The 144179-nt window shown below is 41.4% G+C and overlaps 4 protein-coding genes across 5 annotated transcripts; all 4 read left to right on the top strand.

Annotated features, from left to right (window-relative positions):
- Positions 1-47906: 47906 nt before the first annotated feature.
- Positions 47907-90678, top strand: LOC146688314 (neuropilin and tolloid-like protein 1). Its single transcript, XM_085438571.1, has 10 exons — positions 47907-47934; positions 48199-48264; positions 48971-49105; positions 49208-49456; positions 78194-78235; positions 80103-80230; positions 81834-82062; positions 82483-82596; positions 82681-82825; positions 89600-90678. Exons 1-10 carry the CDS (start codon positions 47907-47909, stop codon positions 90123-90125), a joined length of 1662 nt encoding a protein of 553 aa, XP_085294697.1. The 3' UTR covers positions 90126-90678.
- Positions 90679-91205: 527 nt separating this feature from the next.
- atpsckmt (fATP synthase c subunit lysine N-methyltransferase) lies at positions 91206-93177 on the top strand. Its single transcript, XM_085438220.1, has 4 exons — positions 91206-91742; positions 92429-92566; positions 92660-92710; positions 92801-93177. The coding sequence occupies exons 1-4, from the start codon at positions 91467-91469 to the stop codon at positions 92960-92962; spliced, it is 627 nt and encodes a 208-aa protein (XP_085294346.1). The 5' UTR covers positions 91206-91466; the 3' UTR covers positions 92963-93177.
- Positions 93178-93255: 78 nt separating this feature from the next.
- On the top strand, positions 93256-117816 carry LOC146688312 (E3 ubiquitin-protein ligase MARCHF6-like). 2 transcript variants are annotated; one of them, XM_085438217.1, is made up of 26 exons: positions 93256-93547; positions 94597-94696; positions 95312-95385; positions 95502-95645; positions 96201-96273; positions 97300-97480; positions 98027-98288; positions 99224-99285; positions 103460-103492; positions 103820-103871; positions 103968-104026; positions 104119-104199; positions 104706-104774; positions 104918-104992; positions 105221-105355; positions 105444-105563; positions 107245-107345; positions 107972-108109; positions 108323-108515; positions 108601-108670; positions 109109-109290; positions 109399-109533; positions 109817-109906; positions 110074-110206; positions 113224-113359; positions 114203-117816. In XM_085438217.1, the coding sequence occupies exons 1-26, from the start codon at positions 93529-93531 to the stop codon at positions 114279-114281; spliced, it is 2796 nt and encodes a 931-aa protein (XP_085294343.1). In that variant the 5' UTR covers positions 93256-93528; the 3' UTR covers positions 114282-117816. The 2 variants fall into 2 exon arrangements, with proteins under 2 accessions (XP_085294343.1, XP_085294344.1); XM_085438218.1 differs by lacking the exon at positions 103460-103492.
- Positions 117817-122006: 4190 nt separating this feature from the next.
- Positions 122007-135559, top strand: ankrd33bb (ankyrin repeat domain 33Bb). Its single transcript, XM_085438757.1, has 5 exons — positions 122007-122501; positions 128446-128575; positions 133476-133616; positions 133734-133897; positions 134012-135559. The coding sequence occupies exons 1-5, from the start codon at positions 122007-122009 to the stop codon at positions 134666-134668; spliced, it is 1587 nt and encodes a 528-aa protein (XP_085294883.1). The 3' UTR covers positions 134669-135559.
- Positions 135560-144179: the final 8620 nt, after the last annotated feature.

Below are 144179 nucleotides of genomic sequence, written 5' to 3'. Positions count from 1 at the left end.
AACCTATACTTTGTTTCGGTCGAGTTCCCCATTCAAATGCATGTAACAGTGAGAAACGCACTGTCTTGGCGAAAGAAAGCGTTTTTGTACAACTTCATATAAATAGCTGTAACTTTTGATAGAAGACTCAGACAAACATGTTTATGGCTTTATATTATAGAACTCAAGGTCTCCGTGCTGGGAAAACAGGTTTTGCAGCTGTTTGAGCTAAGATTTCCAAGTTATTCACATAATGAAAACCTATACTTTGTTTCGGTCGAGTTCCCCATTCAAATGCATGTAACAGTGAGAAACGTACTGTCTTGGCGAAAGAAAGCGTTTTTGTACAACTTCATATGAATAGCTGTAACTTTTGATAGAAGACTCGGATACACATGTTTATGGCTTTATCTTATAGAACTCAAGGTCTCCGTGCTGGGAAAACAGGTTTTGCAGCTGTTTGAGCTAAGATTTCCAAGTTATTCACATAATGAAAACCTATACTTTGTTTCGGTCGAGTTCCCCATTCAAATGCATGTAACAGTGAGAAACGCACTGTCTTGGCGAAAGAAAGCTATTTTGTACAACTTCATATGAATAGCTGTAACTTTTGATAGAAGACTCGGATACACATGTTTATGGCTTTATCTTATAGAACTCAAGGTTCCCGTGCTGGGAAAACAGGTTTTGCAGCTGTTTGAGCTAAGATTTCCAAGTTATTCACATAATGAAAACCTATACTTTGTTTCGGTCGAGTTCCCCATTCAAATGCATGTAACAGTGAGAAACGCACTGTCTTGGCGAAAGAAAGCGTTTTTGTACAACTTCATATAAATAGCTGTAACTTTTGATAGAAGACTCAGACAAACATGTTTATGGCTTTATATTATAGAACTCAAGGTCTCCGTGCTGGGAAAACAGGTTTTGCAGCTGTTTGAGCTAAGATTTCCAAGTTATTCACATAATGAAAACCTATACTTTGTTTCGGTCGAGTTCCCCATTCAAATGCATGTAACAGTGAGAAACGCACTGTCTTGGCGAAAGAAAGCGTTTTTGTACAACTTCATATGAATAGCTGTAACTTTTGATAGAAGACTCGGATACACATGTTTATGGCTTTATCTTATAGAACTCAAGGTTCCCGTGCTGGGAAAACAGGTTTTGCAGCTGTTTGAGCTAAGATTTCCAAGTTATTCACATAATGAAAACCTATACTTTGTTTCGGTCGAGTTCCCCATTCAAATGCATGTAACAGTGAGAAACGCACTGTCTTGGCGAAAGAAAGCTATTTTGTACAACTTCATATGAATAGCTGTAACTTTTGATAGAAGACTCGGATAAACATGTTTATGGCTTTATCTTATAGAACTCAAGGTTCCCGTGCTGGGCAAACAGGTTTTGCAGCTGTTTGAGCTAAGATTTCCAAGTTATTCACATAATGAAAACCTATACTTTGTTTCGGTCGAGTTCCCCATTCAAATGCATGTAACAGTGAGAAACGCACTGTCTTGGCGAAAGAAAGCGTTTTTGTACAACTTCATATAAATAGCTCTAACTTTTGATAGAAGACTCAGACAAACATGTTTATGGCTTTATATTATAGAACTCAAGGTCTCCGTGCTGGGAAAACAGGTTTTGCAGCTGTTTGAGCTAAGATTTCCAAGTTATTCACATAATGAAAACTTATACTTTGTTTCAGTCGACTTCCCCATTCAAATGCATGTAACAGTGAGAAACGCACTGTCTTGGCGAAAGAAAGCTATTTTGTACAACTTCATATTAATAGCTGTAACTTTTGATAGAAGACTCGGATACACATGTTTATGGCTTTATCTTATAGAACTCAAGGTTCCCGTGCTGGGAAAACAGGTTTTGCAGCTGTTTGAGCTAAGATTTCCAAGTTATTCACATAATGAAAACCTATACTTTGTTTCGGTCGAGTTCCCCATTCAAATGCATGTAACAGTGAGAAACGCACTGTCTTGGCGAAAGAAAGCGTTTTTGTACAACTTCATATAAATAGCTGTAACTTTTGATAGAAGACTCAGACAAACATGTTTATGGCTTTATATTATAGAACTCAAGGTCTCCGTGCTGGGAAAACAGGTTTTGCAGCTGTTTGAGCTAAGATTTCCAAGTTATTCACATAATGAAAACCTATACTTTGTTTCGGTCGAGTTCCCCATTCAAATGCATGTAACAGTGAGAAACGTACTGTCTTGGCGAAAGAAAGCGTTTTTGTACAACTTCATATGAATAGCTGTAACTTTTGATAGAAGACTCGGATACACATGTTTATGGCTTTATCTTATAGAACTCAAGGTCTCCGTGCTGGGAAAACAGGTTTTGCAGCTGTTTGAGCTAAGATTTCCAAGTTATTCACATAATGAAAACCTATACTTTGTTTCGGTCGAGTTCCCCATTCAAATGCATGTAACAGTGAGAAACGCACTGTCTTGGCGAAAGAAAGCTATTTTGTACAACTTCATATGAATAGCTGTAACTTTTGATAGAAGACTCGGATACACATGTTTATGGCTTTATCTTATAGAACTCAAGGTTCCCGTGCTGGGAAAACAGGTTTTGCAGCTGTTTGAGCTAAGATTTCCAAGTTATTCACATAATGAAAACCTATACTTTGTTTCGGTCGAGTTCCCCATTCAAATGCATGTAACAGTGAGAAACGCACTGTCTTGGCGAAAGAAAGCGTTTTTGTACAACTTCATATAAATAGCTGTAACTTTTGATAGAAGACTCAGACAAACATGTTTATGGCTTTATATTATAGAACTCAAGGTCTCCGTGCTGGGAAAACAGGTTTTGCAGCTGTTTGAGCTAAGATTTCCAAGTTATTCACATAATGAAAACCTATACTTTGTTTCGGTCGAGTTCCCCATTCAAATGCATGTAACAGTGAGAAACGCACTGTCTTGGCGAAAGAAAGCGTTTTTGTACAACTTCATATGAATAGCTGTAACTTTTGATAGAAGACTCGGATACACATGTTTATGGCTTTATCTTATAGAACTCAAGGTTCCCGTGCTGGGAAAACAGGTTTTGCAGCTGTTTGAGCTAAGATTTCCAAGTTATTCACATAATGAAAACCTATACTTTGTTTCGGTCGAGTTCCCCATTCAAATGCATGTAACAGTGAGAAACGCACTGTCTTGGCGAAAGAAAGCGTTTTTGTACAACTTCATATAAATAGCTGTAACTTTTGATAGAAGACTCAGACAAACATGTTTATGGCTTTATATTATAGAACTCAAGGTCTCCGTGCTGGGAAAACAGGTTTTGCAGCTGTTTGAGCTAAGATTTCCAAGTTATTCACATAATGAAAACTTATACTTTGTTTCAGTCGACTTCCCCATTCAAATGCATGTAACAGTGAGAAACGCACTGTCTTGGCGAAAGAAAGCTATTTTGTACAACTTCATATTAATAGCTGTAACTTTTGATAGAAGACTCGGATACACATGTTTATGGCTTTATCTTATAGAACTCAAGGTTCCCGTGCTGGGAAAACAGGTTTTGCAGCTGTTTGAGCTAAGATTTCCAAGTTATTCACATAATGAAAACCTATACTTTGTTTCGGTCGAGTTCCCCATTCAAATGCATGTAACAGTGAGAAACGCACTGTCTTGGCGAAAGAAAGCGTTTTTGTACAACTTCATATAAATAGCTGTAACTTTTGATAGAAGACTCAGACAAACATGTTTATGGCTTTATATTATAGAACTCAAGGTCTCCGTGCTGGGAAAACAGGTTTTGCAGCTGTTTGAGCTAAGATTTCCAAGTTATTCACATAATGAAAACCTATACTTTGTTTCGGTCGACTTCCCCATTCAAATGCATGTAACAGTGAGAAACGCACTGTCTTGGCGAAAGAAAGCGTTTTTGTACAACTTCATATTAATAGCTGTAACTTTTGATAGAAGACTCGGATACACATGTTTATGGCTTTATCTTATAGAACTCAAGGTTCCCGTGCTGGGAAAACAGGTTTTGCAGCTGTTTGAGCTAAGATTTCCAAGTTATTCACATAATGAAAACCTATACTTTGTTTCGGTCGAGTTCCCCATTCAAATGCATGTAACAGTGAGAAACGCACTGTCTTGGCGAAAGAAAGCGTTTTTGTACAACTTCATATGAATAGCTGTAACTTTTGATAGAAGACTCGGATACACATGTTTATGGCTTTATCTTATAGAACTCAAGGTTCCCGTGCTGGGAAAACAGGTTTTGCAGCTGTTTGAGCTAAGATTTCCAAGTTATTCACATAATGAAAACCTATACTTTGTTTCGGTCGAGTTCCCCATTCAAATGCATGTAACAGTGAGAAACGCACTGTCTTGGCGAAAGAAAGCTATTTTGTACAACTTCATATGAATAGCTGTAACTTTTGATAGAAGACTCGGATAAACATGTTTATGGCTTTATCTTATAGAACTCAAGGTTCCCGTGCTGGGAAAACAGGTTTTGCAGCTGTTTGAGCTAAGATTTCCAAGTTATTCACATAATGAAAACCTATACTTTGTTTCGGTCGACTTCCCCATTCAAATGCATGTAACAGTGAGAAACGCACTGTCTTGGCGAAAGAAAGCGTTTTTGTACAACTTCATATAAATAGCTGTAACTTTTGATAGAAGACTCAGACAAACATGTTTATTGCTTTATATTATAGAACTCAAGGTCTCCGTGCTGGGAAAACAGGTTTTGCAGCTGTTTGAGCTAAGATTTCCAAGTTATTCACATAATGAAAACTTATACTTTGTTTCGGTCGACTTCCCCATTCAAATGCATGTAACAGTGAGAAACGCACTGTCTTGGCGAAAGAAAGCGTTTTTGTACAACTTCATATAAATAGCTGTAACTTTTGATAGAAGACTCAGACAAACATGTTTATGGCTTTATATTATAGAACTCAAGGTCTCCGTGCTGGGAAAACAGGTTTTGCAGCTGTTTGAGCTAAGATTTCTAAGTTATTCACATAATGAAAACCTATACTTTGTTTCGGTCGAGTTCCCCATTCAAATGCATGTAACAGTGAGAAACGCACTGTCTTGGCGAAAGAAAGCGTTTTTGTACAACTTCATATAAATAGCTGTAACTTTTGATAGAAGACTCAGACAAACATGTTTATGGCTTTATATTATAGAACTCAAGGTCTCCGTGCTGGGAAAACAGGTTTTGCAGCTGTTTGAGCTAAGATTTCCAAGTTATTCACATAATGAAAACCTATACTTTGTTTCGGTCGAGTTCCCCATTCAAATGCATGTAACAGTGAGAAACGCACTGTCTTGGCGAAAGAAAGCGTTTTTGTACAACTTCATATGAATAGCTGTAACTTTTGATAGAAGACTCGGATACACATGTTTATGGCTTTATCTTATAGAACTCAAGGTTCCCGTGCTGGGAAAACAGGTTTTGCAGCTGTTTGAGCTAAGATTTCCAAGTTATTCACATAATGAAAACCTATACTTTGTTTCGGTCGAGTTCCCCATTCAAATGCATGTAACAGTGAGAAACGCACTGTCTTGGCGAAAGAAAGCGTTTTTGTACAACTTCATATGAATAGCTGTAACTTTTGATAGAAGACTCGGATACACATGTTTATGGCTTTATCTTATAGAACTCAAGGTTCCCGTGCTGGGAAAACAGGTTTTGCAGCTGTTTGAGCTAAGATTTCCAAGTTATTCACATAATGAAAACCTATACTTTGTTTCGGTCGAGTTCCCCATTCAAATGCATGTAACAGTGAGAAACGCACTGTCTTGGCGAAAGAAAGCTATTTTGTACAACTTCATATGAATAGCTGTAACTTTTGATAGAAGACTCGGATAAACATGTTTATGGCTTTATCTTATAGAACTCAAGGTCTCCGTGCTGGGAAAACAGGTTTTGCAGCTGTTTGAGCTAAGATTTCCAAGTTATTCACATAATGAAAACTTATACTTTGTTTCGGTCGACTTCCCCATTAAAATGCATGTAACAGTGAGAAACGCACTGTCTTGGCGAAAGAAAGCGTTTTTGTACAACTTCATATAAATAGCTGTAACTTTTGATAGAAGACTCAGACAAACATGTTTATGGCTTTATATTATAGAACTCAAGGTCTCCGTGCTGGGAAAACAGGTTTTGCAGCTGTTTGAGCTAAGATTTCTAAGTTATTCACATAATGAAAACCTATACTTTGTTTCGGTCGAGTTCCCCATTCAAATGCATGTAACAGTGAGAAACGCACTGTCTTGGCGAAAGAAAGCGTTTTTGTACAACTTCATATAAATAGCTGTAACTTTTGATAGAAGACTCGGATACACATTTTTATGGCTTTATCTTATAGAACTCAAGGTTCCCGTGCTGGGCAAACAGGTTTTGCAGCTGTTTGAGCTAAGATTTCCAAGTTATTCACATAATGAAAACCTATACTTTGTTTCGGTCGAGTTCCCCATTCAAATGCATGTAACAGTGAGAAACGCACTGTCTTGGCGAAAGAAAGCGTTTTTGTACAACTTCATATAAATAGCTGTAACTTTTGATAGAAGACTCAGACAAACATGTTTATGGCTTTATATTATAGAACTCAAGGTCTCCGTGCTGGGAAAACAGGTTTTGCAGCTGTTTGAGCTAAGATTTCTAAGTTATTCACATAATGAAAACCTATACTTTGTTTCGGTCGAGTTCCCCATTCAAATGCATGTAACAGTGAGAAACGCACTGTCTTGGCGAAAGAAAGCGTTTTTGTACAACTTCATATAAATAGCTGTAACTTTTGATAGAAGACTCAGACAAACATGTTTATGGCTTTATATTATAGAACTCAAGGTCTCCGTGCTGGGAAAACAGGTTTTGCAGCTGTTTGAGCTAAGATTTCCAAGTTATTCACATAATGAAAACCTATACTTTGTTTCGGTCGAGTTCCCCATTCAAATGCATGTAACAGTGAGAAACGCACTGTCTTGGCGAAAGAAAGCGTTTTTGTACAACTTCATATGAATAGCTGTAACTTTTGATAGAAGACTCGGATACACATGTTTATGGCTTTATCTTATAGAACTCAAGGTTCCCGTGCTGGGAAAACAGGTTTTGCAGCTGTTTGAGCTAAGATTTCCAAGTTATTCACATAATGAAAACCTATACTTTGTTTCGGTCGAGTTCCCCATTCAAATGCATGTAACAGTGAGAAACGCACTGTCTTGGCGAAAGAAAGCTATTTTGTACAACTTCATATGAATAGCTGTAACTTTTGATAGAAGACTCGGATAAACATGTTTATGGCTTTATCTTATAGAACTCAAGGTTCCCGTGCTGGGAAAACAGGTTTTGCAGCTGTTTGAGCTAAGATTTCCAAGTTATTCACATAATGAAAACCTATACTTTGTTTCGGTCGACTTCCCCATTCAAATGCATGTAACAGTGAGAAACGCACTGTCTTGGCGAAAGAAAGCGTTTTTGTACAACTTCATATAAATAGCTGTAACTTTTGATAGAAGACTCAGACAAACATGTTTATGGCTTTATATTATAGAACTCAAGGTCTCCGTGCTGGGAAAACAGGTTTTGCAGCTGTTTGAGCTAAGATTTCCAAGTTATTCACATAATGAAAACTTATACTTTGTTTCGGTCGACTTCCCCATTCAAATGCATGTAACAGTGAGAAACGCACTGTCTTGGCGAAAGAAAGCTATTTTGTACAACTTCATATTAATAGCTGTAACTTTTGATAGAAGACTCGGATACACATGTTTATGGCTTTATCTTATAGAACTCAAGGTTCCCGTGCTGGGAAAACAGGTTTTGCAGCTGTTTGAGCTAAGATTTCCAAGTTATTCACATAATGAAAACCTATACTTTGTTTCGGTCGAGTTCCCCATTCAAATGCATGTAACAGTGAGAAACGCACTGTCTTGGCGAAAGAAAGCGTTTTTGTACAACTTCATATAAATAGCTGTAACTTTTGATAGAAGACTCAGACAAACATGTTTATGGCTTTATATTATAGAACTCAAGGTCTCCGTGCTGGGAAAACAGGTTTTGCAGCTGTTTGAGCTAAGATTTCTAAGTTATTCACATAATGAAAACCTATACTTTGTTTCGGTCGAGTTCCCCATTCAAATGCATGTAACAGTGAGAAACGCACTGTCTTGGCGAAAGAAAGCGTTTTTGTACAACTTCATATAAATAGCTGTAACTTTTGATAGAAGACTCAGACAAACATGTTTATGGCTTTATATTATAGAACTCAAGGTCTCCGTGCTGGGAAAACAGGTTTTGCAGCTGTTTGAGCTAAGATTTCCAAGTTATTCACATAATGAAAACCTATACTTTGTTTCGGTCGAGTTCCCCATTCAAATGCATGTAACAGTGAGAAACGCACTGTCTTGGCGAAAGAAAGCGTTTTTGTACAACTTCATATGAATAGCTGTAACTTTTGATAGAAGACTCGGATACACATGTTTATGGCTTTATCTTATAGAACTCAAGGTTCCCGTGCTGGGAAAACAGGTTTTGCAGCTGTTTGAGCTAAGATTTCCAAGTTATTCACATAATGAAAACCTATACTTTGTTTCGGTCGAGTTCCCCATTCAAATGCATGTAACAGTGAGAAACGCACTGTCTTGGCGAAAGAAAGCTATTTTGTACAACTTCATATGAATAGCTGTAACTTTTGATAGAAGACTCGGATAAACATGTTTATGGCTTTATCTTATAGAACTCAAGGTTCCCGTGCTGGGAAAACAGGTTTTGCAGCTGTTTGAGCTAAGATTTCCAAGTTATTCACATAATGAAAACCTATACTTTGTTTCGGTCGACTTCCCCATTCAAATGCATGTAACAGTGAGAAACGCACTGTCTTGGCGAAAGAAAGCGTTTTTGTACAACTTCATATAAATAGCTGTAACTTTTGATAGAAGACTCAGACAAACATGTTTATGGCTTTATATTATAGAACTCAAGGTCTCCGTGCTGGGAAAACAGGTTTTGCAGCTGTTTGAGCTAAGATTTCCAAGTTATTCACATAATGAAAACTTATACTTTGTTTCGGTCGACTTCCCCATTCAAATGCATGTAACAGTGAGAAACGCACTGTCTTGGTGAAAGAAAGCTATTTTGTACAACTTCATATTAATAGCTGTAACTTTTGATAGAAGACTCGGATACACATGTTTATGGCTTTATCTTATAGAACTCAAGGTTCCCGTGCTGGGAAAACAGGTTTTGCAGCTGTTTGAGCTAAGATTTCCAAGTTATTCACATAATGAAAACCTATACTTTGTTTCGGTCGAGTTCCCCATTCAAATGCATGTAACAGTGAGAAACGCACTGTCTTGGCGAAAGAAAGCGTTTTTGTACAACTTCATATAAATAGCTGTAACTTTTGATAGAAGACTCAGACAAACATGTTTATGGCTTTATATTATAGAACTCAAGGTCTCCGTGCTGGGAAAACAGGTTTTGCAGCTGTTTGAGCTAAGATTTCCAAGTTATTCCCATAATGAAAACCTATACTTTGTTTCGGTCGAGTTCCCCATTCAAATGCATGTAACAGTGAGAAACGCACTGTCTTGGCGAAAGAAAGCGTTTTTGTACAACTTCATATAAATAGCTGTAACTTTTGATAGAAGACTCAGACAAACATGTTTATGGCTTTATATTATAGAACTCAAGGTCTCCGTGCTGGGAAAACAGGTTTTGCAGCTGTTTGAGCTAAGATTTCCAAGTTATTCACATAATGAAAACCTATACTTTGTTTCGGTCGAGTTCCCCATTCAAATGCATGTAACAGTGAGAAACGCACTGTCTTGGCGAAAGAAAGCGTTTTTGTACAACTTCATATAAATAGCTGTAACTTTTGATAGAAGACTCGGATACACATGTTTATGGCTTTATCTTATAGAACTCAAGGTTCCCGTGCTGGGAAAACAGGTTTTGCAGCTGTTTGAGCTAAGATTTCTAAGTTATTCACATAATGAAAACCTATACTTTGTTTCGGTCGAGTTCCCCATTCAAATGCATGTAACAGTGAGAAACGCACTGTCTTGGCGAAAGAAAGCGTTTTTGTACAACTTCATATAAATAGCTGTAACTTTTGATAGAAGACTCAGACAAACATGTTTATGGCTTTATATTATAGAACTCAAGGTCTCCGTGCTGGGAAAACAGGTTTTGCAGCTGTTTGAGCTAAGATTTCCAAGTTATTCACATAATGAAAACCTATACTTTGTTTCGGTCGAGTTCCCCATTCAAATGCATGTAACAGTGAGAAACGCACTGTCTTGGCGAAAGAAAGCGTTTTTGTACAACTTCATATGAATAGCTGTAACTTTTGATAGAAGACTCGGATACACATGTTTATGGCTTTATCTTATAGAACTCAAGGTTCCCGTGCTGGGAAAACAGGTTTTGCAGCTGTTTGAGCTAAGATTTCCAAGTTATTCACATAATGAAAACCTATACTTTGTTTCGGTCGAGTTCCCCATTCAAATGCATGTAACAGTGAGAAACGCACTGTCTTGGCGAAAGAAAGCTATTTTGTACAACTTCATATGAATAGCTGTAACTTTTGATAGAAGACTCGGATAAACATGTTTATGGCTTTATCTTATAGAACTCAAGGTTCCCGTGCTGGGAAAACAGGTTTTGCAGCTGTTTGAGCTAAGATTTCCAAGTTATTCACATAATGAAAACCTATACTTTGTTTCGGTCGACTTCCCCATTCAAATGCATGTAACAGTGAGAAACGCACTGTCTTGGCGAAAGAAAGCGTTTTTGTACAACTTCATATAAATAGCTGTAACTTTTGATAGAAGACTCAGACAAACATGTTTATGGCTTTATATTATAGAACTCAAGGTCTCCGTGCTGGGAAAACAGGTTTTGCAGCTGTTTGAGCTAAGATTTCCAAGTTATTCACATAATGAAAACTTATACTTTGTTTCGGTCGACTTCCCCATTCAAATGCATGTAACAGTGAGAAACGCACTGTCTTGGCGAAAGAAAGCTATTTTGTACAACTTCATATTAATAGCTGTAACTTTTGATAGAAGACTCGGATACACATGTTTATGGCTTTATCTTATAGAACTCAAGGTTCCCGTGCTGGGAAAACAGGTTTTGCAGCTGTTTGAGCTAAGATTTCCAAGTTATTCACATAATGAAAACCTATACTTTGTTTCGGTCGAGTTCCCCATTCAAATGCATGTAACAGTGAGAAACGCACTGTCTTGGCGAAAGAAAGCGTTTTTGTACAACTTCATATAAATAGCTGTAACTTTTGATAGAAGACTCAGACAAACATGTTTATGGCTTTATATTATAGAACTCAAGGTCTCCGTGCTGGGAAAACAGGTTTTGCAGCTGTTTGAGCTAAGATTTCTAAGTTATTCACATAATGAAAACCTATACTTTGTTTCGGTCGAGTTCCCCATTCAAATGCATGTAACAGTGAGAAACGCACTGTCTTGGCGAAAGAAAGCGTTTTTGTACAACTTCATATAAATAGCTGTAACTTTTGATAGAAGACTCAGACAAACATGTTTATGGCTTTATATTATAGAACTCAAGGTCTCCGTGCTGGGAAAACAGGTTTTGCAGCTGTTTGAGCTAAGATTTCCAAGTTATTCACATAATGAAAACCTATACTTTGTTTCGGTCGAGTTCCCCATTCAAATGCATGTAACAGTGAGAAACGCACTGTCTTGGCGAAAGAAAGCGTTTTTGTACAACTTCATATGAATAGCTGTAACTTTTGATAGAAGACTCGGATACACATGTTTATGGCTTTATCTTATAGAACTCAAGGTTCCCGTGCTGGGAAAACAGGTTTTGCAGCTGTTTGAGCTAAGATTTCCAAGTTATTCACATAATGAAAACCTATACTTTGTTTCGGTCGAGTTCCCCATTCAAATGCATGTAACAGTGAGAAACGCACTGTCTTGGCGAAAGAAAGCTATTTTGTACAACTTCATATGAATAGCTGTAACTTTTGATAGAAGACTCGGATAAACATGTTTATGGCTTTATCTTATAGAACTCAAGGTTCCCGTGCTGGGAAAACAGGTTTTGCAGCTGTTTGAGCTAAGATTTCCAAGTTATTCACATAATGAAAACCTATACTTTGTTTCGGTCGACTTCCCCATTCAAATGCATGTAACAGTGAGAAACGCACTGTCTTGGCGAAAGAAAGCGTTTTTGTACAACTTCATATAAATAGCTGTAACTTTTGATAGAAGACTCAGACAAACATGTTTATGGCTTTATATTATAGAACTCAAGGTCTCCGTGCTGGGAAAACAGGTTTTGCAGCTGTTTGAGCTAAGATTTCCAAGTTATTCACATAATGAAAACTTATACTTTGTTTCGGTCGACTTCCCCATTCAAATGCATGTAACAGTGAGAAACGCACTGTCTTGGTGAAAGAAAGCTATTTTGTACAACTTCATATTAATAGCTGTAACTTTTGATAGAAGACTCGGATACACATGTTTATGGCTTTATCTTATAGAACTCAAGGTTCCCGTGCTGGGAAAACAGGTTTTGCAGCTGTTTGAGCTAAGATTTCCAAGTTATTCACATAATGAAAACCTATACTTTGTTTCGGTCGAGTTCCCCATTCAAATGCATGTAACAGTGAGAAACGCACTGTCTTGGCGAAAGAAAGCGTTTTTGTACAACTTCATATAAATAGCTGTAACTTTTGATAGAAGACTCAGACAAACATGTTTATGGCTTTATATTATAGAACTCAAGGTCTCCGTGCTGGGAAAACAGGTTTTGCAGCTGTTTGAGCTAAGATTTCCAAGTTATTCCCATAATGAAAACCTATACTTTGTTTCGGTCGAGTTCCCCATTCAAATGCATGTAACAGTGAGAAACGCACTGTCTTGGCGAAAGAAAGCGTTTTTGTACAACTTCATATAAATAGCTGTAACTTTTGATAGAAGACTCAGACAAACATGTTTATGGCTTTATATTATAGAACTCAAGGTCTCCGTGCTGGGAAAACAGGTTTTGCAGCTGTTTGAGCTAAGATTTCCAAGTTATTCACATAATGAAAACCTATACTTTGTTTCGGTCGAGTTCCCCATTCAAATGCATGTAACAGTGAGAAACGCACTGTCTTGGCGAAAGAAAGCGTTTTTGTACAACTTCATATAAATAGCTGTAACTTTTGATAGAAGACTCGGATACACATTTTTATGGCTTTATCTTATAGAACTCAAGGTTCCCGTGCTGGGCAAACAGGTTTTGCAGCTGTTTGAGCTAAGATTTCCAAGTTATTCACATAATGAAAACCTATACTTTGTTTCGGTCGACTTCCCCATTCAAATGCATGTAACAGTGAGAAACGCACTGTCTTGGCGAAAGAAAGCGTTTTTGTACAACTTCATATAAATAGCTTTAACTTTTGATAGAAGACTCAGACAAACATGTTTATGGCTTTATATTATAGAACTCAAGGTCTCCGTGCTGGGAAAACAGGTTTTGCAGCTGTTTGAGCTAAGATTTCCAAGTTATTCACATAATGAAAACTTATACTTTGTTTCGGTCGACTTCCCCATTCAAATGCATGTAACAGTGAGAAACGCACTGTCTTGGTGAAAGAAAGCTATTTTGTACAACTTCATATTAATAGCTGTAACTTTTGATAGAAGACTCGGATACACATGTTTATGGCTTTATCTTATAGAACTCAAGGTTCCCGTGCTGGGAAAACAGGTTTTGCAGCTGTTTGAGCTAAGATTTCCAAGTTATTCACATAATGAAAACCTATACTTTGTTTCGGTCGAGTTCCCCATTCAAATGCATGTAACAGTGAGAAACGCACTGTCTTGGCGAAAGAAAGCGTTTTTGTACAACTTCATATAAATAGCTGTAACTTTTGATAGAAGACTCAGACAAACATGTTTATGGCTTTATATTATAGAACTCAAGGTCTCCGTGCTGGGAAAACAGGTTTTGCAGCTGTTTGAGCTAAGATTTCCAAGTTATTCACATAATGAAAACCTATACTTTGTTTCGGTCGACTTCCCCATTCAAATGCATGTAACAGTGAGAAACGCACTGTCTTGGCGAAAGAAAGCGTTTTTGTACAACTTCATATAAATAGCTGTAACTTTTGATAGAAGACTCAGACAAACATGTTTATGGCTTTATATTATAGAACTCAAGGTCTCCGTGCTGGGAAAACAGGTTTTGCAGCTGTTTGAGCTAAGATTTCCAAGTTATTCACATAATGAAAACCTATACTTTGTTTCGGTCGACTTCCCCATTCAAATGCATGTAACAGTGAGAAACGCACTGTCTTGGCGAAAGAAAGCGTTTTTGTACAACTTCATATAAATAGCTGTAACTTTTGATAGAAGACTCGGATACACATTTTTATGGCTTTATCTTATAGAACTCAAGGTTCCCGTGCTGGGCAAACAGGTTTTGCAGCTGTTTGAGCTAAGATTTCCAAGTTATTCACATAATGAAAACCTATACTTTGTTTCGGTCGACTTCCCCATTCAAATGCATGTAACAGTGAGAAACGCACTGTCTTGGCGAAAGAAAGCTATTTTGTACAACTTCATATGAATAGCTGTAACTTTTGATAGAAGACTCGGATACACATGTTTATGGCTTTATCTTATAGAACTCAAGGTTCCCGTGCTGGGAAAACAGGTTTTGCAGCTGTTTGAGCTAAGATTTCCAAGTTATTCACATAATGAAAACTTATACTTTGTTTCGGTCGAGTTCCCCATTCAAATGCATGTAACAGTGAGAAACGCACTGTCTTGGCGAAAGAAAGCGTTTTTGTACAACTTCATATAAATAGCTGTAACTTTTGATAGAAGACTCAGACAAACATGTTTATGGCTTTATATTATAGAACTCAAGGTCTCCGTGCTGGGAAAACAGGTTTTGCAGCTGTTTGAGCTAAGATTTCTAAGTTATTCACATAATGAAAACCTATACTTTGTTTCGGTCGACTTCCCCATTCAAATGCATGTAACAGTGAGAAATGCACTGTCTTGGCGAAAGAAAGCTATTTTGTACAACTTCATATGAATAGCTGTAACTTTTGATAGAAGACTCGGATACACATGTTTATGGCTTTATCTTATAGAACTCAAGGTTCCCGTGCTGGGAAAACAGGTTTTGCAGCTGTTTGAGCTAAGATTTCCAAGTTATTCACATAATGAAAACCTATACTTTGTTTCGGTCGAGTTCCCCATTCAAATGCATGTAACAGTGAGAAACGCACTGTCTTGGCGAAAGAAAGCGTTTTTGTACAACTTCATATAAATAGCTGTAACTTTTGATAGAAGACTCAGACAAACATGTTTATGGCTTTATATTATAGAACTCAAGGTCTCCGTGCTGGGAAAACAGGTTTTGCAGCTGTTTGAGCTAAGATTTCCAAGTTATTCACATAATGAAAACCTATACTTTGTTTCGGTCGACTTCCCCATTCAAATGCATGTAACAGTGAGAAACGCACTGTCTTGGCGAAAGAAAGCGTTTTTGTACAACTTCATATAAATAGCTGTAACTTTTGATAGAAGACTCAGACAAACATGTTTATGGCTTTATATTATAGAACTCAAGGTCTCCGTGCTGGGAAAACAGGTTTTGCAGCTGTTTGAGCTAAGATTTCCAAGTTATTCACATAATGAAAACTTATACTTTGTTTCGGTCGAGTTCCCCATTCAAATGCATGTAACAGTGAGAAACGCACTGTCTTGGCGAAAGAAAGCTATTTTGTACAACTTCATATGAATAGCTGTAACTTTTGATAGAAGACTCGGATACACATGTTTATGGCTTTATCTTATAGAACTCAAGGTTCCCGTGCTGGGAAAACAGGTTTTGCAGCTGTTTGAGCTAAGATTTCCAAGTTATTCACATAATGAAAACTTATACTTTGTTTCGGTCGAGTTCCCCATTCAAATGCATGTAACAGTGAGAAACGCACTGTCTTGGCGAAAGAAAGCGTTTTTGTACAACTTCATATAAATAGCTGTAACTTTTGATAGAAGACTCAGACAAACATGTTTATGGCTTTATATTATAGAACTCAAGGTCTCCGTGCTGGGAAAACAGGTTTTGCAGCTGTTTGAGCTAAGATTTCCAAGTTATTCACATAATGAAAACCTATACTTTGTTTCGGTCGACTTCCCCATTCAAATGCATGTAACAGTGAGAAACGCACTGTCTTGGCGAAAGAAAGCGTTTTTGTACAACTTCATATAAATAGCTGTAACTTTTGATAGAGGACTCGGATACACATTTTTATGGCTTTATCTTATAGAACTCAAGGTTCCCGTGCTGGGCAAACAGGTTTTGCAGCTGTTTGAGCTAAGATTTCCAAGTTATTCACATAATGAAAACCTATACTTTGTTTCGGTCGACTTCCCCATTCAAATGCATGTAACAGTGAGAAACGCACTGTCTTGGCGAAAGAAAGCTATTTTGTACAACTTCATATGAATAGCTGTAACTTTTGATAGAAGACTCGGATACACATGTTTATGGCTTTATCTTATAGAACTCAAGGTTCCCGTGCTGGGAAAACAGGTTTTGCAGCTGTTTGAGCTAAGATTTCCAAGTTATTCACATAATGAAAACTTATACTTTGTTTCGGTCGAGTTCCCCATTCAAATGCATGTAACAGTGAGAAACGCACTGTCTTGGCGAAAGAAAGCGTTTTTGTACAACTTCATATAAATAGCTGTAACTTTTGATAGAAGACTCAGACAAACATGTTTATGGCTTTATATTATAGAACTCAAGGTCTCCGTGCTGGGAAAACAGGTTTTGCAGCTGTTTGAGCTAAGATTTCTAAGTTATTCACATAATGAAAACCTATACTTTGTTTCGGTCGACTTCCCCATTCAAATGCATGTAACAGTGAGAAATGCACTGTCTTGGCGAAAGAAAGCTATTTTGTACAACTTCATATGAATAGCTGTAACTTTTGATAGAAGACTCGGATACACATGTTTATGGCTTTATCTTATAGAACTCAAGGTTCCCGTGCTGGGAAAACAGGTTTTGCAGCTGTTTGAGCTAAGATTTCCAAGTTATTCACATAATGAAAACCTATACTTTGTTTCGGTCGAGTTCCCCATTCAAATGCATGTAACAGTGAGAAACGCACTGTCTTGGCGAAAGAAAGCGTTTTTGTACAACTTCATATAAATAGCTGTAACTTTTGATAGAAGACTCAGACAAACATGTTTATGGCTTTATATTATAGAACTCAAGGTCTCCGTGCTGGGAAAACAGGTTTTGCAGCTGTTTGAGCTAAGATTTCCAAGTTATTCACATAATGAAAACCTATACTTTGTTTCGGTCGACTTCCCCATTCAAATGCATGTAACAGTGAGAAACGCACTGTCTTGGCGAAAGAAAGCGTTTTTGTACAACTTCATATAAATAGCTGTAACTTTTGATAGAAGACTCAGACAAACATGTTTATGGCTTTATATTATAGAACTCAAGGTCTCCGTGCTGGGAAAACAGGTTTTGCAGCTGTTTGAGCTAAGATTTCCAAGTTATTCACATAATGAAAACTTATACTTTGTTTCGGTCGAGTTCCCCATTCAAATGCATGTAACAGTGAGAAACGCACTGTCTTGGCGAAAGAAAGCTATTTTGTACAACTTCATATGAATAGCTGTAACTTTTGATAGAAGACTCGGATACACATGTTTATGGCTTTATCTTATAGAACTCAAGGTTCCCGTGCTGGGAAAACAGGTTTTGCAGCTGTTTGAGCTAAGATTTCCAAGTTATTCACATAATGAAAACTTATACTTTGTTTCGGTCGAGTTCCCCATTCAAATGCATGTAACAGTGAGAAACGCACTGTCTTGGCGAAAGAAAGCGTTTTTGTACAACTTCATATAAATAGCTGTAACTTTTGATAGAAGACTCAGACAAACATGTTTATGGCTTTATATTATAGAACTCAAGGTCTCCGTGCTGGGAAAACAGGTTTTGCAGCTGTTTGAGCTAAGATTTCTAAGTTATTCACATAATGAAAACCTATACTTTGTTTCGGTCGACTTCCCCATTCAAATGCATGTAACAGTGAGAAACGCACTGTCTTGGCGAAAGAAAGCGTTTTTGTACAACTTCATATAAATAGCTGTAACTTTTGATAGAAGACTCAGACAAACATGTTTATGGCTTTATATTATAGAACTCAAGGTCTCCGTGCTGGGAAAACAGGTTTTGCAGCTGTTTGAGCTAAGATTTCTAAGTTATTCACATAATGAAAACCTATACTTTGTTTCGGTCGACTTCCCCATTCAAATGCATGTAACAGTGAGAAATGCACTGTCTTGGCGAAAGAAAGCTATTTTGTACAACTTCATATGAATAGCTGTAACTTTTGATAGAAGACTCGGATACACATGTTTATGGCTTTATCTTATAGAACTCAAGGTTCCCGTGCTGGGAAAACAGGTTTTGCAGCTGTTTGAGCTAAGATTTCCAAGTTATTCACATAATGAAAACCTATACTTTGTTTCGGTCGAGTTCCCCATTCAAATGCATGTAACAGTGAGAAACGCACTGTCTTGGCGGAAGAAAGCGTTTTTGTACAACTTCATATGAATAGCTGTAACTTTCGATAGAAGACTCGGATACACATGTTTATGGCTTTATCTTATAGAACTCAAGGTTCCCGTGCTGGGAAAACGGGTTTTGCAGCTGTTTGAGCTAAGATTTCCAAGTTATTCACATAATGAAAACTTATACTTTGTTTCGGTCGAGTTCCCCATTCAAATGCATGTAACAGTGAGAAACGCACTGTCTTGGCGAAAGAAAGCTATTTTGTACAACTTCATATGAATAGCTGTAACTTTTGATAGAAGACTCGGATACACAGATTTATGGATTTATTTTATAGAACTCAAGGTTCCCGTTCTGGGAAAACAGGTTTTGCAGCTGTTTGAGCTAAGATTTCCAAGTTATTCACATAATGAAAACCTATACTTTGTTTCGGTCGACTTCTCCATTCAAATGCATGTAACAGTGAGAAACGCACTGTCTTGGCGGAAGAAAGCGTTTTTGTACAACTTCATATAAATAGCTGTAACTTTTGAAAGAAGACTCAGACAAACATGTTTATGGCTTTATCTTATAGAACTCAAGGTTCCCGTGCTGGGAAAACAGGTTTTGCAGCTGTTTGAGCTAAGATTTCCAAGTTATTCACATAATGAAAACTTATACTTTGTTTCGGTCGACTTCCCCATTCAAATGCATGTAACAGTGAGAAACGCACTGTCTTGGCGAAAGAAAGCTATTTTGTACAACTTCATATGAATAGCTGTAACTTTTGATAGAAGACTCAGACAAACATGTTTATGGCTTTATATTATAGAACTCAAGGTCTCCGTGCTGGGAAAACAGGTTTTGCAGCTGTTTGAGCTAAGATTTCTAAGTTATTCACATAATGAAAACCTATACTTTGTTTCGGTCCACTTCCCCATTCAAATGCATGTAACAGTGAGAAACGCACTGTCTTGGCGAAAGAAAGCGTTTTTGTACAACTTCATATAAATAGCTGTAACTTTTGATAGAAGACTCAGACAAACATGTTTATGGCTTTATATTATAGAACTCAAGGTCTCCGTGCTGGGAAAACAGGTTTTGCAGCTGTTTGAGCTAAGATTTCCAAGTTATTCACATAATGAAAACCTATACTTTGTTTCGGTCGAGTTCCCCATTCAAATGCATGTAACAGTGAGAAACGCACTGTCTTGGCGAAAGAAAGCGTTTTTGTACAACTTCATATAAATAGCTGTAACTTTTGAAAGAAGACTCAGACAAACATGTTTATGGCTTTATCTTATAGAACTCAAGGTTCCCGTGCTGGGAAAACGGGTTTTGCAGCTGTTTGAGCTAAGATTTCCAAGTTATTCACATAATGAAAACTTATACTTTGTTTCGTGCGAGTTCCCCATTCAAATGCATGTAACAGTGAGAAACGCACTGTCTTGGCGAAAGAAAGCTATTTTGTACAACTTCATATGAATAGCTGTAACTTTTGATAGAAGACTCGGATACACATGTTTATGGCTTTATCTTATAGAACTCAAGGTTCCCGTGCTGGGAAAACAGGTTTTGCAGCTGTTTGAGCTAAGATTTCCAAGTTATTCACATAATGAAAACTTATACTTTGTTTCGGTCGAGTTCCCCATTCAAATGCATGTAACAGTGAGAAACGCACTGTCTTGGCGAAAGAAAGCGTTTTTGTACAACTTCATATAAATATCTGTAACTTTTGATAGAAGACTCGGATACCCAGATTTATGGCTTTATTTTATAGAACTCAAGGTTCACGTTCTGGGAAAACAGGTTTTGCAGCTGTTTGAGCTAAGATTTCCAAGTTATTCACATAATGAAAGCCTATACTTTGTTTCGGTCGACTTCTCCATTCAAATGCATGTAACAGTGAGAAACGCACTGTCTTGGCGGAAGAAAGCGTTTTTGTACAACTTCATATAAATAGCTGTAACTTTTGAAAGAAGACTCAGACAAACATGTTTATGGCTTTATCTTATAGAACTCAAGGTTCCCGTGCTGGGAAAACAGGTTTTGCAGCTGTTTGAGCTAAGATTTCCAAGTTATTCACATAATGAAAACTTATACTTTGTTTCGGTCGAGTTCCCCATTCAAATGCATGTAACAGTGAGAAACGCACTGTCTTGGCGAAAGAAAGCTATTTTGTACAACTTCATATGAATAGCTGTAACTTTTGATAGAAGACTCGGATACACATGTTTATGGCTTTATCTTATAGAACTCAAGGTTCCCGTGCTGGGAAAACAGGTTTTGCAGCTGTTTGAGCTAAGATTTCCAAGTTATTCACATAATGAAAACTTATACTTTGTTTCGGTCGAGTTCCCCATTCAAATGCATGTAACAGTGAGAAACGCACTGTCTTGGCGAAAGAAAGCGTTTTTGTACAACTTCATATAAATAGCTGTAACTTTTGATAGAAGACTCAGACAAACATGTTTATGGCTTTATATTATAGAACTCAAGGTCTCCGTGCTGGGAAAACAGGTTTTGCAGCTGTTTGAGCTAAGATTTCTAAGTTATTCACATAATGAAAACCTATACTTTGTTTCGGTCGACTTCCCCATTCAAATGCATGTAACAGTGAGAAACGCACTGTCTTGGCGAAAGAAAGCGTTTTTGTACAACTTCATATAAATAGCTGTAACTTTTGATAGAAGACTCAGATAAACATGTTTATGGCTTTATATTATAGAACTCAAGGTCTCCGTGCTGGGAAAACAGGTTTTGCAGCTGTTTGAGCTAAGATTTCCAAGTTATTCACATAATGAAAACCTATACTTTGTTTCGGTCGAGTTCCCCATTCAAATGCATGTAACAGTGAGAAACGCACTGTCTTGGCGGAAGAAAGCGTTTTTGTACAACTTCATATAAATAGCTGTAACTTTTGAAAGAAGACTCAGACAAACATGTTTATGGCTTTATCTTATAGAACTCAAGGTTCCCGTGCTGTGAAAACGGGTTTTGCAGCTGTTTGAGCTAAGATTTCCAAGTTATTCACATAATGAAAACCTATACTTTGTTTCGTGCGAGTTCCCCATTCAAATGCATGTAACAGTGAGAAACGCACTGTCTTGGCGAAAGAAAGCGTTTTTGTACAACTTCATATGAATAGCTGTAACTTTTGATAGAAGACTCGGATACACATGTTTATGGCTTTATCTTATAGAACTCGAGGTTCCCGTGCTGGGAAAACAGGTTTTGCAGCTGTTTGAGCTAAGATTTCCAAGTTATTCACATAATGAAAACCTATACTTTGTTTCGGTCGAGTTCCCCATTCAAATGCATGTAACAGTGAGAAACGCACTGTCTTGGCGAAAGAAAGCGTTTTTTTACAACTTCATATAAATAGCTGTAACTTTTGATAGAAGACTCAGACAAACATGTTTATGGCTTTATATTATAGAACTCAAGGTCTCCGTGCTGGGAAAACAGGTTTTGCAGCTGTTTGAGCTAAGATTTCCAAGTTATTCACATAATGAAAACTTATACTTTGTTTCGTGCGAGTTCCCCATTCAAATGCATGTAACAGTGAGAAACGCACTGTCTTGGCGAAAGAAAGCGTTTTTGTACAACTTCATATAAATATCTGTAACTTTTGATAGAAGACTCGGATACACAGATTTATGGCTTTATTTTATAGAACTCAAGTTTCACGTTCTGGGAAAACAGGTTTTGCAGCTGTTTGAGCTAAGATTTCCAAGTTATTCACATAATGAAAACCTATACTTTATTTCGGTCGACTTCTCCATTCAAATGCATGTAACAGTGAGAAACGCACTGTCTTGGCGAAAGAAAGCGTTTTTGTACAACTTCATATAAATAGCTGTAACTTTTGAAAGAAGACTCAGACAAACATGTTTATGGCTTTATCTTATAGAACTCAAGGTTCCCGTGCTGGGAAAACAGGTTTTGCAGCTGTTTGAGCTAAGATTTCCAAGTTATTCACATAATGAAAACTTATACTTTGTTTCGGTCGAGTTCCCCATTCAAATGCATGTAACAGTGAGAAACGCACTGTCTTGGCGAAAGAAAGCTATTTTGTACAACTTCATATGAATAGCTGTAACTTTTGATAGAAGACTCGGATACACATGTTTATGGCTTTATCTTATAGAACTCAAGGTTCCTGTGCTGGGAAAACAGGTTTTGCAGCTGTTTGAGCTAAGATTTCCAAGTTATTCACTGAATGAAAACTTATACTTTGTTTCGTGCGAGTTCCCCATTCAAATGCATGTAACAGTGAGAAACGCACTGTCTTGGCGAAAGAAAGCGTTTTTTTACAACTTCATATAAATAGCTGTAACTTTTGATAGAAGACTCAGACAAACATGTTTATGGCTTTATATTATAGAACTCAAGGTCTCCGTGCTGGGAAAACAGGTTTTGCAGCTGTTTGAGCTAAGATTTCCAAGTTATTCACATAATGAAAACCTATACTTTGTTTCGGTCGAGTTCCCCATTCAAATGCATGTAACAGTGAGAAACGCACTGTCTTGGCGAAAGAAAGCGTTTTTGTACAACTTCATATAAATAGCTGTAACTTTTGATAGAAGACTCGGATACACAGATTTATGGCTTTATTTTATAGAACTCAAGTTTCACGTTCTGGGAAAACAGGTTTTGCAGCTGTTTGAGCTAAGATTTCCAAGTTATTCACATAATGAAAACCTATACTTTATTTCGGTCGACTTCTCCATTCAAATGCATGTAACAGTGAGAAACGCACTGTCTTGGTGAAAGAAAGCGTTTTTGTACAACTTCATATAAATAGCTGTAACTTTTGAAAGAAGACTCAGACAAACATGTTTATGGCTTTATCTTATAGAACTCAAGGTTCCCGTGCTGGGAAAACAGGTTTTGCAGCTGTTTGAGCTAAGATTTCCAAGTTATTCACTGAATGAAAACTTATACTTTGTTTCGTGCGAGTTCCCCATTCAAATGCATGTAACAGTGAGAAACGCACTGTCTTGGCGAAAGAAAGCGTTTTTGTACAACTTCATATGAATAGCTGTAACTTTTGATAGAAGACTCGGATAAACATGTTTATGGCTTTATCTTATAGAACTCAAGGTTCCCGTGCTGGGAAAACAGGTTTTGCAGCTGTTTGAGCTAAGATTTCCAAGTTATTCACATAATGAAAACCTATACTTTGTTTCGGTCGAGTTCCCCATTCAAATGCATGTAACAGTGAGAAACGCACTGTCTTGGCGAAAGAAAGCGTTTTTGTACAACTTCATATGAATAGCTGTAACTTTTGATAGAAGACTCGGATACACATGTTTATGGCTTTATCTTATAGAACTCAAGGTTCCCGTGCTGGGAAAACAGGTTTTGCAGCTGTTTGAGCTAAGATTTCCAAGTTATTCACATAATGAAAACCTATACTTTGTTTCGGTCGAGTTCCCCATTCAAATGCATGTAACAGTGAGAAACGCACTGTCTTGGCGAAAGAAAGCGTTTTTGTACAACTTCATATAAATAGCTGTAACTTTTGATAGAAGACTCGGATACACAGATTTATGGCTTTATTTTATAGAACTCAAGGTCTCCGTGCTGGGAAAACAGGTTTTGCAGCTGTTTGAGCTAAGATTTCCAAGTTATTCACATAATGAAAACCTATACTTTGTTTCGGTCGAGTTCCCCATTCAAATGCATGTAACAGTGAGAAACGCACTGTCTTGGCGAAAGAAAGCTATTTTGTACAACTTCATATGAATAGCTGTAACTTTTGATAGAAGACTCGGATACACATGTTTATGGCTTTATTTTATAGAACTCACGTTCCCCGTGCTGGGAAAACAGGTTTTGCAGCTGTTTGAGCTAAGATTTCCAAGTTATTCACATAATGAAAACCTATACTTTGTTTCGGTCGAGTTCCCCATCCAAATGCATGTAACAGTGAGAAACGCACTGTCTTGGCGAAAGAAAGCTATTTTGTACAACTTCATATGAATAGCTGTAACTTTTGATAGAAGACTCAGACAAACATATTTATGGCTTTATATTATAGAACTCAAGGTCTCCGTGCTGGGAAAACAGGTTTTGCAGCTGTTTGAGCTAAGATTTCCAAGTTATTCACATAATGAAAACCTATACTTTGTTTCGGTCGAGTTCCCCATTCAAATGCATGTAACAGTGAGAAACGCACTGTCTTGGCGAAAGAAAGCGTTTTTGTACAACTTCATATAAATAGCTGTAACTTTTGATTGAAAACTCAGACAAACATGTTTATGGCTTTATATTATAGAACTCAAGGTCTCCGTGCTGGGAAAACAGGTTTTGCAGCTGTTTGAGCTAAGATTTCCAAGTTATTCACATAATGAAAACCTATACTTTGTTTCGGTCGAGTTCCCCATTCAAATGCATGTAACAGTGAGAAACGCACTGTCTTGGCGAAAGAAAGCGTTTTTGTACAACTTCATATAAATAGCTGTAACTTTTGAAAGAAGACTCAGACAAACATGTTTATGGCTTTATCTTATAGAACTCAAGGTTCCCGTGCTGTGAAAACGGGTTTTGCAGCTGTTTGAGCTAAGATTTCCAAGTTATTCACATAATGAAAACCTATACTTTGTTTCGTGCGAGTTCCCCATTCAAATGCATGTAACAGTGAGAAACGCACTGTCTTGGCGAAAGAAAGCGTTTTTGTACAACTTCATATGAATAGCTGTAACTTTTGATAGAAGACTCGGATACACATGTTTATGGCTTTATCTTATAGAACTCGAGGTTCCCGTGCTGGGAAAACAGGTTTTGCAGCTGTTTGAGCTAAGATTTCCAAGTTATTCACATAATGAAAACCTATACTTTGTTTCGGTCGAGTTCCCCATTCAAATGCATGTAACAGTGAGAAACGCACTGTCTTGGCGAAAGAAAGCGTTTTTTTACAACTTCATATAAATAGCTGTAACTTTTGATAGAAGACTCAGACAAACATGTTTATGGCTTTATATTATAGAACTCAAGGTCTCCGTGCTGGGAAAACAGGTTTTGCAGCTGTTTGAGCTAAGATTTCCAAGTTATTCACATAATGAAAACTTATACTTTGTTTCGTGCGAGTTCCCCATTCAAATGCATGTAACAGTGAGAAACGCACTGTCTTGGCGAAAGAAAGCGTTTTTGTACAACTTCATATAAATATCTGTAACTTTTGATAGAAGACTCGGATACACAGATTTATGGCTTTATTTTATAGAACTCAAGTTTCACGTTCTGGGAAAACAGGTTTTGCAGCTGTTTGAGCTAAGATTTCCAAGTTATTCACATAATGAAAACCTATACTTTATTTCGGTCGACTTCTCCATTCAAATGCATGTAACAGTGAGAAACGCACTGTCTTGGCGAAAGAAAGCGTTTTTGTACAACTTCATATAAATAGCTGTAACTTTTGAAAGAAGACTCAGACAAACATGTTTATGGCTTTATCTTATAGAACTCAAGGTTCCCGTGCTGGGAAAACAGGTTTTGCAGCTGTTTGAGCTAAGATTTCCAAGTTATTCACATAATGAAAACTTATACTTTGTTTCGGTCGAGTTCCCCATTCAAATGCATGTAACAGTGAGAAACGCACTGTCTTGGCGAAAGAAAGCTATTTTGTACAACTTCATATGAATAGCTGTAACTTTTGATAGAAGACTCGGATACACATGTTTATGGCTTTATCTTATAGAACTCAAGGTTCCTGTGCTGGGAAAACAGGTTTTGCAGCTGTTTGAGCTAAGATTTCCAAGTTATTCACTGAATGAAAACTTATACTTTGTTTCGTGCGAGTTCCCCATTCAAATGCATGTAACAGTGAGAAACGCACTGTCTTGGCGAAAGAAAGCGTTTTTTTACAACTTCATATAAATAGCTGTAACTTTTGATAGAAGACTCAGACAAACATGTTTATGGCTTTATATTATAGAACTCAAGGTCTCCGTGCTGGGAAAACAGGTTTTGCAGCTGTTTGAGCTAAGATTTCCAAGTTATTCACATAATGAAAACCTATACTTTGTTTCGGTCGAGTTCCCCATTCAAATGCATGTAACAGTGAGAAACGCACTGTCTTGGCGAAAGAAAGCGTTTTTGTACAACTTCATATAAATAGCTGTAACTTTTGATAGAAGACTCGGATACACAGATTTATGGCTTTATTTTATAGAACTCAAGTTTCACGTTCTGGGAAAACAGGTTTTGCAGCTGTTTGAGCTAAGATTTCCAAGTTATTCACATAATGAAAACCTATACTTTATTTCGGTCGACTTCTCCATTCAAATGCATGTAACAGTGAGAAACGCACTGTCTTGGTGAAAGAAAGCGTTTTTGTACAACTTCATATAAATAGCTGTAACTTTTGAAAGAAGACTCAGACAAACATGTTTATGGCTTTATCTTATAGAACTCAAGGTTCCCGTGCTGGGAAAACAGGTTTTGCAGCTGTTTGAGCTAAGATTTCCAAGTTATTCACTGAATGAAAACTTATACTTTGTTTCGTGCGAGTTCCCCATTCAAATGCATGTAACAGTGAGAAACGCACTGTCTTGGCGAAAGAAAGCGTTTTTGTACAACTTCATATGAATAGCTGTAACTTTTGATAGAAGACTCGGATAAACATGTTTATGGCTTTATCTTATAGAACTCAAGGTTCCCGTGCTGGGAAAACAGGTTTTGCAGCTGTTTGAGCTAAGATTTCCAAGTTATTCACATAATGAAAACCTATACTTTGTTTCGGTCGAGTTCCCCATTCAAATGCATGTAACAGTGAGAAACGCACTGTCTTGGCGAAAGAAAGCGTTTTTGTACAACTTCATATAAATAGCTGTAACTTTTGATAGAAGACTCGGATACACAGATTTATGGCTTTATTTTATAGAACTCAAGTTTCACGTTCTGGGAAAACAGGTTTTGCAGCTGTTTGAGCTAAGATTTCCAAGTTATTCACATAATGAAAACCTATACTTTATTTCGGTCGACTTCTCCATTCAAATGCATGTAACAGTGAGAAACGCACTGTCTTGGTGAAAGAAAGCGTTTTTGTACAACTTCATATAAATAGCTGTAACTTTTGAAAGAAGACTCAGACAAACATGTTTATGGCTTTATCTTATAGAACTCAAGGTTCCCGTGCTGGGAAAACAGGTTTTGCAGCTGTTTGAGCTAAGATTTCCAAGTTATTCACTGAATGAAAACTTATACTTTGTTTCGTGCGAGTTCCCCATTCAAATGCATGTAACAGTGAGAAACGCACTGTCTTGGCGAAAGAAAGCGTTTTTGTACAACTTCATATGAATAGCTGTAACTTTTGATAGAAGACTCGGATAAACATGTTTATGGCTTTATCTTATAGAACTCAAGGTTCCCGTGCTGGGAAAACAGGTTTTGCAGCTGTTTGAGCTAAGATTTCCAAGTTATTCACATAATGAAAACCTATACTTTGTTTCGGTCGAGTTCCCCATTCAAATGCATGTAACAGTGAGAAACGCACTGTCTTGGCGAAAGAAAGCGTTTTTGTACAACTTCATATGAATAGCTGTAACTTTTGATAGAAGACTCGGATACACATGTTTATGGCTTTATCTTATAGAACTCAAGGTTCCCGTGCTGGGAAAACAGGTTTTGCAGCTGTTTGAGCTAAGATTTCCAAGTTATTCACATAATGAAAACCTATACTTTGTTTCGGTCGAGTTCCCCATTCAAATGCATGTAACAGTGAGAAACGCACTGTCTTGGCGAAAGAAAGCGTTTTTGTACAACTTCATATAAATAGCTGTAACTTTTGATAGAAGACTCGGATACACAGATTTATGGCTTTATTTTATAGAACTCAAGGTCTCCGTGCTGGGAAAACAGGTTTTGCAGCTGTTTGAGCTAAGATTTCCAAGTTATTCACATAATGAAAACCTATACTTTGTTTCGGTCGAGTTCCCCATTCAAATGCATGTAACAGTGAGAAACGCACTGTCTTGGCGAAAGAAAGCTATTTTGTACAACTTCATATGAATAGCTGTAACTTTTGATAGAAGACTCGGATACACATGTTTATGGCTTTATTTTATAGAACTCACGTTCCCCGTGCTGGGAAAACAGGTTTTGCAGCTGTTTGAGCTAAGATTTCCAAGTTATTCACATAATGAAAACCTATACTTTGTTTCGGTCGAGTTCCCCATCCAAATGCATGTAACAGTGAGAAACGCACTGTCTTGGCGAAAGAAAGCTATTTTGTACAACTTCATATGAATAGCTGTAACTTTTGATAGAAGACTCAGACAAACATATTTATGGCTTTATATTATAGAACTCAAGGTCTCCGTGCTGGGAAAACAGGTTTTGCAGCTGTTTGAGCTAAGATTTCCAAGTTATTCACATAATGAAAACCTATACTTTGTTTCGGTCGAGTTCCCCATTCAAATGCATGTAACAGTGAGAAACGCACTGTCTTGGCGAAAGAAAGCGTTTTTGTACAACTTCATATAAATAGCTGTAACTTTTGATTGAAAACTCAGACAAACATGTTTATGGCTTTATATTATAGAACTCAAGGTCTCCGTGCTGGGAAAACAGGTTTTGCAGCTGTTTGAGCTAAGATTTCCAAGTTATTCACATAATGAAAACCTATACTTTGTTTCGGTCGAGTTCCCCATTCAAATGCATGTAACAGTGAGAAACGCACTGTCTTGGCGAAAGAAAGCGTTTTTGTACAACTTCATATAAATAGCTGTAACTTTTGAAAGAAGACTCAGACAAACATGTTTATGGCTTTATCTTATAGAACTCAAGGTTCCCGTGCTGGGAAAACAGGTTTTGCAGCTGTTTGAGCTAAGATTTCCAAGTTATTCACATAATGAAAACTTATACTTTGTTTCGGTCGAGTTCCCCATTCAAATGCATGTAACAGTGAGAAACGCACTGTCTTGGCGAAAGAAAGCTATTTTGTACAACTTCATATGAATAGCTGTAACTTTTGATAGAAGACTCGGATACACATGTTTATGGCTTTATCTTATAGAACTCAAGGTTCCCGTGCTGGGAAAACAGGTTTTGCAGCTGTTTGAGCTAAGATTTCCAAGTTATTCACATAATGAAAACCTATACTTTGTTTCGTGCGAGTTCCCCATTCAAATGCATGTAACAGTGAGAAACGCACTGTCTTGGCGAAACAAAGCGTTTTTGTACAACTTCATATAAATAGCTGTAACCTTTGATAGAAGACTCAGACAAACATGTTTATGGCTTTATATTATAGAACTCAAGGTCTCCGTGCTGGGAAAACAGGTTTTGCAGCTGTTTGAGCTAAGATTTCCAAGTTATTCACATAATGAAAACCTATACTTTGTTTCGGTCGAGTTCCTCATTCAAATGCATGTAACAGTGAGAAACGCACTGTCTTGGCGAAAGAAAGCGTTTTTGTACAACTTCATATGAATAGCTGTAACTTTTGATAGAAGACTCGGATACACATGTTTATGGCCTTATCTTATAGAACTCAAGGTCTCCGTGCTGGGAAAACAGCAGAGGCCCTGGTGGGGTGAAGATGGCCTCACAGGAAGCACTGTCCCTGGTGTAATGTGGATGGTAGAAGTCGGCGTCACAGGCCGTGATGTAATGTAGATGGCCTCAGCCAAAAGCACAGGCCCTGGTGTAATGTGGATGGCCTTATCCAGCACCACTGGCCCTGGTGTAATGTGGAAGGCATCAGCCAGTATCAAAGGCCCTGGTGAAATGTGGATGTTTTCGGACAGCACCACCGGCCCTGGTGAAATGTAGATGGTAGTGGCCAGCACCACAGGCCCTGGAGAAATGTGAATGTCATCAACCAACACCACTGGCCCTGGTGTAATGTGGATGGCATCAGCCATGACCACAGGCCCTGGTAAAATGTAGTTGGCCTCAGCCATGACCACAGGCCCCGGTGAAATGTAAATGTCCTCAGCCAGTAGCACAGGCCCTGTTGTAATGTGGATTGCCTCATCTAACAACACTGTCCCTGGTGAAATATGGATGGTATTGGTCAGCAACACACACCCTGGTGTAATGTGAATGGCCTTTGCCAACAACACTTGCCCTGGTGAAATGTGGATGGTATTGGCCAGCAGCACAGGCCCTGGTGTAATGTGAATGTCCTCAGCCAACACCACTGGCCCTGGTGTAATGTGAATGGCATCAGCCAGTATCACAGGCCCTGGTGTGGTCAATATGGCCTCACAGGGAGCACTGGCCCTGGTGTAATGTGGATGGCCTCAGCCAACAACACTTTTCCTGGTGAAATGTGAATGGCCTCAGCCAACAACACTTTTCCTGGTGAAATGTGGATGGCATCGGCCAGCACCACAGGCCCTGGCGTAATGTGCATGTCCCAAGCCAACACCACTGGCCCTGGTGTAATGTGGATGGCATCAGCCAGTATCGCAGGCCCTGGAGAAATGTGGATGTTTTCGGACAGCACCACAGGCCATGGTGAAATGTGGATGGTACTGGCCAGCACCACAGGCCCTGGTGAAATGTGAATGTCCTCAGCCAACACCACAGGCCCTGTTGTAATGTGGATGGCCTCATCTAACAACACTGTCCCTGGTGAAATATGGATGGTATTGGTCAGCACCACACACCCTGGTGTACTGTGAATGGCCATAGCCAACGACACTTGCCCTACTGAAATGTGGATGGTATTGGCAAGCAGCACAGGCCCTGGTGTAATGTGAATGTCCTCAGCCAACACCACTGGCCCTGGTGTAATGTGGATGGCATCAGCCAGTATCACAGGCCCTGGTGAAATGAGGATGTATCACCCAGCAGCACAGGCCCTGGTGTGGTCAATATGGCCTCACAGTGAGCATTGTCCCTGGTGTAATGTGGATGGCCTCAGCCAACAACACTTTTTCTGGTGAAATGTGGATGGTATTGGCCAGCACCACAGGCCCTGGTGTAATGTGGATGGCCTCAGCCATGACCACAGGCCCTGGTGAAATGTAAATGTCCTCAGCCAGTAGCACAGGCCCTGTTGTAATGTGGATGGCCTCATCCAACAACACTGTCCCTGGTGAAATATGGATGGTATTTGTCAGCACCACACACCTTGGTGTAATGTGAATGGCCTTAGCCAACACCACTGGCCCTGGTGAAATGTGCATGATATCTGTCAGCACCCCAGGCCCAGGTGTAATGTGGATGGCATCAACGAGCAGCAGAGGCCCTGGTGGGGTGAAGATGGCCTCACAGGAAGCACTGTCCCTGTTGTAATGTGAATGGTAGAAGCCGGCATCAAAGACCGTGATGTAATGTGAATGGCCTCAGCCAACAACACTGTCCCTGGTGAAATGTGGATGGTATTGGCCAGCAGCACCGGCCCTGGAGTAGTGTGAATGTCCTCAGCCAACACCACTGGCCCTGGTGTAATGTGGATGGCATCAGCCAGTATCACAGGCCCTGGTGAAATGAGGATGTATCACCCAGCAGCACAGGCCCTGGTGTGGTCAATATGGCCTCACAGTGAGCATTGTCCCTGGTGTAATGTGGATGGCCTCAGCCAACAACACTTTTTCTGGTGAAATGTGGATGGTATTGGCCAGCACCACTGGCCCTGGTGTAATGTGGATGGCATCAACCTTGACCACAGGCCCTGGTGAAATGAGGATGTATCACACAGCAGCACAGGCCCTGGTGTGGTCAATATAGCCTCACGGGGAGCATTGTCCCTGGTGTAATGTGGATGGCCTCAGCCAACAACACTTTTTCTGGTGAAATGTGGATGGTATTGGCCAGCACCAAAGCCCCTGATGAAATGTGAATGTCCTCAGCCAACACCACTGAAACTGGTGTAATGTGGATGGCCTCAGCCATGACCACAGGCCCTGGTGAAATGTAGTTGGCCTCAGCCATGACCACAGGCCCTGGTGAAATGTAAATGTCCTAGGCCAGTAGCACAGGCCCTGTTGTAATGTGGATGGCCTCATCTAACAACACTGTCCCTGGTGAAATGTGGATTATATTGGCCAGCACCACAGGCCCTGGTGCCCTGAATATCCTCAGCCAGTAGTAAAGGCCCTTGTGTTTTGTGGAACGCATCAGCCAGCAACACAATCGCTGGTGAAATGTGGATGGCCTCATCCAGCACCACAGGCCCTGGTTTGGTGATGATTGCCACACAGGAAGAACTGTACCTGGTGTAATGTGGATGGCCTCATCCAACAGTACAGACCCTGGTGTGGTGAAGATGGCCTCACAGGAAGCACAGGCCATGGTGTAATGTGGATGGCCTCAGGCGGCAACATGCGCTCTGGTGAAATGTAGTCTTCCTCAGCCAGTAGCACAGGCCCTGTTGTGGTGAAGATGGCCTCACAGGAAGCACTGTCCCTGATGTAAAGTGTATGGCCTCAGCCAACAACAGTGGCCCTGGTGAAATGTGGATGGTATTGGCAAGCACAACAGGCCATGTTGTAATGTGAATGTCCTCAGCCAGTAGCACCGTCCCTTGTATACTGTGGATCGCATCAGCCAGCAACACAAACCCTGGAGAAATGTGGATGGTATCAACGAGTAGCACAGGCCCTGGTGTAATGTGGATGTATCACCCAGCAGCACAGGCCCTGGTGTAATGTGACTGTCCTCAGCCAACACCACTGGCCCTGGTGTAATGTGGATGGCATCAGCCAGTATCACAGGCCCTGGTGAAATGAGGATGTATCACCCAGCAGCACAGGCCCTGGTGTGGTCAATATGGCCTCACAGGGAGCACTGTCCCTGGTGTAATGTGGATGGCCTCAGCCAACAACACTTTTTCTGGTGAAATGTGGATGGTATTGGCCAGCACCACAGGCCCTGATGAAATGTGAATGTCCTCAGCCAACACCACTGAAACTGGTGTAATGTGGATGGCATCAGCCATGACCACAGGCCCTGGTGAAATGTAGTTGGCCTCAGCCATGACCACAGGCCCTGGTGAAATGTAAATGTCCTCAGCCAGTAGCACAGGCCCTGTTGTAATGTGGATGGCCTCATCTAACAACACTGTCCCTGGTGAAATGTGGATGGTATTGGCCAGCAGCACAGGCCCTGGTGTAGTGTGAATGTCCTCAGCCAACACCACTGGCCCTGGTGTAATGTGGATGGCATCAGCCAGTATCACAGGCCCTGGTGAAATAAGGATGTATCACACAGCATCACAGGCCCTGGCGTGGTCAATATGGCCTCACAGGGAGCACTGTCCCTGGTGTAATGTGGATGGCCTCAGCCAGTAGCACAGGCCCTGTTGTAATGTGGATGGCCTCATCTAACAACACTGTCCCTGGTGAAATATGGATGGTATTGGTCAGCACCACACACCCTGGTGTAATGTGAATGGCCTTAGCCAACAACACTTGCCCTGGTGAAATGTGGATGGTATTGGCCAGCAGCACAGGCCCTGGTGTAATGTGAATGTCCTCAGCCAACACCACTGGCCCTGGTGTAATGTGGATGGCATCAGCCAGTATCACAGGCCCTGGTGAAATGAGGATGTATCACCCAGCAGCACAGGCCCTGGTGTGGTCAATATGCCCTCACAGGGAGCATTGTCCCTGGTGTAATGTGGATGGCCTCAGCCAACAACACTTTTTCTGGTGAAATGTGGATGGTATTGGCCAGCACCAAAGGCCCTGATGAAATGTGAATGTCCTCAGCCAACACCACTGAACCTGGTGTAATGTGGATGGCCTCAGCCATGACCATAGGCCCTGGTGAAATGTAGTTGGCCTCAGCCATGACCACAGTCCCTGGTGAAATGTAAATGTCCTCAGCCAGTAGCAAAGGCCCTGTTGTAATGTGGATGGCCTCATCTAACAACACTGTCCCTGGTGAAATGTGGATGGTACTGGCCAGCAGCACAGGCCCTGGTGTAATATGAATGTCCTCAGCCAACACCACTGGCCCTGGTGTAATGTGGATGGCCTCAGCAAACAACACTTTTTCTGGTGAAATGTGGATGGTATTGGCCAGCACCACAGGCCCTGGCGTAATGTGCATATCCCCCGCCAACACCACTGGCCCTGGTGTAATGTGGATGGTATTGGCCAGCACCACAGGCCCTGGTGTAATGTGAATGGTAGAAGCCGGCATCAAAGACCGTGATGTAATGTGAATGGCCTCAGCCAACAACAGTGGCCCTGGTGAAATGTGGTTTATATTGGCCAGCACCACTGGCCCTGGTGTAATGTGAATGTCCTAAGCCAGTAGCACAGGCCCTGTTGTAATGTGGATGGCCTAAGCCAACAACACTTTCTCTGGTGAAATGTGGATGGTATTGGCCAGCACCACAGGCCCTGGCGTAATGTGCATATCCCCAGCCAACACCACTGGCCCTGGTGTAATGTGGATGGTATTGGCCAGCACCAAAGGCCCTCTTGAAATGTGAATGTCCTCAGCCAACACCACTGGCCCTGGTGTAATGTGGATGGCATCAGCCATGACCACAGGCCCTGGTGAAATGTAGTTGGCCTCACCCATGACCACAGGCCGTGGTGAAATTTAAATGTCCTCAGCCAGTAGCACAGGCCCTGTTGTAATGTGTATGGCCTCATCTAACAACACTGTCCCTGGTGAAATATGGATGGTATTGGTCAGCACCACACACCTTGGTGTAATGTGAATGGCCTTAGCCAACACCACTGGCCCTGGTGAAATGTGCATGATATCTGTCAGCACCCCAGGCCCAGGTGTAATGTGGATGGCATCAACGAGCAGCAGAGGCCCTGGTGGGGTGAAGATGGCCTCACAGGAAGCACTGTCCCTGGTGTAATGTGAATGGTAGAAGCCGGCATCAAAGACCGTGATGTAATGTGAATGGCCTCAGCCAACAACAGTGGCCCTGGTGAAATGTGGTTGATATTGGCCAGCACCACAGGCCCTGGTGTAATGTGGATGGCATCAGCCATGACCACAGGCCCTGGTGAAATGTAGTTGGCCTCAGCCATGACCACAGGCCCTGGTGAAATGTAAATGTCCTCAGCCAGTAACACAGGCCCTGTTGTAATGTGGATGGCCTCATCTAACAACACTGTCCCTGGTGAAATATGGATGGTATTGGTCAGCACCACACACCTTGGTGTAATGTGAATGGCCTTAGCCAACACCACTTGCCCTGGTGAAATGTGGATGGTATTGGCCAGCAGAACAGGCCCTGGTGTAATGTGACTGTCCTCAGCCAACACCACTGGCCCTGGTGTAATGTGGATGGCATCAGCCAGTATCACAGGCCCTGGTGAAATGAGGATGTATCACCCAGCAGCACAGGCCCTGGTGTGGTCAATATGGCCTCACAGGGAGCACTGTCCCTGGTGTAATGTGGATGGCCTCAGCCAACAACACTTTTTTCTGGTGAAATGTGGATGGTATTGGCCAGCACCACAGGCCCTGGCGTAATGTGCATATCCCCAGCCAACACCACTGGCCCTGGTGTAATGTGGATGGTATTGGCCAGCACCACAGGCCCTGGTGAAATGTGAATGTCCTCAGCCAATACCACTGGCCCTGGTGTAATGTGGATGGCATCAGCTATGACCACAGGCCCTGGTGAAATGTAGTTGGCCTCAGCCATGACCACAGGCCCTGGTGAAATGTAAATGTCCTCAGCCAGTAGCACAGGCCCTGTTGTAATGTGGATGGCCTCATCTAACAACACTGTCCCTGGTGAAATATGGATGGTATTGGTCAGCACCACACATCTTGGTGTAATGTGAATGGCCTTAGCCAACACCACTGGCCCTGGTGAAATGTGCATGATATCTGTCAGCACCCGAGGCCCAGGTGTAATGTCGATGGCATCAACGAGCAGCAGAGGCCCTGATGGGGTGAAGATGGCCTCACAGGAAGCACTGTCCCTGGTGTAATGTGAATGGTAGAAGCCGGCATCAAAGACCGTGATGTAATGTGAATGGCCTCAGCCAACAACAGTGGCCCTGGTGAAATGTGGTTGATATTGGCCAGCACCACAGGCCCTGGTGTAATGTGGATGGCATCAGCCATGACCACAGGCCCTGGTGAAATGTGGATGGCCTGATCTAACAACACTGTCCCTGGTGAAATGTGGATGGTATTGGCCAGCAGCACAGGCCCTAGTGTAGTGTGAATGTCCTCAGCCAACACCACTGGCCCTGGTGTAATGTGGATGGCATCAGCCAGTATCACAGGCCCTGGTGAAATAAGGATGTATCACACAGCATCACAGGCCCTGGCGTGGTCAATATGGCCTCACAGGGAGCACTGTCCCTGGTGTAATGTGGATGGCCTCAGCCAGTAGCACAGGCCCTGTTGTAATGTGGATGGCCTCATCTAACAACACTGTCCCTGGTGAAATATGGATGGTATTGGTCAGCACCACACACCCTGGTGTAATGTGAATGGCCTTAGCCAACAACACTTGCCCTGGTGAAATGTGGATGGTATTGGCCAGCAGCACAGGCCCTGGTGTAATGTGAATGTCCTCATCCAACACCACTGGCCCTGGTGTAATGTGGATGGCATCAGCCAGTATCACAGGCCCTGGTGAAATGAGGATGTATCACCCAGCAGCACAGGCCCTGGTGTGGTCAATATGCCCTCACAGGGAGCATTGTCCCTGGTGTAATGTGGATGGCCTCAGCCAACAACACTTTTTCTGGTGAAATGTGGATGGTATTGGCCAGCACCAAAGGCCCTGATGAAATGTGAATGTCCTCAGCCAACACCACTGCACCTGGTGTAATGTGGATGGCCTCAGCCATGACCACAGGCCCTGGTGAAATGTAAATGTCCTCAGCCAGTAGCAAAGGCCCTGTTGTAATGTGGATGGCCTCATCTAACAACACTGTCCCTGGTGAAATGTGGACGGTATTGGCCAGCAGCACAGGCCCTGGTGTAATATGAATGTCCTCAGCCAACACCACTGGCCCTGGTGTAATGTGGATGGCCTCAGCCAACAACACTTTTTCTGGTGAAATGTGGATGGTATTGGCCAGCACCACAGGTCCTGGCATAATGTGCATATCCCCCGCCAAAGCCCACTGGCCCTGGTGTAATGTGGATGGTATTGGCCAGCACCACAGGCCCTGGTGTAATGTGAATGGTAGAAGCCAACAACAGTGGCCCTGGTGAAATGTGGTTGATATTGGCCAGCACCACTGGCCCTGGTGTAATGTGGATGGCCTCAGCCATGACCACAGGCCCTGGTGAAATGTAGTTGGCCTCAGCCATGACCACAGGCCCTGGTGAAATGTAAATGTCCTCAGCCAGTAGCACAGGCCCTGTTGTAATGTGGATGGCCTCATCTAACAACACTGTCCCTGGTGAAACATGGATGGTATTGGTCAGGACCACACACCCTGGTGTAATGTGAATGGTCTTAACCAACAACACTTGCCTTGTTGAAATGTGGATGGTATTGGCCAGCACCACAGGCCCTGGTGTAATGTGACTGTCCTCAGCCAACACCACTGGCCCTGGTGTAATGTGGATGGTATTGGCCAGCACCAGAGGCCCTGGTGTAATGTGACTGTCCTCAGCCAACACCACTGGCCCTGGTGTAATGTGGATGGCATCAGCCAGTATCACAGGCCCTGGTGAAATGAGGATGTATCACCCAGCAGCACAGGCCCTGGTGTGGTCAATATGGCCTCACAGGGAACACTGTCCCTGGTGTAATGTGAATGGTCTTAACCAACAACACTTGCCTTGTTGAAATGTGGATGGTATTGGCCAGCACCACAGGCATTGTCGTAATGTGCATGTCCCCAGCCAACACCACTGGCCCTGGTGTAATGTGGATGGTATTGGCCAGCACCACAGGCCCAGGTGAAATGTGAATGTCCTCAGCCAACACCACTGTCCCTGGTGAAATGTGGATGGTATTGGCCAGCACCACAGGCCCTGGTGTAATGTGAATGTCCTCAGCCAACACCACTGGCCCTGGTGTAATGTGGATGGCATCAGCCAGTATCACAGGCCCTGGTGAAATGAGGATGTATCACACAGCAGCACAGGCCCTGGCGTGGTCAATATGGCCTCACAGGGAGCACTGTCCCTGGTTAAATGTGGATGGCCTCAGCCAGTAGCACAGGCCCTGTTGTAATGTGGATGGCCTCATCTAACAACACTGTCCCTGGTGAAATATGGATGGTATTGGTCAGCACCACACACCCTGGTGTAATGTGAATGGCCTCAGCCAACAACACTTTTTCTGGTGAAATGTGGATGGTATTGGCCAGCACCACAGGCCCTGGCGTAATGTGCATGTCCCCAGCCAACACCACAGGCCCTGGTGTAATGTGGATGGTATTGGCCAGCACCACAGGCCCTGGTGAAATGTGAATGTCCTCAGCCAACACCACTGGCCCTGGTGTAATGTGGATGGCATCAGCCATGACCACAAGCCCTGGTGAAATGTAGTTGGCCTCGGCCATGACCACAGGCCCTGGTCAAATGTAAATGTCCTCAGCCAGTAGCACAGGCCCTGGTGTAATGTGGATGGCCTCATCTAAAAACACTGTCCCTGGTGAAATATGGATGGTATTGGTCAGCACCACACACCTTGGTGTAATGTGAATGGCCTTAGCCAACACCACTGGCCCTGGTGAAATGTGCATGATACCTGTCAGCACCCCAGGCCCAGGTGTAATGTGGATGGCATCAACGAGCAGCAGAGGCCCTGGTGGGGTGAAGATGGCCTCACAGGAAGCACTGTCCCTGGTGTAATGTGAATGGTAGAAGCCGGCATCAAAGACCGTGATGTAATGTGAATGGCCTCAGCCATCAACAGTGGCCCTGGTGAAATGTGGCTGATATTGGCCAGCACCACTGGCCCTGGTGTAATGTGAATGTCCTAAGCCAGTAGCACAGGCCCTTGCGAATTGTGGATGTCATCAGCCAGCAACACAAGCCCTGGTGAAATGTGGATGGTATCATCGAGTAGCACAGGCCCTGGTGTAGTGTGGATGGCCTTATCCATCACCACAGGCCCTGGTGTGGTGATGATGGCCTCTTAGGAAGAACTGTCCTTGGTGTAATTTTGATGGCCTCATCAAACAGTACGGGCGTTGGTGTGGTGAAGATGTCCTCATCCAGCACCACATGCCCTGGTGTGGTGATGATGGCCTCACAGGAAGCACTGTCCCTGGTGTAATGTGGATGGCCTCATCCAATAACACTGGCCCTGGTGAAATGTGGATGGTATTGGCCAGCAGCACTGGCCCTGGTGTAATGTGGATGGCATCAGCCATGACCACAGGCCCTGGTGAAATGTAGTTGGCCTCAGCCAATACCACAGGCCCTGGTGAAATGTAAATGTCCTCAGCCAGTAGCACAGGCCCTGTTGTAATGTGGATGGCCTCATCTAACAACACTGTCCCTGGTGAAACATGGATGGTATTGGTCAGCACCACACAAGCTGGTGTAATGTGAATGGCCTTAGCCAACAACACTTGCCCTGTTGAAATGTGGATGGTATTGGCCAGCAGCACAGGCCCTGGTGTAATGTGACTGTCCTCAGCCAACACCACTGGCCCTGGTGTAATGTGGATGGCATCAGCCAGTATCACAGGCCCTGGTGAAATGAGGATGTATCACCCAGCAGCACAGGCCCTGGTGTGGTCAATATGGCCTCACAGGGAGCACTGTCCCTGGTGTAATGTGGATGGCCTCAGCCAACAACACTTTTTCTGGTGAAATGTGGATGGTATTGGCCAGCACCACAGGCCCTGGCGTAATGTGAATGTCCCCAGCCAACACCACTGGCCCTGGTGTAATGTGGATGGTATTGGCCAGCACCACAGGCCCTGGTGAAATGTGAATGTCCTCAGCCAACACCACTGGCCCTGGTGTAATGTGGATGGCATCAGCCATGACCACAGGACCTGGTTAAATGTAAATGTCCTCAGCCAGTAGCACAGGCCCTGTTGTAATGTGGATGGCCTCATCTAACAACACTGTCCCTGGTGAAATATGGATGGTATTGGTCAGCACCACACACCCTGGCGTAATGTGAATGGCCTTAGCCAACACCACTGGCCCTGGTGAAATGTGCATGATATCTGTCAGCACCCCAGGCCCAGGTGTAATGTGGATGTTATCAACGAGCAGCAGAGGCCCTGGTGGGGTGAAGATGGCCTCACAGGAAGCACTGTCCCTGGTGTAATGTGAATGGTAGAAGCCGGCATCAAAGACCGTGATGTAATGTGAATGGCCTCAGCCAACAACAGTGGCCCTGGTGAAATGTGGTTGATATTGGCCAGCACCACTGGCCCTGGTGTAATGTGGATGGCATCAGCCATGACCACAGGCCCTGGTGAAATGTAGTTGGCCTCAGCCATGACCACAGGCCCTGGTGAAATGTAAATGTCCTCAGCCAGTAGCACAGGCACTGTTGTAATGTGGATGGCCTCATCTAACAACACTGTCCCTGGTGAAATATGGATGGTATTGGTCAGCACCACACACCCTGGTGTAATGTGAATGGCCTTAGCCAACAACACTTGCGCTGGTGAAATGTGGATGGTATTGGCCAGCAGCACAGTCCCTGGTGTAATGTGAATGTCCTCAGCCAACACCACTGGCCCTGGTGTAATGTGGATGGCATCAGCCAGTATCACAGGCCCTGGTGAAATGTAAATGTCCTCAGCCAGTAGCACAGGCCCTGTTGTAATGTGGATGGCCTCATCTAACAACACTGTCCCTGGTGAAATATGGATGGTATTGGTCAGCACCACACATCTTGGTGTAATGTGAATGGCCTTAGCCAACACCACTGGCCCTGGTAAAATGTGCATGATATCTGTCAGCACCCCAGGCCCAGGTGTAATGTGAATGGTAGAAGCCGGCATCAAAGACCGTGATGTAATGTGAATGGCCTCAGCCAACAACAGTGGCCCTGGTGAAATGTGGTTTATATTGGCCAGCACCACTGGCCCTGGTGTAATGTGGATGGCCTCAGCCATGACCACAGGCCCTGGTGAAATGTAGTTGGCCTCAGCCATGACCACAGGCCCTGGTGAAATGTAAATGTCCTCAGCCAGTAGCACAGGCCCTGTTGTAATGTGGATGGCCTCATCTAACAACACTGTCCCTGGTGAAACATGGATGGTATTGGTCAGCACCACACACCCTGGTGTAATGTGAATGGCCTTAGCCAACAACACTTGCCCTGTTGAAATGTGGATGGTATTGGCCAGCAGCACAGGCCCTGGTGTAATGTGACTGTCCTCAGCCAACACCACTGGCCCTGGTGTAATGTGGATGGCATCAGCCAGTATCACAGGCCCTGGTGAAATGAGGATGTATCACCCAGCAGCACAGGCCCTGGTGGTGTAAAACAATCAATGTTGACAGTTTTATTTAACACAGAAAATAACATTGTCTCCTTCCCGAGGGCAGACGCTGACTGCCCCCCGTCTCCTGGAACCATCTGTCCCCTGTTGAGACATAACATTGCAGCTACAAGGACTTCCACATTGATTAAGATGATCAGTGTGTACTGCTCTGAAACAAGTGTATAATATTAAATGAATATTGCTTGATAAGCTACCACTACTTAAAACATAACAGAAAACATAACTGAGCACAAGATCACCAAGAATAACATCGTATAAGTGCTGTGTAAGCGCGTGCGGCCTTCTAAGCTCGAAGCCTTTTCCCCTCCATAGATCAGCCAGACATCGCGCTGACTGTAGCTTCTAACCCTTAATTAACTTGAGCACAACTCTAGAATAAGCAACAAACTGAAATATGTATAAGTTGATCATGGTTAGATCTGCAATGAAAAATCATATTATTATTCTGGTACCTGTAAGTAAAAGATCAAACTAAGGTCATAACAATCACTGTAATACAAAGGGTAATGTAAGGTCAAAAACTTCAATACATGTTTAATGCAAAGCTGGTTATATGATTCTAATGAACTAATAGTGCCATATTAAAATAATGAAACTAGAAGAAGAAAAAAACATCCCCTTTTTATTCTACACGGCTCAGACACACATATTTATGGCTTTATCTTATAGAATTCAATATCCCCGTGCTGGGCAAACAGGTTTTGCAGCTGTTTGAGCTAAGATTTTTCAGTTATTCACATAATGAAAACCTATACTTTGTTTTGGGCGAGAACTCCATTCAAATGCATGTAATAGTCAGAAACGCACTGTCTCGGCGAAATAAAGTGTTTTTGTACAACTTCATAAAGTTAGCTGTAAATTTTGATAGAAGGCTCAGACACACACATTTATGGCTTTATCTTATAGAATTCAATATCCTCGTGCCTGGCAAACAGGTTTTGCAGCTGTTTGAGCTAAGATTTTCAAGTTATTCACATAATGAAAACTTGTACTTTGTTTCGGGCGAGTTCCCCATTCAAATGCATGTAATAGTCAGAAACGCACTGTCTCGGCGAAATAAAGTGTTTTTGTACAGCTTCATGAAGTTAGCTGTAACTTTTGATAGAAGACTCAGAAATACATATTTATGGCTTTATCTTATAGAATTAAATATCCCCGTGCTGGGAAAACAGGTTTTGCAGCTGTTTGAGCTAAGATTTTCAAGTTATTCACATAATGAAAACTTATACTTTGTTTCGGGCGAGTTCCCAATTCAAATGCATGTAATAGTCAGAAACGCACTGTCTCGGCGAAATAAAGTGTTTTTGTACAGCTTCATGAAGTTAGCTGTAACTTTTGATAGAAGACTCAGAAATACATATTTATGGCTTTAGCTTATAGAATTCAATATCCCCGTGCTGGGCAAACAGGTTTTGCAGCTGTGTGAGCTAAGATTTCCAAGTTATTCACATAATGAAAACCTATACTTTGTTTTGGGCGAGTTCCCCATTCAAATGCATGTAATAGTCAGAAACGCACTGTTCCCATCTAGACCTCCTTATCATGACTTTGATAACCTTCTATCGCCTCCCCCTTCATCACAGGCCAGGAGAATATGTTCCTTTGGCAACTCCTCAACCTCGGCTATTAAAATGGCATGGGAGCAGGATTTGGGGTGTGTGATTCAGGATGACTCTTGGGATAAAATTCTTTACCGGGTCCATGGCTCCTCATTATGTGCCAAACACGGGCTGATTCAATGTAAGATTTTGCACCGTGTACACTGGACTAAAGCCAGACTAGCTCAAATATACCCCAACCTTAGCCCTGATTGCGACCGTTGTCATCAAACACCTGCCTCTCTAATACATATGTTTTGGTCATGTCCATCCCTCAAACAATACTGGATTAATATTTTTCTGACTTTATTAAAGATCATCCAGCTAACCCTCCAACCTGTGCCCTTAACTGCTTTGTTTGGGGTTCTTCCTGATACAGTTGCCTTGCCGACGCCCCAAGCGAATCTGGTAGCATTTCTCACCTTATTGGCAAGACGCAGAATATTGTTATTTTGGAAGTCCCCTTCTCCCCCATCCCAAGGAAATCTGGATCAGAGACACTTGGCATTTTAGCAAACTCGAAAAGATTAAATTCACCCTGCGTGGGTCTATGGCCAAATTTTTTAAGACCTGGCAACCCTTTTTTGACCATGTTCACACTTTGCGGTCTTGCAACGCTCCCAATTAGCCAGCTCAGACTTTATTATATTTTATTTTATCTTATGTTTAAGTAAGATGTTTAAGTTTAAGTATATGGACTCTATTGTACCACAGGCCTTCAAGCTGGCTGTAGTTAAACCTTTACTCAAAAAGCCATCTCTAGACCCAGCAGTCTTAGCTAATTATAGGCCAATCTCCAACCTTCCTTTCATATCAAAAATCCTTGAAAGAGTAGTTGTCAAACAGCTAACAGATCATCTGCAGAGGAATGGTTTATTTGAAGAGTTTCAGTCAGGTTTCAGAGCTCAGCACAGCACAGAAACAGCTTTAGTGAAGGTTACAAATGATCTTCTTATGGCCTCTGACAGTGGACTCATCTCTGTGCTTGTCCTGCTAGACCTCAGTGCAGCGTTCGATACTGTTGATCATAATATCCTATTAGAGCGATTAGAACATGCTGTAGGTATTACAGGTACTGCACTGCAGTGGTTTGTATCATATCTATCTAATAGACTCCAATTCGTGCATGTAAATGGAGAGTCCTCTTCACACACTGAGGTTAATTATGGAGTTCCACAGGGTTCAGTGCTAGGACCAATTCTGTTTACATTATACATGCTTCCCTTAGGCAGCATCATTAGAAGACATAGCATACATTTTCACTGCTATGCAGATGACACCCAGCTCTATCTGTCCATGAAGCCAGATAACACACACCAATTAGTTAAACTGCAGGAATGTCTTAAAGACATAAAGACCTGGATGGCCGCTAACTTTCTGCTTCTTAATTCAGATAAAACTGAGGTTATTGTACTCGGCCCTGAAAATCTTAGAAATATGGTATCTAATCAGATTCTTACTCTGGATGGCATTACCTTGGCCTCCAGTAACGCTGTGAGGAACCTTGGAGTCATTTTTGACCAGGACATGTCCTTCAACGCACATATTAAACAAATATGTAAGACTGCTTTCTTCCATTTGCGCAACATCTCTAAAATTAGAAATATCCTGTCTCAGAGTGACGCTGAAAAACTAGTTCATGCATTTATTACTTCCAGGCTGGACTACTGTAATTCATTATTATCAGGATGTCCAAAAAACTCACTGAAAAGCCTTCAGCTAATCCAAAATGCTGCAGCAAGAGTCCTGACAGGGACTAGAAAGAGAGAGCATATTTCTCCTGTTTTGGCTTCCCTTCATTGGCTTCCTGTTAAATCCAGAATTGAATTCAAAATCCTGCTCCTCACATACAAGGTCTTAAATAATCAGGCCCCATCTTATCTTAATGACCTTGTAGTACCATATCACCCTATTAGAGCGCTCCGCTCTCGCTCTGCAGGCCTACTTGTTGTTCCTAGAGTATTTAAAAGTAGAATGGGAGGGAGAGCCTTCAGTTTTCAGGCCCCTCTTCTGTGGAACCAGCTTCCAGTTTGGATTCGGGAGACAGACACTATCTCTACTTTTAAGATTAGGCTTAAAACTTTCCTTTTTTCTAAAGCATATAGTTAGGGCTGGACCAGGTGACCCTGAATCCTCCCTTTGTTATGCTGCAATAGATGTAGGCTGCCGGGGGATTCCCATGATGCATTGAGTTTTTCCTTTCCAGTCACCTTTCTCACTCACTATGTATTAATAGACCTCTCTGCATTGAATCATATCTGTTATTAACCTCTGTCTCTCTTCCACAGCATGTCTTTATCCTGTCTTCCTTCTCTCACCCCAACCGGTCGCAGCAGATGGCCGCCCCTCCCTGAGCCTGGTTCTGCCGGAGGTTTCTTCCTGTTAAAAGGGAGTTTTTCCTTCCCACTGTCGCCAAAGTGCTTGCTCATAGGGGGTCATATGATTGTTGGGTTTTTCTCTGTATCTATGAAGCGCCTTGAGGCGACTTTTGTTGTGATTTGGCGCTATATAAATAAAATTGAATTGAATTGAATATTGTGCCTGCGCCTTATGATGGCATTTACTTACCTACTTTATACATATTTCTTTTCTCTTACAAAATTGACTTATCTCTACAACTAAGCTGACCACTCATTATGTTTGTGTTTTGTTTTTGTTTTTTTGTTTTGTTTTTTTCTTGGTTTGTGTGTTTTGTTTTTTCTGTGTCTGTGCGGGGGTGTGGGCTTTGAAACTCTCCAGATCTCTCTTGTGCACTCAGGAACTGTTATCTTGTACTCCAGGGTTTGCTACTCGTATATTAGACTGGACCCTTTCTTTTTTCTTTTTGTACACCCACTGGTACTCCTATAATTATGAGGTGGGAGTGTATGTTTCATATTGTTTTATGTTCTTCAAAAAGAAAACGGCATATTGTTCAATTTGTCTTTTGTAAAAATGGATGCAGAAACTTTAATAAAAATATCTGGGGGAAAAAAAAAGAAACGCACTGGCTTGACGAAATAAAGCGTTTTTGTACAACTTCATAGCTGTAACTTTTGATAGAAGACTCAGACTCACATCTTTATGGCTTTATCTTATAGAATTCAATATCCCCGTGCTGGGCAAACAGGTTTTGCAGCTGTTTGAGCTAAGATTTTCAAGTTATTCACAAAATGAAAACCTATACTTTGTTTCGGGCGAGAACTCCATTCAAATGCATGTAATAGTCAGAGTCTTCTAACTTTTGATAGAAGACTCAGATACAGTAGCGGTTATTGATATGGGCGACACAGGTGGTTGCCTGGTGCGGCATCATGGTGGGGGACCGCATCACGGGCATCGAAAAAAAAAAATTTTGCTCGTACTCATGCTGCCCCGACGTCATGCCAGCGCATACTGGGGATGGCATAGGCACCGATCGGTTTTCTATCGCCCATTTGCTGGGAGTAAGGGCGCCCTCCGTTTGCAAGGTGCGCCTGGTGCTTGCAGCACAGGGAGGAGAGGGCGGGGCTGCGGGGGATTCTCTGGCTGGAGCAGCATCTAATAACCAACTCGCAAAATAAAACAAAATAAAAACAAACCAACAAACACGAAAACACCAGACATTATGATACAGACATAATTTGCACCAATGTTTTTTTCGACATTCTGTTACAGATTATGTTTTAATATTAATTAGTCATTGTCAATTGTTGACTTGTCCTGTTGTCATTGTATGACAAATAATGAAGGCTGTCTGGTAGCTGTTTGCATACTCACTCTCTCTCTCTTCATATGTGTGCGTGTGTGTATGTTTCTCTGGTGAAATTCAGTATGGTTCCGACAACAGTTTTATGTTTGTTATGTTTTATGTACAATCCTTAATATTTATACACACATTTATACACACACATACACATAAAGTTTATATGTGTGTGTGTGTGTGTGGGGGGGGGTCGCTCAGGGCACCAAACAGGCTAGGACCGCCACTGGATATATCTTCGGGTTTTGCTTCAGATTTCATGAAAACAGACATAAATTTGCCTGTTTGATAAGTGCTGAACATTTTATTTCATCCAATTAAACATGAAACCATTTAATGGGTACAACTGCATTTTTGTTATAGTAAATTTTTTTTACTATTATTAATATTTTTGAATTGATTCCAGTGAACTGTATTGATAACTGCGCTGACTGCGTTACTGGAGGCTGGATTAAGGCACCAAGCCTCGGGACAGCGCAGCCTTGTGAATGACTGGAGGCTGTATCTTTTCAGAGGATTAAGGCAGCCTAAAGGTGGAGCAAAAATTGTGAAGGTTGGTGGCGGACGAGAGTGTAATCTTTTGAGCCGACGGGGACGCACGGCGGGAGAGATGGACAAGCCAGCTCTCGGATTTGGCGAATTCTCTGAGGAATTGGTGGGTTGATGGACACTCTTTAACCAACAGCAAACTGAACTACACATCCTCGGGGAACAGACATGCTGCACAAACTTGTGCTGCAAATCGGTAAGTTCCCTGAAACGTTCACTTATTGAACATAGTTCAGTAAGTAAGCGACCCTTGTTGTTCGTGCATGTGATTCAAAAAATAAATATATCAAATAGCTTTTATCTATAAGAAAGTAAAAACAGCAGCCACCGATTTACAGTCTCCTAGTCTAACCGGTGTTTATGCTGGTTTAGTTATCTGTTGTTGCTTTTTCAAAGTAAATACAAGCAACTCCCTACGAACAACGTCATCTTTAACGTCTTCTTTTTTGTGTCCTGTCAGCTTTAGCAGCAAGCCTCCTCTCACCTGAGCTGTCAAGTGCCACAGCTACTAAAACAAAAGCTCAAGGTAATCTATCACATCTTGCCATATCATTCATGTAGCTGCAGAGGGCAGGTGGCCTGATACTCGAATACTACTCTGGGTTTTAACCTAAAATGTAGTGAAATGTATGAATATTAATCTATCATGAGAAATAATAAAACTAATTATTAGATTGAGTGGCAGCACGGTGGCATGGTGGTTAGTACTGTTGCTGTACAGCAAGAAGGTCCTGAGTTCAATTCCACCATCAGGCTGGGGTCTTTCTGTGTGGAGTTTGCATGTTCTCCCCGTGTTTGCGTGGGTTCCCTCCGGGTACTCCGGCTTCCTCCGGATAATCCAAATTGTCCAGGGTGTACCCCACCTCTCGCCCTATAACAGCTGGGATAGGCTCCAGCGACCCTGATAAGTGGAAGCGAATGGATAGATTAGATTTTGTGATAATGATCTCATGAGAAAAGTGCAGTGATAATATTAAACTAATAAAATATCAATATAGTGCCAAAAAGTACTGTAGCACAGTATAGTAAATAATTAGCTAACCTGTAATGCTGAAAGTCTTCTATTTTAACCTTTTTCCATTGTTTCTGGCAGTATCTTCTCAAAAGATGGAAAAGTTTGACAAATCCAATTTGTGCTACAAAAATATGGATGTTTTAAAACTAAAGATACAAGGATGTGATCTACTTTTGGTAAACTGTGTACTTTATATTGCCTGTGTACCCGCTTCTAGTAAAGAACAACTCGGGTGTGACACCAGCTGGGGAGTGTGGGACCTGGGTAAAGAAGCCTGATGGAGGGTATTTCACATCACCGAATTACCCTGAGAAATACCCACCTGAGAGGGAATGCATCTATATTATAGAAGGTGAGACCTTATCTTGTTTTGTTTTTTAGCATCCTTACAGTACCACTTCCCACTCCTCCTGCTGTTAACTTCACCTTCTCTCAACCTCTTGGCCTGTTGTAGCCTCTCCTCGGCAGTGCATCGACCTGTTCTTTGATGAGAAGTATTCCATCGAGCCCTCCTGGGAGTGTAAGTTCGACCACATTGAAGTCCGCGATGGTCCCTTTGGTTTCTCTCCCATAATTGGTCGCTACTGCGGGCAGGAAAGCCCGTCATATGTCCGCTCCAGTGGGAGGTACTTGTACATCAAATTTGTGGCTGATAGTGAACTCGAGGCCATTGGTTTCTCAGCACGGTATAACTTCACAAAAGGTGAGTGAATGAAGCCGTGAGCAAGTTTCGTCTTCATAAAAGCTGTATTTTACACCAAACAATTATTGTTAATATTAAGCATCATTTTTAAATCAGTCACTCAAAGAGACAAACCCTTGTAAAACTGTAGCCCAACAAGTTCTCTTCAGTTTGAGCATTGCCTTGCACATTCTTTCAGTTTTAAGGTCAGGATGTACTCAAGTGTTCTCCATCAACAAAGCATTAAAATGTTTAAATAAATTTGAAGCACATTACCTTCCCCGGAGTCAAAGGCATAGCTAGGTGGAGAATATAACTCAGCATTTGGCAAACAGACACTGTTTGCCAAATGCAAATGGTTCAGCACAGACTAAAACGTTGCTTGACATCGACAAAACAGATATGATTGCATTTACTTGTATGTTTAAATAGAAATGGGACTGAATGCTAACATGGTTGGAAAAAAGGAAGGAAAAATAAAAGAAAAATGCAGATTGTTCTGTATAATCTAATTTATTGAGGAAGGTAATCAATCAAATCAGAGATAATTTGCGAGTATAATGTCTGATGACTCATGAGTGTATTAATCATTTATTGCATGTATTTTATTAATCATTTACAGTGGCGGTCCTAGCCTGTTTGGCGCCCTGGGCGAACATCCCACCCCCTCTCTCCACACACACACACACACACACACACACACACACACACACATTAAACTTTATGTGTATGTGTGTGTATAAATGTGTGTATAAATATTAAGGATTGTACATAAAACATAACAAACATAAGACTGTTGTCAGAACCATACTGAATTTCACCAGAGAAACATACACACACATATGAAGAGAGAGAGAGTGAGTATGCATAGTATTCAAACAGCTACCAGACAGCCATCATAATTTGTCATACAATGAAAACAGGACAAGTCAACAATTGACAATGACTAATTAATATTAAAACATAATCTGTAACATAATGTATTGTTTGGAGTTTAGTCTGTTACTGTTACTATTTTTACCATTTCTTCTTGGAGCAACTGTAGCCCACATCATTTCTTTAGGGGTTAATAAAGTATTCTGATTCTGATAGTTTCAGGATACATGACCTGCCATTATCCAATGACACATCTGCTTACCTGTATCTTTTACTTGTTTCTCCTCCTCTTCTTTTCTCTTTTTTCTAAGCTGAGCACCTAATGGCTTTGAACTTTTCTTGTCCATCTTGGTTTTAATTTTGCATTCCAGTAGGAACACCCATTCCCCAACCCGAGGATCACCACAACATAACCTAATAGACCTATGTAACCAATACATCTACTCACCAAAGAATGAGTGAAGCAATATGGATAACAGCAGAGGACAATTTATTTAGGGTCTGATGGCAATTTACCATCTGTGTCCAGCACTTTAAAGGATTGATGGACTGGAGCACATACGTCCTTAACCTACCCTCTTAAACATCAGCTTGACGCTGATACATCAAAGGAAACTTAACCGACTCTAAGTGCAAATGTTTCAACCTGAACAACTTAAAACTTCTCTGGGATACAATGTAAACAAAGACAAGAAGAAGAAAAAAGAAAAAAAATATTTCCATCAATAGCCACTTCTCCTAACCAGGAGACAAGTGAATATATTGGTGTAAAGAGTCTTTTTTTTCTCAGTGAATATACAAGTGAATATATTGGTGTAAAGAGTCTTTTTTTTCTCAGTCCTGGGGTTGTAACACCACAACCTCCTCAGTCCGTAATCAGAGAGTGTCTATTTGACAATAACCAAAATGTCTTTGGATAGTCTTTGTGAATGCAACCCCCCCCCCCAAAAAAAACAATGGTGTTAGCTGGCCAGCAAAATAAAGAGAGTGTATGGCACTGAGTGCGGGTGTGTGTGTGTGAGTACTTCGGTCCAAATAATCGAGGTCCGGATGGATGAATGGATGGCAGCCGCCGGTCCTTTAATGGCACCAGCGAGACAGCACAGTAGTAAGGCAGTAAGGCAGCACAGCAGCGAGGCAGCACAGCAGCGAGGCGTCTGGCAGGAGAACGAACGATAGTCTTTTTTTAAGGCTAGCTCACCCAAGCTTGCTCTCTGGCACAGCTACAAGCCATGTGAGCTCGTAACCCCACAGTGACATATGAACTTGGCTACCAACGTCTGCTTAGCATGGCAGCTAATTGTCGAGCTTGCTAGCTTATCCCCAATTAGCGATTAGCACCTTAATAACCATTACTACACATCACATCATAGCAAACACATGATAACCAGAGATGTGCAGTAATGTGTTACTGTAATCCGATTACTTTTTTCAAGTAATGAGTAAAATAAGGGATTACTGTTGCAAAAACGGTAATTAGATTACTGTTACTTTCCCGTAGGAACGCTGCGTTACTGCGTTACTAAAACCGTGATTATTTTGCAAGAATGTCTCATGACAGTGATGTAAGCAAGTGCGACATTCGTGACAACAGCTGTGTGCAGATCAACAATGGATAATATATCGAGTGCGGGAGAGAGTATGAGCGTTTAAAGCGTGGAAGTACTGACCTTATTTTGAGTTTGATTCCATAAAAAGTGACAAAAACGTTAGCGTCTGTTGTGCGTGGGAAGAAAACTTCTTTTTACAGCGAAAAAAACCCCTAAACTTCCAAGCAAGCACTGAGTGCGCTACGACGTAATGGGAAATTCACAGAGAAACCACAAATTAATACTAGTTCATGCCAACACATATCACTGCATATAATCTAACAGTGGAGTCGGGAACAGTTTTTATAAAAAAACCAAAACAGAGGTGCCAGACAATGCCTTACGTACAAAAACAATAATTACAATAATTTTTCTGATCACAGAGAAAAATTCCTAGCTCATCTGCTATTTGTATGAAAAGCCTGCAGATAATTATCTGAATCCAGTTGCTCAAGGCAAGAAAAGGTCCCAGTCTTTAGATTCCTGCCCATTCCTGAGACACGTTATAATTGCAGTGTCATCTGAGTATTTCTGGATTTGGCAAGACTAAAGATATATATTTGAAGTCTGCTGTATACAATATAAAAAAAGTGGAGCCAGGACAATCCCTCTAGAGCCCCCATGCTGCTCAGTAATGTTCCAGAAATGCTGTTCCCCAACCTGACAAAGTTGTGTTGTTTCTGTCGAACCAGCTCTGTTTTCTCTATATTCAAATTTTAACTTTGTAATCATATGCACTAGAGCTGATGTAATAGCTAAAAATTTTACTTTACCGTGTGCTTGGTTAGCACTGTTGCCTCACAGCAGTTCAATTCCACCAGGCTGGGGTCTTTCTGTGTGAAGTTTGCATGTTTTCCCCGTGTTTGCGTTGGTTTTCATTTTCCTCAGTCCAAAGACATGCAGTTTGTGGGGATAGGTTAATTGATTAATCCAAACTGCCCATAGGTGTGAATGTGAATGTGAGTGCAAATGATTGTCTGTCTCTGTGTGTTACCCCTGCAACAGTAATTGTCCTGTTAACAGCATCCGCGTTTAATTATTAAAAGTACCAAATAAACAATTATAATTACGATATTGACCTGTAAAGGGTGTACCTTGCCTCTCGCTATATGTACCCTGCGTCTCCCTGGGATATGCTCCAGCACCCCCCACGACCCTGGATAGTATAAGTGGAAGAGAATGGATGGATGAAGCTAACTGATTCTACAGTATTTGTAAAAGTCTTCAGTTGCAGAAATTAATATTAGACTTCTTTTTAAGGACCTTTTCAACATTTTCATTTTATGCATGTTTCCATGAAGCAGTATTGTTTGGAAACACTACAGATTTTGTTCCAGTTCATTGCTATTGCTGTATATCTTTTATCTATATATTTATCTATGATGCTAGATCACACGAATCAATTAGCTAAACTAAAATCATAATGCCATGGTGACCTGTAATATTCGGCTTCAAAATTCAAACATAACACAATTACCAAAGGCCTTCGAAACATGGTGTCTAACCAGATACTTGGCCCTGGTGTGGGTCAGTAGATGTTTTAAATTGCAGTCTCAGATAAATGAGAATTTGGCTCCCTGGCACTTTCATCTCGCATGATGGCATTTGGCTGATAGTTCTTAAACCGTGATGGTGTTGACTTCATCAATACAGGAGCCAGACAAAATAAGTTCCATAACACAAGTATCTTGTCTGGCTTCAGAAACAGATTGTGGATTTTACTGGGCTAGTCCTGAGAACACTGGCTGATACCACAACCTGTAACCTTCCTTGCCCTGTCTGTGAAGGTTCTCAGTCATCCAGGTCATCATAGTCAAAGGAGCTTGCAAAGAGAGGTGAAACGCCTTCAAGCAACTTAAAGAAGTCCAGACGCTTTTCTTTGCAAGCTCCTTTGAATTGCCCTGGTCTAGTTTCTCAAGTTGTATGTAGCATAACCAGGCCAGAAGTCATAGTCAAGTTGGGGGTGTTTGTCAGGTTTAAAGCCACAAAATACAGTCAAGGAAAAGGATCAACACATGATTAAATAATCAAAGGCTTAGTGATGTTTGGAGGCCATTGCCTGGTGTGGAAGAGGAAATGGAGAGCTGCAAACTGAATCCTTTTGAGAATTTTATACACCTCATATACTGTATGTTAAGGCTGCTGACTGGTTGCCTGTCCCCTTAATCCCAGTAATGATCTTTATTAATTCCTGCGCATCCGTCATACCTTTTTACTGACATTTGAGCTCCAGGCACTGATATTGTATTAGTTATTGGATATCAGTGCCTTTACCCTTTAATATCCTTGATCCTCAGTTTTCCCAGAAAATAAAGACATTACAAAACAGCTTGTAAAACATTTCCAGGGCAATTATTTTTAAATCCAAAATAAGAAAGACTTGATTTTCACAGTCTTTGAGGGAGTATATTATTGATTTAGAGAAAAATTAGTCCATGGGAACAGGGATTTTCCTATTTAACAGCATTCTGAAGTCACCGAAAAGTATGGTCACCAACTCCACTGTTAGATTATATGCAATGATATGTGTTGGCATGAACTGGTATTAATTCGTGGAAGCTGGAACTTTCCATTTAATGCCATTCTGAAGTTATGGAAAGACAAGCTCCTATAAACAAAGTCAAAAGGCTTTTACTCTGAAATGCAAAACGAGATTGATTTGAGATGGAGATGTTACCACTGTAGAGGTTGTGTATGGTTTGCATGAACTCCAGTTACTTAGTGGAAACAGTAATTGTCCTGTTAACAGCATCCGCGTTTAATTATTAAAAGTACCAAATAAACAATTATAATTACGATATTGACATGATAAAACTGTGGGGTTGTATACTGTCAATGTAGAGTGAAATGATCTTGTGGAAACAGCAACTTTGCTTTTAATGGGATTCTGAAGTCAGTGAAAGAGTGGGTCATACATGGGCAATTTCAACGGGCCATTACTTTAAAAGGCAAAATCAAGGCGACTCGAAATTGACTTGATATCCCCGTGATAGTGTACACTGTTGATCTTGAGTGAAATTATCCCGTGGAAACAGCAATTTTCATTTTTAGAGCATTTTGAAATCGTTAAAAGAGTAGGTTGTATATGGGCAATTTGAAACGGCTTTTATTTTGGACGTCAAAATCAGACTGATTTGATATTGATATGGTGTCACTGTGGGGTTGTATACTGTTGATCTAAAGTGAAATTATGCTGTGGAAATAGAAATTTTCCATTTTAGAGCATTTTGAATTCGCTCCAAGAGTAGGTTGTATATGGTGAATTTGAAAAGTGTTTTATTTTGGAAGGCAAAATCAGACTGATTTTATATTGATATGGTGTCACTGTGGGGTTGTATACTGCTGATCTAAAGTGAAATTATCCTGTGGAAACAGCAATTTTCATTTTTGGAGCATTCTGAAATCATTAAAAGAGTAGGTTGTATATGGTTCAAGGTTCAAGGTTCTTTATTTGTCAAATGCATAGTTATACAAGTATAACACACAGTGAAATGTAACCTGACACGCTCCTCAACATGTGCACAAATTGGGGGGGGGTAGAGGAAGAACATTTTATATATATATATATATATATATATATATATATATATATATATATAGTATATACATTAGGTGAATGTGCAGTAGTAGCAGCCAGCAGGTGAATTCTGTACATTAATATGAATAGACATCTGACTATTTTACAGGATAGACAATATGAACATATGTAAAATTAAAGGAATTTGAAATGTACATTGTTCCTTGGTTTAGTGTCTGGAAGAGAGTCCTGTCTCAGTCAATTATAGATGATGTGAGAGGGCGGGTGTGTGTGTTTAGGGCCCGGATGGCTTGGGGATAGAAGCTCCTCTTGAGTCTCTCTGTCTTTGCCCGGAAGATGCGGAACCTTCTACCAGATTGCAGAAGTTGGAACAGTTTGTTGCCAGGATGGGACGGGTCCTTCAGTATCTACGCTGCTCTAGTCCGGCATCTCCTGGTGTAGGTGTCCTGAAGCGGGGGGAGAGCAATCCTGCAGCAGCATTCTGCTGTACGGATCACTCTCTGGAGAGCTTTTTGGTCCTTCACACAGCTGTTCCCAAACCACGATGTCATGTTCTGTGTGAGGATGCTCTCCACAGCGCCTGTATAGAGAATCCTGAGGATCTTTGGAGAGACCCTGAACTTCCTCAGTTGTCGTAGGTGATACAGGCGCTGCCTAGCCTTTTTGGTCTGGACCTGAATGTGGGCTGACCATGAGGGTTTGCTGTTCTTGGGCACAGGGATGATGGTGGATCTTTTGAAGCATGTGGGGACCACAGACTTCACCAGGGAATCGTTGAAGATGTAAGTGAACACACTTGCTAGCTGGTCAGCACAGCAGATGGCCGGTGATGCCGTCTGGCCCCGCCACTTTCCTTGTGTTCACTCTCCTCAATGCCGCTCGGACGTCATGCTCCGCGATGCTGGTCACCGGTCTCTCGCTGATGACATCACTGTCCTCAGTAGTCAGGTGGTAAATAGCATTAGCCGCCTGGCTAACCTCGAAATGGGCGTAGAACTGATTCAGCTCGTTGGTGAATGCAGAGTTGGCATTGATCGGCGCAGTGTCCCTGGCTTTGTAGTCCGTAATGGTGCGTAGTCCGTGCCACATACTCCGTGTGTCACCCTGGTGGAAGCGGGACTCCACACGTTCCCGGTATCGGCGTTTGGCATCTCTCACCGCGCACCGCACGCTGTACGCCGTATGAGGCCGCTTTGTAGGCGCTCATATCGCCAGTGGCGAGACCCGTGTTGTAGGAGGCGGTCCTGGCGTTTACTGCAGAGCGGATCGATCTGTCCATCCACGGTTTCTGGTTTGGGAATGTGGGGAATCTCGCAGTGGGGATAATCTCCTCCGCTAGCATATTGACGAAGCATACTGCTACTTCCGTAAACTCGTTGATGTCGACTGCGCATGCTCTGAACATGTCCCAGTCGACGTCATTGAGTGCGTCCTGTAGCGTAGCTTCTGATTGGGCAGTCCACCGTTTTACCTCGCTCGTGGTCACGTCTTCCCTCCGTATGTTTTGTTTATACTGGGGAATGAGGAAGATGGCGTTGTGGTCAGACTTCCCAAAAGCCGGGTGTGAGACAGCTTTGTAACCCTGCTTGTATGGCGTGTAGCAGTGATCCAAAATTCAATCCCCCCTCGTTGGACACGAGACATGCTGGTAAAAGTTTGGCGTGACTTGTCTGAGGTTCGCTTTGTTAAAGTCTCCTGCTACAATGAGGGCTGCGCCCGGGTCCTTGTTTTGAAGTGAGCTCAGCACATCATGTAGTTCGGACAAAGCCATACCTGTGTCCGCTTGGGGTGGGATGTAGACCACCGTGGCGATGACCGAGGTGAACTCACGGGGCAGATAGAAAGGGCGGCACTTAATGCTCAGGAACTCCAGATGTGGCGAGCAGCCGCTGGAGAGAGTAGAAATGCTCCTGGCATCACACCACTTTCTGTTTACCATGAAACACACTCCTCCAACTTTGGTTTTGTTCGACTCTGCCGTTCTGTCCGCGCGGAGCACAAAGAATGAATCAGACGGAGTTACGGCCTGGTCCGGCACGGTGGGGGTCAGCCATGTCTCCGTGAAGCACAGAATGTTGCAGTCCCTCATGTCACGTTGGAAGGTGACCCTTGCTCTTAGGTCATCGAGCTTGTTCTCCATGGATTGTACATTGGCCAGTAGGATACTGGGCAGTGGTGCGCGATGCGCCTGCTGTCTCAGTCAGTTCCTAATACCAGCGCGTTTCCCCCGGCGCTTCTGGGCAATTGGAAACGGCTTTTATTTTGGAAGGCAAACTCAGAATGACTTGATATTGATATGGTATCACTGTGGGGTTGTATACTGTTGATCTAAAGTGGAATTATCCTGTGGAAGCAGAAATTTTCCATTTTAGAGCATTTTGAATTCGCTCCAAGGGTAGGTCATATATGGGCAATTTGAAGAGCCTTTTATTTTGGAAAGCAATATTAGACTGATTTGATATTGATATGGTATCACTGTGGGGTTGGACACTGTTGATCTAAAGTGGAATTACCCTGTGGAAACAGAAAATTTCCTTTTTAGAGCATTCTGAAACCACTGAAAGTTAGGTCTTAAATGGGTAAATTCAACAGGCCATTAATTTAAAAAGGCAAAATCAGACTGACTTGATATTGATATGGTGTCACTGTGGGGTTGTATACTGTTGATCTAAAGTAAAATTATCCTGTGGAAACAGCAATTTTCATTTTTAGAGCATTCTGAAATTGTTAAAAGAGGTCTTAAATGGGCAATTTCAACAAGCCATTAATTTGGAAGGCAAAATCAGACTGACTTGATATTGATATGGTATCATTGTGGGTTTGCATACTCTTGACCCAGATTGAAATTCTCCTGTGGAAACAAGAATTTGTCTTTTTAGAGAAATCAGAATTCATTGAAAGATTATTTCCCGTATGTGTCATTTGAAAGGGCTCTTATTTTGAAAGGCAAAATCATAGTGACTTGAGATTAACCTGGTATCACTGTGGGATGGAATACTGTCAATATAGATAGTAATTATTCTGTGGAAACAGCAATTTTCCATTTTATAGCTTTCTGAAGCCATTGAAAACGCACACCGATATATGGTCAATTTGAAAGGGTCATTATTTTGAAAGGTAAAATAAGAATGATTGATATCCGATTGTTAAGTGATGACGTGAGGAATCCTACTTCCGGGTCTAAAGTAGTCTGCGTTTAATATGGCTTTTGTCTTGTTAACATGTTTAATTTTATGTATTTTCTTCTATTTAATCTCAAAAAGCTCCTAAAACTGTCAGTGATCACTGTTGACCTTCCTCGGCTTTTATTACCGCTAATCATTTATTTAAGCTCAGTTTTTAAAACCTTAGGATGTAACTACAGCCCAGCCCATGCAGCAGTATATGAATGACTAACCTCGTATTGTGGATGGATTATCTCAGTTGTTCTCCTGGCTGAAGTTTGGTCCTTTTACAGCATCCTGCCATGCGATTACATTTGTTCCTGACCACTGAGAACACTCACGTTAACTTTTATCGAGTGGAAAAAAAGTTAGCTTGTTTATACTATGCTAACATAGCTGTGTCGCTAGCGGTCACGTAGCACATCATTATATACCAGCTAGCCCAACTTCAGTAACCCTACAAACGTCACTGCTGTTTAGTTTTCTGTCTTCATTTATGCTGGAAGTGATAACAGAGCTGTACGTTTTAATTTGTTTCCAAAACCCCGCAGTCAGGACATGCTATATTGTATTTAGATAGAAGCTAGCGAGCTAACTCCCTGCTAACTTCTAACTCCATTAAATGTCATAAATTCCGTTTTCATGGATGCCTGGATGTTAAACTCAATTGTTACACCTGGTAGAGCAGAACGCTGATCATTTTATTAAAGATGAAAGACTTTAGACAGTTTTTCAACTCTCAGTAATGCCATAGTGATCGTTTGATATATGGACCTGCAGCGGAGTTTAGGTCCAGATACGGCTAGTGACGTCAGACTGAACAACCGGATTGACATGGTATCACTATGGGGTTGTATACTGTCAATATAGACTGCAACTAGTCTGTGGAAACGTGAATTTTCCATTCTGAATTAATTGAAAAAGTAGTTAAAAAATAAACATTTAGAGGGCTTTTACTTTGAAATCCAAAAGGAGATGGCTTTAATATTGACATGTTACTACTAGAATACTAGGGTATGTCATTTGTATCCAACATTAGAGTGTGCAAACAAGACTAATTGATATTTATGAATGTGCTCTTAATTTACTGGAAGTTGGCTTTTGTTTAGAAGTCATGCTTCAGGATATTTTATTTTGAAATCAGGTTTCCACGTCTTTTGCCATAATACTTTGAATACACAGGGAACGTAAAACAAAGTGGAGGCTGGCTTGACTGCAATGCTGGAATTGGAGGCTGGCTTGACACCAGTGCACCAGGGTAAACCTCCGCCTACCCTACTCCTGCTTTACAGGTGAAAATAGAGCAACAGGACCGCTAGTCTTTGACTTTATTTATTTTCTGCTGTGTTTTACTTGCATCTATTTGAAAGAGTGAGTGTAAACACAAAAATATAGTGTAAATACTAGTGATTAGTTACTATTTTATGTGCTGGAATGTGCAGAAAATAGGTTTAAATGTTAAACTAATTTCTTCAAGTCAGAGAATGGTGCATATAATTTAATTTTTACTTGATGCATAAAGTTAAAAGATTAAAACGGATAAAACAAGTTTTAAAAAAATAGACTTTTCCATTTGATTACATTTTGTATGATGGATTATGCAGAAAAAGTAGAATTGGGCTGAAAGATCTATTGCTTTGTCACCTCTTCTGGTTGTAAATCATTTTTAAAAAGTAACTAAGTAACTAAGTAATTAATTACTTTTGAAAATAAGTAATCAGTAAAGTAACGGGATTACTTTTGGGGAAGTAATCAGTAATTAGTTACTGATTACTTTTTTCAAATAACTTGACCAACACTGATGATAACCAGTGTTGGGGAGTAACGGAATACATGTACCGCCGTTACGCATTTAAAATACAAAATATGAGTAACTGTATTCCGTTACAGTTACCGTTTAAACAGGTGGTATTCAGAATACAGTTTCTTTGTTGAAATAAATGGATTACACTGCGGTACTTTCCTGGTTCATATTGTCGCGGGTCAGGACTGTTTGGGTTTTGTTTGACAGCTACGTTCTGTTGTTCTAGGCGGCAGCGTTACGGTTGCCATGGTTACAGGGCGACGCTCTCTCTCTCTCTGCGACTGTGTGTTTCCTGGGTGAGAGAGCGCCTTTTCGTTATTGTTGTTGTTGTTGTGCTAAGCTAACAGGCAGAATGCTACAAGCATAGCTCTAAAGAATGTAGCATCATGGGCAGTGTAGTCCGTGTTGCAGGGAGAATGGACTGCCATACACGTTATGGGTCTGTGAGCGCGAGGAGGGAGAAAAAGGGGAGTGGAAAGGTACGAGTTGTCATCGAGGAAAAAAGGGAGCTGGAAGCATGTAAATATAATAATAACCACTTCAGCCAAGACGAGTGCCTGACGAGCCCAGTTGTAAGTAAGCTATTAAGACTCGACCGTACACCGTGTTCGTGTTTTCCTCCGAAAACAATAAGTTCCGTTGGAGCAGCCTTTCAACGCCTCTCTCTGTCTCTCGCAAGAAAAGTTGACCCACACAACAAAGTAAAGCTATTTTTCGGCTACGAGCCGACAGGGACCCCGCCGTATTAGTCAGAGTTCCCTTTACTACAGTTCGGAGTCGCGGACCTTCAGTAATAGTAATAAATCACACAGCAATAGTACATTCACGTTGTTGTAAAAAGCATGATAATATATTAGGTAATCCAAAGTATTCAGAATACGTTACTGTCATTGAGTAACGTAACGGAATACGTTACAGAATACATTTTGGGGCATGTATTCTGTAATGGAATACATTTTAAAAGTAACCTTCCCAACACTGATGATAACACATGGAATAGTATAATATACTAGTGATGGGTCGGGTGCGAACGAAATGGCTCTTTGAGCCGGGTCTTTGACGTGAACGACGTGAGCCGGCTCCTTATCGCGAGCCATGGGTTGTTGTTTTTTTTTCCTTTCTCTCACCCTCTCTCTAGCACTTTTTTCCCGCTTCACTCCGCACGCGAGCCTTGTGCTTTGCGCTGGGAAGACGGGGAAGGGGCGGTAGTTACACTGGCAGTAGCACAGAGAGAGAAAGAGAGCCAGGGACAAAAACAAAACTCCAAAAGACGTAAAAACTCCAAAACACGTACAAAACACAACAGAAGTGCTTCAGGATGCTAGGTGCAGTGTTGAGATTTTGTTACCTAGTCGCTACACAAGCCAGCAAGTACCAATGACCTGATTTGGTGTGTGGTAGTAACAGGTAAATGAACTTTTTTTTTTTATTATTTGAATATATATGAGTGCTTGTGTATAAATACACAAACCATACACATATGCTTTCAATTGTTTAATTTAAGTGATGTAGATAGCTCTGTTTTGGAAGTTCAGTTAACTCTGTGTGGTTTTTTTTTTTGTTAATGTGTTTTGGAATTTGTACGTGCTTTTTGGAGTTTGTACGTGCTTTTTGGAGTTTGTATGTGCTTTGTCTCTAGGGGCCACCACATATATTTATATATAAAAATATATATAAAACCACTTTTTTTTACACTAGCGATTCCTTTTGTGCATAATTTTATATTATTGTTAATAATACATTAATTAAAGCAACAAAACAACCTGAAGAGCCAGTTCGGAGCCGAAAGAGTTCTTTAAAAAAGAGCCGGAAATCCCATCACTATAATATCGCATCCACTTAACACACTGTTTGCTGCTACAGCTACACATGTTTCTTTTCCAAATATTTATTTATAAGTGACTTATGTATGTATGTATGTATGTATATATATGTATATATTGTACTATTCTTAGTTAGCGTATTGTCTGTCTTGTCTTAATGTTGGTTTAAAATGGAGCACTGTAACAAAAAATAATTTCCCCCAGGGATCAATAACGTATTCTGATTCTGATTCTGATATACATACGAAACAGATTTTTACCTGGCAGGAGAACGAACAATAGTCTTTTTTTAAGGCCACTGCAGAAGAAGATATTCCCGACTAGCTCACCCAAGCTTGCTCTCTGGCACAGCTACAAGCCATGTGAGCTCGTAGCCCCTCCTGCTAGGATGTACTACCTAGTGATGGGTCGGTCTGCCGTTCTGTCCGCGCGGAGCAGTGTGAACATAGCCTAAGATGGCTCTTAGGCTATGTTCACACTGCAGGCGAAAGCGCATCAAATCCGATTTTTTTTTACCCTATGCGACCCATATCCGATCATGGTATGACAGTGTGAACGGCACAAATCCGATATTTTCAAATCCGATCTGGGTCACTTTCGTATGTGGTACTGAATCCGATACATATCTGATGTTTTAGAAAGCGACTGCTGTTTGAACGGTCATGTCGCATTAAATCCATCTTTTACGTCACTGACACAAGACAGACGCCAATTATCAGTGCCGGAGAAGACATCGTGAACGCTTCCTGGCCATCCAGTGTAGATGTTAGTGAAACTGTTGGGAAGACAACGTGAACATTTTATTTGTACTGTATAATCTGCAGATTCTGACAGAAATCTGCAACTATCCTTTGAAGCATCGCTCCTCTCTAAAACAGGCAGGACCCCCAAGCACCTGGCGCACCTCCATCTGCCCAGTCTGCCCAGCTGCCTCTGAGCCCCGGCTCACTTCCACTCCTGCTGCGCTGCCGCTGCTTGCCATATGGGTGGCAATCAGGCCAGCTCCCAGGCTTCCGCTGGAAGCGCGGGCGACTGCCAGAGTGGACACTTGGGGCATGGGGCACCGATGGTCCAGCCGATTCCCTCGCCTGCTCGCGGGGTGGGGTGAAGCGGGCGATGGGGGTATGTGGCAGGGCGTGTTCTGCGATGCCGCTGCAGGTTTGGTGGTGGTGATGTGTACGGCTGCCAGCGGGAGAGCTGCAGCCGTTGAATGTACTGTTACAGCAACCGTGTGATTATTGTAAGAATAAATAAATGAAAATGCCATCGGGTCTGCCGTGGTGGTGATCTTTTTTTTGTTGTTGTTAATCTTAAGTGCACGCAAACCAGTAAACAAATTAAAACAAATACTGTTGGTAAACTATAATACAAAAATTACAATTAAAATTCTCAACAATAAAAACAATTGGTATAAATATAATTAATATGTAAACAACTTAATAGCCCTCAAAGTGTCTAAGTCACGTGACGTGTCAGCGCAACACCGAAACATAAGAGAGGGGGGCAAAGTGTGCCTGCTCTCCGCTGACACAGGAGCGGCGAGTCCAGCGACCTGGCTGTTTCGTTTTTGCCAAAAGCACAGCATAGCAAACAAGCAGAACTCAAAGTAAAGAATCGATCTAACCAGGCTAGTATCGATCCGATACCGACTTGGGATCGATACTATCGATATTTGGATCGATCCGCCCACCACTATCAGAGAGCCATCTGCTGCAATTGGTTGGGGGTGAGATGAGGGAGACTGGACAAAAGACATGCTGTTTTTAGCTCTGGAGCCACTTTAATAGGCTGGTTTTATCCAAACTAAGTGTTGACCTTTGCCTGTAGTTCTGTGTGTTTCTTATAAAAGCATAAGAAACTGATGAGTGAAGTGAAGCGAGTTTCTATGCAGCTGATCGAACGGTGAATAAGGAGACTCACTAAATAACCTATAACAGAACTCACCCTCTTTGGAGAGCATGACAAAATAGTGGAGAACGTGTCTTTCAGACTTTGTCCTGAGTTCTGCCATCTTGCTGTTCTTACATCATACTGGCTGTAGCTCCATCTGTCGCGGCTGCTGGCTGTTCAGAATATCACCACAGCTCTAAGCCTGTGTCTCCTTTCCTTGGCACGCTCTCAGTCTTCACTGCTGTGACTTTGGCATTGTTGTCTACCCAAAGCATAGTAAGCCACCTCTTTTACCCCTTCTGACCCCCACCTTTTTGTTTGCCTGGTCATTGAGAGTGCAGTTAAAATAAATCAATGCTTGTATTTTTCAGTGCACTTAAATTGCAAGTTCAACTCATCAAAAGCTTTTTTTTATATCCCCAGATTGCATTAAAGGATGCGAAAAAATATACACCACACCCTCGTGCTAATTGACAGCACGATGTCAAAAAAGTTGCATTGTGTTGCAATTTTAATAGTAGTCTGGCAGAATGCAGCTGGGAATGTGCTCACATTTCCATTTGCAGTGCAGGCACACCAGCTGCAGCTAACAAGAGACGAGGAGGGAAACGCACGCGTATGCACTCGTGCACACACGCACGGAGAAGGGCTTGTTCCCGCAGTCATTCCCACAGGACAGTTAATGAAAGCTTGTCTTCAGGGGAATACAGCTTGTCAGCGCTGAGCCGCAGCAGCAGCTTAAGGGAGTCCGAGACAGATGCTTTATTAACTACAGATTTTATAGGCCACCTACACTGACGGGGCAAAGCCTAATCTGCATCTCTTTGTCTGTTTGTCATCTATCCATCTTTCCTTTTTCTTTTTTAATTTGATTGCGTCTCAGTACATAATTCTTTTTATTCCACAAAGGAATGTTCCACTTTTCGACTCTCTTCTTCTGCTTCTTCTTCTTCTTTCTTTGTTTTTTCCAAAATTGTTTGCCACAATTTGTTTGCCAAATGTGCATGTCATTAGCAATATTAGCTATTCCGCATTTTTCAGATAATATACATGCCCTTTCAGTTTTTACAGCTAATTAGGGTGATTTGGATATATATTTTGTACACTGAAGCACTTTTTTTCCAAACAGCCTCCTAACATATATTGTCCCTTTAAGAAGATGTTTTGCATTATTAGCAGATCAGGAGAAGCTGTTTTCTGTGTGTTTACATCAAATGTAATGAGTCCTTAATACCAAATGTTAATCTCCCATCTAATTCCACCCGTCGGGGTTGGCAGGAGAGAATAAATTCATCCTTATGCACCCAAGCTTGCAAAGAATATTTAACAAGAGTGCACACTCTAGACTGACTCTAGAGTCATTTCTATTTAAGCATATTATGGCCACAAGGTGGTTTTTGGTCAAGTATTTATTGATAATGCACAAGTTTTTGGTTAATAAAATTATTGATGGACACTAGTTAGCTTCACTAAAGATAAGATAAGATAAGATAACCTTTATTAGTCCCACACGTGGGAAATTTGTTTTGTCACAGCAGGAAGTGGACAGTGCAAAAGCCCATGCAGTACATTTCCATGTTTATATTGTACTATATAGCAATTAATTTGTATGTTATTAATGGCTGATTAGCTCTGTCGCTCTGTGTTTTTTGCACTCAGTCTGTGGATGCTTTGCTAACTAAGCTTTAGCTAATAACTTAGCACTTCACCTTCATGACTTAATCTGGTCAGTTGTGGTACAAAAACAAGCAAAGAAAGAAAGAAACAAAAGCTAAAGCAGAGATGGCCAAAAATGCTGCACAATGCTGATGTTTCACAATAGTCTTTGTAAACTAATTGATGATGTCAGAGTGGCTGTGTCCATCTTAATATACAGTCTATGATCTGTGATGTGTTTGTGTAACAAAGCAGTGCCACAGTTTAACTAACTAAATATACACAGTCACATATACAGGGAGTGCAGAATTATTAGGCAAGTTGTATTTTTGAGGAATAATTTTATTATTGAACAACAACCATGTTCTCAATGAACCCAAAAAACTCATTAATATCAAAGCTGAATGTTTTTGGAAGTAGTTTTTAGTTTGTTTTTAGTTTTAGCTATTTTAGGGGGATATCTGTGTGTGCAGGTGACTATTACTGTGCATAATTATTAGGCAACTTAACAAAAAACAAATATATACCCATTTCAATTATTTATTTTTACCAGTGACACCAATATAACATCTCCACATTCACAAATATACGTTTCTGACATTCAAAAACAAAAAAACAAAAACAAATCAGCGACCAATATAGCCACCTTTCTTTGCAAGGACACTCAAAAGCCTGCCATCCATGGATTCTGTCAGTGTTTTGATCTGTTCACCATCAACATTGCGTGCAGCAGCAACCACAGCCTCCCAGACACTGTTCAGAGAGATGTACTGTTTTCCCTCCTTGTAAATCTCACATTTGATGATGGACCACAGGTTCTCAATGGGGTTCAGATCAGGTGAACAAGGTGGCCATGTCATTAGTTTTTCTTCTTTTATTCCCTTTCTTGCCAGCCACGCTGTGGAGTACTTGGACGCGTGTGATGGAGCATTGTCCTGCATGACAATCATGTTTTTCTTGAAGGATGCAGACTTCTTCCTGTACCACTGCTTGAAGAAGGTGTCTTCCAGAAACTGGCAGTAGGATTGGGAGTTGAGCTTGACTCCATCCTCAACCCGAATAAGCCCCACAAGCTCATCTTTGATGATACCAGCCCAAACCAGTACTCCACCTCCACCTTGCTGGCGTCTGAGTCGGACTGGAGCTCTCTGCCCTTTACCAATCCATCCACGGGCCCATCCATCTGGCCCATCAAGACTCACTCTCATTTCATCAGTCCATAAAACCTTAGGAAAATCAGTCTTGAGATATTTCTTGGCCCAGTCTTGACGTTTCAGCTTGTGTGTCTTGTTCAGTGGTGGTCGTCTTTCAGCCTTTCTTACCTTGGCCATGTCTCTGAGTATTGCACACCTTGTGCTTTTGGGCACTCCAGTGATGTTGCAGCTCTGAAATATGGCCAAACTGGTGGCAAGTGGCATCTTGGCAGCTGCACGCTTGACTTTTCTCAGTTCATGGGCAGTTATTTGGCGCCTTGGTTTTTCCACACACTTCTGGCGACCCTGTTGGCTATCTTGAATGAAACGCTTGATTGTTCGATGATCACGCTTCAGAAGCTTTGCAAGTTTGAGACTGCTGCATCCCTCTGCAAGATATCTCCCTATTTTTGACTTTTCTGAGCCTGTCAAGTCCTTCTTTTGACCCATTTTGCCAAAGGAAAGGACGTTGCCTAATAATTATGCACACCTGATATAGGGTGTTGACGTCATTAGACCACACCCCTTCTCATTACAGAGATGCACATCACCTAATATGCTTAATTGGTAGTAGGCTTTCGAGCCTATACAGCTTGGAGTAAGACAACATGCATGAAGAGGATGATGTGGACAAAATACTCATTTGCCTAATAATTCTGCCATTCCTGTAGATATATGCACATAAATATTTCTGCAAACGTTTTCACTCATTTTCGCTGAATGAGATGAATATACAAGTAATTTTCATAAAACAGGCTTTGTATTCCCCTTTTTTTCCATCTTACATTAGGCGTAAAACCCCTGGTAAGGTATTGTTGCATCACAAACGCACAAACACACCCAAACACACAGGAATGAACATGATTAATCTGGCTGAGCTTGGAGAGGAAATAGGTTAGAAACATGAGAGAATTAATGAGAGTCCTTGTGTATTTGAGGCTGAGTTGTGTCCATCACCTGGTCTTCCTACATCACAACCCCTGACCAAAGGTTATGGAAAAATAATGGAAAAAGTGAGAATTTATGCTTGGAAAATAAGCCGTTTGTTTTATTTTTGCTGGAGTCTAATCTGACCTCAACAACTAAGCTGGTACGTCAGAATTTATAATCCACCTAGCGAGTAGATTCATCAGCACAAAGGTTTAGAACAAAATATCTGTCTGCTCCCTTCCTCGTGCTAAATGTGTTTCTCTGTTTTTGATGAGGAGCATCAGGGTTTCTTTTTGTAGAGGGGGGATGGTGGGTTTAAATAAGGGCAGAGGAAATGAACTGGCACATAGATTACGTAAGTTTAGGCCAGCCGTGTTTTTATTTTATTTTGCAGTATATCTTTAACGTTGTCATTTTTAGTCTGTGTTATTTTGCGCTTACTTTATCCAACGACTGAAGCTCAGAGATTTTGTTTAATCTGTTTTTCTTGACAAAATTGGTGCACATATCTCGTGTATTACAGAATAGAGGTTGACCTTTATTTGTCAAAAAAACAAAACAAAATGAAGAGCCTTAAGCCCTGACAAAATATATGTGGGTCAAGCCATGAACAATCAATCTGACCCCTAAATATCAGTGGCTCAAAGGGTTGGCTTAAGTCTAGGAAATAAAAAATACAATCTCAGTGTCATGATCCAGCTGTGTGCAGGCAGGAATTGGACCCAAACATGAACTCACTGGAAACAGAACTGAACTCAAAATGGCAGCTTTTATTGCTGACCAGAAAACTGTACAAAACCTAAACTGGGAAGAATCTAACAACACACACGCACACACAGCTGTGAGAAATCTGACACGAGACCCAAGGGAAGCAAAACTCAATACATTTACATAGGGCACAGACCTTCAAAGTGAAACAGGAAATGTAACACAGACGCGGACTTGACTAGGGGAGACAGAGCAACTAAGAAACACAGAGACCAACAAAAAGGAGGCACAGAGGGCAGCTACTAAATACTAAACAGAATACAAGAAACCCAAACCAAGACACTAGACTACAGAATAAACTGGGGCAACAAAGAGAACTTAGAACATACATCATAATACAAAAACCCTGAGACACAAGAAACTCTGGGTCAGGAGATCCAGGATCCTGACACTTAGGGCTTTAAAACACATTTAAGTAACCCATTTGTAACTAACACATTTTTGAGCGTAAAATAATACTTTAGTAGAAAATAATTTTGGCACAGAAGGAATTGAGGATAGCCAAGATGAGCCTGTATTGAAATGTAGATTGAGAATTAATATGGCATCACACTGATTCACAGACGTTAACCCTCTGGAGCCAACGGACGGCCCAGCACGTTGCAGCCTCACTAAGTCTCCGTCTCCACTTGTGTCCAAAGTATGGAATTCAAACTATGTAGCAGCTTTTAATCCTAACAGTATGGTGCATATAAGTTCTGCACTATAAAAATAGATTGAAGCTGACAAAATAACCATGCCTATGTTGTGGACTAATTTAACCGTAAATAACTCAAAAGCTTTGCAGATATTTACGTGTTAAAGTTACTGGGGGGTTTTTTTGGGGGGTTTTTTGTGTCCCGTTTGGATCTTTAGCCATCAGAATTGTTGTCTTAAGGCCAAGAAAGATGCCAAGCGGATTTATTTTACCAAGTGGATCATCATGGCCTTGCCATATTGGTCCATTTGATTGACCTTTATTATAATTATGAATTTATTTTATTTTCAGTTGCTACAAACGGGACAGACATGACTGGGGGATAGGACAGGGAGAGAGAATGAAAGAAAGAGAGGGAGAGAAAGAAAACCAAAGGGGAGAAGAGACGGTGAGAAGGGGGAGAAGAAAGAAAGAAAAACAAACAAAAAAAAACAAAACACCTGGGTCACCTGTATGGAGAAAAAAAACAGAAGAGAAAGCAAACAACAAAGAGCAACATAATAAAAAAAACGGCACCATCACAATAAACTAGCTAGCAGTAGATATCAGTAGATACTAAATAATAAACGATATTGTGCAGCACGCAAGATAGACAGCGTACAATGTGCTTTGAGGCAGCAGCCAAGAAAGCTGTAGTCCGCGTCTGTGAATACCCATGTGTACACCTGTGTGCATACCTGTGTGGATCAGCATGCTTGCATTCCAAAGGTTTCTCCATGTAACGATCTGCTAGGGAGTGTGGGGAGCCACAGCCCCGTCCTCCAGGGTATGAAGCTACGTTAAAGTTAAAGTTACTGTTAAACTATACAAAATTAAAAATGTTCTGTGTCACATTTAGTGCTTTATTTTAGATCCCCTTTACAGATATTTGTGATTGAGGGATTTGGTTCAGTTTGAGCACATATAATGACTTAGACCTCAGAGTGTTAAATTGGTGCAGTTTTGTTGATTAATGTTCTAAGTGGGTTATAGAAAGGGACTTAAAAGTACTTAGACTGATTGTAAAATTGATTTGGCGGTTTTTCAGCCTTGAAAATTTCATCTTACTGTTTCCTATATGAAGGTATGACAGCTCAGAAACACTGAAAAAATCTAGATAAACTAAAAAGCAACTTAAACATAAACAATTACAAAGAAAGAACAATACAGTATCCCCATCTGAACCAAAGAGTAAAACAGTGAAATGTGAATTATTAAATATTAGGTCTCTCTCCTCCAAGTCTCTGTTAGTACATGACTTAATAATTGATCAACAAATTGATTTACTCTGCCTTACAGAAACCTGGTTGCAGCAGGATGATTATGCTAGTTTAAATGAATCAACACCCCCGAGACATTCTAACTACCAGAAATCTCAAAGCACAGGCCGAGGGGGCGGTGTGGCAGCAATTTTTTACACCAGCCTATTAATTAACAAAAGACCAAGACAGACTTTTAATTCATTTGAAAGCCTGATGCTTAGCCTTGTCCACCCCAGCTGTAAAACTCAGAAACCAGTCTTACTTGTTATCATCTATCGTCCACCTGGGCCTTACACAGAGTTTCTGTCTGATTTCTCAGACTTTATATCTGATTTAGTTCTCAGCTCAGATAAAATAATTAGTGTGGGTGATTTTAACATCCATGTAGATGCTAAAAATGACAGCCTCTAGCATTTAATCTGTTATTAGACTCAATTGGCTTCTCTCAAAATGTAAAAGAACCCACCCACCACTTTAATCACACTCTAGATCTTGTTTTAACATTTGGCATAGAAACTGAACATTTAACAGTGGTTCTTGAAAACTCTCTCCTGTCTGATCATTTCCTGATAATATTTACATTTACAATAATTGATTACACAGCGGTGGAGAGTAGACTTTATCACAGTAGATGTCTTTCTGAAAGCGCTGTAACTAAGTTTAATCGAGATCTCAATTTCAGTGAAAATAATCGTGATTATAATTTTTGCCATAATTGAGCAGCCCTAATCTATATGTAAAAAAGCACTGTGGAATACACCAGGCACAAACACACGCACACGCAGGTATGTACTGCCAAATTCCACATTTATTTGTTTGTTTACACAGCTGACTCAGTCGCACAAGCCTGACAGCTCACGAGCCCACCTGATCTCTCGCCGCTCCTCCCCGTCTCACTATAAACACAGCGGAGGGAGACCATCATTAGTACATAAACACCATCAGCTGTTCTTACCGGCCTCGCAGCGCCGCCCTGTTGAGCCTTCTGCTCCACTCCTCCCCGGCAGCTGCGCCCGGAGCCCCGCCTCCGCCACACACCCCCACCGCCCGTTCGAGGCCGGGGAGCCGTCCGGCCGAGCCAACTCCCCCCCTCGCGAGCGAGAGAGGAAATCGGCCACCGCCATCTGTGCCCCCGGCCTATGGATCACCTTGAACTTAAAGGGCTGCAATGCCAGATACCACCGGGTGATCCGGGCGTTGGCATCCTTCATGCGGTGGAGCCACTGCAGCGGGGCGTGGTCCGAATAGAGGGTGAATGAGCGTCCCAGGAGGTAATAGCGCAGGGAGCCGACCGCCCACCGGATGGCCAGGCACTCCTTCTCCACGGTGCTGTACCGGCGCTCACGCTCCGCTAGCTTCCGGCTGATGTACAGGACAGGGCGGTCAGCTCCCCTCACCTGCTGAGACAAAACGGCTCCCAGCCCTCTGTCCGAGGCGTCAGTCTGCAGAACAAACGGGAGGGAAAAGTTAGGAGTGTGAAGCAGCGGCTCCCCACAGAGAGCGTTTTTCACTCGCACAAACGCCGCCTGGCACGGCCCCGTCCACTGGACCAGATCCGGGGCACCCTCTCGAGTGAGATCGGTCAGGGGGCTGGTTAGCTGCGCAAACCCCGGCACGAAGCGACGATAGTAACCCGCCAACCCCAAGAACCGTCTCACCTCCTTTTTCGTCCTGGGGCGCGGGCAGGATGCGATAGCCGCCGTCTTCTCCACCTGTGGACGCACCTGCCCGCCCCCCAGGTGGTACCCCAGATACTGCACCTCCCTCCGTCCAACCGCGCACTTCTTCGGATTGGCCGTGAGCCCCGCCCCCCCTCAGGGACTCCAGGACCGCGGCCACCCACGGCACATGCTCCGCCCAGGTGTCGCTGTGGATGATCACGTCATCCAAGTAGGCGGCAGCATACGCCGCGTGCGGACGCAGTACCCGGTCCATGAGACGCTGGAAAGTGGCCGGGGGCCCGAACAGGCCGAACGGGAGTGTCACGAACTGGTACAAACCGTACGGAGTGGAGAAGGCCGTTTTCTCCCTGGCCTCGGCAGACAAGGGAATCTGCCAATAGCCCTTGGTTAAGTCCAGCGTCGTGAAAAAGCGGGCCGTGCCTAACCGGTCCAGGAGCTCGTCGACCCGAGGCATGGGGTAGGCATCAAAGCGTGACACTTCGTTCACCCTGCGATAGTCGACACAGAACCGTATAGACCCATCCTTCTTCGCCACCAGAACGATGGGGCTACACCAGGCGCTGTGCGACTCTTCTATTACTCCCATCCTCAGCATTTCCGCCAATTCCCTCTGCACGATTTTTCGCTTATGCTCCGGGAGCCTGTAGGGCCGTGAACGCACCGTCACGCCGGGCTGCGTCATGAAATGGTGCTCGATGAGGGACGTCCGGCCGGGCAGGGGGGAGAACACGTCCGCAAAGCGCTGTTGCAACGCGACAACGTCCGCTCTCTGGGCCTGTGTGAGATGGCCATCACAAGGGAGGGAGGCGGGAATGATAGAATTTGGCACCTCAGGCCCCAACTCATCTCTCTCCTTCACCAGGCTCACCAGAGATGCGGTTTCAACCTCTCTCCACGCTTTAAGGAGATTGAGGTGATAAATCTGCGTGGCACCTCCCCTGTCCGACTGAGCGACCTCATAGTCCACGTCCCCGACACGCCGTGTGACCACAAAGGGACCTTGCCACTTGGCGAGCAACTTCGAGCTGGAAGAAGGGAGTAACACAAGCACTCTATCTCCCGGTGAAAATTGCCTGAGTCTAGCCCCTCTGTTATACAGGCGTTGCTGACGCTGCTGAGCCTGGAGCAAATTCTCCCGTGACAACCTCCCCAAAGTGTGGAGTTTTGCTCTCAGGTCCAACACGTACTGTATCTCATTTTTGGCGGGGCTCGGACCGTCCTCCCAGCTTTCTTTAATCAGGTCGAGCACCCCACGTGGCCTCCTGCCGAACAGCAGTTCAAAGGGAGAAAATCCCGTGGAGGCCTGGGGCACCTCCCGCACTGCGAATAACAGAGGGTCTAGCCAGTGATCCCAATTGCGTTCATCCTCGTTAATGAACTTCCGAATCATGGACTTTAAGGTCTTATTCAGCCGCTCCACCAGCCCGTCAGTCTGAGGGTGGTAGACGCTGGTCCGAATAGATTTAATGCCCAGTAATTCATACAGTTCCCGCAGTGTACGAGACATAAACGACGTGCCCTGGTCAGTCAGTATCTCTTTCGGGATTCCGACTCGGGAGATGACCTGAAACAGTGCCTGCGCCACACTCTTAGCCGAGATGGTGCGCAGCGGAACTGCTTCCGGGTACCGCGTTGCGTAATCCACCAGGACTAACACAAAGCGGTAACCGCGTGCACTCCGGTGAAACGGCCCGATGAGGTCCATGCCGATGCGCTCAAACGGGACCTCAACGAGGGGGAGAGGGCGCAGAGGCGCTCTCGGTATGGCCGGCTGGTTAACAAGTTGGCAGTCCGGGCAGGACGCGCACCAGCGGCGCACATCCGCTCGGATGCCAGGCCAATAAAATCGGGCCGTTATTCGCTCCAGAGTTTTCTCGTAGCCCATATGCCCTGCCATGGGGTTATAGTGGGCCGCCTGGAAAAGCGTTTCCCGGCGGCCCTGCGGCACCAACAACTGGGTGTGTGTTTCCTCAGTCTGAGTGTCACGACTCACTCGATATAATCGGTCATTTAATAAGATGAAACGCGGGTAGGTCTGCGCGGCCTCAGGGCGCACCACGTGACCATCAATAGCCATCACTTGGTCAAAGGCTGAGCGTAGGGTGCCGTCACGAGACTGCTCCAGTGGGAAATCACCCATGGGGGACACTTCCGGGGCCGGCGGGACGTCCCGTGAGGGACCCACCGGCTCCTCCCCCCCGGAGTCGGTGTCGGACGACCCCGCGTCACCGCTGAATGCCGCGCACACGCTACACCCCGCTTCCGGTCGTGATCGCACCCCCGCGTACTACCCCAGTAGCTGATGAAACCCCGGCCAATTGGTACCCAGAATCAGGGGGTGCGACAGGCGCGGGCTAACCGCCGCCGTTACCCTATGTGTATGGCCCTTGTATTTTAGCAGCAGCGGCACTATGGGGCACATCACCATGAACACACCTCACCTCCACCCACTCGGCCTCCAATAATGCCCCGGGGCGAACCAAGCCTTGGTGCACGAGGGTCTGTGTGCAGCCCGTGTCCACCAACGCTTGGCGTATACCCCCTCGAGTCCTTACCGGAATACTGTATGTCCCTCCTGGACCGGGGGAGGGTGCTGGGGCGCCAGCAACGCGGAACACCTGCCCCACTTCCATAAGCGGACAATCCCTCCTCAGGTGTCCCGGCTGCCCGCACTTCCAACACTCCGGCCCCGGCGTTTGTGCTGCCCTCCGTGGCTCGGGGGCGGCTCCACTCGGCTCGGTTCCCCTGGACGGCACCATCGCCGCGAAAGGGTTAGTGGGGCTCAGCGCCGGCAGCCGCTCTGCCTGCCCTGGTGCCGGCACACGGCGCCTCAGGGCCGGCACTGGGGCCTGTTTGTTCGGCCTCCGTCCGGCATCCCCGGACTCCCCTGCTCCAGCGGCAAGGTGGTCCTCCGCCAGCGTCACCGCTACCTCCAAGCTTGCGGGCCGGTGGCACCGGATCCCATCTCGCCGTCTCCGCTGGCAATCCCTCCGTGAACTGCTCCAGCACCACCTTGTCCACCAGCTTCGTCTCGCCCTCCGATGTTCCCGGCTGCAGCCAGCGCACCGCCGCGTCGCGCAGCTGTCGGGCCCAGGCGAATGGTCGGTCCGATGTAGCCAGCCGACAGGCCCGGAACCCCCAGCGATGGTCTTCGGCGGTGAGCCCCAGCCTGTCCACCACCGCCCGGCTCACATCCGGGAAGCTGCTCCTGGACGCCGGAGGCAGACTCAGGGCCGCTGTTTGTGCCTCCCCAGACAGCAGGGGGAGCAGCCGCGGAGCCCACTCCTCCCGCGGCCATTGGCACGCCTCCGCCGTGGCACGGAAGGTCTCCAGAAAAATCTGTGGGTCGTCCCCGTCCCCCATCCGGGGCACCGTCACCGACAGTGGCGAGGGCTTCGGCGTGGCAGCGGCCCCGACCAGCCACTCCAGAACTTGTGTCTGTCGGTCCGTCTGCTCCCGCAGCGCGGCCAGGTGGGCACGCTGGTCGGCCGCCTGATCCCGGCTCATCGCCGCCATCTCCGCCAGCATCTGCGCCAAGAATTGCAGGGGCTGGGCGGGTGGCGCGGCCTGTGGGTCGGACATTTCCCCACCGGCACTGTCCTGGGTTTCGGCACCACTTGTGGAATACACCAGGCACAAACACACGCACACGCAGGTATGTACTGCCAAATTCCACATTTATTTGTTTGTTTACACAGCTGACTCAGTCGCACAGCCTGACAGCTCACGAGCCCACCTGATCTCTCGCCGCTCCTCCCCGTCTCACTATAAACACAGCGGAGGGAGACCATCATTAGTACATAAACACCATCAGCTGTTCTTACCGGCCTCGCAGCGCCGCCCTGTTGAGCCTTCTGCTCCACTCCTCCCCGGCAGCTGCGCCCGGAGCCACGCCTCCGCCACAAGCACTTAGACTAAAACTGACGTAGCTACGTTAATCCTACCGTAAAACAATAAGACAAGGTATGACCTCTCCCATACTCCTAGGATGTGGGGGTGAACGCCAGAACACCCTGGAATGTTACAGACCTCCTAGGATGAGACATTCTTTCAATATGCCACCAACTATATACTTCTAAACACAAGTGATTACATGCAGTATTCTACCATATGCAAACTTATATCATTAAAAGATTATACTGACTACTAAGTACAATTTTCCATTGACAACCTTGTAGTACCATATCACCCTATTAGAGCACTTCGCTCTCGCTCTGCAGAACTACTTGTTGTTCCTAGAGTGTTTAAAAGTAGAATGGGAGGGAGAGCCTTCAGTTTTCAGGCCCCTCTTCTGTGGAACCAGCTTTCAGTTTGGATTCAGGAGACAGACACTATCTCTACTTTTAAGATTAGGCTTAATACTTTCCTTTTTGCTAAAGCATATAGTTAGGGCTGGACCAGGTGACCCTGAATCCTCCCTTAGTTATGCTGCAATAGACGTAGGCTGCCGGGGGATTCCCATGATGCATTGAGTTTTTCCTTTCCAGTCACCTTTCTCACTCACTATGTGTTAATAGACCTCTCTGCATTGAATCATATCTGTTATTAACCTCTGTCTCTCTTCCACGGCATGTCTTTTATCCTGTCTTCCTTCTCTTACCCCAACCGGTCGCAGCAGATGGCCCCGCCCCTCCCTGAGCCTGGTTCTGCCGGAGGTTTCTTCCTGTTAAAAGGGAGTTTTTCCTTCCCACTGTCGCCAAAGTGCTTGCTCATAGGGGGTCATATGATTGTTGGGTTTTTCTCTGTATCTATGAAGCACTTGAGGCGACTTTTGTTGTGATTTGGCGCTATATAAATAAAATTGAATTGAATTGAAAAAGCACCAAACTGTTGTATTTTGGACTATCAAGGTGTTTATTCTATAAAGATTTTGTAAGCCTTCATTAACTAGACAAAGTTTATTGTTCAAAAAAATAGAAAGAAATGAAATCAGCTGAATTTGAAGTGGTCAGGTGGGAACATTTCTGTCCTAATCCTGGCTATTGTCAGCCAATGGTATTCCTCCCTCCCTTTGGTTGTCAATTTACTAGGTATGTAGCCACTTTGTGTTGCTATTAATTATTTTTGTCTGTGATCAGTGCAAGATGCATAATTAAACAACATTTCATGGTCCATGGTCACATCATTGCTAATCTCTTCTTAGTTCTACCCTGCTCCTTTTTGTCAGCATGTGCACCCAATGATTCTCCTATTCTCTGGAACTCTGTTAAACAGATACAGCACTCTTGCATTTGGTTTTTTGACGATGATGGTCGAGGGTCTAACGGATAGTCTGGCCAAAAAATCTCCCCTAGATGTTCAGTTGAGACATGGCTAATGATTCACATCATTATCATCTGCATCAATCACACCATACAGTGAACCCTTGTGCCCTATGAATGGGTGTGTTTTCATCCTGTGAGTAATCACTCCAGTAAGGATAGAAATTTAGGAGAAAGGTTATCACTGAGAAAAACTTTGCATTCATTAGCAGTGACTCTTACGTCTTTAGGGAACAAGTGGCGAAAAACCATGTGAGTAAAATGGACCCACTGATTAAACAGAGTCACCCAGGCTATTGCCTGTATTGGTTAGTTTGTCACGCGTCTGCATGTTTCGACATTTCTTCCAACTGTACTGCATTTACTGAACACATGCAAATGTATTTAAATATTATACACCAATCATCCACGACAATAAGACCACCTGCAAATGTTGTGTGAGCCTTCTTGTTCTGCAATGACAGCTCTGGCACCTTGACACAAAACATCTGGGGATATTGTCCACAGAACATCTGCCACACAAACATCTTTAAACACCTTATGTGTACACAATTTTAAATGCATGTGTTTATCACATACAGTACGTGGAGTACATCATGTTATAAAGATTTATTTGCCTCTTACAAGACCGATGTTCTGCTTTCAGATCCCGAGTTTAAAGGGCTTGGGGAACTGCCAGCTCTACCATGTGAGTATTAAACTTGTGTGTGATCATGATACAACATAATATTAGACACAAAGCAGAAAGTCAGTGTAGTGCTTGATTAAATTGATATGTGTTAACATCAAAGTAGGAAACGAGTTGTTAAATCAAATTTACATACTGCAGGAAAGATGTCATGTTGCTGGAAAACTGCAGTACATTACATGTGTCATGTTTTAATAACTGAGACGTTTGTACATGGTGACTTTGTTACACATTAGTCTGAGCTCACAGTACATAAATTTGTGAGCTAGAGGTTAGCAAGTATGATTATAATGTTATATGGAGACAAAATCCTAAGTTAGCATTACTGCAGTGTTACTAGTGATTACTGGAAACTGGAATGTGCATACAGTAATGGAGGTTTTAACTGCTAGTTTTAACCTTTCCAACTTAATGTATCAGTTTCCCAATCTGCCATGAGAACCAATGTTGGAGTTTTAAAAAAACTAAAAATGTAATGAGGTGTATTTAAATTTTTGACTTAGGTACAGCTCCACACATACATGTTATTTTCCTCAGAATTGTGTTAATAACAGTACTAGAAAACCCTTCATACTCGATGCTACAAGATGTAAAAATTTAAATAGAGTCTAAAATTTGAATTTGGAAACTTAATTTGTGACATCACAACCAGTTTTGAACCGTTTCTGTCAAAGGGGAAACACATAGTGACATGGTGACACATAGTTAGCCTATGTAAAATAAAAATGTTTGCACATTTATCTATTCAAAGATATCTTGTCTTTAACATTCTGAGATGATGATGAGATAAAGTGCTGTTTAACATTTTCACATTGCCAAGGGCAAGCCCAACTCCACAAAGGATGGGATGCTATGTAAAATGTCAATAAAAACATAAACCTCACAAACCTTTTACGTTATGAAACATATTAGTTCATTTTGAAATTGATGGCAACAGCATATCTGAAAATATACGAGGTCTAGAAAAGTAAGTGGTGGTAAAAAGAAGCCTTTTACAGCTAATTGGGTGAATCGAAATATTCAGAGAATCTGGAAGAATCTCTGTGCACAAGGGGACAAGGCTGGAAATCGTGAAAAAAAAAAAAAAAAAAGAAGCATGAATCTATCATGGAAATCAGTGCCCGGTCTCAGGAACACTTCCAGAAGTCATTGTCAATGAACACAGTTCAGTGTGCCGTCCATGAACACGGGTTAGAGCTATAGGATGCAAAGAAGAAGCCATATGATCCAGAAACACTGCCATTTTCTCTGGGCTTGCAGATCTACTAGAAAGGCATCATCAGTGTTGAAAAGTGTGTTTTCAGGGAAAAAGACACCATTTTACCAAGGCAATACCAAACCTACTGCATCTATTAGAACAGCATAACTTTGCTGGACTGAACTGGCCTGCATATAGTCCAGACTTTACACCAGTTGGAAACATTTTGCACATCATAGAATGAAAATCACAAAAAAGAAGGCACTGCACTGTAGTACAGCTAGAATCCTATATCAGACAAGAATGAGGCAACATTCTGGTCTCCTCAGTTTCCAACGTTAACAGGCTGTTGTTAAAAGAAAAGTGGACGCTACACAACAGTAAACATGGCATGCCCAACTTTTTTGAGACATGTGGCTGGCATTAAAATTCAAAATGATCTTTTTTCTTAAATTGTATTTTCTCAGTTTAAGCATTTGATTTATAGTTTATGAGGCTTGCAGACCACTGGATTCCATTTTATTTTACATTTTACGCAGCATTTGAGGTTGCATAAATCTTCATATGAAGCGTCAAGTACTACAGAAAACTTGTCTCTACAACTGAAACAGGCCTCATTGTTACAACAGCATTGCTTTAACTGTTACGTAAAACTGCTGCTCTCCACAGTTTGTGAGTTTGAGATGAATGGTCCAGAAGGCTACGTAGATTCAACGCAGATAGCTAAGGAAGGCCGGGCGCAGCAGACTGAAGCCGTGGACTGCAGATGGTACATCAGGGCTCCACCGAGAGCCAAGGTCTGCATACTGTGTGCCATTTCTTTCTTTCTTATTTAAACAATCTCTGCTAATCACAGATGGAATTTGACTCTACTACAAACTTCAGATACCTGGAATTGATTGGTTGTCTGCTTGTTGAGACAGTAGGCCGGTGTTCTACCTGTAACATAATGTGCAGTGTTGGTCAAGTTACTTGAAAAAAGTAATCAGTAACGAATTACTGATTACTTCCCCAAAAGAGTAATCCCGTTACTTTACTGATTACTTATTTTCAAAAGTAATTAATTACTTAGTTACTTTTAAAAACATGATTTACAACCTGAATAGGTAATAAAGCAATAGATCTGTCAACCCAATTCTACTTTTTCTGCATAATCCATCATACAAAATGTAATCAAATGGAAAAGTCTCTTTTTTTTAAACTCGTTTTATCAGTTTTAATCTTTTAACTTTATGCATCAAGCAAAAATTAAATTATATGCACCATTCTCTGGCTTGAAGAAATTAGTTTAACATTTAAACCTATTTTCTGCACATTCCAGCACATAAAATAAAATATTTTTGTGTTTACACTCAGTCTTTCAAATAGATGCAAGAAAAACACAGCAGAAAGTAAATAAAATCAAAGACTAGCAGTCCTGTTGCTCTATTTTCACCTGTAAAGCAGGAGTGGGGTAGGCGGAGGTGTGCTCTGGTGCAGGTGTGGCGCAGCAGTCAGTGGAAGAATCCGCGAGTTTCTCTTTGAATTTCCCATTACGTCGTTGCGCACTCGGAGCTTGTTTAGGGTTTTTTTCAGAGTAAAAAGAAGTTTTCTTCCCACGCACAACGGACGCTAATGTTTTTGTCACTTTTTATGGAATCAAACTCAAAGTAAGGTCAGTACTTCCACGCTTTAAACGCTGCATGCTCATACTCTCTCCCGCACTCGATATATGATCCATTGTTGATCTGCAGACAGCTGTTGTCTCACGTCGCACTCGCTTACGTCACTGTCTTGAGACATTCTTGCAAAAAAATCACGGTTTTAGTAACGCAGTAATGCAGCGTTCCTACGGGAAAGTAACGGTAATCTAATTACCGTTTTTGCAATAGTAATCCCTTACTTTACTCGTTACTTGAAAAAAGTAATTAGATTACAGTAACGCATTACGCGTTACTGTAATCTAATTACTTTTAACGCGTTACGCGTTACTGCCCATCTCTGATAATGTGAACATCACATTTTTACAGTATTCTGCTCAGCAATGACTGATGTGAAACTGTTGTAGCAGTTCTCATTTAATGATGTTGAAGTTGGTTGTTTTCAGACAAACACTGTAGAATTTTTTAAAACCATCTTCAAAACGTCCAAAGATGTCAGCCTTTCAGAGCTCAATAAATGACTGCAGGTCAACAAAATCTTGCCAGTTAAATAATATTGCTGTTAGTATTTACACATCTACATTTCTTTTGTCACTGTTGGATATTTGAGCCATTTCAACGAGGAATTTTTATGTGATAAATAGAGAAGGTCTTCAAGTCATGAAAAAATGAAAGGAGAAAAACATAAAGATGTCCCAGTGTTATTAAACTCTGGTCCATTCACAGCACTCTTTCTTCTCATCCTTTTGTCTCCTCACAGATCTACATGCGTTTTCTTGAGTATGAGATGCATAACTCCAATGAGTGTAAGCGTAACTTTGTTGGCATCTATGACGGCAGCAGTTCCGTTGAGCACTTAAAGAATAAGTTCTGCTCCACTGTGGCCAACGATGTCATGCTGGTTACCTCTGTGGGGGTGGTGAGACTGTGGGCAGACGAGGGCAGCAGGAAGAGCAGATTCAAAATCCTCTTTACAACCTTCCATGAACGTGAGTAAATCTGTCTGCCTGAGATTTGTTTCTTTTAAAGATCAAGATTTATTGGAAAATGTTAAATAATGAGTAGAATTTAGATAACAAGTGTTCAGGGGATTGCAACAGTTTATGAAGTATATACATCTATACATCATCTGCCAGTGAGCAAGCACTTGGTAACAGTGGGAAGGAAAAACTCCTGTTTAACAGGAAGAAACCTCTGGCAGAACGAGGCTCAGGGAGGAGCAGCTAGCAGAACGCTATCTGTGTTGGCTGTTGGCTTCTAGGGAAAGGAGTGGTGCTGTTCCTTAGCAAGCCCATAGCTAATGTTGCCTGTTTAGGCAGAAATGGAGCCAAAAGTGAGTATAGTTAAAGTCTGACTTTGAAGAAGAACATATTGCTACAGCCGTATCTTTCCTGCCTGTCTTGTTTCAGCTCCGTGTGAGAGAGACACTTTCTTTTGCCATAGCAACATGTGCATAAATCACACTCTGGTGTGCAATGGCATCCAGAACTGTGTTTACCCATGGGATGAGAATCACTGCAAAGGTATGTTGAAATTCCAACCACCAGCCACATGCTGTTTTCACAAAACACGCCTGTGATTTCTGTCTGTATCATCCCCTCAACCAGAGACGAGGAAACCGAGCATCCTGGATACGCTAGATAACACTAACCTCACTATCATTGGAGTAACCTGTGGTCTGGTCGTCATCCTGCTCATCATCTCTGTCATCATCCAGGTCAAACAGCCTCGCAAGAAATACATCATCCGCAGGTAAAGTCTCGGTAAATTGTTATTTAGTAGTATTGTCAAAAAGAGAACAAGGGGAATTAAAGACTTTAGTGGTTAAATAAACCAAAACATTCAGAACTATAGAACTTTGTAGACATCAAGGCTCTGTTCATGTACGCGGGTATTTTTTGGTAATATTAGCTTTCTCTGTACTTTTTGACCTCCACATATCCAAAACTTCCTTTCAGAGTGAACATTTCAGAAGTATTTACACGTGAAACAAAGATTTTGTCTTGGTAGATGTGTGATGTGTTTTTATAAGAACAGATTTTTAAATAATAAACAAAACACCTGTGTGCATCAGAATATAGCCCAAAATCGCAAGTGTGCAGTTCCTAATAAATGCTGATGCTGCTTCATGTGTGCTTTGCTGGGACTGAGATATACCTTTAACTATCGATTTGATCAATTTGTAGATCTTGATCTATCTTTACTCAGTAGCCAAAATCGCTTGATTTGAGCAGTGTTTAAAACTGCACATTTACATAGTTGTAAAAGAGTAAAGGGCACGACTTTCAAAATTCTGTTACAGGTCAGACATTTTAACCCTCACATTAATATCAATAACAGGGGCTTTTAATTGTAAACATAAAAATGAAGATTGGAAATGACTGAAAAGTTAAGCCAATACTTTATCTCTGAGGAATTGTCGACTTTTTTGTCAATCACAGTACTTCAGAGGTCGCATCCAAATGTCCAAAAGAAGACTCCCCCACTCTTTTCCATGTGTTGTGACCATCTTGCATCCTTAGTTAATGGTGTAGAATTATGAAGTCGCGCCAGATAGGAAATAAAAACTGCCAGTTATTCATACTTAAACCTTCTGGTTGCTGTTCAAATGTACATGTAACGTGCATATGTATTTGCAAATATTACACTCAATTTACGTGCTAGGTGTAAATTCACAAACCTGTGTTCTGCCAGAAAGTGATTTCTGATGTTTCTATATGTTTTCTACACATAACACCTTTGCCTATATTCTTAAATAAACTGTAGTCAGCTGGATTCCCACAGAGGTTATAAAATGAAGAAATAACCTGCTTTGTCTCTATGACTCTGTGTTATTGTACCTACATTACAGGGCTGTGCAGAGAGGTTTAAAGGGGTGGGTGCTCAAAGTTAAAAAGGGGCACATTGAACCAGGCTGAATAACAACAACACACATTTATCAAAAATCTAATATGGGCAACAAGGCAAAGCAAACGTAGCCGATGCTTTACCTGATGGGTACAATGTTGCTGTTGAGGGGTTGCTGTGGATAGTGCTGGAGGGCAGGGCTGTGTTGATCTGAGACTGTAGACATTAAAAAGTCCATAGGAGAGATGGTAGCTGATTAAACAAGTGTCATGAGATAATAACAAAATGCAAAGATTGGTGACAGCGCTTGGAATCATAAGGCAACAAAAACTGTGAGAAATAATTTAGGCTCTGCCTGTGATTCACTCTTTGCTTCTCTTCTTCCTTCCATCCCATCATTTCATATATCACTCTCCACTTGCTGTCTATCTGAGTACAAGGCACAACTTGCTATTGCAATAAACTATAATCTAATTATCCACACCTAACAACTCTTGCACTTAATCTAAAATAAAATGACGACAGAAAAATGTTATAGCCCTGCCTTTAGTAGCCTCACACAGCTCCTACTGTTTCCTCCTCATGTCCTTGCCAGCCATGTCTGGACAATGTTATATCATGAGTAATGTGTTTTTTAAAAATCCATCTAAATAAAACAAACACATGCACGCACACACAATGACATTTTAGACCTTCTTCAGAATACTGTATATACTATGGGCATCATGGTGCTGATCCAGAATCTTTTTTTTTTTTAATTATTTATTACTAGAGCTACAATAATAAAGCAATGAGGAGGGGGAAGTAATAAATATGAAATAATAATAATGGATTGCATTTATATAGCGCTTTTCAAGACACCCAAAGCGCTTTACAATGCCACTATTCATTCACTCTCACATTCACACACTGGTGGAGGCAGCTACAGTTGTAGCCACAGCTGCCCCGGGGCAGACTGACAGAAGCGAGGCTGCCATATCATGCCATCGGCCCCTCTGGTATGGAACGCCAGGACTGCCATAATGAATTAATTAAATACACCATTAAATAATTAATTAAATGTGTCAATAATTAATTAAAATTGGAATTAATTAATTAAATAAATAGTTATGACACATGTAATTAATTAATTATTGACACATTTAATTAATTAATTATTGACACATTTAATTAATTATTTATGTATTTCACATTTTAATTAATTATTGACACATTTAATTAATTATTGACACATTTAATTAATTATTTAATGATATATTTATTTATTTCATTTTGGCAGTCCTGACGCCTGGCTCTCATCATGAAATAATTTTATCTGTCAGCCTCACCCATCAAACTCAGGGGGCGGGGTTAACGCTGATCGAGTCAAAACCATTGCTTTGGCCTGGTGGCCATTGTCTGTGGAAGCTAACAGAACTGAGCTTTGAAAAACCCTGTTTGTGTGTCACCAAATACCGTTTTAATATTTTTTTAGCCGAGAATGTAGTGGTTTAATCTTCATGTGTCTGGTCGGTTTGTCAAGATACAGCCTCTTTACAAAAGTGTTTCGATGATTTCGGAGATGTCTGCCCAGTCTCACGGCAAAGCGTGGGATAGACCCGCTCGCCTCGCAAGCAATCCCACCGACAAAGCGCAGGCCCCGGTACACAGCTGTAGTAACCCCCGCTGACTTCTTTTACTGAGGTTATATTTATCTGTGTTTTATTTCCTGATGTTCTTATGTGTCCTACGTGTTTCAGTCGCCAATTCTGAATTATAACTAACATTAAAAACATGTTTAAGGAGGAGAGAGAGCAAATAAATCTGTTTAACATCTGATCTTTGGGTTTTTGTTCAGTAATCAGCGTGACCTCTGTATAAACACATAGAAGAGATAACGTTGGTGTTTCCGTCATGTAGTAACTGCTGGCTTTAACTGTACAAAGGTTGTTCGACACTATGAAACACATACAGACTTCATGATGTTCGGCTAATATTTTTATTGTGAATATTAATCATGCTGACCTCGCTCTGTACACCACGCAGCGAGGTCAGCATGTCCACGATATCCTCAGCTCCATGAGTTAACACAAAGTTTCCCAGCTGACTATCTAACTTCCAACTATTCCAAAGACGTGAAAATATACAGCATAAAGAAAAGTGTAAGAGACTCAGCAGCAGATTAGAATAACAGTTATACATTTAATAAATCACCAAATGAATCCAAGAAACGAGCAAACCTGTTCTGACAATATGAGTTTGTATTCCCTCAGCTGCAGACTCGCTGCTGTTTAAATGTTTGAAAAGGAAGATTAGATATAAAAAATGTCAAACATAGACTCAGTCTGCCTTCACATTTGATATGAGGCCAGCACGTATAGTGGCCTCAGCAGGCTATTACTGAAATACACGTGCTATATCATAAACTATGATATAAATAGGGAGGTCCTATTAACATATTTAGTTTTAAAGGACACCTTCCTGCCTTTAGTCTCCTTCATGAGCAGTATTAGTTTTCTTCTAACATCCAGAAGTCTGCAAGATGTGTTTCATAGTTTGTAACAAGCCTTTGACAGGTAAACATAACATGACCGAAAAAGCAAAAAAAAAAAAAAAAAAGAGAGAGAGAGTGTTGACATAAGAAGAGAAAATGCTCTCAATTATGGAGACAGGCAAATGGTTCATTTATGTTTGATGTCTGTTTATTCTAGGGCTGCTCAATTAATCGAATTTTAATCATGATTACGATCTGGGCTTTCAACGATCATTAAAAATGACTGAGCCGATTATTAGCCCCTTCCTCATGCTTTACTCTCGCGCTGCTCCGTGTGGCAAATCAAGCGCACTGCTCTGCATTTCGAACACGCATCACAACAATTAAGAGGACCCGAGGGAAGCTCGGAAAGCTAAGCAGAAGTTATTTGGAGAGGAGTGGACTGCCGTTGGTTGAAAAGAGAGGTAAAAAAAAAAAAAAAACTTCAGTGGTGTGGAAACATTATGGGTTCGCGGAGTCAGACATGGATCAAGTAGACACAGTGTGTAAACTTTGCTATGGTGTCGTAGCTGCACCACAGAGCAACACTGCAAAGTTTACATTTTTCATTTATTTCTTTTATTGCAAACATTTGCACTGTTATCAGTATTTGCACACTATTTTATATTATTTTTTAAAGTCATTATTCAATACATTGTTATTGTTAACCCTTTAAAGCCGGTCAGAGCAGCATGCTCGTTTTGTATAACTATTTTTAAATCCCTGTAGAACCTGAACCGCTAAGCTAGCACAATAAATTTTTTTCCATATGAAACCAGAGGAGTTGTACTTACATCTTATGCCATCAGCTTGTCCTAGGTCACGGTTTCCTTCCACATATAGCTTTGCAAAAATTGCATAAAAAGCGCTTGCAGGAACAAAAACATAATATTCCAGAAACACGCTTTGCCGATCTGATCAGCTGTTCTTAACACTTCCCACATTGAAAAAGACGTCAACACGAACTATCGCAAGTGACGTCATTTTCGCGGAAAATTTAGTTTTTTACTTGTAGGCCTTAGAACTCGAATTGCACTGCTGGAAATAGTTTATTTTGATGCACATGCACATTCTTTGCAAATTTGCATCATAGGATTGTTTTTTTGTTTTTCCTGCAGTGTATATAAAAATTGCTGTATCTCCAAAAATAAAACTATGAAGACACTCAAAATAAATTTCCTGTTGTTGTAAACTATTTTTTGCAACTTTTTTTGTATTTAAAGTTTTGAGGGATAAGCCTCTTAAATTTCTCCAAGTAGAAATATATGTAAAAAAAACAAAAACGATTTTCAATTTTTTTGTAGTTTATTGCACTTTTTTGCAATTAATGTAGTTACTATGGACTTAATACATACACATTTTTAAAATATGGGCTATAACAGTTGTATTGATGTATAGCAACTTGAAATGCTCCCACAAATGGCACTACAGCATGTAAAAAAAATATTATAAGCTCTGGCGGACTTGGTTCTATGGTAGATCTTAAAGGGTTAAATAAATATCGTCAAATAATCGTGATCTCAATTTCAGTGAAAATAATCGTGATTATCATTTTTGCCATAATCGAGCAGCCCTAGTTTATTCCTCCCTAAATATCGTCAGTGAAGTTTGCCATGCACGTCAGATTTTCCTGCGCATTTTTATACCTCTGCCAACAGAGAGAGAGAAAAAATCACATTCTAACAGACAGCTGGTGCTTAGAATACAGCGTGTGTTTTTAATATATTATAATTATAATAATGCATAATTATGTGGACATGCATATTAGGTCGTTTTTTAGTGAAATATAATCCCTCCAGAAAGGGAGGAAAAGCCCTGTAACTTGCTTTAAAACTAAATATGTTCCCTAAAACGGTGGACAGAGCTACAGACCCATGACAGCCTGACACAGGTAGCCAGCAGCTATGACCAGCACTACTTGTGCAGTTAATAAAAGGACAGGTAATGTTTGTTGCGTTGTTGCACACACAGCACGCTCGTTTGTTTCAGTTCGTCAGTTGCAACAAGACAGCTTACCAACGTGTACGTAATAAGCTAATACTCCTGGGTGCTATACACTACAGTATACGCTGTACACCTACTTACTGGTTTTGTCGCATCAGTCTGTGTCTCTGAGTTAATTTGTGTTTCTCCTACAGCTCCGGACCGCTAAAAATGCGCGTGCTCTTTGTGAGCTCGTTCCCGGCTCGTAACCAGCGCGTTCTGCCGTCAAGGGCGATCACTGGTTAAATGTGATCATGTGACTGATGCAAGCCAGATCCTTTTATTTAGCAAAACTGTGATTGATAGTTAAATATTATTAAATATTATTGTTGAGGGGCACAGACAGGACTCCGCACGCACACACGTTAATATATATATATATATATATATATATATATATATATATATATATATATATATATATAGCCTCAACAAAAGGGCACCTTGGGCACCCATCAGGAAAGGGGCGGGTGCTCAAGCCCCTCTAGCCCCCCCCCCCCCCCCATCTGCACGTGCCTGCTACATTATAAACAATTCAGTCCTTTATGGAAACTTAATATCTTTTAATAGAACTCTAATGTTACATTTGTTGCAATTTCTGCTGCAATCTTGGCCATATCTCTGTTGAAAAAGTAATTTTTATTGTCAGTGACAATTTTACCTGGATAAATAACAGATTGCAGCACCTACCTTGTAACAGCAATTGTAACAGCAGTTTGCGGCTCAAAGTGACTTGATTTCATTCATAAGAGATACGTTTGACAGATTATATGCAATACGTTTCATTAAGTTCTAATAAACATATATAGATATGCTACGATCATTACAGTATCATGATATTGATGATGTCCGTGAAAGGATTTGTCTGGTTTTCAATTTTTTTGCTTTTTGACTGCAGTTTAGAAATGTGCATATGTATAAAATGCTTGAATTTCAGACCTTTAGTTTCAAATTGCACATGAGCAGCCAGGCATGTTGAAAAACCACATGCTGGCATTTTGTTCTTTCTACTTTTATCTTACAATTTATTCACATTAATGGGAATTTATACACATTTATCATTGTCTGTGTAGCTACATTCAAAGTTTCTGTTGCACATTCCTAAACGTTTATTGTATCTGTACTCTGGAACTGTAGGTCTGGATGTCTGTGCATGTACTCTCTTTACCTCTTTGGATCCACAGAGATGATTTTGATCCTGCCCTCCTCGACCCTGGTTTTGAGCCTCCTCACTATGAACTCTGTACTCTGCGCCGTGCCCCCTCTGGTGAACTGACCGATCCTGCCCTGGCCGAGGACTTTGACAAGTTCCACAAGCTGAGACGCTCCGAAAGCAAATGCATCCGTGACCACCACTGTGGCTCTCACCAGGGCAGTGTCCACGGTAGCCGCAGCAACTTAAGCGTGAGGGACGCCACCATTGTACCTGATGGGGGTGCTCTTGTGCCCCAGTTGCAGCCAGTGATGGTGAACCAGCAGTCGCCCCGACTCTCTCACCACAACACGCCGACGAGTCGACGGAACATTGTGGTGATGAAGCACAGCTACTCACAGGACGCTGCAGGAGGGTACAGGGCAGAGGAGGAGGAGGATTTAATGATGGATGATGGTCCCACCACCAGTCAGCACCACATGTACCATCATCCAATCCACCATGGCCCATCAGGGCTTGACCACACGGTCCATCGTACACTGTCTAATGACTTCTAATTAAAAGAACAACAAAAGGTCCCAAATGAAATTGCAGTAAAAATTAATATTGCAAATAGAGGTGGCCAATTTTTTTTTTTAAAGGTTTTTACCTAATATGGTCAGTAGAGTTCCTTTTTCTCAGACATTCCAAGTAATTTCCAAGAATGCAATCCAAAAGTCTTTTTAATAGTAATTCCCAAAAACCAAAGAGTTTAGGAGCTATCTTGAATGGTACACTGCTATGTCAATGTAATTCATGAGAGATGGTTCCAAGGATGAGTAGGCCTATTTTGCTGGATCACAGTTCCATTTTTTCCTTTTTAGGTTCCTTGTTTGTTTAATGTTTTCACTCTAGGCTAGAATATGTCACATAGATCAAATCATATTTAAAATAATATAATTCATTAATTGTTTTGATGTTTGAAGTGTTTCCTATATGGATGAACATGCCTACAACACCAAAGCAAGAAAAATGCAATTATAAGTGTTATTTATCATCCAATTTACATGTATGTCAGGTCATATTGTGGCTGATTTATTTCATGTTTATTTACTGAATTAAATATTTACCCTCTGCTTGAATTTGACCATGGCACAGCATATTAATCTGTGTGTGTGTGTGTGTGTGTGCGTGTGTGTGTGTGTGTGTGTGTGTGTGTGTGTGTGTGTGTGTGTGTGTGTGTGTAAAAGTCAGTTCATCACAAATGAAAAACATTCAAATGAATTTGAATTTAAATATACATTTGAAAAAAATGTCAGAGTTTAGCCACCAGAACATTATTCACAGAATTCTGGCATTTCACACAAAGTTTATCAGTGATTTTCATAAAATATCTCACATAATATATTCAATGTTCAAGGTTCTATATTTGTCACATGCATAGTTATACAAGTATAACCACAGTGAAATGTAACCATTCATTATCTAGTTACTTTTAAGTTTGCAATTGGAAATTGGTGTTTATTATTATTTGTTATTTTTTATATATATTTTTTATTTATTTATTTTTAACCACGCTCGAAACATAATGAAAGCTAGCTTGAATGGGAACGAAAGCGGGGAGGAACGGTTTGTAGTTCCTCTTTGTTATCCACTCGGGCCGATTATAGCCTTGCACAGGTCGTGTATTACAATGCTTACATGTTACAATAACATATAAATAGCAGGACTTTGAACTATGATAATCTCTTTTTTCGTAACTAAGGACAACATAGACTTGCAATTTGTTCGAACAATATTTAATTTCATTTATGAAAACTTGAGGTCGAATAAGTAAGAGCTTGCTAGCTGAAACACAGTCCCCGCTGTCATTCATGGAGTAGAGTGAACGATTGCAGACGTTGCGTTAAACTAGCGTCATGTCACAAGAGGAGCTCCTGCTGGACTCGGGACAGCCTAATGAGGATAACAGGGACAGAAAGGGCAGGAGCCGCATTGGGCTCGTCGTAACAGGTTTAGTGGGAGGGTCGCTGGTTGCTCTGTACGCAGTGGCTGCTCCGTTTGTAGCCCCTGCCCTGAGGAAAGTCTGCCTCCCGTTTGTCCCGGCCACCACGACTCAGGTGGAAAACGTCCTCAAGGCGTTAAGGACAAGGTCGGGAACCCTGGTGGACATAGGCAGCGGAGATGGAAGGATAGTAAGTACTGTTCTGCCCTCTGAGCCCCCTCAAGAACTATAAAATTATAGTTGCAAGAAAAATAAAAAGGTATTGAAAGCCTTTAGAGAAACCATGATTTTATGCAAGGCGCAGTTATAGATTAACAAAATATAATCAAACTTTAAAAAAAAAAGCAAAAAAAAGCTCGTAAATCATGTCTGATCAATCATGTCTTAGTGATCGCTAAGGCTTTATCATCTACAAGCTCCAGCAGGTGTGTCCCGTAGCTGTTCAGGAGAACAGGGGACCAGTTCCGCCCTACAGACTGTTTAGTTTATGAGTATCTGGGATGTCATGTGGCTGAACAACTGTTATGTTGTTGGTTTACTTTTGTGCTTTGGATCGTGTCTTACACCTTTTGCCATCCTGTCCTAAGCTTCAGGTCAGGTCATAACTGTTGTCCTGATATCGTCTGTTCTTTATACAGTTTTGAAATAGTCCTGGTCTTATGATAGCTGGGCTAGGCTTAAAAAAATCCAGGGCTAGTGCAGTGTTAGGCTTGAAGGTTACCACGCATGAAGGCCAGAGGGTTAAAAAAAAAATTGAAACTGTATTTGCAAACAGCCTTAAAGGGTGAAAATTTAGTTTCAGTAGCAACCAATCTAACATGATTTACAAACGTGTGTGTGTGTGTGTGCTATACTGTTTCCCCTTGCTTCTTGCAGGTGATTGCAGCAGCCAAACATGGTTTTCGTGCGTCAGGGTTTGAGCTGAACCCCTGGTTGGTGTGGTACTCTCGCTACAGGGCCTGGAGGGAGGGAGTCTACCGCTCCACCTCATTTCACATCTCAGACTTGTGGAAGGTCAGTGGTTTCTGAAAACAAACCTTTGTTTTACAGACATCTGCTGTAATGAAGTTAGTCATTTAGCATGTTACTTCCTTTTTCCTTTCTTAGGTCAGCTTTGCTCAATACTCCAATGTTGTCATTTTTGGAGTCCCTCAGATGGTGAGTACCTCTGTGTCTCACCAAAATGCAGAAACTTGTGGAGTTCAAATCATCATGCTAATTATGTTTGTTTGCTGCTTTTATCTTCAGATGGAGAAGCTTGAGCTGAAATTGGCAAGCGAGCTGCCTAGCACAGCCAAGGTGGTGACCTGTCGCTTCCCCTTCCCTACGTGGATTCCTGAAAGTACCGCGGGGGAGGGCATAGACACTGTATGGGTGTATGATGCAAAGACATTTAAATCACACCTGTAACATAAGAAAATCAAGTCTAGAACACCATTCTACTCTCAGATTATTTTAAAAACTTTTGTAAAAATTTTGATAAAACTAACTGTAACTGGAAATAGTTGCATATATCTCTTAACATTTAAAACCACAAAAACAGGAAAAAAGGAAAGGTCAGTGCTGTACATTTGAAATGTGTGACCATGTGAAATGACCATGACAATAAAAATGATGATTGAGTATTACTGTTTATTGTTGTATAACGTTGCCCATAAGTTTCAGTGCAAGTTGCGGGGATTATACCAGAGTCCTAGGAGGAAGCTGCACAACTGGGAAACTGGCTTGTTGCGCGGAGCTGCCATCTAGTGGTGAAACTATCACTTGTTGTTTTGTGTACCGCTAGCTGATGAGCCATGAAGTAAAACAAGCTGAATTTAATTTGAAACGCATGATGACGTCAAACTTAACAGGGCACTGAAATAAAAAGTCTTTCTAGAAATGTTTACATCTAGATAGCCGGCAGTCATCGCTGCTGCACGGACTGCTTAAATCCAGACTGCTGTGGAGCAGGGCTGCTTTAGCAGCCAGCCAAGATGGACACCGCTGAGGAAGGTAGCTAATGCCCAAACTTGATTACCTTAGCGCTAAATGGTAAAGTCATTCATGCTGACTTTGCATGTGACCTAACCGGCCCTCAACTGTTGTTGGTAGCAACGACCACGACTCCGTTGTCTTAAACTTCAGCAAAGGTTCTCCAGAAGTAGAGAAACCGCTAGCCAATTAGCGTTAGCCAGCCAGCTAGCTGGCATTAGCTTACACCCTATAAGCTGTCATGTCTATGTGGAACCAGAAATCCTAGAACGCATTACATGGGCACTGGATAGTGGTTACAACGTAGAAATTGTAGAGGGAGTCCAATTCACAGTGAAGCCACACGCAAAATTATCTAATTATGAGTTAACCTTTAATAAGTTGAGCCATTGAAACCGTTATGGGAGCGTACCGAACAGTATGACATGATAAGCTAGCGGTACGTTGGTAAGGTCGGCAGGTTAGCGCATTTAGGCTACCATTTGACAAGGCTCATTCACAACTTTGCGAGTTCAACTAAAGAGAAATTGTTATTATGACGAATGCTCTCGACATACTCCAAAAGCCTGCATTTTATAGTATATTTGGACTTCCAGAAAACAAGCCCATTATATTTTCCCTGAGCGAGAATGAAATTGTTTTTAGCCACTAGCATATATCTGAAGGATATACCATAAATATATATAGCTAAGGGTGGTATCCTAACTCGTGTCATGCTCCTACTTCTTGGGCTAATTATAGTCATTTTATTTTTGTCATGCAGTGACACTGATAATCCAAGGATTTACAGTTTGCCCTAGTCTGACCTATACTGTTACAGTCACTTTAAATACGAATCCAATGCACAGACTCAGTCCTGACACATGTACACTGTTAGCGTTTTGTATTACGGCTCACATGTGTTTATTAGCGTGGCTCAGTATATGTTTGGTGGGGTGTTTTGTTTTTTTTTTTTTTTGTTTTTTTTTTTTTTTTTTGTTTGTTTTTGCTTGTTTAAAAAAAAAAAAAAAAAGCACTGCCAGACTGTCTTTAGCTATGCAGATTCTTATCACTGTGTGCCTTTTGTACAGCCGATATCTGCCGGGTATGTCGGTCAGAGGGGACCCAGGACAAGCCCCTTTACCACCCTTGTGTTTGCACCGGCAGCATCAAGTTCATCCATCAGGAATGGTATGCGAGTGAGCAAGATGTTCATGTAAAAACTTTATGGTTTTCTCTTTTCGCTTGCTTTTCATGGCTTGCAGGTTTTGGTTTTTGGTCACATGGAAGTGCACGTGGTTGTGCAGTCCACAGAAATTACTAGATGTGAATTTCCAATTACATTTGCAAACAGTTGGATTTATCCTGCAGACCTTGTCTTTTTTGGAGGGGGGCAGTCTCACTGTGATGCTGTAAGATCTGCCTTTCATGTGGATGTTGCTTTGGTCATCTATTTAAAAATAAATAAATCTAGAGCTGCCTCTTTCAAAAGGGGTAATTTGCCCTGCCATACTGCAACCGTTTTTCAAGAATGCTTTAAAAGTATGGGGGGAAAAAAAGGTTTCAGTGTGTTGACTCGGTCTCAGAATTCCCCAGATCGCAATCTTACCAAGGTTAATTAATGTAGGATTTGCTGGAAAAACAAATGTGATCCACAGAGGACCCACCTTGCTTAAGGACTTAAGGATGTGTGCTAACATCTTGTTCCTTGATACCCCTGGACATGTTCAGAGACTACTGAGGAAGATTCTTGTGCAATTCTCTGTGAGACATGGGTAAATTCACTGTTTCATTTTGTTTTCACAGCTTACTGCAGTGGCTGAAACACAGTAGAAAAGAATACTGTGAATTATGCAAACACAGGTTTGCATTTACACCAAGTAAGTTGTTTTTATCAAATCATTCAATGTCTTAAGACTGCATTCATTTGTTGTTAGTGCCTTCAAATGCCCAGTTATTATCTGACAATTTATTTCTGTATTGCTCTTCTCATCAGTCTATTCTCCAGACATGCCATCTCGCCTGCCTGTGCAGGACATCTTTGCAGGGCTGGTCACCAGTATTGGAACAGCCATCAGATACTGGTTCCACTACACACTGGTGGCCTTTGCCTGGCTAGGTGTGGTACCGCTCACAGCATGTAAGCCACATCTTGGAATTGCAACTAACGATTACTTTCATTATTTGTCAGTATATTTAAATAATAATTTTACTCTAAACATAAGAGGATTTAAAAAATTTATTAAGCTTTCCATTACCTGAACATGTCCTAACACACTTCCCAGTGTTTGCATATGAAACCACAGTATCAAATGTGAAACAAAGATTTGGGGAAATTTTATGTTTTAAGTGGAGGTAAAACATTTGAATTGGTTAATTGACTAAACGTACAACCAGTAAAAAAAAAAAAAAGATGCTTGAAAACAAATAGTTCTGTGGACCCAAAGGGGCTAATGTTTGACTAGCATAAATAAATCACATGTGCTCTAATTAGATGTTTCAGTTCAGCACAGCGTGAAATGTAACACCATAAATGTACAAATTTGAAGCAGTTTGGTTTTAGTTATAAACTAGTTGAGAAGTGATCGCCATGTTGGGGGTTTTGTGTGTGGGGCTTTTTTTTGTTTTGTTTTGTTTTTTAATTTATTTATTTTTGTCCCCGTCAATTTTGCTTTCATTCTGTGTTTCCCAACAGGTCGTATCTACAAGTGTTTATTTACCGGCTCTGTGAGCTCTCTCCTTACCCTGCCATTAGATATGCTTTCAACGTAAGTGTCTGCTTTTGGTTTTGTGCCTCCTCTCTCACAAAGTCAAGCTGCGTTTGTTCTGTCGTGTACTTTGCTTTCTTTATGGCTTGCACAGTGTTGCTGTTTAAATCAGTGCGTCCCAACGCTTTTTATTTATTTTGTGTTCTTCTCATGTTCCTCACAGCCCTATCAGAAGAATGCATGGCATGTTTCACATTTCGTCATTTGGATTAGTTTGACCTGAATGTTGTTCATAAAACGTACCCTTTTCTTTTATTTCTCCTCTGTCTCTCAATCAAGCTGAACTACTGTCACTAGCAACTCTGAATAACCCAGAGATCATGGGAAACTATAAATTTCTGTTCCAGAAAGACTGTTACTTCTGAGTTTATCTCAGACTCCTTCCCTCCCACTGCACCAGAACCAGCTGATTTACACTTTATTTCTTTTCCTCATTCATAAAGTCGCTCTTTAAATGCAGGCTGCTGACAGTCTGTTAAAATTCAAAGATTCAGTCGTTAAATGATGTCAACAACATTTTTAAGGTGCAGATTCTGAACCCCAATATATTTTCCACTAAATCCCCTAAATCAGTCTCAGTTGGTCCAAGCGCCATCACAAGCCAAAATAGGATTTTGGCACAAGCCAAAATAGGATTTTGGTTTGTGATGACCTCTTCGTGGGCGCTGACATTTTCTCTGCTTTGTAGCGTGCATGCTAATTAGCTCTGCTGTGTGGTGCAGTGCTGCTCTTTTCCTCTCTGTTCACAGTGCTGCATCTTTGCTTGTTTTCAAACTTGTGTGTAATTTTCATCCTCCAAATGTGTCCATCTACATGTCCATGAACAGACAGCAAATGTGGAACTGGTTTTGTCCAATGCAAACATTCTGCTCTGCAGTCCTCCAAAATCCCAACAACACAATATCTCGTCAGTGACTGTCAAATGTTTCTTTGTAATGGTTGCAAAATCTCATTAGTGGCAGAAATAGTGTTACTTAAATAATCTGAATGTTTTTTGAAAATTGATGCCATGTCTCCTTCTCACAGGCAAAACCTGCTTGCTGACTGCCTCCAAGGCTGTTTTGTGGTCACATGCACACTATGTGCCTTCATCAGCCTGGTGTGGCTCAGAGAGCAGATTGTGCATGGAGGCGCTCCTCAGTGGTTAGAGCAAAATCAACCCCCACTGGTTCCTAATCAGCCCAACGGCCCTGCACCAGCTAATCAGGTGAGTTTTGTTTGTTTTTGTTTTAATTTATTTTTTCATCCTCTTTAAATCGGAGCAAGAGTGGGGCTGATAAAGACTTCCTAAATTCTGTTAGCTTCCTGCTACAGTTTACCATTACTCTGACATGGTTGGCATAGCAACAGACTCATATCTGTAAAAGTTTGCTAGTTAACGCTCAAAACAGTTTCTAGTTAAAATCATACATTTTATAATCTCTGACAGCAGCAGACAGATTTGGCCAGAGGTGTTGTGTTTTCGGGTTGTACATGTGTCTCATTCTAACACAGTAGCCCGTTAATGATGTTCAAAGCTCCCTGTGAATATTTAATGTGATAACGATGGAGTGATGAATTACATTTTGCATCCCAAACATTAGTGGTCACATCTGGACAATGTGGATATAAACTCCATAGTGACCCCAAGACAGGAGTTTGATTAAAATACTTTCTGTTTTTCAAATACTGAGCTTACATAAGCACAAAATTACTTTATTAACTTTTAGCAGGTTTTATTAATGAACTGTCATGTCTTTCATTATATTCACAGGGTGTGGGCGGTAACGCTGCAGCCAATGCTCAGGATCCTGCAGATGCTGAAGCTGCCCAGAATCCTGCAGAGCTTGGTCCAGATGGGCTGGCGCCTGCTAACGTGCATGTAGCTGGCAACCATGATGAGGCAGAACTGGATGATGATGAGGACGATGATGATGATGATGATGATGATGATGAAGGGGAGGATGATAACGAGGAAGAAGAGGATGATGAAGGGAGGGATGAAGATGCTGCCGATGCCAATGATGGAGGACAAGGTAGGCGAGCATTTTTCGGAACGTTATCTTTAATGTGTTTGTTTTAAACACTTGCTGTTCTGCTGTGGCACCGTTACTATTTCTTGACAGATGAGTGGTTCTGGACGTTTGTGGCTTTGAATCAGTAATGTTTGAAAAGCCTTCAGCACGACGTGTACTAAGTCTTACAAAGTCTTTGGAAGGCCTTTGGGTTTGGGTTATTTTTTTTGTTTTATTGTTGTTGTTTTTTGTAAGCTCTTATCTAAATAAATGGAGAGAGCCTCAGTATTGATTTTTGTGGTCACAGGGACATAAAAGCCGCAGGCTAGATCTAATAAAACCAGCTTTAGATATTTGTCTTTGCCCTAAAGCTTCAAAATGGGTTTCTGTTTTGTTTTTTCTTTGCAGGTTATACTTCTGATACAGATCCTCACAGCTTCAGTAACCACTAAATCGAGGGTGTCAGCAAATTCAGCCTCTCTGCACTGAATAAATGCAAAGCTAATTTGCATTAGAGTTACAGTAAACTAGGAAAGTTTTAAAAAATGTATTTGTTTACATGTTAACTACAATGGGGACTTGATGTGCCAACCTCTACTGCACATGTGTGTCAGAGAAACAACATGATTGGCTGTTTCCTTTTTCAGCTGCATGTTTGCTCTTTGAGGACAAGTCGGCACTTTTACTACTTCTCCAGCTGAATTCTGTTCAGTATCCTGAGTGCCTCGTAGCCACCTTTTTATCTTCATCATATTTTTAATACATGATGTGTCTGGACTACCTTTACTACACATGATGATGCACACTGGAGGGGTTTCCAAAAGCGTCTGGGTATGACTTTAAAGATAAAGTCCAGCCCTTCAGTACTATGTACTTGTGTAATAAGGGAAGGAAGAGGGTTCACTGCTGCTGTTGTTGTTTCTTAGTGTTTGTCTGGTCTGTGTTCTCCTTTGCAGAAGATTTGAACTGGAATGCACTGGAGTGGGACCGTGCAGCAGAGGAGCTGACCTGGGAGAGGGTTGTAATCTATTTTTCTTCTCTTTTCTGCTCCGTAAAGCCACGTGACTGAAACTACACCTGTTAAGGGCTGTTTTAGATTATTATTGATATATATATATATATATATATATATATATATATATATATATATATATATATATATATATATATATATATATATATATATATATATATATATATATATATATATATATATATATATATATATATATATATATATATATATATAAAAAAAAACACCCAGCACGCCCCTGCAGGCGGTTTATCCTTCAAGCTCGGGTCCTCTACCAGAGGCCTGGGAGCTTGAGGGTCCTGCGCAGTATCTTAGCTGTTCCCAGGACTGCGCTCTTCTGGACAGAGATCTCCGATGTTGTTCCCGGGATCTGCTGGAGCCACTCGCCTAGCTTGGGAGTCACCGCACCTAGTGCTCCGATTACCACGGGGACCACCGTTACCTTCACCCTCCACATCCTCTCGAGCTCTTCTCTGAGCCCTTGGTATTTCTCCAGCTTCTCGTGTTCCTTCTTCCTGATATTGCTGTCATTCGGAACCGCTACATCGATCACTACGGCCGTCTTCTTCTGTTTGTCTACCACCACTATGTCCGGTTGGTTAGCCACCACCATTTTGTCCGTCTGTATCTGGAAGTCCCACAGGATCTTAGCTCGGTCATTCTCCACCACCCTTGGGGGCATCTCCCATTTTGACCTCGGGACTTCTAGGTTATACTCGGCGCAGATGTTCCTGTACACTATGCCGGCCACTTGGTTATGGCGTTCCATGTATGCCTTGCCTGCTAGCATCTTGCACCCTGCTGTTATGTGCTGGATTGTCTCTGCGGCATCTTTACACAGCCTGCACCTGGGGTCTTGCCTGGTGTGATAGACCCCAGCCTCTATGGATCTTGTACTCAGAGCTTGTTCTTGTGCTGCCATGATTAGTGCCTCTGTGCTGTCTTTCAGTCCAGCTTTGTCCAGCCACTGGTAGGATTTCTGGATATCAGCCACCTCCTCTATCTGCCGGTGGTACATACCGTGCAGGGGCCTGTCCTTCCATGATGGTTCCTCGTCTCCCTCCTCTTTCTTGGGTTTCTGCTGCCTGAGGTATTCACTGAGCACTCGGTCAGTTGGGGCCATCTTCCCAATGTATTCTTGGATGTTCCTTGTCTCATCCTGGACTGTGGTGCTGACACTCACCAGTCCCCGGCCCCCTTCCTTCCGCTTAGCGTACAGCCTCAGGGTGCTGGACTTGGGGTGAAACCCTCCATGCTCGTTGCACCCTATATATATATATATATATATATATATATATATATATATATATATATATATATATATATGGGGTGCAACGATACGCAAAATTCACGGTTCGGTTCAATACTTTGGTGTCACGGTTCGATATTTTTTCGATACAAAAAAATGTTCATGCCTTTTTTAATTTGTCATTTATTAAAATTATAAATATATATATTTTAACTCAAAAGTACAGTTTTTAAATTTAACCCTAACCCTTGTGCGCGTTTTTTATTTTGACAGCGAATGCGCACCTGCGGACCACTTATGTGCAGCCCTGGTTATTTAGCTCGTCATATTGCAGCCACAGAAATTCTTTTGTCCATGAAACCATAAAGCTGCACTTTCTTTTTGCCTTATAGTCTGATTTGTCATAACTTCTCCGTTTTGTGGTAAGCTTTTTTTTGGCTGTCACTTCTTCACCCTGACCTGTCTTATCCTGCTGCTTTTACACACGCACTCACATAAGCTCAGCGATTCTCTGCGCAATCAACCTCTCACATGTTTAAGCTTGCTGCGGGAGATTTCACTTGTCATGTTTGCATAGTAAGCTAACGATTAATAAGACGATGTCAGAGGAATTGGTGCACAAATTATCATCACTCACAGATCAGTGCTGTCGCTCTCTATACACAGTTCGCACGATTGCAAAGTGAAAGCAAAAAAACAAGCGCAAATTCAAACGCGATTTCAATATGTCACATATTGACAGTGGCTCACCGATGCCAATGACAAAATTACCCAGCTACAAGAATGCAAAAAGCATTGACATATATTTTTCCTTCCTACAATAGCCCGACGGGCAGGGAAGAGATGGATTTTGGTAGCCCGACTGAAAAAATCGCTAGCACCGGGACGTCGGGCTAGCGACTTTGCGAGCCCTGTATCTGTTTGAGGAATCACTCATCTTTGGAAAAGAGTTTATTACAGAGAAATGTCTCTTTCCAAAATAAAAGCTATACTATCCGCTTCTTCTGGGCTATATTCTCAGCAGCATATTAAACAGCTGTCTAAATGACTCGGCTAAAGTTAGTAGCATGCTTGCTTGTCTGCTTCCACTTGTCTTTGCACTAGGATGATGTCGGCATAAATGTGCAGTCATATTCGTTGTGTTCCCACTAGTGCTTTCAGGTTAATCTCGTTGAAATGACCTTAACGCCACAACACGGCAAGTCTCCGTTAACGAGCTACCGCCGATCGCCCCGTGCATGGGGCTAGACGGCCAACACGTTAACGAGCTAACTGTGCTAACACACTAGTTCCCACCCATGTAATTGAGCATTGCATGGCACATCCAACACACTGTTTTACTTTAGTCCATGACTCGCTTACCTTCAGGGTCATACGTCACATGAAAACCAAAATAATTCCAAACACCAGATCTGAATGAGGGTGGGGGAGGTCCATGTTGCAAGGAGAGCTTAACTTCTGTCTGGCTAGCTTGCCCTGCTCTCTTTCTTCTGAGGATGCTGTCTGTGTTGAGCGCTCAGTGGATCTGCGCTCAACAGTGCAGCCTAGGCGGAGTAGTCGAACGCAGATTCACTGAGCGCTCAACACAGACAGCATCGTCAGAAGGAAAGTTGATAAAATAAATTACAAATTTTGTATTGTTCGATACATATGCGTACCGAACCGAAAGCACTGTATCGAACGGTTCAATATCGATACGAATATCGTTGCACCCCTAATAAATATAGACACACACACACACACACACACACACACACACACACACACACACACACACACACACACGTATGTATATATATGATTTTTATTTTTTTTAAATTTATTTTATTTTTTTTAATTAGCCGGAGTTTAGGGGTGCTGCAATACTCGTATCAATATTGAACCATTCGATACAGTGCTTTTGGTTTGGTACGCATATGTATCGAACAATACAAAAAATTTTATTTATTTTATCAACTTTTCTTCTGACGATGCTGTCTGTGTTGAGCGCTCAGTGGATCTGTGTTCGACTACTCCGCCTCAGCTGCACTGTCGAGTACAGATTCACTGAGGGCAGCGCAAGCTAGCAAGACATAAATTAAGCTCGTTGCAACATGGCAACTGCCTCAACGCTACCCGAAATTGAACCTCCCCCACCCTCATTCAGATCCGGCGTTTGGAACTATTTTGGTTTTCATGTGAAGCATGATGCTGATGGTAAGCGTGTCATGGACAAAAGTAAAAGAGTATGTCGGATGTGCCACGCAATGCTCAATTACATTGGTGGGAACTAGTGCGTTAGCGCAGTTAGCTCGTTAACGTGGTGACGCCACCCAGCCCCCACCATGGAGATTTGCCGCGGTATGGCGTTAGTGTCATTTTAACGAGATTAACGCTGACAGCACTAGTGGGAATGCAATGAATATGACTGCGCATTTACGCTGACATCATCCTAGTGCAAGTGGAAGCAGACAAAAACAACAAGCACGCATGCTACAAACTTTACCCGAGTCATTTAGACAGCCGTTAGCACGTGATTCTCCTTATGGGGACCTGATATGTTTAATATGCTGCTGAGAATATAGCCCAGAAGAAGCGTTATAGTATAGCTTTTATTTTGGAAAGAGCCATTTCTCTGTAATAAACTCTCTTTTCCAAAGATGAGTGATTTCTCGATCTGATAGATTTATTTTTTATTACTTTGTTGTTTCAGCAAGATTAAATTTACAAACTGTACTTTTGAGTTAAAATATATATTTATAAATTTAATAAATGACAAATTAAAAAGGTATGAACATTGTTTTGTATTGAAAAAAATATCGAACCGTGACACCAAAGTATCGAACCGAACCGTGAATTTTGTGTATCGTTGCACCCCTACCTGAATGTGTTAAATGGTGACTCTAACGAGTACTTTGTACTATGTTCTAGATGCTGGGGCTGGATGGTTCCCTAGTTTTCTTGGTAATTCTACATCTTTCTTTCATATTTACATTTCTGACACTATTTTATGCACTGTTTAAAATGTTCTCTGCCAAAATTAGTCATTCAGTGTAGATTGATGATTGATTCATTGTTTGTTTTTCAAACCACTTTAAAGCCTTTAAAATCACTAAAAATAATACAGAATAATGCGTAGCCACCTGATCTTGTTGGAAGGTGTTCAGGATGATGGAGCTGACTTGATCTGTAGCAGTTGCTTTTAAAAGTTTGAAATAATAGTTTAACTGAATTTCAAAATAAACCTTTTCATAAAGTGAAAGCTGGAGTTCTGTTGTGTGTCCTCTATAGGAACATGTGTTTTGGGTGGTGTCTCTCAACACACTCTTCATTCTGGTCTTTGGTGAGTCCCAGTATGTTTGAGTAATGTGATTATGATGAGTACATTATGAGAGAGTCATGGGTTCACTTCTAATACACCCTCTGTATATCTCTCTAGCATTTTGCCCATATCACATTGGTCACTTCTCAGTGGTTGGACTTGGTTTTGAAGACTATGTAAGTGCTTAGGACACACGTGTACACTTAGAACACTGTACTGTACCATGAGTTTGACCTACACTAATGGAATTTCTTGTGTTTGGTTGTAGCTCAAAGCCTCACACTTTCACGGCCTTATCACCACCATACTGGGGTACATCCTCCTGGCTGGAGTCCTTATTGTCTGCCATGTATCCTTGACCTAATACAAGTATTTGAATCTTACACACTAAGAGTGTAGTTGATTTATCACTTGGTAATGTTTGCTACAAGGACAATTTGTCCAGTTTTTATTAAATATTTTTGCTATAAGTTCTTAACTTATCCACTTATTTAAATCCTCATCAAATGTATTGTCCTATAACATGAATATAATCTAACTTCTACATACTATAGGGTAACTACAAATCCTGATGAACGTCGTATATTTTTGGATATATGCGACCTAAAATGTCACAAAATGGGGAGGTGGGGGGGGGGTATTATTTAGCTACAGTAGGACTTCTGTGAATATCAGGAGAGGTTTTTGGTCTTAAGGCCATCTTTTAAGCACAGTCCTAAAAAAACCTTAAGAGAAACTATTGATCATCTTTAGCTTGAAGCTGTTTGTATCTCAGATGAGGCTTTGTTTCATAGTGCTGATTAAGAAGTGCAGGTTGTCAAACTTTCTGTGAGTCCTTAACTGCCCCTCTTTTAGGCCCTGGCTTCATTAGTGAAGTTCCAGAGGTCCAGACGCCTGCTGGGTGTCTGCTACATTGTTGTCAAGGTAAAATAGAGCGCTGCAGCACTCTGTGTTGGTTTTTGTTTTCTGTTTGTCTAAATAGCAAAGCTTTCAGCTGAAACAATAATTAGTGAAATTATGATTACTTGTAAACGGAAGCTAAATTGCAAGTGTTTTCTATGTTGCAGGTGTCCCTACTGGTTGCCATGGAGATAGGCTTGTTCCCACTTATTTGCGGCTGGTGGCTCGACATTTGTTCACTGGTAAGACAAACATGCAGAGTTAGCTCAGCTCATCCTGTTGATACAGTCGCATGCTGGCTTTTAATGACTAGCCAAACACACTGATTGCATCACAATGACGGCATGTGCAGCAACTTGATCAAGAAGGAAAAACAATGTTAAATTGTGAAATGCTCAGAATGCTACAATTCCTAAAAACTGCTTTATAGCTGGTCACATTTTAAACACCTTTGTCTTCATCTATTGAAGGAGATGTTTGATGCCACTCTGAAGGACAGGGAGCAGAGCTTTGACTCTGCTCCTGGCACCACCATGTTCCTCCACTGGCTGGTCGGTATGGTCTACGTCTTCTACTTTGCCTCCTTCATCCTTTTGCTCAGAGAGGCAAGTGGATTGTTACGGACAGTGACATGGAAAACTCTCAAACAATGTTTTCTGAAAAAATTAGAGATTTCCCTCATGCTGTGTGCAGGTGCTCCGGCCAGGTGTGCTGTGGTTCTTGAGGAACCTGAACGATCCAGACTTTAACCCAGTCCAAGAGATGATCCACCTGCCCATCTATAGACACCTGCGGAGGTTCATACTCTCTGTGGTCAGTCAAACATTCTCCAGTTTACATTTAACCTGAAGCGTGACTGAACACCAACCAATCGCAGCAGATGGCCCCGCCCCTCCTGAGCCTGGTTCTGCTGGAGGTTTCTTCCTGTTAAAAGGGAGTTTTTCCTTCCCACTGTTGCCAAAGTGCTTGCTTATAGCGGGTCATATGATTCTTGGGTTTTTCTCTGTATTATTGTAGGGTCTGCTTTATAATATAAAGCGCCTTGAGGCGACTGTTGTGATTTGGCGCTATTTAAATTGAATTGAACAATAATCAGATTTACATTTAGTCTCTGAAAAAAGAAGAAATGTGTATGAGCGCATATACAAGCATAGGAATGGCTAGATATTTGCTGTAGGGAAATGAAAACAAAGTGCTTTGTACATTTTTTTTTTTTTTAAAGTTTTTGAGATTTCTGCCTCCCTGCCATCTTAATACTGTGAAGTTGAGTGGACTCTTGTTTGTTGGACAATATGTTATTTTAACATCACCCCTCTGAACACACAGATTACATGGAAAAATAGCCAACATCAGAGGTGTTATTTTTAACCCATGTCTATTCTGTCAGTTGACATTGTACTTATCAGAAGCAACTCTGTCTCTCTCCATCTGTTTTTGAATATTCACTTTTCTTTACTGCCACAGCTCTGATGCACACACAGATGCATTCAGTTCAGCTCTTTAGATCAATTTCAGCCCAATTCCTGTCAGACTAATTCATTCAAGTTAGCAGATTGTTTCTTTTCTCAGTGCTTTGAGCAAATTAAATTTGGATTTATTTCCGTTGCATTTATGGAAATAAATATTCTCTTGATCTGCACAAATAAACCAGCCATTCAAAGTTTTCAAACTTTTCAGGGTTTAGGAAGTGTAGCAATTTTAAAAAAAAAAAACCCCCAAAAAAAACCAAAAAAAAAAAAAAAACGATACAAGGTTGATTCCACTATTTCACATACAGGTTTATTCCAGAAAAGCATAACTAATGCAGCGATGAAGCTGTGGCATACTTCTTGGCTTTACCTCAAAGAGGATAATCTTTTTACTGAGATGACGCAGACCGGGCATTGCTTACTACAGCATCATATTAATTCTAATGACACTTTTAATGAACGTGTATAGACACATACACCTGGTTATGACACACAACATGACTTCATTTATAGAGAGCTGCTCTTCTTTTACTGTTAGCACACATCAACTTGTTAAAATATTAGGAAAGTGTGTGGCGTAGCAGGCACTTAGTTATCGGAGCACATTTTGTAAGCTGCTAATGTCGTGTAAACATGTCAGGCAGTGTTGTACATGGTAGTCCTGACATTTTTCTCTGTGTAGGAATTGTACAAATTAGTAAGAGACTCACAGGAACTGAGATTCAGAGTTTGACATTATTTTTGAGTTTAAAGTGTAGTCTGTTGAATGCCTGACTTTTAAATCTGTTTACTGTATCCATTAATCTCAACACTCCTAATGTTTGGTTGAACTGACCCGGCAATCAAACTGTCATAAGATGTTTTCTCATAAGACATTTGTACACACTTGAATGCCCTTTTTTCTTTCTTTTTTTTCTTTTTTCTTCTTTTTTTTTGTTAAATGATCCATCATCCATTCTGAAATTTGATGATTTAATGCTGTTGTTGACTTACATATGTATATCTGTGTGTGTGCACATTTTCAGGTGGTGTTTGGCTCCATTGTTCTCCTGATGCTTTGGCTTCCTATAAGAATCATCAAGCTGCTGTTCCCAAACTTTCTTCCCTACAATGTCATGCTTTATAGGTACAGAGTAAACATTTGAAATTCTGAAAACTATTGATGACCCCAAACTGCAGAGTTTACGTTTGGGTTTTTTTTTGTTTTTTTTGTTTTTTTTCCTAAGTCACTGTAAAAAGACCCCTGGGTGCTACTTGCAGTCAGTCAACAATGTTCTGTTCTGCATACCAAATATTCTAACAGCTAAATGTTATTACAATAACGCTTTTGATCTGATAAATGTCATTGTTTTAAATGTCTGTGAAGGTTCTCAGTCATCCAGGTCATCGTTTAAAATGTACTGTGATGACTGTAGTCTAATCATAATGGATACGATAATGAGTCGGTCTGAATTGAGGAGCAGTGTCTAGTTTTCATGTTATGTTAGACGTCTGTGATGAAAACTGTAGAGTTTAGTTATAACTGCAGTTCCTATTTTGATTAACTATATTAAAGAAACCGTATAATCCAGTTACATTTTCAAGAACATGATTTGGGATCTAGCGCTTGACATAATTTAAAATACACATTATCTTTGTCTTTAAAGCACTTAAACTGTGGAAATGGGAAATCTGTAGAAAATGAACTGCTCAAAGGTCGTGATGTGTACATTGTGACGTGAAACGAGTTTGGTTTGTGTTCTTCCTCTGCAGTGACGCCCCGGTCAGTGAGCTGTCGTTGGAGCTGCTGCTGCTTCAGGTGGTTCTGCCAGCACTGTTGGAGCAGGGCCACACTCGCCAGTGGCTCAAGCGCCTCATCCACGCCTGGACATTCACAGCTGGATATGTGCTGTAGGCTGGAGATGCACACACTCGCACACACTGCCAATTTAAATCTGAAGCATTTAAGCACCAATTTGACTTTTTATGATGACCTTTGGCTGTGGTAATTTGGAGAAATGAAACAACGAGACGTACAAAGAGACCACGGTGTGTGTTAGTTTTTGTCTTCAGTCTCATACACTGTAATAAAAGACTGCATTTGCTCAAATGGCTCTCCCACAGTGATCTTCACTCCTACCTGCTGGGAGACCATGAAGAAGATGACAACCAACAAAATAACCATCCTGGTCGCGTTAACAACAACCGGATCCCGGGCCTCGGGGAAGGGCTTCACGCTGCCCATCAGGCCATTCTGCAGCAGGGTGGCCCCGTTGGTTTCCAGCCATACCACCGGCCCATCAACTTCCCCATGAAGGTGGGTGCTCATCTCAAGAGTCCTGTCACTTTTGAAGCCTCTGCTCATATTGAATGTTAACCGTTTTGTGTTTCCTCTTGTTCAGATCATTCTGTTGGTTGTCTTCATGTGTGTCACACTGTTATTAGCAAGTCTGATCTGCCTCACACTGCCAGGTAAGATGCAAGCAGGCAAATTATCTCGTGTACATCAGCGGTCCCCAACCTCTTTTACGCCACGGACCAGTTTATGCCCAACAATATTTTCATGGACCGGCCTTTAAGGTGTCGCGGATAAATACAACAAAATAAAACTAGTACCGTTACCGAAAAAAAGGTTTATTCATAACACACGTGAGAAGACCCAGGAAAACAGAGTAAACGATAACAAAATAACGCTGAAAACAGATTTAAAAACCCTGAAAACTATACATTTCACACCTGAGCCTCAACTCCCGCGGCCCGGTACCAAACGACTCGCGTACCGGTCCGAGGCCCGGTGGTTGGGGACCGCTGGTGTACATGATGTCTCCTGGCCCTAGCTTTCAGCTAGTCGTTTTTTTTTTTTTTGTTTTTGTTTTTCCCCCCCTCCACCTTCTCCTCCTTCTCTCTCAGTGTTCGTGGGTCGTTGGTTGATGTCCTTTTGGATGGGCAGCGCCATGGTTCATGAGCTGTACACAGCAGCCAGCGGTCTATACGTCTGCTGGCTGTCCATTCGAGCTGCCACGGTGTTGCTGTCTTGGATGCCACAGGGACGGACAGTCATCATGCTCAAAGTCCACGAGTGGACGCTCATGGTAATGTGGATTTCTGTCCCACCGACTGCAAATATATCATTTCTCAGCTGTTCTGTGGCAAGTTGTATTCTGATTTATGGATTGGGTGTGATGTCCTGATGGGAACAGATCCTTAAGACGGTGGTGGTAGCCCTGCTGTTAGCTGCGGTAATTCCTCTGCTGTTGGGTCTGCTGTTTGAGCTGGTCATTGTTGCTCCTCTCAGAGTGCCACTAGTCCAGACGCCTCTCTTCTACCCCTGGCAGGTAGGAACACTTACCTAAGAAAATGTGAATAAATTTCTAAATGGTGAACTAAATTGTTACTTCTTGGATTTAGTTACTGCATTATTTTTATTCTTCTCAACCATTTTATTTTCTTGTTAATGCTGCTTGTGATGTTAAATGAATTGATCTAATCACAGCAACAAATCAACACCTTGTGTCCGTTTTGAGGATGTTGGCATGTCAACATTAGAAGCATTCATGTGATGATATTTTGCGATGGTGTCTTTGTGTCCTGGTTATGTACTGACTCTTTGTGTGACAGGACTGGGCGTTGGGTGTGCTTCATGCTAAAATCATCGCTGCTATAACACTGATGGGCCCTCAATGGTGGCTTAAAACCGTTATTGAGCAGGTCAGTCTTGCATTCTTCAAAGTTGCAGTCAAAATAACGAATAAACACTTAAACAATGCAGATGAGAAATGTGCAAAAATGTCAGTATCATCAAACTGATAAAATCCTGTTTTCCCACACTGGAATGAAGGAACTAATCTCCCTCTCTCCCTCCTTCCTTCCTGCAGGTGTATGCTAACGGCATCAGAAATATTGACCTCCATTTCATTGTGCGTAGGCTGGCTGCCCCAGTCATCTGTGTGTTGCTGCTATGTCTCTGTTTGCCCTACACAGTCTCTAAAGGTGTTACACCACTGTTAGGTATGTTGCTTGAAATGTCTGTCTTTCAGGGATGTATGGATATTCTTGTACCTTAGTGTACACAACAAAGATCACTGTTTAGTGTTTAGAGGACTGATTTCTGGTGTATTCATGTTTCTGGTAAAGTTTTCCTTCTGTAATTGGAATAGGAGATGGCCTAATGGGGGGGGGGGGGAAATTATACCCCCTCTCTAAGATTTTAATATCAATTGTGTTGGGAGACTGCAAGATGGTGTGTGTGGTGAGAATCTACTACACAAATGTGTTCAAAGGAAGTGGTTCATGATGAATAAAGTGTGAAACTCAGTGAATTGAAGAAAGTAAACAGGAGCATTGCATTGAGAATGAGGTGACACAGGAAAAGGCTTATAGTGAGTTATGTCAAGCTGGACACTAAGGAAAGAGAAAAGCACTTGCATCGACTGGCTAGTCAAAGGGAGCAAGCTAGATTGATCAAGCAGCAGGTCAGGATAATTCGGGATGCAGATGGAAAGAGTACAAAGAGAGGGAGACCAAAACCACTGGAGGGTTTATTTAAAAAAAAAAACAAACACCACACAATCTTGGAGAATGAGAGGAACCCTGAAGAATGGAGACTTGTCCTGATTTTTTTTTTTTTTTTTTTTTTTTTTTTTTTCCCAAGAACAAGGCTGATGTGCACAACTGTAGTAACTAAAGAGGAATCAAGTTGATAAGCCACACTGTGAGGCTGTGGGAAAGAGATGCTGAAGCTGGGTTAAGAAGCAGGAGTTCAATTCAATTTTATTTATATAGCGCCAAATCACAACATAAGTCGCTTCATAGATACAGAGAAAAACCCAACAATCATATGACCCCCTATGAGCAAGCACTTTGGCAACAGTGGGAAGGAAAAACTCCCTTTTAACAGGAAGAAACCTCCGGCAGAACCAGGCTCAGGGAGGGGCGGCCATCTGCTGCGACCGGTTGGGGTGAGAGAAGGAAGACAGGATAAAAGACATGCTGTGGAAGTATGGCTTCATGCTGAGAAAGAGCATTACAGGTGTGGTGTTTGCTTTGAAAGGGGGACTGGCTAGTCGACTGGGCGATCGTGGCTCAAGAGTTGGGAGTTCGCCTTGTAATCGGAAGGTTGCCGGTTCGAGCCCCAGCTTGGACAGTCTCGGTCATTGTGTCCTTGGGCAAGACACTTCACCCGTTGCCTACTGGTGGTGGTCAGAGGGCCCGGTGGCGCCAGTGTCCGGCAGCCTCGCCTCTGTCAGTGCGCCCCAGGGTGGCTGTGGCTACAATGTAGCTGCCATCACCAGTGTGTGAATGTGTGTGTGAATGGGTGGATGACTGGATATGTAAAGCGGTTTGGGGTCCTTAGGGACTAGTAAAGCGCTATATAAATACAGGCCATTTACCATTTGAAAGTGTTGCTGGAGAAGTACAGAGAAGGTCAGAAGTTACACTGTGTCTTTGTGCATTCAGAGAAAGCATACGATAAGGTGCCAAGAGAGGAACTGTGGGAGTGCCTCAGGGTGGTGCAGTACATGAGGACAGCAATTCAGTGGTAGATTTGAGGGACTATTTTTGCAGACAACATTGCGATCTGTACTGAGAGTAGGGAACAGGTGGAGGGAGAGAGGTACAAAATGCATAGAAGGTGAAAATGTGAAGGTAGAAGATTTCAGAATAACTGAAGTCAATACAAAGCAATGGACGGTGCAGAACACTGCAGGCAGGGTGGAGAGGGTGCAGACGAATGTGAGGGGTGATTTGTGACAGAAGGATGGCAGGAAGAGTGAAAGGGAGACCTGCTGTAACAGGGGGTGTCAAACTCCAGGCCTCGAGAGCCGGTGTCCTGCAGGTTTTAGATATCACCCTGGGTCAACACACCTGAATCAAATGATTAGTTCATTACCTGGTTTCTGGAGAACTTCAAGACATGTTGAGGAGGTCATTTAGCCATTTAAATCAGATGTGTTGGATCAAGGACACATCTAAAACCTGAAGGACACCGGCCCTTGAGGCCTGTAGTTTCCCCACACCTGTACTAGACGAAGGAATACAAGAAGAACTCATAAGTGTCATAGATGTAGTTAAGGATTCCTCCTTAACTACAGAGGGTTGGTGTGACAGATGAGGATGCTGGGTAGATGGAAGCAGAGTGGGGGCTTCTAAAGGGAATAGCCAAAACCTTTACAGTCAGTCTGTGCAGTACAGATGAACAGGTTTCTTTTTTTATGTTTACATTATGTGGTATTTCTTATAATTCTCTGTAATACAAGAAAATGAACTTATGGCCAAATTGTGTAACTTAATTATTATTTTATGATTATTAGTAATGAACTGTCATTTTCCCTAGATATAATAGCATTTGAGATATCAGTGATCCATAAAGTAGACCTATTATACTCATTCTTGGACTCCGCTAGAGTAGCTTTAGATGATTCACAGTTCAAGATGTACTCAGAAGTTAAAGGTCATCAGAGGGACAGCTTTAGTGTAGCCCCTCAGTTCATCCTCTAGTCTAAAATGAGCCCTTCTAACTCTTCTTTCTTTAAGGCCTCTGCCTATTACTTTTGCTGATACTGAAGATTTAGAGCAGACTGAGACTCTGCAACTTTGAGAATGAAAATAAATGTTGTTGGTTGTTGATTAAATTAGAAACTGATCAAAATTCAGGCACAGAGGCCAGGGTACCGGCAGAGCCTCACTAATTTAGACAGGGTGCATTTAAAATCTGCTTTTTATGCAAAGCCTATTAAAAGGTAGCTGTGGTTTAAACAGGGATTTCTGATGTTCACACAGACAACACATGCATTTAAACAACCTGTCAATTAAGAATTCCCAGTCCTCTCCTGGGAATAAACTGTTAGCTGTTCTCTAAGCAGCTGATTGGTTTAGTCTTTCCTCAATGTTTACTCTTGACAAATGTTAAGTGACTTGCTCTCTGGCACTTACCTCACCCTCTCTGTTATAGCCCATCAATTCCTGAAGACGACCCAAACAGCAGCTCCTGTTTCACTGCTTGTTCTCTCTCTCTCTGTATGTAGGAGTACAGCCAGAGATGCAGACACTTGTGGAGAGGAGAATCTATCCGTTCCTGCTCATGGTCTTCATCCTATTGGCCATCCTGTCGTTTCAGATACGACAGTTCAAACGCCTCTACGAACACATCAAAAATGACAAGTGAGTAGTGGTGATACTTTTTTTTTTTTTTTATATATATATTTTTTTTATTTTATTATATAAACTGGGGGGGGGCTCTGTGTTCTAGTAGGATTCAGAGAAAATCCAGTAGCGGAACCTTGGTGTGGAAACACGATTCCATTTATGTTTGTCAAATATTGACAGGAAAAAGGTTTGGTCAGGGTCATGTTTGAATTCATTGATGCGTATTCACGCTCTGATCAGTAAAGCTGATCAGTAATTCTGAAGGAGAGAGTAGGGAGGTATGAGCGACACAGAAGTTTATTTTCCAAGAAGACAACTTTTAAGGCCTCAGTTACATTGGCTTGGAGACTGGTTACCACTGGTAACCATAGCAACCACTGTTTACTACAGAAAAATGAACATTGGCAAGTGGTCGTGGGACATTGCTTGCTGTCGTTAGATGAAATCTGTCTCACAGGACTGCACATAAAACCTCCCTGTGATCGCTTTTGTTGTGAGCAGATTTCCGCTGTTCTGCATGCCACCTGTCTGCAAACAGTCTTACACGAACCACAAATGGAGGCCGTTGGTCTTCAAGTCAAACCTTTTACTTTAAAGTCGCCATGAAAAAAATATATTTTTATAGTGGTTCATTTTTTTTTTTTTATTTTGCCTAAAATATTTCAACATAAAATTAAACAGTGTAAAATGTCTGCACGGCTTCCAGGGTTGTCCCTACTAGCGTGTTAGTGCAGTTGTAGCTCTGCAGTGGGAATACGAGGAAAGATCTTAGCTAGTCAGTGGTGTGCCCTTCCATGCTGCTCTTTAAATTGTTTGCAGAGCTAACAAATAAGCTAACTGTTTCCATCCCTCCTGCAGGTACCTGGTTGGACAGCGACTGGTGAACTATGAACGTAAGGCGGGCAGGAGCATGTCCTCCTACAGCACCTCCTCATAGACTGAACCGTGCTGTGGGATCGGTGGAGCATACTCACACTAGCCCATCACCAGTAGCCACCATCAACGTATTGTGATGAAACCTCTTTTGTTTTCTTCCTGCTCGGCTGTCTGCTTCAAACGCAGACTGAAACTCGTCAACTGTCCATCCTGGTAAACGTTCATGTCCAACGCAGCTGAAGTTTTCATTTGTATTTCACTTGTTTTTAAAAGGCTTTGTGTTGAAGTCAGATTTTTTTACCTCAGACTGTGCTTCCCTTTGAGTGAATGTTGTAAAGTAGTGTCTGGGTCACTTTGTTTAGACCTGTACATAACCACAACAAGAATCCCTCTCTGTTCCTGTGTGCATCAACAAGTTTTCCTCACCTCCCTTTATCAGAATGAAGTAGTCAGTGATGAGGAGAGACATGAATGACGTAGCAATGTGATTGTATTTTTTTTTTCCTTTTTTTAGTGGTTTTTATTAGATGTGTGCGTTCATATATTTTTAGTCTTGTATATTTCTTGAGTGAGCTGGTAGATGACCCTTTGAGAATTAGAAAAAATGAAAATTGCATTTCTTTATGGCCACACTCACCAAGGACGGGCTCCTGTGGTTTGTTTGTTTTTGGAGGCATGGGCCTGTAAGTTTGGAGATCAGTCTGGTTTTTAAAATGAAGCAAATTCACCTTCTACAAAGGAGAGGGTCTAAACCTGAGAATAGAAAAGTCACAGCACAGAACAAATGAGTTTTCAGGTCTCTCCATTAAATTTTAAAGGTTTTTCACACCCAAACAGCACGGGAGCACAGCAGGTGGTTGAGATAATTTCTGCAAATGCCTCCATCGATGAGCAGAGGATAACACACAGGCAAACTGTTTACACTATGGCTGCCACCGGCTGCTTTGCAAGTGACGTGACTGCATTTCTTTATGCTAAATCCCTGGACTGGGCTTTTTTACATTTACAGACCCTGCAGTCTGATTGGAAAAGGTTTCAGCAGAGAAAGTGGGACATAACTGGAGGCAAAATGTTCTTCCCAGTTTAATTTGGACTGACTGTTGTTTTTTTGTTTTGTTTTTTTTAATGTTTGTTTGTTTTTAGTACATCACTCTTAGAGGGACTTAGAGATGACAGAGCTGGCAGTGCTGCTAATCAGCTACTCACACTAACCTGAAAATCAGCTGTATAAAATAAGAAACATGACTAATGAACTGAACTGGAAAACTCAAGCACCCCTCACACAGAGCCAGCTTGTGTCGGTGCTTTATTTACTTCCTGATTTACTTGCTCTGATTAATCATGTAATTATTGTGACTTGCTAAGCTCAGTCAGGTCAAGACGTAGCGCATCAAATCAATTTAGTTACAAGTAACACCCTAATGCTGGCTTCACATTAAACTTTTGTCTATATTTGTAGGGTAGATGGAAATGGGCTCGTTGCGTTGTCTGATGTGTTTCGTGTCTCCACTGAGAGACGGGCGCAGCTTGCCCAACTGACTGTCACTGCAGGACCTGCAAAGCAGGAATTGCTGATGGTGTATCCATAGATTCTTAGGGGTTTTTTGTTTTTTTTTTTTGGTTTTTTTTTGGGGGGGGGGTTTGCCCCATCACTGCAGTGTCCCTACAATTGTGCTCCTGTTGGTTAGTGTGCTCCTGTTGGTTAGTGTACCGCGGAGTGAGACAATTGGTTAAGGACAGTGTCGTTTGTTTACGGAAAAGTCTTCACAGCACAACTGAGGGTGTAGGGTACCAAATCTTTTAGGTTACTGAGACGAGCTTTGATGGAGCTGAGAGTTTTCTGCATCCCTGATTTAAAATGAGTTAACAAAGTAGTTTTTAGCTTAGCTGCTACTAAATATTATTAGGATTTCCAGGTGTTACTGTTGCATAGTTAACATTAAGTAGAGCAGTTTGTGGTGAAGTAAAAGAGGGGTTTGGGTTTTGTTTTTTGTTTTGTTTTTTTTGTTTGTTTTTTTTCCCTGGAACATGATAAATATGCTAGCTTCTCTGGCAGAAGAGGAGAGAACAAATGAGCTGAAACTGACCCACATTCACGTCTTCACCTGCTCACAGGTCCTTAAGGTGATTTTCAGAGGAAGAAACGGATTATTCTCTGCACTCTCATGTAAGAAATTCACTGTTAATTGAAAATAAGCCTTGAATAGCAGGAAGCTGGAAGAAGGTGGCTCGTCCTCGATTATGTAACACTAACATTCACCTGTGGTTGTTCTTGTGTCCTGCATACTTAGCATTGGCATGCATGAAATGAGCAGACTGTATCTGTAAACCAGCATAAGTACTGCAAAGAAACTGTCTTAAATAGAAATGAGAAGTTTGAATGACACCTGCATGATGCTGATTTTTGTATCTGTGAAACTAGTTTGCAATTTTACAATTTTAAGGAGTAGTTGAACATTCTTTGATGGGCTGGTTTCATGAGAACATTGATACCACAGTAAAGTCAGAGAGTAGTGAAACTGTTAGCTTTAAGTCAAATTGCAACAGATGCCACCCACTGCACCTGTAGTTAATGACTGATTAATAAATTAATTGTACAATTTTTCAGTTTCACAAACTGGAACAAGTCACAAAAATGACTTTTATGAAAAAGCCAACATGTTCCATGTAATCTCCTTGGATTTTCTTAGATCACTATACGTGTTGACTAAGTGCAGTGACGTCTGAAGATTGTAGGAGGTATTCTCATGTAACATGTGGCCTAAATGTGAAGAATCGTTTCCCCAGAGTCACATTTCACTTTCTACAAATAGCTATACTCACTGTGCATGTGGAAAAGTCATTGTCTGAGATTTGTCCTCCCACTGTCTTACTTGTGTGACCACATTGTTTGCTATGCTGCCCAGCATTTCTCCTTTCACATGACAGAGTTGTGATGTGTCCTATGTGTAGATCCAGAATGAAAGCAGACAATTGGGTTTTAGAAAAGATTTATTTTCACTGAGTGAAACGAGCTCCGGCTATTTTCTGAATCATTTTTGTTACTAATGAGAACATAAAACAAATTTTATTTTAAGCGACTTGATTTGGTAACTAATTTTTTATGCAAATGTTTTAATGTTTTGCACCTTGTACCACACTTTGCAATCATTTCAGAATCCACTGTAACACAGTCATGCTAGCTCCATTTATTTTAGCCCCAATGAGACTGAAATGTGTCCGTATCTAACTGGCTGTATACAGTGGCTTTTACTTAAATCATAGGTTTTCCCTAACACACATTAGTGTAATGAGTACAAACTGCTTTTCTGTCGATTGTGAATGACATCAACTTTAGTGCTTCTTTAGCTGTAGTCCTACTGCTGTGTGGAGTGCTCAACTTATATAAATATATGATGCTATAAAGTGACCTTTTTAGTCTTTGAACTGAGCTGGACACTTTGAATTTTAGTGTTGAATTTTTAGAAGAAATTATTTCTATTTTTATATGTGGAAAAAGGCAGTGGCATGTACTGTAACATAAAGATGTATACTTAAAGCTCTGATTGTTGGTTCAGTCATATGAAACATAATAAATGCTTGAAAAGATTCCTCAAGATTGCTGTTTGTTCAAGTTGTGGCCAATGTCTCCTTTAAACAAATGTTTAGTCTGGGACCCAAGCTACATGTGAAGTCCTTAAAGACACTTAACCTCTTTTTCCAATAGGTGTTAAACTTGTCGCACTGCCAACAGGCCCAGACAGGCCGGGATGTGTTTGAGTTCTAGAGATCACAGGGGTCAAGGGGTGAATCTGATACCTAACAGGTGTCTTCACCCGTCGCAGATGGAAGAGTTACTGTACACTTTCTTGGAGAACAGTAGGAGTGATTTCCTGAAGGGTTCTTTATGGCAGTGAGCTCTGCTGCCTCAGTAGTGTAGAGTGGGAGAGATGGGTTGTCCATGATGGAGAGCAGTTTGTTCAGTGACCTCCTGCCCCTCAAAGACTTGAACGCATCCAAATTCTGACCAATGATGGTTTCAGCCTTGGGAAACAGGAGACAGCTGAAGTGCTGTCACTGATCCCGAGGAGCTTCTCATTCAGCAAAAGTGATTGGATGATGTTAAAGGCACTGGAAAAAACAATTAATTTCATTTAGATTTTTTTAGTGCCAACTCACAAGGCACTTTAAATTGCATTTTAAAGACCCTTACAACTATCCAGAGAAAAACCCCAACAATCAGATGAGACTTGGTGACAATGGGAAGGAAAAACCTTTAACAGTTAAAACTTCTGGCAGAACCAGGCCCCACAATCACCTCCTCACTCCTGCTTTTCCTTCTCTCGTGTTGCCTCCAAACACACCTTCACCTCCCCTCTTTGTCTTTGGCCAACAGTTTCCACCGGCACTCTAGTGATGATCGTTAACCCGAGCCCCAACCGATCTGGTATGGAAATCTCATTCTTCTTCATCCACATGTTTGGTTTGGCAAAGATTTTATGCCAGATGCCCTCCCTAACACAACCCTCCCCATTTATCTGGGCACTACGAGTATACAGGCTTGTGGCCTCCCATGTGGTAATGTTATGTTAGAATTCATATTTTGGTACGAAGACTCATTCCTGAAGAAACCCTTGTTCCAATCAGAGGGGTGGCTAAGTCATGTTATATGAGTACCCCTGCACGTTTCATGGTGCTACTTTGTGGAAACATGCAGGTGTTCTAAATATTTATTCACATAAATTTATTTCATAATTAAAACAACATCAATCACATACGTGAGTGTCAGCGGTTCAGAACAGTCTAATTCCAAACTGGAATGATGTCTAAGGAAAAAAAACGGCTACAAAATAGGATATGGGGTTATTTCTGCCAAATCCAATTACCTTTGTGCTAATGCACAGTCTTAACAGGTAGCCCAAATACAGATTAGGAGCATATGCAGTGGAAACCTGATCTCTGCTGTCAAGCTAAATCAGATTTTCCCAACCTGTGCTTCATTTTTTAACAAGCAAAATGGGCTCAACGTTTTCATGCCGATTAAATCATAGAGTAAGCGGCTGTGGTTCAGAAGAGATTAGCACTGTCAAAAAAAACATTTCCTTTTCTGCTCTATTGTAAAACCTTCAGACTTCAGGCAGAAAACAAATGTAAGGTTTCTCTGACAGATTTCTACTTTGCATAACAATAACTTCAGACTTGGAGAAAAAAAAAGTATTGTGCTCATTGGAAATTAAAACAGTTAACAGATGGATTTAACAGCTACAGATTAATGTTCCTGTGCCTGATAGAATTTCAGCTGCTTAAACTTTATCCTAATAATAGCTAATAATGTTACCTGCCTGAGGTACTGTAACCTACTTGGCAAAGATTGGACTACGTGGAATTAATCCCATGCTGTCTGATACAGATGTCCAGATTGTAACCAAGTATACTGATCTACAAACTGGTAACAAATAAACAAAATTTAACAAAAGACGTTTCACTGTGTGGTATAATTTTGTGTTTATTCCTTTATTTATCAATTCAGTTCAGTTCAATTCAATTTTATTTATACAGCGCTTTATATTGTAAGGTAGAGCGTAATACATACAGAGAAAAACCCAACAATTATATGACCCCCTATGAGCAAGCACTTTGGCAACAGGGGAGGAAAAACTCCCTTTTAAAAGGAAGAAACCTCCGGCAGAACCAGGCTCAGGGAGGGGCAGGGCCATCTGCTGCGACTGGTTGGGGAGAAAGAAGGAAGACAGGATATAAGACATGCTGTGGAAGAGATTACTATAAGTGTACAAGAGCTAGCTAAATGGCAATTTTTCAGCCGTTAACTCGTTGATATTTCCAGCCACTTACAACTGCCGATGAGAAAAGTTTTGGATTAACAAAATTAAAAAAAAGTTCACAGCCATACCAAAATGCATGCTAATCAGTATGCTTAGTAAACAGGTGTATCATGTGCAATTTTACCATGCTAACACAGTTAGTAGTGAAGGTCAATGTTACTACAACACACTGCATAGAAATATGTGCACAAAATGGTGTTGTAGTTATTTAGCATGTTATTTAGCATTCATGTAAAATGATACGGCCATTATGGTGCAAAACCGAAAGTAGCAGTCTCACCAAAATGAGTTCATATTGACTCTTTGGGAGTTTTTTGATGTCAGTTGAAATATTAAAGTTGAAAAATCTAGTTAATCAAATCCATTTATTCAAAATCTGATTTTTTAAAATAGAAATGGCTTGGATCACATGACTTACAAAACCAAGCCTATAACTTAACAACCACCTCTAGACGTTTAGATTTTCCTCCTGTAATGCTATTTTTGATACACTTTTGTCCTTTGTCAGAGATAATGTATTTATCCAGGGAATGCTGGTATCACAAGGTGATGTGAATAAAGTGTATTGTATCAAACTAGGCTGTAGCTTAGTTGTTGTTGAAGGTGACATTCGTAAACTCTCTTAGGCCTGAGTGATTCCAGTCCTTCCAAAGTGCCCTGTATACAAATGAGATCATGTGGCTGAGAAATCCAATTTAAGCTGGCAGTGTTAAGTGCAGAAGACGTTGAGAGCAGAGGTGGGGGAGATGGCGTCAGCTTGACCAGCTGCACTTGTGACACAAGTATAACATCTGCTACATTTATTTTCCATATGGTTTGTCTTACGTGCTTTCAATAGCCTTTCTTGTGGCGCCGGTGGCGCCTGTGTCCGGCAGCCTCGCCTCTGTCAGTGCGCCCCAGGGCAGCTGTGGCTACAATGTAGCTTGCCATCGCCAGTGTGTGAATGTGTGTGTGGATGGGTGAATGACTGAATGTAGTGTAAAGCGCTTTGGGGTCCTATGGACTAGAAAAGCGCTATACAAATGCAGGCCATTTACCATTTACCATTCTTGTGGAAATAAAAGAGTAATGCTTATTTTGTTCTATTAAGAAGAAGCCTAATTGTTAAAATTATTGAGTTTCAACAGTCCTTTCTACTTGTGCTTGTCAGTTTTAGTTTATTGTGTTGAAGCAGAAGACGTTTCTGGGGAGGTGAATGTAACCAAATGGCTAGAGCTAGAGAGAAATCTAATTGGATTACCACGCAGTACTTCAACAGAATCTCTCTCCCGATCCCACTGCTGGCGATCATCAAAGAAAACCCAGTGTTCCCCCGTGAGCAAACACGGGATTAACTGCTCAGTTGTGTCAGTTTTGAACCAATACGACCGCGCTGGTTCTTCTGCTTTCAAAAAGACAACTTCAGCTTTAACTTCTAACCGAGACTTGGAAAATTCAAGCTGCATGTTGGATTTCCAGTGCAATGATCATACAATCTGATGAACGGGGCTGGTGGTGCCTTTGCAAAGAGTCACACGGAGAAGCGCAGTGGCTTTCGTGCATTTCATAATTTTCTCTGACTTTTTTTGAAAATGGAAATTTGACAATATCATCAGAGAAAGATTAGGATGCTTTATTCTGTTTTACTCTTTTTTTCATCACTTTAACAGCCCAGAGCAACTGATCATGCACATGATCAAGCCTTTGAGGACACTGTGTTTTGGAGTCTTCGGGAATCCTAACCTCTTTGGCACCGACAAAGACTTATCAGTAGTGATAAAGGATTGTCCTTGTTCGTTTGGGAAATCCAACGCAGCAAAAAACTGATGGAAGTCGGGAAACTGGCAGGATTGAGTTTGCTGGGGGGTAGAAGGAATCATCATATTTCAGAAAGCCAATGGACTCCAAGGTAATTGAGAATTCCTAGACTTCTTCTGGCTCCCACAAGGATTTTCGAAGAGTGTTTTCGACGGAGGAGGATTTAAATGGTGCTAATAACGGAGGAACAAGGTAAAGGTTCAAAGGTTCAAGAGAATGGAGTGGCTGGAGGAGTCAGAATTAGTAAGACTGAGTATAGAACCAATAAAGTGGATATGGATATTCCTGTCATGTCCGTCACCAAGGCTGGCAAAGACGACGATGAGAGCGAGGAATCAAGCGAGGCAGATAATGAGGAACTTGAAATCGATTACACTCGAAATTACTGGGAGGATGAGGATGATATCTACCAGGAATTTGAAGAGTTGGACTTTGAGACCTTGCCCGATCGCTCAGACACACAGAGCATTGCCTCAGATGACTCCTTCTATCCCCTCGACAATTCAGTCACCTCTCACATGCGCTACTCGTTTAGCTCTGACAGTCCAGAGCCCATCTCCTTCTTCAAGGCCTGCTGCAACAACAATGCCGTCATTGTCAAGATCATGATCAGACAAGGAGTGACTGAAGAGGAAGTGAAGGAGACGGACAGAAACAGAAGAGTTGGTATCTGTGCATTTATTAGAATAATGTCTTTGACAAAGTCTCACGCACCTTTTTATTCATAAATAATGTTTTTTTATGAAAAAATTAATAGCAGTACAAATGGAAAACTGCGCTGCTGTCTTTCAACGTCATTAGTACAGTTGTGTTCATAAATACCTTTGCTTCTGTACATGTAATGTGTCAGTAGGTCTTACCTTGGTCTCGACTTAACTTTACGAACAATAACAAAACCATATTAAGGTAGACTGCTTGATTTAAAAAAAAAAAAAGCATCTATTAAAAGTGCCTGGGTGGCTATCAGCACATAGTCTTCAAAACAACATATAAGAATATGCTTACAAGATATGCGATGACTCATGACAGCTGTGCAGCACTGAGGTTACGGTCATAATTCAGTTGTATACAGATATGATAGAACTTTGACAAACATTTATGCAAGCACACCATTCACTGTGTCAGATTACACACCTCAAGCAATTTTAAATTTAAATAATTTGAAAGTGCAAAACAAAATATTACACACCTGTGATTTTCTTATGACACCCTTTATGCCTGCTTTGAGTAAAAGAATGCTATCATCATCCTGCTCTATCACTGATATCTGGTTTTTCTGTCAGGTCAGCTGAGCATGGTCTAGCTCTTAAAACCCAGTAAGACACTGAAGGTCAGATCCTAAAGGAGGTTCAGAGCAGTTGGTTAAGCCTTCAGTGACAGATGGGCCAGTGCAGTTACCGTGTCACAATGCAGCTTGCCAACCTTGCCCAACCTTTTAAAGGCTTACTATCAGAGGTGTGGACTCGAGTCACATGACTTGGACTCGAGTCAGACTCGAGTCATTAATTTTATTACTTTAGACTTGACTTGAAAAAATGTTCTAAGACTTGTGACTTGACTTGGACTTTTACACCAATGACTTGGGACTTGAATTGGGCTTGAACCGGTTTACTTGAAAAGACTTGATATTTTACCCCAAATATAAAATTTAACATGCATATTATATAGAGATTGAAAATGTGACGTCATTCACGGGTAGAACCGCAAAGGATTCTGGGAACTCGTGGCAAGCGGTACTAGCGCACGCAGGCTTTCAATTAAAATCAGTTATACAGCGATAAAAAGAAACACAAAAATGTCAAGAAGCCGTTGTATTATTAACTGCAATAGCCGGTCGCATGACAGCCACGGGAAGCCGACGGGTAAAGAGATCGGTTGTTATCGGATTACATCGTTGAAGAGAAATTGTTCAAGCCATGTTTCCGAAGTAACAAAGGCGACTGGATTGCAGCCATTCAAAGATCAAATATAACGTCCCAGAACACTCCAGCTCACAGGTTAGTCTGCTCCAAGCATTTACACGAAGGTCAGTGTTTTGTAGTAGTTAATACGTCATTTTCATAACATAATTAGTGATATAGGTTACAAGCAAGTCTGGCGCTGAACAGAAATTGTCGCGCTATGCTCCTTTATTTATTGTGTTTATTGTGCATAAATAGTGAATTGTCCTGACACAATATTGCGTTTCGCTTCTGTTATTATGGTACATTGACAAAAACATATACTTTTATTCACAGGATAAAACAGGTTTTTTGTATCACTAATTGCCCAGTACGATTACAGCATACAGTATTATTGTCACTGCTACATTTCTGTGATGCTACCAGGAATTATTTCCACTGCTAATTAATTACCATTGAGCTCAAAGGTCCTATTAATAAACGGTTAACGAATGTGTATTTATGACGACAATTTGTGAGACTGGTAAACTTATGATATGTACGATGGTCTTTACTTTCTACACGGTGCATTTCAAGGTCCTGTACCCATCCGTCGGTAAACTGTACCTGGGCTTGTTGCAGTGACCTGAAGTTACTAAACTTCATGAGTGTGTGCGCTCACTCCAAGAACCGTATAATTATAAATATGCATATAAATATGCTAAGATGAGATAGCTGACTTCATCTAACTAGCAAATGTTGTCCAGGCTACGTTGGTGATACAGGTTTTTTTTTATGTGTATGATATTTTTGTCATGCAATTTTAAAGCCAGTCCTACAAGCGCATCCAAGAATAACATGCAGCTTATCTCAGAACTGTCGGTGAAAATTATTCTTGGAGCTAGGTTTAATTGAGCTGCATTTTAAAGAGGTGCAATTTCACAATTTGTGTATATTTTCTAAGTTCACTATTTTGTCATGAAATACCATGAAATAACCATGAAATTTATACCTTTTCATTCTTGATAGATGTCTGACTTTTAGTTTAAGTTCTTGCCAATATCTCACCTACAGGTGAGGTGAGGATCTTTTTTTAAACCCGGTTACTGTCTCTTGGTCATTTTTAGACATCCCACTTCCAGTGAATCACTTCCACTTTACACCACAATTACTTCAGTTTCTTTGATTTTCTTTGTTGTTTTAGTGGCCAATGCTCGCACAGACCTGTGAATTTAGAACAACTAATTCACAAACACATGCTAAATGGTAAGAACCATAGAGACCGCAATGTTGTTGTTTTCCATATTCAGATGAAAAGGTGGAGTGCTAATTTCACCTGTTTGCTTAGCAAGCTGCACACACATATTGGCTAATTAGTGCAAAGACCCTGCCTAACTACACAGACACAAACTACTACTGCACAAACTACAGTACTAGTAGGCGATTTGACCAGCTGCACTTGTGACACTTATTTTAAGTATAACATCTGCTACATTTATTTTCCATATGGTTTGTCTTACGTGCTTTCAATAGCCTTTCTTGTGAAAATAAAAGAGTAATGCTTATTTTGTTCTATTAAGAAGAAGCCTAATTGTTCAAATTATTGAGTTTCAACAGTCCTTTCTACTTGTGCTTGTCAGTTTTAGTTTATTGTGTTGAAGTTTATTGTGTTATTTATCACATAATTTTGTGACTTCAGTCAAAGGAGGTGAGGCCCAGCAGGCAGGAATGGTTCCAGTTGCCATTGTTGGCAGCTGGAACCATTTCAGCTGCCAACACTGCTGCCAAACTTTAGTCAAAGTCTGAGTCAAAAATCTAACTCTAGTTTCCAGTTGGTTAAAAAAAATCTCTTTGTGTACCAGGCTGTTACACAAAGGCACATTTACAGCACATTAATGCTTTAAAGTTGGACATTTTATAACATGGTAGTCAATGGGATAGCTCACTTTGAATCCAGCTGCAGTTGACCACTAAAGGAAGCACAGTTCTTGGCACTTTTGGCACGTTTTTGTTCTTAACAAAGTTAAGAAAGCTGTGTTTTATTGTTAATCTGAAGATAAATTTGAAAGTGAACTTATTTCTGAACATTTCTGCACACTGGGTAGAAGATTCTGTATGTTCTGTTGAGCTGGAACACACAGTGGAGAGTAGTTCTGGATTAATGTGAAGTCCTTAGGGTCGCCTTGATTATGAATGTGTTGTCATGGGTGTTGCTATCAAATTGGCTGACATCATCTCTATCAACAGCTTGCTTTTTTACCAAAACTTTTTTACCAGCCGTTTGAAAAACGATTACCCAATGCCCTTTAGATCTGCTGTCTCTATGGGAAATTCTTCTTGGAATCACAACACTGTGGGGTCAACCCACTAACTGTTTGCACTCTTTGTGAAGCACAAAAGACCCAATTATTGGCATATGACTGCAAACTGGATGTCATCTTTAATATGTGTTGTGTTGGAAGCAGACTGGCCAGAGACTGCAGCAGAAACCTCAAAACCCATCTCAGTCTTCTTGTGCATTTACCAGCAGCGTGCCCAATTCATAAACTTTGGCATTTTCTAACAAAAGCAAACTGAAAATGTGTGCACACTACAAATGGATAAAGAAAGCAATGACCAGTGGATTTTGTTTTTCTTTGTACAGGTAAGACATATTTACAAGGAAAAATCACTCATTCTGATTCTAGATCCTTAAATTTTTAAATAAAAAATCATGCAAATCTAAACCTCTTTGGGTTTTGTACTGTTAATCAGAGAAAAACAAATTTAAATGAGACCAATAATCAAGGACATGTTTTGTGAATAATCAACACCAAAAATAATAGTTGCAATCTTAATAGTTTAACTTCATGGCACTGCTATTGTCTTAAAGTTGAATAACTGCCATTACTTGCCTTGCAATCAAGTTCTGGTTGAGCAATAAAAGCTTCTTCTAAAGCAAAAACATGTATAATATTTTTTCATTGTTGTACTACACGATTTGGGAAGACTGGTGTGCACAAAATGTCTTGTTGTCTTGACTGGACACAAACTACTATTACATGTGGTGAAACAGTACAGCTAAACCCCCCCCCCCCCCCCCCCCCCCAAACCCATCTCCATAGAGACTGTGTCAGCTCCCAAAAAGACAAAAAAACAAACTAAAAACCAGCAACAAACAACTTAAACATAAACAATTACAAAGAAAGAACAATACAGTATCCACATCTGAACCAAAGAGTAAAACAGTGAAATGTAGATTATTAAATATTAGGTCTCTCTCCTCTGTTAGTACATGACTTAATAATTGATCAACAAATCGATCTACTCTGCCTTACAGAAACCTGGTTGCAGCAGGATGATTATGTTAGCTTAAATGAATCAACACCCCCGAGACATTCTAACTACCAGAAATCTCGAAGCACAGGCCGAGGGGGCGGTGTGGCAGCAATTTTTCACACCAGCCTATTAATTAACGAAAGACCAAGACAGACTTTTAATTCATTTGAAAGCCTGATGCTTAGCCTTGTCCACCCCAGCTGTAAAACTCAGAAACCAGTCTTACTTGTTATCATCTATCGTCCACCTGGGCCTTACACAGAGTTTCTGTCTGATTTCTCAGACTTTATATCTAATTTAGTTCTCAGCTCAGATAAAATAATTATTGTGGGTGATTTTAACATCCATGTAGATGCTAAAAATGACAGCCTCAACATGGCATTTAATCTGTTATTAGACTCAATTGGCTTCTCTCAAAATGTAAAAGAACCCACCCACCACTTTAATCACACTCTAGATCTTGTTTTGACATATGGCATAGAAACTGAACATTTGACAGTGTTTCCTGAAAACCCTCTCCTGTCTGATCATTTCCTGATAGCATTTACATTTACAATAATTGATTACACAGAAGTGGAGAGTAGACTTTATCAAAGTAGATGTCTTTCTGAAAGCGCTGTAACTAAGTTTAAGAATATAATCCACCCACTGTGATCATCTTCAATGACCTGTACCAACATAGAGCAGAGCAGCTATCTGAACGCTACTCCAACAGAGGTCGATTATCTTGTTAATAATTTTAACAATAACAATAATTTTACCTCCTCACAGTTTTTCCTTCCCACTGTCGCCAAAGTGCTTGCTCATAGGGGGTCATATGATTGTTGGGTTTTTCTCTTTATCTATGAAGCGCCTTGAGGCAACTTTTGTTGTGATTTGGCGCTATATAAATAAAATTGAATTGAATTGAATTAATGTATGTTCATTGCATGAATGCACGCACACACAGTATTGACTACACTAACACTAATGTCATCTACAAACTGAACCTGCAGTGTGCCACTTTGCTGACCAGATACACTAAACGATTTAACAGCAATGACCTTTTAAAACAAATGCAAATCTGCTCAAAGCAACTTTGTTTAGAGCAAAAAAAGATTGTCCAGCCCGAAACCTTTACCAGTGTGTTCCCACTCACTGTGACAAAAACAAAACAGAACACCACCTTGTTATTCACATGTAAGCGGGCAGACCAGTAAGATTTATTTTTTTATGGCAATCACCACATTGCTTTTTGTCCTGGAGGTGAACATTTTTATAGAGCCATAAAAAGAGAATATAACAACAAGCTTCACTGTAAATAAGAATGATTTTGTGTGTGTGTGTGTGTGTGTGTGTTTTAGGAGCTGAAATAAATCACAGAAAAAGAAAACGTTGGATGCCAAGGCGTTTTGTTTTTGTGTTTCAGTCTGGCTTGATTGTGGCGTGCTATAACGGCTATGTGGATGTGGTCATCGCTCTTTCTCAATGCCCGTATCTGGATGTTAACTGGCAGGACAACGAGGGGAACACCGCTCTTATAACTGCAGCTCAAGCAGGTAAAACCCCCCCCCCCCCCCCCCCAGGCCTTTGAATCAAATCCCACCACAGTCCATACTTGCACACATGTTTTAAAAACAGAGGTTTTGAAACTGAGTATACTTTTGAAATTTAACAGTCTAATCGTTTAAATTCTTTCTTGTTATTCTTTTACAGAATGTTTCTTGTTATGACAGCTTGCAAATGATTTTTTTCTTGAAATAATAACAGATATTTCATCTTATATATCTTAAATTGTTCTTGTTTTTCTAAGAACAGTCAAAGTTACTCAGATCATACAATGTTTAGAAAAATGTGATAACAAGTTTCTTCTATATGTTATTTAAAAAGCTGTGTGGCTGATTTGTATGTTTTAGATACAAAACTCCAACAGTAACATAAACAGTCAGATAATGAAGTAAAATATAAAATACATAATGCCGCTTAATGTATGCACATGCTAATATGTTGAGCTGTAAGTTTGGTATGTGTTCCAGTGAAGGCTGGACTCTCTCTGCACTCCAATGTACGCTGCTCCTTTGTGGAAGAGCTACAGAGAGAGCAGTGTGCAGAAACTCACTGAAGCATATAATGATGGATTTAGGCTGAATCTCAAGTTGCAAAGGTGGAGCAGTGCAAGCCAAATGTTTGTTAGTGTTGGAGTTCCTACCTGTCATGCTATATTTCACAATCTGATGCACAGTTGTATGTGTAGCGTAAAGAACTCCAGAATGTAATTTGCATGTATGCATTTTATTTGCTCGTGTGTGTCTTTAATAAAGTGAAATCAACTGAACTATAGTGATAGAACAATAGAGAGGGACATAAGAGGGAAGTAAAAGTCAAGCAGGCTTCATATGCTACTTAAGTACTCCATCTATTTGCTTCCGCTTATCCTTTTTCAGGGTCGCGGGGGGCGCTGAAGCCTATCCCAGCTGTCAAGCACTGTTTGTTAGGCGTGGTACACCCTGGACAGGTCGCCAGTCTGTCACAGGGCTAACACACAGAGACAGACTACTTAAGTACAGTATAGTGTAAACGTACTTAGTCACATTCCAGCTTCCTCAATTTTCCTGATTTAAGCCAACTCAAATAAACTGAGTTGATCAGCTTTTTAACGAAAAATACTGGTAACTTAATTAAAGGTAATTAATATTTTTAATTAACGCCAATATTAGGTTTATAAGGTATAGATGGTTTCTGATGGATTAATGGTTCTATTTATATTGTTTATTAACTATGTTCTGATACAAGATGAAGCAATCACATCGTGTGTGTGCGCGCGCATGTGTTCCTGTCAAGCTATCTTTGTGAGACCTGAAATCTGCATTCTACTATACTTGTGAGAACCAACAGTCACTTGTGAGGACACACACACCGGTCCTCACAAATTTGAAGGCCTTTTTGAGGCTCAAAATGTGGTTTTGGTGTCAGGGTTACAATTAGGTTATGGTTAGGTTTAGGGTAAGGGTAAGTGTTAGGGTTAGGCATTCATTTTTAATGGTTAGGTTTAGGGTAAGGGGCTAGGGAAAGCATTATGTCAATGAAGGTCCTCACTAAGATAGCTGAACGGGATTGTGTGTGTGTGTGTGTGTGTGTGTGTGTGTGTGTGTGTGTGTGTGTGTGTGTGTGTGTGTGTGTGTGTGTGTGTGTGTGTGTGTGTGTGTGTGTGTGTGTAAAAGCCCTCCATGGTAATCACATTCTATATGTCATTGATACATCTTATAGAATGTGATGACGTCACAGCTCCAGAGCTGTGTTTTCTCCACAAACACGACTTCAGTTATGTTACAGATTGCTAATGTTGATCTGTAACTGTGATTTTCTTCCAACCTTGCAAATGTTCCATCAACAAATGCAGAAAAACATGCAACTCTGTGAAGCCCAAAGATCCCAGAATACGTTGGAAAGTCTTTCCAATGAAACCTTTTGGTTTAAATTGAAAGACGTGACCACCTACGGCCATCTTAAGACGGAAATTTACACAGTGGGTAACTGGATCCCAAAATTCTGGGAGGATGAAAAATCATCTGTGCCACAGATAGAGCAGATAGTTTTTGAAGAACATTTCTGGACCATCATGGTAAACGAAGTCCTGTGTGCCCACATCCAACACGAAGCCTTCAAGGTGGCTGATCTGATCAGGAGAGAATGTGAGAGTCGAAAGAAGCCAGCAAGACAAAAGAAGAATGAAAAACCAGCCAAGCTGCGCCAAAGGACAACTTCTTGTCCGTTCTGAAAAATTTTGAAGAGGACGCTCACCTCCAGAAGGAAGCAAATAAAGTGGCTGAGCTGATTAAGAAAAGGGACAATCTTTTGTGCATCCGTGTTGGTATGAAGACTGTAATTAAGTTACGTTTCAAAGCTCATTTTTATTTCTCCATGACATCAACAAGCATCTGAAATGTAGTGGGCAAACTGCAACTTGCAAAGGCCATCACTGTGTATTAGGGAAATCATCAGGTATCATAAATGTGCTTCAGTTAGCTAATGGACATGACTAAATTCAGTTTCCTTTTTTACTGCAACATCTTCATTTGCAGCTTTCTTGTGTGTCTAAATGAAAAGCATGAGATCAGGTGAATTTATAAACTTGGGTTGTCCATGCAGTATGTGTTGATTCATTATCACAAAAACAAAAGGCAAATTACAAGAAGCTATATTTGGCTTAAACTCTACATAAAGGCACACAAAGTCTGTTTACTTCAGTTCATCACTGTGTAGTCATGCAGTGATGGACTATGTAAATACTCCCTTCCACACATTTTAATTATTATTATTTTTTTAATATGGAGATCTGTAAACCCTCAAAAGCCAAATATTTAATTGAAATACTAATCGAAGCAGGTGATTACGTACTGAAGGCATGAGTGGCATCACGTGCCGCTTTTATTTAAAATGTTTCTTTTAAGTTTGTTTCCAGGGTAACTTGCCGATTTCAGCAGCTTATTCATTGGGAGACCAATCCACGGCCTGGAAGCGTGTTTGGGATGATTGTCACACTGCAAAATGAAGCTGTTGAAAGTCAGATACTTTCCTGATAGTACTGTGCAGTGAAACAAAATCTGACAAGATCCTCACCAGCACTGGCTGAAATGCTCCCATCACACCATCACAGAGCGTCAGACACTCCCTGTTACTCCTCTGTTCACAATGCTGACAATGATTTGAACCCAAATTTTTAAGTTTGACTTCATCTCTCCATAAAACCTGTTGCTGCTGATTTTCAGTCCAAAGAAAAACTCATCAGAAAGACGACAGAACTATTGCTTGAGACCACTTTAAACGTGACAAGAACGTCTGGTTCCTTAGAAGCAAAACAGAAAGAAATGGGGGGTGGCTCAAGACTTTTGCACAGCTCTATATGGTGGAAGAAAATCTACCGCATAGAAATGAGTCACACCGATTTTAATAGATCCAAATTATGATTTGTGTTGTATAATGGGGTCTGGTGGTTCCCATTGCAAGAATCACCGTTATTTGCTCACATTAATCCGTACCATCATAAGTAATTTCATAGTGATGCAGCCACATGTATCAGACATGGCGCCCTGGCCTCTTATCTGCTAACAATGATGAATGGCTCACTGCAGCCAGTGATGAATAGCTGTAGGCTGCTCTTCATTTTCTGCTTCATTAAAAAAGTATCGATCCTTTTTCACACAAAAATCTTCAGCAGCACCTCAGACGACTCAGGCGACCACCACCACACACTGCACCATCACAAAAGTGCTTCCTGACCCTTTACTAAACTCTAGACTAAACTCTAGACTTAGTTTGGGAATCAAGGCAGTAATGAATTTATGTCCAGCCCAATGCTAAAACTGTATCTCACATCCTTAGCCTGGTTTTGCTCATTTAGGAATGTTGCAGCCGATTGCTCTGGATTTCTAAGAAAATATATTTTAAAAAAAATTTATAATTACTACATCCTGATCTTAATGCACACAGTTTTGCTTGATGACTCAGTGCTAACCAATCTGACAGGGGTTTTGGCATTATTTGGGGTTTGTAGCACTAGTGTGATTTCATCCTGCAAAAAAAAAACAAGTGAAAAGGATACGCAAAGTAATGACATTAAAGATGAAAGTGTGTAAGTGTTTTAAAAATAATAAGATCATAACTAAGATTTTTTAAAAATATGTGTAACACAAATGTGATAGACATATTTTTAGATTCTGCATGGCAACACTTTTCAAAGTGCTGTCTCAAATAAACCTGAAAGAAACGATTCAGATGTTAGAATGAGTAGCTTTAGTGTTGTTTTTTTAATTAAAATGCTTTCACATTAAATCATGTTATCAGATAATGCTAGCAACCCTGGTTAACAAGTTGCATCCATACACTGTATGGGAGCAACACACATAAATAAACAAATAAAATATAATTTTACTCACCAAAACAGGAGCACAAACTTCAACAGCACCACAAAAAGATCTGATTTAATGACTGGAATTAGCAGAAGTGAGGCCCTGCAGGAGCACCTGCCTGTGTTGGCACACCTGTCATAGCAGTCATGCTGCAAACTTTAAGACCAAACAAAGTCATGAAAGGTGAATTATAAAAAAGATTCAGGTTCGGCACATTTGTTATGGAGGAGGAAATTTGCTCTGGACTGAAAGTGATTTTTCTCTCAGGCAGTAAACGTGCTATTTTCATTGATGACGTTGGGCGTTTCAACACTGGAGCCTATGGGGAACGACTCACTTTTGAAGCCAGACTCAAGTGGCCACTAGAGAAAACGCAGTTCTTTTGACATTTTAGAAATGGCTTCATGTTTCAGCCACTGGAGACTGCAACTTAATGTCCACTGTGTTTTCAGAAAAATGTCATCGAAGTATCGTAGAAAGAAGAAGGAGAAAGCGGCTGCTGGAATATACAAATGCAATCCTTTCATAACATGTGTTTTTTCTTGTGCAGGTCATGCCATCATTTCCAACTACCTACTAAACTACTTTCCTGGTCTGGACATCGAGAGGAGGAACTGTCACGGTTTCACAGCTTTGATGAAGGCTGCCATGCAGGGCCGGGCTGAGTGTGTTAGATCGATCATGTTGGCAGGTATATAAATGCAATAAAGATCATGAAAGCCTCAACACCGAGGGAACAAAGAAAACATTTCTAAAAATTATTGTGATTTTCAAAACACCCCCCCCCCCCACACACATATCCATACAGGAGGTGATATCCAGGCTCGGGACTTTGGCCGGAAAATGACACCCAAGGAGTGGGCGCTCTTCACCGGTCGGTATGAAACAGCCCGCCTGATGAGTCGGCTGATGTCCAACCCTTGTCCTGAGCAGTTCTGTGACTCCTTCTCCCTGGAGTGGCCACTGCTGGAGGTTAATACACGTTTCTTAATTTTGGATCAACTGTTGAAGGCACCGCATTTAAAATATAATCCAATTTTCAAGTTAAATGTTTCTTTTTTAAATGAACTATTTGGTCTTCTACAGGAGTTGGTGGCCCAGGCCCAAGAGCCAAAGACCTGTAAGCAGCGTTTGATCAACCTTCTTTCCTGCTGCCCTTATAGATTTTACATCAACAACAAGGTAAAACCTATGGAAGATGGTGTCCTTGAACACATGGTCCGGATCACCACGGGACTGTCCAGTCCGCTTATCGCCACAGCTTGCCGCACGGTGTGCCCGAGCAGCCCGCCGTGCATCGGAAAACGTCGTCACGCGGTGCAAGAGATTCTAAAGAGGCAACGTCTGGCGGAGCTGAAGCGCTTGGGCCCAGAGAGGCTAAACAACTACAAGAAACTTTTCCAGAACTCACGGATCCTCCTCATCCCCAGGGAGAAGGATCGGAGGGCCAGTCTCCAGCCTCAGCTGCTAAACAACATGGCAGCGGCGTCCACAGTGGCCATAAGACGAGCCAGCCTGCTGCCACTCCATATGCTGAGGAGAAGCAGTGTGAGGCCGGGCCTAGTGGTTCCCAAGGTGAGGCTCTGCAAGGCCCCAGCTCCAAGCTACAAACCAGAAAAACTCAGAAGGAACAGTAACCAGAACCAGCTCCAGATACCCAAGTGGGATTACAAAATGAAGAAAATAGGGAGGATGCAGGAGGAGGAGCGGCAACGACTGCTACCCCTGATTAGGAGAAGATGAAGGACCAAAGAAAGCTAAAGGAGACGTGACTTACTGTAGCTTCAAAGTGCTCAGTGTAAATCTCGACATGGCTCTCAAAATGCATATTCTTGCAGAAAAAGACACTTTGTAGACCAAACTGCTCATCGTCTTCTTTGTTAGGGTTTCCTGCAATGTTGCCTTTTTTTCTACTTGAAACCACTCTTACTTTTCAAGGTGCACTTTGTGCTGGAATGTGGCAGATATGGGAGCACAAGAAAAATATCATGTACATGTAACATAATATCTCTTATTTGTATGTCTGTTGGTATGCTGACAACATTCATTGTGTATTATTATGCATTCTATGGAATGTGGCAGAGAGTGGTGAGATGCTTATTCAAAAAAAGGAAAACATCACACATTACTCATTACTTTTCTTAAAAGTAACACAGTACTTAATTACTCATCATAGAAAGTAATCTGTGGACACTAACGGTTACATTACTTACATGTTACTCTATAATAAGTCCTGAAATGCACTGTCACATTAACTATAAACCTGAGGCTACAGTCCCACACACTGACACGAATCCCTATCCTGATGAGGGCACAGCGTTAACTTTAAACACAAAACCTACAACAAAACACAAAAACGAAATCAGGACAAAGAGAATTTAAAGGGATTATAGAAAAAACCCTCATCACTGCCTTTATTACCTATCTAAACCCAGGCTCTATCTGCTGGGGTGGGCTCTTCATCCGCCCAGCTATACCCCTCAGCTAGCTATTCGCTAGCTTTGTGTTAGCAATAGCATGCTATCTATGCAGATGCCCCTGAAGAGCTAATGTTGTGTTAGCAGTATAACACACGTGTCTGTCCTGAATGCAGTTTGCACTTTGCAGTTTTGTTCTCTCGTGCAATAAAAATAAAAGTTGTAGACCTTTTTTTTAATTTTCCTCCTCCCTTAACTGAAATGAGCGGATTACAGTGCAAGTGCACATCAGGATGAAGTCATAATTGATAGTTTTTTTTCCTTCTACCTGCCCATTGTGCACATAATTTAGGAACCTTTGTAACTCATGATATGAGTTACAAAGTTCATGATATGATTGCTCAGTTTAGTCCAATAACGTGTTACATTACTGTGTTATTTAAAAATGTAATGGGATAACAGTTACGTGTTACTTTGGAATGGGTTAACACCCAACACCATAACCCACCTATAGGCAAAAACCACACACTGCTGACCTTGTTGCTTGAAAACAATCCAGGTTTAACACACCAGCCATTGTTAATGGTTGACCTTCTAAGGTCTAAGCCATCATACGTAGGAACCCTAAATCTACCCTAACTCTGTATTTTGGAGAAAGCCAATATAGACTTTTTTCACTTGGGAATTACAAGCAATATATTAATACCAAAAATGGCACATTCTGATTTTCTAGGGTTAGTGCTCGGTTAAAGCTGGGGATGGTGTAGATAACATCATATTTAGAGGATTAAGCACACTGAAGGTTGTAAGATAAGACAGAAGTGAGATTATATCACAGGACAGAATGGTTTGGATGGAGACAAAGAACAGCAACGGGATGAGAGGTGTAAGAGAGGAATGCAGACATACAGAAATCATAGAGACACTATAGGGTCTGTTTTGAAGCCTCATGTCTCATATTTCATCTTGGTATTTTGACCGATGAGCGAGGGGTGATTCTGGCTGAGAACCGAGAGACCCTGTATGCTCACATGACAGCAACTTATCAAACAGAACATTTGGACATCATATTCTACTCAAGGGGATCAAAACTGAGACTCTAATCTTACCAGGAAAGGGTGTTTTGGGGTCATAGATTACTTTATGCCAGCTGCTTCCTTAAACTGAAGAACTCGGTTAGGTCTGTCAGACCCTTTTATATCATCTATTTACTCTAAATGTAACACAATTTTTTTTTTTAAATTAAAACAAAGTTCCCCATTTATTTTTCAGTTTTGGAAGCTGTGTCCATCTTTTACAGTCCATGGGTCCTATTTACCTTAGAAGAAAAAAGGGTAAAAGCCTTGGAGAAAGGGCACAACGTATTGGAAACTGACATACACATTTATTGGAGAGGAATACCAAGAGGGCGGGAATGGGGCTTTAAAGAGCAGGAAGGTAACAGCCAGTTGGAGGGATTTTAACAGGATGGAGAGAAGAGCTCCGACGCGGCCAAATGATGATTGGTGACTGGCTGTCACAGATGATAGCTGCAGACAAGGACAGCTGAACATTCAGGAGGAAGCCAGCAAGCCATTTTACATCAATACATAGTACAACAGGAATTTTCATGGAAGTGGAGAGCTTACGAGCAGTTCTTGATAGCTGAGCTGAGAAGCCAGCTCACGCAGGCTTTGTGAGGGCTTTGTGGAGAATTTGAAAGGCAGCGCCAAAAATAAACAGCTTAGTGCTAGGACTGTGACTTGTTGACTTCACAAAAAAACACCATGAGAAACATACACTGTCGTCTCGAACCCTGTGCATGAGATGAAGCACGTGTCCCAATTGTTCTGAACAAACATTAAAACATTTTAAACTTGCCAGCTCCATACTTTAAGGTCTGCGTGATGTCTGACTGCGCCCATGTGCAGGCAAATGTAGAGGATTCACTGTGTGCAAATCATTCCTGCTGCCTCCTGCATCATCTATTGGCCATCTAAACCAGATTATCCATTATTGAGAACATGTCAGAAAGGGCATCTTCAATTTTTGGCTAATGTTGAGGACGTGTTTACTGTCAGGTACTGTATAGATCCAGTGCTCTGTGAGTACTGGTGATGGTGTGAAAGTCATCCTTAGCTCTTCCAGTGCAATGCTTCAATATTTTGGCTAATTTTGCTCCAGAATGGTCATAATACAAAAAAACATTTACATGTGCTTATATATAATACGAATATATGTGTTGTGTTACTATAAAGAAAAGTCTGAAGGAAAAAAAGATCAGATATGGTATTATAGTGGAATTAGGACACTCTATGTATAAAAAGCAGCCTTATTTCTGTGTGTTTGCACGGATTCTCTCCGGGAACTCTGGCTTCCTCCCACAGCCCAAAGACATGCAGTTAGTGGGGTTAGGTTAATTGGAAACTCTAAATTGCCCATAGTTGTGAATGTGGGAGTGAATGTGAGCACGAATGGTTGTCTATGTCTATGTGTTACTCTGCAACAGACTGGCGATCTGTCCAGGGTGTAGCCCACCTCTTGCCCTAAGACAGCTGGGATAGGCTCCAGTGTCCTCTGCAACCCTGAAAAGGATGAGCAGAAGCGATGGATGGATGGATGTGACCTTATTTGCCCACTAGTGGAAACCACTGAGAACTGCAACAAATGTACATTAAAGGTGTGCGGTGCCATTGTTTGTAGTTTCCCTAACCCTACCCTAGAAATATTCAAATATGAGTAGTTATTAGTGTATGCCAGAATTATTGTATGTGTTGATTTCCTAGCATTGCAATTAGATTATGCCACAGGGTTAAAGGAAAAGCCAACTATAAATATCCTAGTCAGGCGCTTCAGTGTGCCTTGTTATGGATTCCTCGAGTCTCGAAGTCTACTGGAGAGATGGAACAACACTCTTTCAAAAGATATTTCCTCATTTGCTGCTTTGATGATGGTGGAGGGCAGAGCTGGGTTGTGATCAGGTGACTGAAAATGATGTGAATTATTTTAGCAAACCTTTGTTGATGCAGTATTGTTATCCCGGAAGAGAATATTCCCATCAGGGTAGATAGAGCCACAAGACCACCAGATTTCCTCAGTGTTGTGGTTATAGCCTCAGTCACACTAGAGCAGTGGTTCCCAAGCTTTTTTTGCTAGGCCCCCCTGAAAAATCTTCGTGGACTGTTCGTCCGTGATTTGGAGAGCCCAGTGCGTGCTCCCGATGCAGGGAAAACCAATTCTGCAGGGGAGACCTACCTTGGCAGTTGTGCAGGTGAAACCAAAGGGAAGATATGCTTCACCATATTTTCTAGTCTTTGGCTTGGAAGGAAGTTGGTTTGGAAATATATTTGATGATGCTTCATCTCCTGCTTTGCGTTTGTGTGGGAGCCCCGTCAAAAACCTGTCCATTATGCTAGCAGTGTCCAAGCGTTCTTTTTTCTTTTTTTCATACCGCGGCGCGGTTCCCACACTTTGGGAACCTCTGCAATAGCGATAATGGGAAACCTTGTGACTAGGAAAGATTCAATTGAATGCTTTTTTCGCTCTCAGCAAACGATTGCAAAAAGTTGTAGTGATCGGATCTATCTCTGGATGGATCCTTCTAAATGGTTGCAACAATAATAGCTGCGCAATGGTCTCTAACCTGTGTAACTGGTTAGAGACCATAAAGGTCCCTTAATGTTTCATCTTTATTTATACACAGTCTTGTGAAAAAGTATTTTCCCCTTTTCTGATTTATTAGGGTTTTTTTTCCTTTGGAGGAATTTTTAATCAAATTGGAACTTTGATTATGTCACTCTAAAAAGTTCCTACTGTTTCTTTCTTTGATTTAGGGCTGGAGTTGCTTCTGTACTTTGGATCTTTGTCCTGTTTCATAACCTCAGTGTGTTTGAACTTCAGAGTACAAACTGATGGTCAGACATTTACCTTGGTAGAGAGCAGAATTCATGGTTCTGTTAGTAAGAGCAAGTTGTCCAGGTCCTGAATCGGCAAAGAACGTCCAGACCATCACACTAGCACCGCCGTGTTTGACTCTGTTCTTGTTATGAAATGCTGTGTTAGTTTTATGCCAGATATAACGGCACAAGGTTCCTCCATTCATGGATGGTTCTCGCTGTGGTTCACTGGAGTCCCAAAGCCTTAGAAATGCTTTGTAACGTTTCCAGACTGATAGATGGGAATGACTTTGTTTCTTTAGATCGTTGGACGATGTGTTGGTTTTTAAGAGTTTTTGCTAAAACATGTAAATGTGAAAACATTTTATATTTTAAAAAGGAAACCCTGTGTTCCGTTTTCTGTGTTTGAGGAAAGCAGCCACCAAGTCTTTAAGGTGAGGACTCAGATTCTCTTGCCAAGAGTAGAAAATATCTGAGGACACTGTGAACCTACGTTCTGTACAGAGAAGGTCGAATCACACTGACCAAGACATCTTGTAAAGTGGACTTTGATTTATGCCTTTCAGTGGTTGATCTTGAAAATGCACAGGTCCTTGCAGCCAAAATATTAAATAAATAAACTATATGTTTAAGTCTGGCAGTGAGCCATGCAGAGCAGATTTATTATTGTCATGTACTGCTGCGGGCAGGACAAACTCTGCTAAATATACCTTTAATATTTAATCCAGGTTATTTGAGTAAGGATGTAAATTGGAGCCAGTAAAACATGAAACACCAAAGGGATGAATGAGCAGAGCACTTAAAAAAAATGTGCTTGGCATGTTGAAGGAAGGACTGAGCCACAATACTGAACAGTACCGGAGGCTGTTAAAGCCTCTCTCCATGGACCTTTTTAGTCTCTGCCAAAAGTTGGAAGTCATAACGAAAACCAATGATTTTGGTTTGAGGATACATCATTTTGACAGGGACCTGAAACAACACTTGAGAGTTATTTAGAAGCGGCAACATAAGCCTCTTGGACAAAGTGTAGATTCAGAGGACAAGTAAAAGCAAATCTAACAGGTCTGATGGAGATTCCGCAACTTTTCCTTGAATGATAACACTTTTTCCACCTTGGTTTGCTATTGCGCGTGTGTAACAAGTTTTCCTTTTGTTTATCTAACACACCATGTTCAACCAGAACATTTAAGCCATATTCAAAGCCTTGTTTGTGAATTGTAATGCCAGTTTTTGGACAGCGAAGGCTCTAACTGTATCCTTCTCTCAGTTGTTTGTTATTGAACACACACAAATCAACTGAAATGCTGACTTTGTGTGTGAAGCTAAGTAGCTACCTAGCAAACGACCCGTGTGGCTGGAAACTGAAAAGCTCTTTAAACCCTGGCTTCAAAGGTGAGGGCATCTCCATAGCCTTCTGTGGTAAAATAGCTAGCTTTACAGCATTAAATATGTGACATCACAGGGTTAGATGCATCTTTTATATACAGTCTTTGATGCTACTTATTTCATTTTTTTAAAAAAAAGTATTTGATATCACAGCAGCACTTTTGCAATATTATTATTATTTCTTTTATTTGTTGCTACTAGCATGAAATTATTAGACTTGGTCGGATTCCCACACTTGATCATATACTCCGACCACAGAAAGAAACTGTTTGCGTGATACAGAAGCTCTTACATCAGCATCCAGACTCGGTGAAAAACTTACAGGACGTCCACTATTTATTTCTTGAGCTTCTCTCTCACTTTGCTCTGTACTCCGACAGTGTAGTCACACTCTCCCCCCCACACACAGCTCTCAGAGATGCTGTGCGTGTCTGTGGTGTGGCGATCCATCTGCAGAAAGTCATGCAGAACAGGCCTCGGAGACTAAAATGGCCGCCACCCTGACCTGTGGTGCAGTTTCTCTAATGACCACCAGAGAGCACTCATGACCCTTTACAGGCCAAAATAAAGTCATTGCATGGATGGACCTGCACACAGACCCACAGACACACACAGAAACACGCACACACACACAGACCACTGGAAAACTCCATTGATTATGTCACATCAACATGTGTTGATCTTATCTAAGTAAAAATGGAAGAATTAAAGGTAAATAGCAAAGGCTACCGCCACCTTTTGTCCCATGCCTAAATGATGAGCAGCATTTATGTTAATAGTCTCTACAATGTGCTATACCACACTGGTTAATTCTCCCAGTTTCTATTTGCGGTATCTTTAATACAACATGTGCACTCATCTAGTTTATTAGAGGCATCAAACTACTGCTAGTTAGACCCCGCCCCCTTTACTCACAGGGCAGTTTTTGTTCCCAGCTTCCACAAAATGCTGAAAACCTTCCTGTGAGTGAGATCTGGCTCCATGCTGACTGCCACATCACATCACTTCAGTAGATTTGTCAGTCAGACAGTCATGCTGCCAATTTCCTGTTCAGTGTCACCCCAAAGGTGCTCTGCTGGATTCAGACCAAACCTGCATCTGCAGGACTTTACATGAAGGTAGCATCTCTCTGGTTTCAGGGATTTTGTCTAGGATGGTGGAACACTGAGATAAAAGCTTTGTTTAAAATAAAACTCAAATGCATCCTCCAAAAAAAATAAAAAAATGCTAATTGGATTTGAAAATCCCAAAAATTTTAGGACGACAACCACAAATGTCTCCAACAACTTCTGTTGTCTCATTTAGCGACTTGTTAGCAATAACATGTCCAGATTATGTGAAAACACATGAGCGTGATACTTGTATATTTAATGATGCAGGATAAAAGTAACCACAGACCATATTTTAGGCATCTAAGCCAAACCCCTGGAAGTGAAATGGACATTAATGACTTATTTCAGGGTTTTAGGACTCATTCCTGCAGCACTCTGTATGTCAGTGTTTAACAAAGCATGGTTGGATTCCTTTTCTTGCTTCCGTCTGCAGTGGGCTGAGGGACCACTGAATGACTTGTATTCTATTGTTAGTTTCACATAAGAATGCTTTCTGGCAACTAACCATGAGTGTGCACTGTCCCAGGACCAGGAAATATGTAAAAATAGTCCTTCCTTGGAGCTTAATGTGGTTGAAAGAGTTTGAGCATGGGACAAGAGTCTAAGTTAGGATCTTTTCATAAGTGGAGAACAAAAACAAACTATGAAGGACACAAATATCATATGTGAATGCACATAAGCATTTATGGTGTTGTGCAATAACTTTTGTATACTTGTGTAATCCTTGTTAAATGTTAAAGCTCCTGCTCTTTGTGGCATTATTTAAGGGGGAATGTATCCACAGAGTGACACATTTCACTTTGACCCACACATTTCTTGTGTTCTCTCTCTTTTTTAAATTTGAGCCAGTCACACATCTGCTTTCCTAACTGCTTATTCACAGTGAGCTGGGGCCTATCCCAGCTGACACAGGGTGACAGGTGGGGTACACACTGGTCAGGTCACCAGTCAAACCACAGCTCGAGGCAGACAAACACACTCTCAAATCAATAAGTATGGCCAATTTAGAATCACCAGTTAATTGAACACGCACGTCCTTGGGAGGAGGCTGGACCCACACAGGAACAGATGTGTTGGAGAACTCTCAGTATAAGGGATAGGAGACAAAGGATAAAAATGCCGTACAGTCCTGCAAAGTAGGACATCTGGTTGACTTAGCAACTATAGAAATGTGTTTCCTGTGATGTGAATAATGTCTGACTCTAGCAAACACATTTCCGTCCTGTACTAAAAGAAGGGTGGGTAAAACTCCCTGGAAAGTGGGATGCCAAACAATAAAACCTAAGCTGTTCTGCAGACACAGCACACTGGAAAAAACACAGAATACCTTTTTTCCACTGATGTGGTGCCACAGCTGCTGATGGTACATTGCCAGCTCTGTCAGAGTGCCTCATGCAATCAAGCCTATATTTCAACAGGTTGGAGAGTATGTGGTAAAAAGTTAGGATAATTGTGATGGCCAAACCCGTGGCCACACTCTAAAGTCGGTAACTTTTGTATTTTCATTCTTCATTTTGAACATAGTAATACATTTTATACTTTGGATACATTTGTTCTATTTGTAAGCGCGCACATTTAGTTTACTTATGTATTCATACTACTTAATTTCTTTGCTTTCTGACTAACTTTTGTCTTTTTATTTCTTACCTGCCATCATCCCTGGGAGTTGCTGGACAAAAGATGGTAGCCAGGGTTTGAAACCATTAAATACAAAGGAAGATAATTGGACCACACCACCACTTCCTGCTGAAGGGGGGAATGTGTGTTTTCTTTACTTTAAAAACAAAGTATTTGTATTTAATTAAATATTTGAGTTTAGGGTTTAATGGGGTTTTTGATTTTCTTCTTTAGTGTTTAGTTTATTAACAAACCAGATTGTACTGCATCGTTTGTGATTTATGATTGTGTTTTGTTTGTTACCCCTCATGTGTCACAATGGTCTGATCAGCCATTATATATACCCTTGTATGCCATTTCATGTTTAGGTCAATTATGTATGTTTGGGCAGTCATTTGGTTTGTTAAGGTTGCAGTCTTTGCCTGAGTTCAGTTTTGTTTCTTTGACCTCTTTTATGAGCTCAACATTTATTAGTCTTGTAAATATAATTTTTGGGGGTTAAACAAATGGAAACTATATTTTTCTAATAATTCCTGGGCTCCTCCTGTTTTTCAACTCGGTCCATCACAATAATATAATGAGTAAGACAAACATGGGAGAATAGCATAGCGTGCTATTGGATCACTGTGGTATTGTGTCACTTCCTGTTCTTGTTTTTCTGCAGGTTAATCTGTGCAGCTCATTCAATTACAAGCCTTTATCTCGACCAGTCGTGGCAGATGGCCGCCCCTCCCTGAGCCTGGTTCTGCTGGAGGCTTCTTCCTGTTAAAAGGGTTTTTTTCCTTCCCACGAGTGCTTGTTCACAGGGGGGTCATCTAATAGCTGGCTTTTTCTCTTTATATCGCAG

Source organism: Copadichromis virginalis, linkage group LG18, assembly GCF_057382275.1.
Source record: "Copadichromis virginalis isolate Kocher_CV1m ecotype Utaka linkage group LG18, C_Virginalis_male_GT1.1, whole genome shotgun sequence".
Classification (NCBI taxonomy): Eukaryota; Metazoa; Chordata; class Actinopteri; order Cichliformes; family Cichlidae; genus Copadichromis; species Copadichromis virginalis.
Note: the sequence above shows the minus strand (reverse complement) of the source record. Positions and strands in the feature narration are given on the sequence as shown.

Bases quoted from the DNA above. Each gene is read 5' to 3' on its own strand.
- LOC146688314 (XM_085438571.1), top strand. From the start codon at position 47,907: ATGCTGCACAAACTTGTGCTGCAAATCG. The intron at 49,106-49,207 runs GTGAGACCTTAT...GGCCTGTTGTAG, and splicing joins ATGCATCTATATTATAGAAG to CCTCTCCTCGGCAGTGCATC. The intron at 82,597-82,680 runs GTATGTTGAAAT...CCCCTCAACCAG, and splicing joins GGATGAGAATCACTGCAAAG to AGACGAGGAAACCGAGCATC.
- LOC146688312 (XM_085438217.1), top strand. The intron at 105,564-107,244 runs GTCAGTCAAACA...GCACATTTTCAG, and splicing joins GGAGGTTCATACTCTCTGTG to GTGGTGTTTGGCTCCATTGT. The intron at 108,516-108,600 runs GTGGGTGCTCAT...CCTCTTGTTCAG, and splicing joins CCATCAACTTCCCCATGAAG to ATCATTCTGTTGGTTGTCTT.
- ankrd33bb (XM_085438757.1), top strand. From the start codon at position 122,007: ATGGTGCTAATAACGGAGGAACAAGGTAAAGGTTCAAAGGTTCAAGAG. The intron at 128,576-133,475 runs GTAAAACCCCCC...TTTCTTGTGCAG, and splicing joins TATAACTGCAGCTCAAGCAG to GTCATGCCATCATTTCCAAC. The intron at 133,898-134,011 runs GTTAATACACGT...GGTCTTCTACAG, and splicing joins TGGAGTGGCCACTGCTGGAG to GAGTTGGTGGCCCAGGCCCA.
- atpsckmt (XM_085438220.1), top strand. From the start codon at position 91,467: ATGTCACAAGAGGAGCTCCTGCTGGACTCGGGACAGCCTAATGAGGAT. The intron at 91,743-92,428 runs GTAAGTACTGTT...TGCTTCTTGCAG, and splicing joins GCAGCGGAGATGGAAGGATA to GTGATTGCAGCAGCCAAACA. The intron at 92,567-92,659 runs GTCAGTGGTTTC...TTCCTTTCTTAG, and splicing joins ACATCTCAGACTTGTGGAAG to GTCAGCTTTGCTCAATACTC.